At 44.8% G+C, this 144179-nt stretch overlaps 2 protein-coding genes and 2 long non-coding RNA genes across 15 annotated transcripts in view; 1 reads left to right on the forward strand and 3 right to left on the reverse strand.

Annotated features, from left to right (window-relative positions):
* Window positions 1-8962: 8962 nt before the first annotated feature.
* Window positions 8963-78325, reverse strand: LOC110360564 (uncharacterized). 5 transcript variants are annotated; one of them, XR_010469183.1, is made up of 5 exons: window positions 76428-78325; window positions 46425-46641; window positions 33046-33093; window positions 18954-19115; window positions 8963-18709 (listed from the first exon to the last, which is right to left on the reverse strand). It is a non-coding gene; the product is annotated as an uncharacterized LOC110360564 (long non-coding RNA). The 5 variants fall into 5 exon arrangements; XR_010469184.1 differs by lacking the exon at window positions 46425-46641 and having other exon boundaries at window positions 8963-19115; XR_010469185.1 differs by lacking the exon at window positions 33046-33093 and having other exon boundaries at window positions 8963-19115.
* An 82-nt stretch (window positions 78326-78407) lies between these two features.
* Window positions 78408-90496, forward strand: NR2F1 (nuclear receptor subfamily 2 group F member 1). Of its 4 annotated transcripts, none has more exons than XM_065046973.1 (4): window positions 80913-81069; window positions 82998-83112; window positions 84043-84570; window positions 89329-90496. In XM_065046973.1, exons 2-4 carry the CDS (start codon window positions 83100-83102, stop codon window positions 89607-89609), a joined length of 822 nt encoding a protein of 273 aa, XP_064903045.1. In that variant the 5' UTR covers window positions 80913-81069; window positions 82998-83099; the 3' UTR covers window positions 89610-90496. The 4 variants fall into 4 exon arrangements, with proteins under 4 accessions (XP_064903044.1, XP_064903045.1, XP_064903046.1 ...); XM_065046974.1 differs by having other exon boundaries at window positions 80941-81069; window positions 83047-83112; XM_065046972.1 differs by lacking the exon at window positions 82998-83112 and having other exon boundaries at window positions 78408-81069.
* Window positions 90497-91016: 520 nt separating this feature from the next.
* Window positions 91017-96466, reverse strand: LOC135577402 (uncharacterized). The gene is made up of 2 exons (XR_010469194.1): window positions 92784-96466; window positions 91017-92692 (listed from the first exon to the last, which is right to left on the reverse strand). It is a non-coding gene; the product is annotated as an uncharacterized LOC135577402 (long non-coding RNA).
* Window positions 96467-112868: 16402 nt separating this feature from the next.
* The window catches only part of ARB2A (ARB2 cotranscriptional regulator A), a 264973-nt gene continuing 233662 nt past the window's right edge, over window positions 112869-144179 (reverse strand). For 4 of the 5 annotated variants that reach the window (XM_065046978.1, XM_065046977.1, XM_065046979.1 and 1 more), the window contains one exon: window positions 112869-114979. In XM_065046978.1, coding sequence (XP_064903050.1) covers window positions 114837-114979 — 143 coding nt within the window. In that variant the 3' untranslated portion in view covers window positions 112869-114836. Of the gene's footprint in view, window positions 114980-128905; window positions 131936-144179 lie in introns of those variants that run through there. The other variant, XM_065046980.1, reaches the window with a different exon arrangement.

The raw sequence follows: 144179 nt of genomic DNA on the forward strand, positions 1-144179 counted from the left end.
GAATGGCCAGAGTTTGTAAAATAAATTGAAATAGTTGTTGTATCACACAGCTAGCAATGCACAAGCTGTAGGCCACAAGGGGCTCAAACCTGACAGAAAATTACTTCAAGATGAATGAAAAGTGCTTGTTTCTCTTTATTAGTTTTTAGAGAACAATGAAAATGTTGAATTGTTTACAGAAGGGTTGATTAAATGTGGTCAGCAGGGCCATGTCCCTACTGCTAACTGTTAGCCTTCCCAGCCCCCAGCCCCTTCCCTCCACCCCATGCATCTTCTTATAGACTATTACGGTCACACATCTGTGTGTGAAATGTGCTCATTTTGACATTCCTCTGCTGCTCTGAGCTGTTGAGGCCTTTGTTAGGTAAAACACTGTTGTCAAGCCTAACAAGCAGGTCATGCAATTTGCTGGACACTGCGGCAGAGAATAACCCTGCTATGAATTGCTTCGGTGTCTAACAATGCTTGGTTCAATATCAAAATACATATGGGTTTTTTTTTTTTTTTTGCTTTGTTCAGTCCTGATACTTTCCATATTTTGAAGAAATACATATTTTGCATTAAAAAAAAAAATAGGTTTGACATGACAGCACACTTTGTTTTATTCTTTTGCTGTTAGATATATTACATTGGGAGGGGGGAAAAGAAACTCTATCTGTCCTTTTGTGGCCTAAATTCACATTCTGTGTGGTACTATATGCACAAAGAAAAGATGCATCGTCCCATACTATATTCCACCAGATTATTTGGTCTGCTTTTAGAGTAATTCAAATTAAGGCCACTTTAAGAGAAGTGGTATTTGCACAAGATGGCAACAAGAGAAAATGTCCCTTTGAGGCAGTGACTTTAAAAACAGCTTCTTAAAGATCAGGTTCGTTTAGCAGCAATCAGGAGAATAAAAAACACTGGACAACCTACTATGGTTGTTGAACAAAATTGTCTTCTTTTTTTCCATCCACCCTATTCCACAGCCTTCATCCCTTCCCCCTCTCCCCCAGAAGAAAAATCAACCACTAATGTGCAAAGGTTTGAATGCTATTTGTGGTAATCTGTCACTTTACACAGTGTTCCGCCCTGATGTGAAAGCAGGATTTTCTTCTTTTTTCCAATCTGCAGAACATGCTTTTTCAGGCCTATTATGTATATAAACAATAGCATATGTAATTACCTTTCTGGGGTGGCAATCATTTCTCTGCATCAACAATTGAAGTTCAGGCAGCCAGTCCTGCTGCCCCCCACCTCCAAATAAAGGATATCCTAAATATATGGAAAAAAAAACCACATTTGGGGATCAAATCAAGGCTGCTTATGTCAGCCTGGGAAGGGACAGATACTATCACTGCAGCCTTTAAATGTCAGCATGATCTTTTTTTTCCTAGCAGTAATTGCTTTACATTTTTGTTCAGATTGAGTCATTTCAACCTTTGCCTACAAGCCAGTTTTTGCACCCCACCTCCTTACACTGAAAACTTTTGCACTTTTGCTAGGGTGGATTTCCTTGGCAATACTGTGGGTAAGAAAATACCATACCTGTCATGTCAAAGCTGTTGGAGGGTGCGAAACGCTTAGTTTCTTGTCTTGCTTCAAGCTACAAGAGGTTATGGTGGTGGGTTGAGAGAGTGAAGGATGAGGAGAGTTTTTCTTTTCTTCCCCCCATTATGTGTCCATCTTGCTGTGCACGATTACAGTCCTCAGTATTACTGAGGAATATCCAAGGACATCCACAGACCTATCTGTCACCATTTCACTGCGTCTGACAATTTAACCCACTTCAAGAATTCTACTATTGCTTTAAATCAAGGATCTGACCCTGCAAATCATTATAGGATCACAGAATTGTAGAATGTCCTGGGTTGGGAGGGACACACAAGGATCATGGAGTCCAACTCCTGTCCCTGCAATGACAACCCCACAGGTCACACCATGTGTCTGAGGACGTTGTCCAGTCTCTTCTTGAACACTGTCAGGTTGGGCCATGACCCTCCCTGGGGAGCCTGTTCAGTGTCCAGCACCTCTGGGTGAAGAACCTTTTCCTCATGTCCAACTGACCCTCCCTGGCACATCTTCTGCCACTCCCTCGGTGAGATCTGTGCTGAGATTTCAGACCAGGCTACCCCAGACCCCTTAACCACATTCTGTGAGGATGGTCCCATTCCTGGTCCTCTGTTCAGAGACCCTGGGATGTTCTTGCTGCCTCCAGTGAGAGCCGTGCGTGGGTAGAGTTGCAATGAGAGCAGTGCCCCAGTGGTCCCAGTAGCCAGGAACTGAAGCTCATGCAATTCAGGCTCATTAGAGCAGCTTCATCACTAAGGAAATTGTCAGTGCAGATACTGCCCAAACACATGTTTACAAAGACAGTCTGAACTACCATTTATACCTGGGATAGTAGAGGGTGTGATATCGGTGCTAAAATGAAAGTCACACGTCAATGTGCACTTCTTTTTCGCTGTTGATGTAAATTAAATTTACAAAATAAAAGTCTGTTCATCCAGACAACAAGTGCTTATATTTGAATGGGTGTCTTTCATCCTTTCTCAAATAGGTTTCAGTGAGGACTTTCCTGAGCAAAGATAGTCTTAAATCTATGCTTAATTCTCAGGAATCAGGGTCAAACTGAAGTCAGTTCTTGTAAGTTCCTTTTGCTCCTGACAATGTTGGTGTCAGCGTGTCTAATGAGGTACTGCTAATGCAGATGTGGTTAAGCGAAAGGTGGTTTAATGATGACTCCTTCACGCTCTCCCACACCCTGTGCACTGTGAGGCTAGCTGCATGAATGGCCTCCATGTGTTATACGCTTTTACGAATCAAAGAACAAAGGGAGGAACAGGACCAAGAAGAAGGATAAACAAAGCATAAACTCAAATGTTTAGAGCAGCATCCACTTCTTGTCTCATATATACAGTCATTTTATTGCTCACGAAGATGTTAACTGGCATACATCCTAGTTTTCTATTTATCTGGCCAAAAAAAAGACACTGCACAGATAGAGGAAAGAAGCTGAACAGGTTAAAAATTTCCTTCCCTTCTCCTCTCCAGTTCCTCTGCTAGAGGGACAGTGAGCAGCAAATATATGTAGTTACACACATTCTCCAGCTCAGGGACAACACCAGCATATTAATTGAACTGAATGCTGTGAGTAGCTTTCCCAAATTTATATCTGGTGGTGACGTCAACAGAGGGGAATAAGAACTAGTCTTTGGGTTTTGTCTGCCTGCTAATGGATAAAAGAGAAATGAAAAGCTCCTGCAAAATGGAGATCACAAACAGGTCTGCTGGGGAATATAAACACAGCTTTGAAACCTTTCTTTTGCTTTCAATAGCCGTGAACATATATCACACAAGCCAAGCCAGGGGAAATATTAATCCTACCACCAGGATCTGTCTCTAACTCTCTTCCTCGCCAGTTTGAGTAGGTGGTTTTGGAGTTACCCCAAGTGCTGATTCCATCATTGCTTAGACTGTTAATGAGCTTTCTCCACAAGAAAACATTTTCCTTTGTCTCAGAGATGGTTCTGAGGGCAGTGCTCACCTCTCCATCTGTGGAAATAATACCTTTATGAGCTTTGAGCTAAGGTCTGTTAATGGAAAGGGGGAGAAGGGTATACTGTAAGGTGATGGTATCACCCTAAGGTGGTGGTACCATAAGCTGGTGTTACTTGCCAGCTCATCTCCAATTATAGATTCCCTTTTCTATACCTTCTTTCCTACAAGGATTTCAAAATACTTTGCTTGCATAAATCAAGACCCTAGCCTCAATATGCAATAGAAAAGTATTCATACACCCGTTTTCAGATTAATATACTGAAAAGCAGAAAAAACAAATGTCATTATCAAGAACACCGGAAAAGTTATTGTTAAAGCTGGAAATGGAAGGGACACTGGAAGAGCTCTCATTCTGCCCAAAGTGTTGCTTATTCTGAAACCTAACTGAGAACTTCAGGTTACATCCCAGCTGACAAGAGTCACTACTGAACTTTTTAACAGAAACATCAGTCTGGTCGGGAGCTTTGTGTGCGATACACAGCATTGTTCGTAGTGCAGGGTGAGGATGTGATGACTTCATCTTCCCTAATCTACCCCCTAAAATTGGGAGTGCCTGCAGGGTTTTTTAAGTAGTGATGTAGTTTTTCCATTTAAAGTAGCATTATGGGGTTTTGCCTGGTGAATAGAGCAAGTGTTGTTTCTCACTCGTTTTTACAGTCCCAGCTTCCAGAAAACACTGTAGAGGCTGCCTTTCGGTAAAACACCAAGACTTCTCCTATCAGTAATCGCCTAACACACACAGACACCTCACTACTCCTATTTCAGCTCAGGGTATGTCCGATTCACCAGTCACTGATTTCATTCTTGTCAGCTCAAGCAACGGGTTTTGACTAACTGCATAAACCCGTCATTAAGGGGAGGACAGGTTGTAGTCACTCCTCAGGATGTTGCAGCTTTCTTCATTGTTTATTGCAGATGGCGTAATGTAGCACAAGCAGAGACAGAGATGATGAAAGTAAGGTTAGTTAAACACTGAGCTACTTTGTGATTAAAAAGAGTGATAGTATCAGGCCAACAGTTCAAAGGTTCAGTGTAAATATTGTTCATCTGCTTGGCTTTTCAGTTGTGACACTGGTTAGTGGAAAGATACCAAACTTCCATGTAAGACAAACTCAAATTTTGCAGAGGAAAGCCACACACAAAAAGTGGCCTCCATTCCCCGATGCAATAACAATTACAAATTTAAACCTTTGACCTCTGTAAACATTTTTACTTCTGGTTTCCTTTGCCTATGACCTGCAGGTGCTTTATGTCTTTCCACGGCCTTTTTACTCCAGTTTTCTTATCAGCAATTACTTACACAGTAATTCAAATCCAATTTCAATATTGACTACTAGTTTGTAAGCTCTGTGTCAAATGCTGGCTCACTAGCATGTTCTGTTTCCATTAGGAACTTAGGAAATAGTAAGGCTTAGGAAAGGGAAAGGAAAAAATATCTAGCAAGTGATGGCAATGAGTCAATTATGCTTGTGCAGCACAGTGCTCTGAGCTCACATTAAACTCGCATTGCTCCTAGTACTTTAAAAGGAACATTTCTATTAAAAATTAAAACAGGTAAGGAGTGTCTACAGTGCATAACACAATTTTTTTAAATTTTTTTTTTCAATCTGGCAGCAGATCACAGCTTTGTCCATCTGCACAGAGCACGTGTCCCTCCTTGAATGATTTCACCAGCATGCTCTAGGCCAACACTAATTAGCCTTCTTTGGAACCGGTCTTTACTGGTCTTCGCAGGAAAGCCCTGAACGAGTCACAGAGGTCACTTGGCCCCGGTATTCAGCCAGCTGCGAGCATGGTGCCCGGAGGAGCTGCTTTGGTGATGCTACACAACAGTGCTTTACTGAAAGTGCAGGACCAGCCCTGGCCAGGTCAGACTCAGAACCGAATACGTTATGATACGAGTGCACGGATGTCACTAGAGTGACGTGGGGATGAATTTTTACCTCTCGGGTTCAGCATCACAGCCAGCAAGGCCTCAACAGGATGGTGAAGTATCTCCTGTTAACTCCACGGTGTTGTAAGCTCTTGGGCATGAAGAGCAGATGTTTTGGTCCCACGTTTGTACAGTACCTAGCACAAAGGGGTGCTGGCCCCTGGCTGCTGTGCAGTGTGCCATTTCAAATACTTTTAGCAGTAGATGAACCCACGTTGCTGAGTTTGCCAGTGTTGCAGGAAACAACTGTGGACAATGGTCTATAATTGTCTATAATCAAAAATTTGTTCCACTGATGGTCTTAACTTCTGCTATGGGAGCAGCCAGGGAGAAGATCCAACGTACCACCAGACTACCTCCCTGCTCTCTTACATAGCTTTCTTTTGTAGTGTGGATTCTCCTGATTATTAAACAGAGTTTGTTCTGTGGCTTGGTGGGTGTATTTCTGTCATTCGCTCTTGCAACCACTTTCTGCCTCTCCAGAAGTGTCCTCAAAGAGAACATCCTTCTGCTTCTACATTATACCCCTCCTGGTGAACACTCTCTAGTGTGATCTAAGGGATTTCTCAGATATTTTCTTCTGATCACTCCCATTTTGGTTAAATGTAGGGATTAGAAATTTAAACTTTCCAGGCTGACGATGACCAACATCTGGAAAACATCTCATATTCTTCTGTTTAACAGCACCACTGAAGGTGAGAACAGTATGTCAAGGTCTTGTGTGCAGCTGCTTGACAGGTGGCTAGCAAAATAACCTAGTGTTCTGATATCACTTTTAAGGATAAATAAATAATTTTGTCAGGTTTGCAAAAAAGTGCTCTGCTTTCCTTTCTACCTGGATATTTATTAGTGACTGTCCATGTTATCTGTGCATCTCTGATCTCACCTGAAAACATTGGATTCATTGTTCCACATCTGGAATTAAAATGCATTTATGCTGATAATAATATGAAAAAAATCAAAGTCATTGATCTGAATTGTGTATGTATGTACATCAGATGGTCTGGCTGATGTTCTTAGGACAGCTCTGCTTCCCCAAATCCTTAGACTAAATTTCTGCTTACTGTATGTCAAATGCTGCTCTCACTTTTGGAAGTCCTTGTGTGAAAGGCAGCAGAACTCTGACACTTTTCAAAGATTCAGTATCAAAACTTTTTGTGTTTCCAGAAAGTAGTTCCTTCCTTCTCATATGAACGTTCAGGTCCTAATCACATCTCATCACACCAGGCACTGAGAAAAATATACCAATGCTGGGAGACCCCTGCAAGCACTTGAGTCCTGCATCTTTCCTACCATCTACCCCACTAATGTTTTAGAGACAGTATAGCCTATTCATGTGAAGTGAATCTAGATCTAGCACTAGCCAAATGAATATCCAGGAGAATTTCTTGAACTATTTGAGCAAACAGCCTAAGAATCTGCACTGCGTGCTGAAGTTTGTCATGTAAACAACCCTGCAAATTTTTTGCATTAAAATTACGAGAAGCAATGGTAATAATTACTAACTCACTTGTCTGTCAGGAAAGATCCCCAGTATGACCCACCCATTTTTTCCTTACTAAAAATGTACTCAGTGTCTTCTCTGTCCCGGGATGCCGTCTCCATTTACAGGGCTGGGGTCTTCTCCAGATGCTGAAGCTGTGCCTAATTTTGCCAGGAGAGCAGGCTGGACCCCTTGCAGAGCAGTTTGCTCTGACATATCCTGCAAGGCTTCCAGCCACACTGCCCTATTGATCCGTTCCTCGTCAGGGGCGGGATGCTCAGCATCTCGCTGACATCAGAAGCCACAAAGACAGGTCCTGATGACAGTGATGGCAAGGCAGAAATGAGTGCTTTGCAGAGAATAAAATAAAATAATAATAAAAAAAAAAGGCAGTTTTACTTAAGAAAATAACCATTCATAATTGGACCTCTGTCACTTTAAATTTTAATGGTAATAGTAGTACTGGAACTTTAAATTACAGCTTTCAGTGGCTTCACGCTGAATCTCTCAATTACTCTTCATAACTCCCTTCCTGGAGCGTGTGTGCCATGACATTGATATCGCCGTTGAAATCGAAATTCACGCCCAGGGGCTGGGCTGCGAGCTACATGCTGTGCATGGATCCTGCCCAACTCCATGGCCAGCAACATAGCAGGCACACAGGAGCTGTCTGGGCAAATCCTGGTAGCTTCATGCAAAAATAATTCTATATTTCCGACACTGGTGTCCAGCCCATCCACACTCTTACCGTGGGGTGGGATGGGTGGTGCTCCTGTAGGCAGAGCTTTTGGTGCAAGGGGAGGCAGCCCTGGGAGAGACGAGACAACCCTGCCAGCGATTATTATTATTATTATTATTATTATTATTATTATTATTATTATTGTTGTTGTTGTTGTTGTTGTTGTTGTTATTACTATTATTATTATTACTATTGCTATTATTAGTGGTTGTTGAGGTTGGCATTGCACAGAGTTGCTGGAGGCAGCAAGGTGGTTGGTGGGATGCAGGAGGAGAGTGGGGAAGGATTTTCCCTCAAATACAGCATGGCAACACACAGAGCAACCCAAGAGGATGAGGAATGAACTAAAAAGGAGGGAAGTTTCAGGTGTGCTGCATGGAGTCGCCATCCCTGGGAGGGTTTAGAAGGTTTATAGATGAGGTTCTTAGGGACATGGTTTAGTATTAGAGTTAGGTTATGGTTGGACTCGATGATCCTGAGGGTCTCTTCTGATCAAAATAATTCTGACGTAAATTAAGTTCATATTATAGATTTTCTTTTCTGTTTTTGTCACTACAGGTGGTGTTTTATTAATTAGACTGCTATTGTGGTATTTGTGCATAACCAGTGCCCAGCCCCTTCACCAGCAGCTGCAACCCTTAACCGAGACACAAGACAACACTGGTGAGGGAAACACTCGCTTCCATATAACCTGAAAACACACTTTTAAACTCTAGAATGGAAGATGGTCTCAAAAAACATTGCTGCAAAACTGGTTATGCGAGTAACCAGCTTTGAAAATGCACAGGGTTGGTGGTAAAGAAGAATTCCAGTGGACACAAAGAGGTTGTTTTGTGCTGGTTGCACCCTACATTGATGGGAGTTAAAAGTGGCTGAGCCTGCAGTTTACAATAAGTGGGTGGGAATAAGAGACCACTTTGTCCTTCCAGTAACCCTGTCCAGATAACTGGAAATCTGCATACGGCAGCTTAAAATCAGCTCAGACAGGGCTCCTATCTATTCCCACTTCAAGCCTGGATGAAAAGCACGAGGATGGAGGTCACTTAAACTCACTCTCTTCGTGCAGTTCAGAGATATTTGCATAATCCAAGCTTTCATTTTAAACAAATTAAGTGCCTGGTACTTTGTGGTTGTGAAGAAACCTCCCCAAGGTGTGAGTGAAGTATGGAGATGCTGAAAGGTAAGTCCAGTGCAGGTCGAGTGGGAAATGGCAGTGCAGAGGAACAAATGCTTCATAAAGTAAACAGAAGTGCAAGAGACGGGAAATTTTTCACATTTTATTAAATCAGACTTTTACAGTAGTTGTTGAAAGCGAAAAACACTGAATTATATTTAGATAATCGTTCCATAAATAATGTGTGTTTTCACAGCAGTCACAAAGTCTGGAATTTATGTGCTAATTACAGACCCCAAATCATCTCTGCACAGATTTGCAATTAAAACTGAAATATTTTCATATACAATGTGAGCCCTGTATTCATAGCAACAGCTAAGAGACATGCTGGTTACAGTTTGCTCAGTAAATCTGAATATTTTATGTTTGAACACAATTGTTTCACTATTGTAGTCCTTACATTCGGTATTTTAAAAGCTGAAAGACTTTAAAGCCTAGTGCCACATTGTGGACTGCTATTCCTTTTAGAAAAAATATACTCAATATAGTAATGTATATACTGCAACAATCTAAGGGAACAAACAATTATTGAAAGACATAGAGAAAGCAAAATTCCTGCGTATGGTTATCTTCTTAATAAATATTGTAAAAACACATACTTTTAAAACCCTGCAGTGACAGCAAAGTGCAGGAAGAATGCAAAATTAGGGAGAACGTTGAATAATTCAGTAGCTTGTTATGTGATTAGATCTGATTGGCCCACACTAAGATGCTGCCCATAAAAATGATTTCCCATGGTAGCATTGGTCTAGGGGTGGAGGGTTTATGATGTCCATAAAATGGGAGAACAAGGCTTACTGGAACTAATAATATCATGGCTGCGCAGAATGATTGATGATCTTTAAAAAGGCCCAGATTGGTTTCATCTTTCTTCAGATTTTATCACTCACTCTTTCTTAGTCACGTGCAATCACTAAGGCCAAGAGAGGTAACAAGTGTTTGATGTATGATACTTGAGCCACTTTTGTCAGAACTGCATTTATTTTAAACTGCTCTTGTATTTGATACTCCCAACATGTAGATGTTCTTTATGTTTATTTTTTCTCCAGCTGATGAGAACAGGCACTCCTGGGGCTGGGTCAAGAGGTAAGCCAAGCTTACGTTAGAGCAATGGTGCCAAAAATCGCAGTAAAAATTAAACAGATCCTCCTTCCTTGCACTGGGACCATTTCCATTACTGATTAAATGGATAAAAAGCTGCACAGGGCTGTTATCTTCTTGGGAGAACCTCATATACTTTATTATTTGTAGTACACGCACACCTTTCAGAATGCCACTTACACTTCTTGGAATATATTATCTGTTTCAATTCACTCTATCCTTCACAATCTGCAGAGAGCCACAAAAGCTCCTTTTATGTCAGAAGAAATTTCAGATGAATAGGGAAAAAAAATACTTAATTTAACCAATTGGGAAAAAAAAGGTCATTTCTACTTGTTTCTGAAAGCTTACACATCTCCTCAAATATGACAAATCAAGCCAGATATCTTAATCATTTGTTGGAAACATCCTTATCAGTAACTTATTCATAAAGATTGCAGATGTGTGAGCTGAAAAATGTTTGGCAGGGTCCCAAAGGGGAAAGGAAGAGTATTAAAGGGTTGATCAAATAGCAATGTGTTAGAGTCCTGCTCATTTGGAGAGCTTTCCATTATCCTCGTTTGTTCTGATTGGAAAAATAACACATAAATCAGTAGGGTGCCGGGTTTCTGAGGCCCGTCACCAATACGCACACAAGTGTTTGTACACACAGGTGTGGTTACAAGACCATACACACACACCTGTGCCACACCTGGGAGCTCGTGCACGGCCACACGTATGGACACGCGGGTCCTCTCACTCGCGATGATCCTGTCTCCTGGAGAGGCTAATGGTTTTCTGTTTTGACAATTTAAACACAGTCTCAACCCTGTTGCACAAAATCAAGAGCAGTTCGTGGCAATTAATTTCTGCCGTCAATAGCGTTCTCAAACTGGGCAACTCCCCTCGGAACGGGGAGCCGTAGCAGCAAAGGCTGCGCAAGTGAAAGAGCAAGACAATTCATTAGACGACTCTGCAGCAGCTAAAAGTGGCGGGGGATGTCAGCCCGTGCTCCTGTGCTTCAATACTAATGAGAGTCATTGCATATTCATAACCCTAAATACAGTCAGCTTCTGATAAAAACTTTTGTCATCGAAGCTTCACACAGCGAGAGCAAAGCATTGCAGTCCTCGTGTCGTGGCACTTCCACCAAGCCAGTGCAAGAGCAAGATTGATTGTTTTGCAATGCAGCCTGACAGGGAACTAAGAGATACTGCCCCAAGGGTCCCAAAACTAAGCTTAGTTTGATTACAGGGCTCCAAGTAATCAAAGAAACAAAAGAGAGGGGGGAAGAGGGGGGAAGAAGGTTGTTTTGTCTTGTTGGTGTGTTTGGGGGCTTGTTTTTTGGCATTTTTTTTATTGTTTTTTAAAGATAAAGGAGGCTCTAAAGATGTAGTTCTCCTTATTGAGTGTTGAGAGTAATTATCTGTTAGGCGTTTAAAACAGTTCATACCAATTTTTATCACGGAGGAAGAAGAATGGCAGGCGCCAGCAAACTTGTTCCCATGTTGTAGGAACACTGCTGCATGTCTTAATAGATACAAATCTCTAAAACTGTATGAAGTTTCACGTCAGTATGAATAGCAAAGATTAGTGAACTCAACCTGTCAGATATTAAAATCAGCTCTGCCAAGTGTTGTGCTACCCAGAATTCACTTCTTGCGGGTTCCTTTTCATTTTTGTTGTCAGCTCCTTCTTCTTCTCATCATTGTTGCTATTTTTATTATTAGTTTTGAGCAACTACCCATCTACTTTGCTGGCAGTCAAATCCTGGAGGTGCACAGCTCTGCTAGCCTTTGACCCTGCAATACCTGTCTGCTGGGGCAGCTGTTAGCATCCCCTGGAGTCAAAGAAGAGAAACGTATGTTTCAGCACCCACTTTGAAAAAGCCTTGAGCATTTTCTCACTCATAATGATGTCTTCAGCTGGAATGCCAGCACATTTCCACATCTTTTTGACAGCCAAGCAGACTATAAAATATACATAAAATTAAATAAAACAGGACATTAACACAAAAGGTTTCAAAATCTGATTACAGTGTAGGGTTGGATTATTTTTTTCCTATAATTATAAAATCGTGCATTTGGGGGGAAAAAAATAAAGATAAAAGAACTGCACAACTCAAGAGAAATCATAAAGGATTAAGGATAGGGAGTTTTCTCTAAACTTTAATATCTCAGTCATATGTATACAGACTCTGAAAATAGAGAAATCTTGTAGTTGTGATTGATTGAGGTAACTGATTATCCACAGATATTTTAAGTGTTGAGACATTAAATTGTCAGCCATATCAGTTTGATTGCAGTAAAACATGAAAACATTGACTTTTGTCTAGTTAGAGAAATTTATTTTTCCCAGAATGACAATCCTTTAAGTAGAAACCAGGCAGCTTGCCAGCTCTCCATGTCATACATTGAAGTTTGCAAATGCAACCCATATTTTCAAATGTTTCTCAAGGTTCAACGAATGGTGCATAGGTCTTTGGCAAATAGTTTTGTAATAAACAGATTTCCATACACTACTTCAATCTTCCTTATGCGTGGTGTAGACTAGTATTTATTCATCACGAACAAATGAATGGCAGAGACGGTGGTTTGCATTCAAGGTGTACACGTATTCAGAGCTCTTTACTTATGTAAAACATTGCTCTAAAAGAAACAGTAACCCTCCTTGGACTGAAGCTATAGGAACAAGTTTGATTAATATGTTTTACAAGCCTGAAGTAAATGCTCATCATAACTGTCAGCAAGCTGACAACTTTCAAAAAAGAGCCTTTGTTCCCACAATGAGTAATTTGTGTGATCTTCTTTAAGATACCACACTCAAAACCTTAGAGGGAGAAGGTGTTACATTCAAGCGAATTCTACTCAAAATGTGATTGCTGTTAAGTCTGCTTTGTATTCCGGATCCTTGATATGCACACAGTATTTGACAGGATAGCGATTTTTATTATTATTATTATTTGTTGTTCTTGCTTGTCAGAACACTTGTGCTTTCTCATTAGGCAGAGGTGTACTCGACAAGTTTTGTACCCATGTGCTCAGGAAAGCCGCCGTTATCCCATGCTCTGCATCACTTATGTGTTTGCTTGTGGTTTAATAGGGCACAGAGAATTACAGGGTACCTTCAAATTTACATTTTATTGACTGAAAGTGTAAGGAAGTAGACAGAAAGTTGGAGGACCATAGAGGAGTGATTGAGCCATAGTTTGAGAAGCAAAAGGAGCAACTATTCCCTGTTTTCTGCTGTGTTAAATGTTTCCTCCTAACTGGAGTAGTAACAACCCTGCCACAAAGAATTGAGCAGTGGCATGTTGTGTCTCCAGCATTAACAAGCAAAAATCTCAGGAACATGTCAACTGCTGAGAAATAAAACTGAGATTACCCATTAGCATGGGAAAATATTTCCTTCCTGACCTCTTCAGGCAAAAAGGTTACTGTACAGCATGAAGTATTGGGTTTGATTGCTTTTAGATAGCCAAACTTCGCTCTCAGTTGTATAATTTTGAAGCTGGAAAAAAGCATTCAGCTTCAATAGTCACATAGTTATCTGTTTATATGAGTAACTACAGTGAATAATAACAATGGGGCTGCATCTAGACTACTGTGTCCAGTTCTGGGCTCTCCAGTTCAAGAAGGACAAGGAATTACTGGAGAGTCCAGCAGTGGGCCACAACGATGATGAGGAATCTGGAGCATCTTTTCTGGGTGGGCGTCAAGAGGATGGACCAGACTCTGTTCAGTGGTGCCCAACGACAGAGTGAGGGGCAATGGGTACAGACCGAAACACAAGAGGTTCCATCTGAACGTGAGCAGAAACTTCTTTGCCAGAGCCTGGCCCAGGCTGCCCAGAGCGGATGTGGAGTCTCCTTCTCTGGAGACATTCAAACCTGCCTGGACCCACCTGAGTGATCTGTTCTGGTGAACCTGCTTTAGCAGTAGGGTTGGACAGGGTGATCTCCAGAGGTCCCTTCAACCCCAACTATTCCCTGACTCCATGACTCTGCGAAAGGACTAATCCAATCCTTTTAAAAAATCCAGTCAAAATATTTGACTGAATGGTACTGGATTCCAGTTTTATTTCAAGCCAGATAAAGGAATTAATCTTTATTTCTCTCCATCTTTGTGCCCTTCTATTTTTGATCTGTGGGTCTGCATAGAACAGAGGAGATGTTCTTTGTTGTTCACTTTTTTCCATGCAACTAGTCTTCTCTTTTACAGTCTTTGGGTGAATTCAAGGTGAGGTAGTCCCAGACTGAGGTCTAACCACTTGCTTTGAAATCCAACTCGCTGAATAAAACCTGTATCCAAGGTGTGTCAATGAGTGACAAGGGTGTCCTTTCCAAAGTGAGCTGAACAAACCTGGATGTGCTCCTTCACCCAACCATGTAGATAGTATGACAATATAACACTGATGCCTATATTTTTTTACAGGTTTAGAGCACAAAAAACAACACCACTTTCTTTAATTGCTGGTTGAGGTATTACTATTATTTTAAATATGGCAGAGACAGTCATAAGTCAACAGCCATCTTGGTTGCCCCAACAGCCTTTCACTGGCCAAATTAGTTTTACAGATCCCCCAGAGCAACGTGTTGACGGTAAGCCTTCTCCTTCCCAGCCAGCTGTATAGACACATACAGAATAACACAGCAACACAATTTTAATTCATATTCATGCTGTGGGGAGAGGACCAATGAACTACAAGTAATAAATATGGCCCAGTTTAATCCAAGGTAGGAATCCATTCCTCCCTACACTGCAATTTATTTCCTTCAACACTCTATTTAGATTACCCTTATTGTAAGATTTTTGAAAGTCCAGGGATTTTTTACTCCTTGCTCACTTCTACCTGTTTTGCCCTAGTTCAGGACCTGTTTGCAGAAGCATTATTGTTTTGGACCTTTCAGGTTATTCTCCTGCCAAGTCCTGCATTATCGTCTTCTTCAGAAGAACTCAAAAGTTTTCCCAGCACTGAAACAAGTCTCAAATCCTGCACCATTTTTTACAAAAATACTCAAAACCCTGAAATTAACAGTATTAGTGCCTTTCAAGCACTAAGAAGGAGAATGGGGGTGCTATATATTATTATTACTATCTTAAAAAGACAATATATATTCTCATCTATACACACTGTACTTAATAATTTCCTCACTTCAGAATTCTGGAGGGAGGTCATTCAGTCCTGGTAATTTGCTATTACTGAATGCTTCAAATTGCTCCATCGTTTTCAAGCCATACATCAGCCTGTTAAGGCCACATTTTTATTTTCTGTTAAAAGTGACCTTGGAATAGAGTTTAGAAACAAAAATGCATTAAAAGTGGGGGGGGAACTGATTCACTAGAAAAAGGTTAAGTTCTGAGTATTGGTAAGTGTTGACAATGAGGATGTGTAACAAAAATCTATTAATACTTGAGTGCTTTTAACAATAATCATGGAGAAAAATAAATGACTGACTGTCATTAAAATATTTATCCTGATGTATCTATCTTATTGGAGCAAATGGGCTCAGTATTTCAGACACTGTGGTATAGTAACTGGTGTTACTTTAAATGTTTAATCACAACCACTGTAAGATAGTCAACTGAGATAATGTGGTGAAAACAGGAAAAATAAAATAGAAGGTAATGTCTGTAGACTTTATTTGAAAGCATAATCCACTGGTTTATGCTGTAGCATCCCAAATTAATTTGCAGAATCATCCTTAAACAGATAAAACTCTAGTGAAATGCATGGTCAGAAACAGCCCTCCTATATCATTAATGAAGGGGAGAAAGGAAGAAATGAAGGAACAGAGAAATCCAACATCTGAACTGGCTGTCCCCTTGCTTCAGCACGTGGTACTGTCTACACATGTACCACTTGCACTGGTAATTAATTTAATAATATTTTATCTGTTCTAGAGATCTCCGGTTATTTTTATTTTTCATAGCTTCTTTGATCTTTTATTCTTAACTGCTCCTGGCCTGTCAGTGTATGCGCTAATCTATTTATGTTAACCTGGCAGAGTTTCAACTCTGAAATTTCTTTGAGTTCTTGAGGTCCTGCTTTAACTTTCTACTTTACTAAAATCCAATTAAAACAAATAAAGCTGAAGCCAGATTGTTTCCAACTGCTTTGGGGGAAAACATGAAGGCATAGGAGTTTTGCCCCTCATTTGATTTAAAAACTGAAAGTTCTGGGGAAAGGTGGACCCAAATGAGGTGAGATAATCACAATTAAAACTGTGGTAGAGCCATGCAATCATTTCAAGTGTTTTGACCACAGATTTATTTATTATTTCATTATTTGCACCCATATACCTTACATTTTGATGACACCAAGTTGACTGATCCAGTTGACACATCTGTGGGACAGGATGTCATCAAGAGGGACCTGGACAGGCTGGAGAAGTCGGCCCATGTGAACCTCATGTGGTTTAACAAGGCCAAGTGCAATGTCCTGTATCTGGATCAGGGTAACCCCCACTATCAGTCCAGGCTGGGATGCAGGGGTGGAGAGCAGCTCCCAGGAGAAGGACTTGGGCACAGGACACACATGGAGCTGCTGGAGAGGGGCCAGAGGAGCCACAGGAATGACCCGAGGCTGGAACAGCTCTGCTGGGGGACAGGTGAGAGAGTTGGGGTGTTCAGCTGGAGAAGAGAAGCTCCAGGGACACCTTATTGTGGCCTTTCTAGACTTAAAAGGGGCCCATGAGAAAGATGGGAACAGACTAGAGCAGGGCCTGTCATGACAGGACAAGGGGTGATGGTTTTAAACTAAAGGAGGAAGATTCAGGCTGGACATGAGGAAGAAATTGGTGTCCCTGAGGGTGGTGAGAACCTGTCCCAGTTTGGCCAGAGAGGTGGTGGATGAACCATCCCTGGAGACATCCCAGGCCAGGCTGGACGGGGCTCTGAGCAACCTGAGCTGGTGAAGATGTCCCTGCTCATGGCTGGGTCCTTCTAACACAAAACATTCTGTGATTCTATGATTCTATTACTCCATATTTTAGTATTTAATTAAGAGAATACCTTGTGCTACCACAATTTCCTCTACTTGTCACAACATAAAGTTAACTACTCGATGCTGCAAGAGGTTTAATGACTACCAAATTACTTGCTTTTGAATTAAATAGGCATTATCAAAAGGTAACCCTTTTGATTCACAGTCATAAAATAGACCAATTTCAGCTGGTCCACAGCAACCCAGGACATCCCTTGCAGTGAGATCCCTCCTCAGGTTTCCACAGCCCAGGGGTGGCAACTGGTTAATTGTGGGTGACACCAAACCTGCAGCAGTGTCTGTATAGCTGTTACGTGTGTCACAAGGAAATTTGATCTCTTTTCATTAAAATGGATGGATGGGTTTGCTCATTGCTTCAGAAGGATGTATTTGAGTTTGCAACATCCTTTTATCTCCATAAGGTTTCTTTATCTCCATAAGGTTTCCTTATCTCATGCCTGGGAAGGAGGAGGTTGCCTGCTCTCTGCCCATTTTGTTCTTGAACTTTCTAGAGTTGCAATCCTAGTCACCTAAAGTTATACAAGAAGTAGAGAGTTTCTGTATTCCTCATACATATATATATATATGTATGTGTTCAATCTAGCTGTTGTCCAGCCCTGTGTTACCTCATGGTAACAGGACACACCAGCAGTCTCTCATGGAAGAGGATGCACTGTCAACAAAGTTGAAAAAAAGGTACCATAGAGATTTCCAGCAGTGGGAATTGTTCTCTGCTTTCCACTGCTTAACAATCTCCCTTTTTTCCTTCAAAAATGCAAATCACCATCATTATATTCGACAGGTACACATTTAATAACTTATTTTTTAAAAAAATATTAAATCATTTATTAATTTAATCTTTTTCCCTGAATCTTCGGCAAGAAATTATACTAACATTGAAGCACGCACCAAATTTCAATACTTCCATACATATACATCCAGTTATTTTTCTACCCTAAGTATTATCAGTGTTTTTTATTTTGTGTTTTAAAACATAGAGCATCTAGTGCTCCAGACAGGATATCTTTTGCAGGTTTTAAAACACAAAGAGGAATTTGGAAAAAAAATCAGAAAATCAATGTTTTTAATTCCTGTGGGATACCTCATTTTTAGGTACAAAGCTAAAGGAATAGCTACTATTCTCTCCCATAAATATCTTCTGATTTAGCATCTTGGAATTCTGGCACATTCTTTTAGGTTTTTTGCTATTATTATCACACTAGTCATGTGCGCAAATAAAACTTATCAAATAAACCCACTGAGAACAATTTTCAGAAATAAAACCAACTTCTTTTTCATTATTTCTTTTTTCTCACCTTTTCTAGATATCATAGCCTACTCCAGAAAATTATAACAAGCCTTTTCTGGAGCCAGAACTCAGCCTTCCCTTTCCTTTGTCTCTGATGTAACCTTTGCTGAAACAGCCCCACTATCAATTGATTAATATTTTCTTTGCTACCATTTTGTGCCTGCAATGAGCAGACTGGCACAGCAAAAGGAGCAGGTAGGCATGTAATCCGGTTATCTATTGACACAGGGAATTAACCATTTGCTAATAGATGGGTTGTTCATGTGGCACTTTATATTTGGGTTGTATTTCTGTAAAGTAAATATTTATATACGTTGCTCATGTAATTTAATTCATGTGTCCGTGTGTGTGAAATATACGAAGGTTATTTATGGTCTGTGTCAAAAGGTTATGAACAAATTGAATTTATGGAGAGGGATCACTGTTCCCTTGTGACCATGGCAGTAGTTGTTTTTCAAATGTTTCTGGAAAAAAAAAAACAGACCAGTCTTAGCCTGTTTGGTGCTCATCAAAACCAATGGCTCTTCAGCTCCTGACAGTGGTTCTTTAAACTAAGCAAGGCTATTTGTCGCTAACACAGACTAAGAAATGATACAACATCAATTCTTAAGGGGAAGAAGCTTCCACTTGTAGACCACAAGTCACAGCACCAGCAGTGTTTCCACTTTCAGGAGACAATCACCTGGAAATCTGTAGGTCTTTCCTTACCCTCTTGTTCTGCTGCAAGAAGTTCTCCATGTGGATGCGGTGTCCTACGATAAATGTTCTGATGCTCATGTTTTGAGGGAAAGAGAGAAATTTTTGGTTCAGCAAGCATCTTTCTCCTTCCGGGACAATGTCTGGAGCACATCCCTGAGCCAGGTGGAAGACCTGTTGAGTAACACACAAATTCTCCTTACGGCAGAACACAACATTGGTTCCTATAATTAATATAATCATCAATCTAGGGTAGAAAGCTAGTAATTTTCTTCCCAAAAAATTTTCCTTCAATTCTTTTGGTTTGCTAAAAAAAAAAAAAAAAGAACATAGCAAATTATCAAACACCATTTTAATAGCTCTGATGTTCATCAATGAAAGCAAATGTGAAGGTTACCAACAATTGTACTTGTTGTACTAGATGTCTGGAAAGATAATATTTATCAAGGTATGCACAAAGCCTTTTCTGTTGAATTTCCAGTCCATCACAACAAGTTTTTTTCTATGTATTTGCATCAAATCATATTCTGCTGCCCTTCATGACAGGTCAAATGTGTTAAATCTGCATTCACAGATTTTAAAAGTTGCTTGCAAAGAAGTACCAGCATGTTTTTTCTGTATTTTTTTTCACTAAACATTAGCAACACTTCTGTAAGACACACTAACAACCTCTCGGTTTGTTATGGCAATTCTTGTTTATTAAGAGTATTAAATGTATTAAAATGTAGATGAAAATTACCTATTTCAAAATTACTTGTTAATCATTATATATTTAGGATTTTAATGGGATTTTAACATTTGGCTATTGAAATTCAAATGTTTTATTATATTTTGACACTTTTTTTTTACAGAAATTTTAAAATTAAGTTAGAATGATTCCTTTTCTTTTTTAATCAAGACACATGCTTTTAACTAGCCTGTAACTTCATCTATTGCACAGTAATTACAGACAATGCAACAGCTTAGAGTATTTACATAAGATGGTCAGGCACAGTAAACAATCAGCAAAAAATTTAATAACATCAGATTAAATCTTGAAGTTATTAATTCATTTTTAGTCAGTAGTTAAATATATAAACATTTGGAGAAGTGATTGCAAAGAGTAGGTGATGACCTCAAGATTTCACCCAGTGCTAACAGATTTAGTCTGAGGTTTCTTTGCTGTTAGACATTAAACGATCTCATCGTCAATTAATCTGAATGTTTGCTTTAATATAGTTCTTGTATGACTGAAGTTTGAACATATTTCCTCAAACTAGAGATATCTTAGTGGTTTAATCTCATAATAAGTATTAAGCCTAACTTGACAATATAGATTATCAGACTGAATGGTTTTAATAAACTTAGAGTTAATTTGCTGAAAAATTATAATTACTTCTTTAATCAGAGCTTGAGTTCATGAAGGGGGGAAATTAACTTTTTACATATAGCCAAATCTCTATTTCTTCAATTCAGAGAAAATTCCTATTCAATGTAGACTTGCCTGAGTGAGAGATGAATAGGGGTTTGACTGTGCTAAATACAGCACCCAGGAAAATCATGTCTTTTCCTGATGTTACTATCAAGACAGTTGTGTTTCATAATTAATTAGCTTTGCCAAACCACGCTAATGTTTATAAGCTATCAGTACTAGGTTTTCCTGTTCATAAATAAGAGGGCAAAAACAATTATTAGTTACTATAAGTCAGTTTCTTTCTTTTTCTTTTTTTTTTAATTTTCCAAAGGTTTGTGACACCAGTCTGTCTGTATATCAGCTACCAGTTGCATAAATGATCAATTTAGAAGAAGCAGGAATTTTTGCACTCTGAACTTTATGTGATAAATTATTATTCAACAAGTGCACAAGAGCAGAGATCTTCCATTGACAAGTCTGTGAGATGAGAGATGTAGTTTGATACCAGGACAAAAGACTTGCTTATTGTAAAGCTCCAATTTTCTGACAGAAACCCTAAATTTATTTTAGGAACGCTGTCTATCACTACCCGTTACAGTTATCCCACAGCTTTACAGGGAGGGATTTTATCAGAGAAAGTAATTAAAAATTTATATTATTAATATGTGTTTGGTTATGATTTAAGAGTTGTTCTCTTGTCTTTTTTGTTTGGTTGGCTAGTTATTTTTAGCATATGAGAAGTAGGTAAAGTCCATACTTGGTTGTTTAACTCTGGTTAATCTAACCAGTAAGTCTTCAGATTGGAGGTAGACTGCAAAGAGATTTTGGCAGTGTCTTCAGGATTTTGGGAAAATCCATTTTTCCTGCTAATATTTTCCATTCTAAGTCAGTCTCATACCAGTGTTTGTGGTGACTGTCACAAAAATGCAGGGGATAGGCTGATGAGAGATCCTTTAGAAATCAAATCACATGAAGAATTTTATTAAAATGCATTGTATACTGAGTCCAGTTCTCTATTGTTCCTCCCCTCATACAGCTGCTGCAAAGCGGGTTTGAAATTACTGAAGCTGAACTTTGGTAATTTCAATGTCAACATGGTTATGAGTAATGGCTATGTCAACGCGGCTAAGTTATCCCACACTCCAACCCCAAACTGCTTGCAGCCCCACCCAGATGTCTCTCGGACCCTTAAAATATGAAACTGATGTTTGAGCTTTGGTCCTCTGGGAGCCTTGGCTGGTCCTAAAGACTTGAGCCCTTGTACTGTGCATGGTATCCCCGGGCTGTCAAAAATTGCAAGCACTCGTGTCCAACTAAAGCAAGTAAACTAAAGGAAAGAAAATTCAAGTTGGACATGAGGAAGGAATTGTTGGCCCTGAGGGTGGTGAGAGCCTGGCCCAGGTTGGCCAGAGCGGTGGTAGATGAACCATCCCTGGAGACATCCCAGGCCAGGCTGGACGGGGCTCTGAGCAACCTGAGATGGTGAAGATGTCCCTGCTCATGGCAGGGATGGCACTGGGGGAGCTTTGAAGGTCCCTTCAACCCAAACTGGACAAAAGTTGAACTGTTTGCAAACAGCCCATCGCTGGTACCCAAGGTCCTGGCACAGGCAGGGCATCAAACTGCTCACAAGTGGTGTTTCTCCTGCCCCTTCTTCCCGTGGCTCACAGCTGGCACAGGCAGCAAAGTAAACTGCTTTTAGATAACACAGTTTTCAAATAATTTAAGTTCATGTTCTATAAGAGTACTTTAGATTACCTTTTTTTTCCCTAAAATCCTGTCGTTTTGTAGTACCTCATATATATGTATATATGTAGAAGAGATCATATACATACATAATCTCCATGACTTGGAAAGTAAGAAATCATGTATATGCATATATTCTTGTGCATGTCTGTGTATGATCTCTCCTAATTTAAAGGACCATGCAAAAGGCTCGTCAGCATTTTGCTACAGAAATAGAAGTGGGAGAGAACATGGCTTATTAACACCTGGAATATCACCCGCCATCTGGTGAGGCTGAAGAGACACTGGAGATGTAAGATTTGGACACAAATTACTGGTGTGTGAACCCAGACCCCAAGCTCAATCAGTTAGATGCGTGTTGCATAGTTTTAGCCAGTGTTTTACACCCATTTGGCATCAGCATAGACGCCTACGCAAGGTGCAAAGCAATAGAGAATTAGTCCCACCGAGCCTAATAAAAACCCGGGGAGGGGAAAAGAATCATAATTCATTTGTGGAGCCCTGACATAATTATGTTTTTTATAACTTAAAAATGTTCTGGGACGTGCTAGTATAAAACAGAAGACCTCCTGTACAGCCAAGAGGAAAGTGTACAACACAAATGAAAACATATGGAGACTTTTAGAAACAAGCTAGAATTTGTCTTCTACAAACCCCCAAACACACGGTCCCCTGTTCTTCCTGCAGCTCATGAGGAAAGGGTGGTTCTGGGTTTCCTCTCCAGATGGAGAGCTCAGCAGCATATTCCCATTCCAGCATTTCTTCCAAAACTGCCACATTATCCCGCTTCCTCTAACACCTGCTACAAAATATTTCACGCTTACTCTGTCTTGCTTGAGGTACAGGAGGAAAAGAACACTGGCACCATCAAAGGTTGTGCCCAACAGCACAGCTGACACTTCCAAAGCAAGAGATCTCCACCACCCTTGCGTTACTTGCAGAAGAATGTTTGTTTCATGGACACCATCCAAGGAACAGCAACAACAGTACAGCTGATGACACCTCAAATTTGGTGTAAATGGATGGACTCGTGGGATTCCTCTGGCCAGCTTTTCTTTTCTGATTTTATCTTCTATGATATGTGATGTTTTGAAGATGGAGTGCTACTGCTGCTGCTACACACAAGTAGCCTGTGGCTATGGGTGAAGAGGAGGCTTTTCCAAGCCTCACACAAGGAAATGCATTAAAAATGTAAACCATGCTAGCTGTCATATATTTGCATGTTCAGGTGGCTTATTGGGATGTAGCCTATTGTGACACCACAAAATCTATTACATACATACATCTGCAGTTGCTTAATGTCATACAGTTCTCATTAAACCCATGTTGGCCAAGGTTCTCCTGTCCTTCCAGATTCAGCTTGGTTCATGTAGATGCAAATCTCAGCCCAAATCCTCCCATGTCCTACTACTAGTCAAGAGTGGAAGAGACTGAAAGCTGTTTTATCCCACCTCAAGCAACAGGGTCTCCAAAGGCCCATGGGCAAGCTTGGAATTGCCACATCTTTATGTATGATGATGTGGGGGCCAAAGCAATTGCTCCAAAAAGGTTCACATTCAAAACATTGTGTGGCAGAAAAGGAAGAGATGCTGCAGATGCTGAATATGCTGTCTAAGACCATCTTTCATGGACCAGCCTCCACTGTGAGCACCAGATGGGAACACTGCAAAAGCAATGCAAAAGGTCTGGGGTGGCCCTTAGATGCAACCCCCTCATCTTGAGCCATTAATGCAAGTTACAGGAATGGAATGGAATGGAATGGAATGGAATGGAATGGAATGGAATGGAATGGAATAGAATAGAATAGAATAGAATAGAATAGAATAGAATAGAATAGAATAGAATAGAATAGAATAGAATAGAATAGAATAGAATAGAATAGAATAGAATAGAATAGAATAGAATAGAATAGAAATTTCAGTTGAAAGGGACCTGCAATGACTAGCTTGACCAATCACCTGACCACTTCAGGGCTGACCAAAAGTCAAAGCATATTATTAAGGGCATTGTCCAACAGCTTCTTAAACACTGGCAGACTTGGGGCATCAACCACCTCTCTAGTTCCAGTGTTTCACAACCCTCTCAGTAAATAAATGCTTCCTAATGTCCAGTTGGTGCTGCCCCCGGTGCAGCTTTGAACCATTCCCACACATCCTGTCACTGGATCTCAGGGAGAAGAGCTCAGCACCTTCTTCTCCCTGTCCTCTCTTCGGGAAACTACAGAGAGCAATAAAGTCACATTTTGTCCATACTAGAAAACCCAGAGTCCGCAGCTTCTCCTCACAGGACCTGCCTTCCAGCCCTTTCACCAGCTTTGTTGCCCAGCTTGGGGTATTCTGCCTGGAAAGCAGGGTCCAAGCTGCAATGCATGGAGTCTGTCTCAAAATGGTAGACCTATCACAACTGTAGACCAAGAAGGACCACATGGGAGCTTGCCATCTCTTGTTGGCAGCCCTGTATGCATCTATCCAAGGGTGGTTCCTTGGAAGTGGATGTTGAGTCACAGAACCACAATAGAATTGCTCTAAAGGTTAAGAATAAAGTGCAGGGTGCAATATGGGAATGGTTAATAATAGATGAAATAAAATAAAGCAAGTTGCCTTATTTTGGTCTCCAAAACTGAGACAATTTTTGGCAATAGATTCACCATACTAAGATGCAAACTTCCCAAAGGGGCACAAGGGTTGTACTTCTGCTCCCTATTAGTGCTGACCTGTACAATGGCCTGCTACATAAAACGAAGCAGCCACGCAGCTGCTTGGTGCTCCCCGTGCAGATGAGCACCATGTCCACCCTAATACTGCTCATTTACATGTGTCAGCAATGAGAAGTGGGCCCAACACAACAACTGACAAACCCTCCGCTTCCCAAAGTGAGGGTCACATTCTCCGCTCAAGGGTTACATACAGTGGGGCAGACACAGAAAGTATTTTAGGACAGACAACATAAGTGTTTTAATAGAATATAATAATTTGGGGAAACTAAACTCTGGTATTATTCTGATTTTCCTGGAAGTTGGTAGTTTCCACATTAACTGTTTTTAGACATTGAACAAAACTTCATCCCACCAATAAGAAATTTAAGTAGTATCATGTTTTTTAGCCACTGTCACATGGAGCAATACAAAAACATATACTGGCATACTTTTGTTACATTAGATATTAGATTTTTCAGTACTTGCACCACCACAGAGAAATTATTTTCACACAGTACAAAAAATTTCAAACAATGGTAACGGAGGGGGGGGGGGGGCGAATTTCTTTTTCTCTTTTCTTTTGTAACTTGGTGTTAACTTAATGATATGTGACATTGCTATCAGTGCAGAGCAATAAAAATGAAATGGTACCCAATGTGCACAGACACTATGGAAATTTCAAATGACAACATCAACAACAAAAATTATACTTTCCCTTTCCTTTCCTATGCCCTTTGCATTAACATAAGGATATGTGACTTTGCTATCCGTGCACTGCAATAAAAATGAAATTGGTGGCCAATGTGCCCAGACAGAACCTTCAAATAAAACAAAAATAAAATTATACTCCTTTGCATCGTGTAAAGGATACATGATGTGAGGCACAAATTTCACTTCGCTGCCGTATCACAAATTATATGCCAGCTGAGAACCTATATTTCTTTCTCATCATGAGGGAGAAAAAAAGTGTACTTTGGAACAATTTTTTTATAATTTCTCTTCATTTTATAAACACCAAAAAATGTGTTTTAAAACAGTTTCTTATATTAGACTCATTGTGTTTATACATTTCCTAAATGAATGCTTTTTTGGTAACATGTTTGTGTCTAACATTACTCATATAAATAAAAATATAGTCATTTTATGGGATAATAGGCAAACAGACATCTGCATGCAACATTTCCCTCATTAGATGTTATCATGTTAGCATATTTTTATGACTTTGCTGCAAAATACAATGTGCTGATTTGAAACCTTCTTAAATATAACTTATTATGCATGTTAACAACCCAAATGCTTTAGTTGCGCTTGGAGAATTGTTTAATAACAGAGTATTTAAGGGTGCTGCAGCACAAGGCGATGTGACCTGGAGGAATGTGCCCTCACAGAGCATGGGAGCAAGAACAGCAGCTCCTCATCCATGATCAGAGAACTGCTGATGGTCCACAGGTCCCTTCTTCAAGAGGACAGGGCAGTCCGCTGACCATCCTTGTTCACAGCTACTAAACCACGTTGCAATTAATTAAGCATATATTAAGTGCCTTGGCATTATTTTTCCACTAACTAGTTTTCATCATTAACACAAAGATGTTTTGCTGAAAACAGCTGGCGGAATGGACAGTTGTCCAGAAGATGGTGGTTTTTGAGAATCTGGGCCGTGCTTCAAAACAACAACAGTACATAGAAGGCATCAGTCTGCAGGACTGGGAGTAAGGAACTCCCCCGGTTTAATGGGAGGGAGCTCCCTTTAGGTGCCGCAAACCAGTTGCTGTAATGGTTTAACAGGAGCACAACTGTCACGGTTAAAAACCCTCCTTGGAAAAGGAGGAAAGAATGGAGGGTTCAGCTGCTGGCACCACCAGGCCAAGGAGCCAACAGCACATGAGCAGATGAAGGTACCTGCTGGTTTCAATTACACTGGGATGTATACCGCCACCAAAGGAAAAATCAAGGAATCAGAGGGGCTGATAATCTGGCTGAAAAAATGCACAAATTCACTGCTTGGTCGCTGTTGCATCGCTGCACAAAAGTCCCAGGCAATCTGAGCTGCGGAGAGAAGAAGCTACCGAGGATGTGATTTACACTCTGGTCAGTTTGAACAAACTGTTCTGTTCCGAATGCATTTAAAGTCTTTCATTGCCATGATTGTAAGAACGGAATGAATCCTCCAAACCATTAGTGCTTTCAGCTGGGTTTGATCAAATTGTTACACCCTCCATGCCCGCGCTCTGAAAGATGAATACATAATTGAGAAATTCTCTCTTCTAAAATATTTCTTAAATCCAACAACAAAAGAGTTTAATCAGAAAGTTACTCCCTTTTCAGAGATAGTTCTGCCATAGCTGTTTGGTTAAAATGACTGGAAATCAGAGCTACAGTCATTTAAATAATCTGTTAAAAAGCTATTACGTTTCCTTAATGCTAGTCATTTTTTAAATGGCTCTTGGTTTGATTCATGAACAATACATGAACAGTACATGATTCACATGGGCAATTTTTATTAAGCACTTATTCCAAAAAGAATGTCAGAGGGGGTGAAATCCATTGCACAGTGCAACATTTTCTTATACATCTTTTCAAATAGCATATGTTAAGGTTCAGCTTCTCATGGACTAAAGTTAACAGAGAAGTTGGGCCTGCCACAGAAGATCAAGGAGCCAACAGAGGCTGAAAGATATTATATAGATAATTATAAAGATCTTTCTGCTGTTCAAGTGCTTTTGAAGTTCTGTAATGACTTTTTGCTATCAGAAACTGTCAGGTTTAATTGAAGTCAAAGCTTGCTACTTAATCATGAGATCCATAAGTGTGTAAATATTAGTGCTGCTGCTAAGCAATGAATTGCCTTATTATTAGTTAGGGGAAAAAATGCTTTGCACTGCTTTAAGGGCACAGCACACATTGGGCTGCACTGGCAGGTGCATTAGTGTGTTTGCAGGGAGGATCATACAGCTTCAGGGAATCGGGAGCTTCTGCTTTAAATTTCATTTCCAACTGACTCTCTTTTGGGCTTAGATAAGTTACTTTCCCTTCAGACAGCTGCTTCTCATTTGTCCCAGTCATAAGATATGGATTAAATAAAATATTACCCACCTAACTGGGATACTGCAAGGATTAAAAATTTCACTGTAATCTGAGAATATTCTACAGCTTAAAGTGTACAGATATTCCTAAAGTTTAAAGTTCTGCACAATATATGAGCATAAAGGCAGTCACCTCATGTTTCATAACCCTGGTGATGAACCTACCCGCGCTTCCTATGCACAGCCAATGTGCAGATGATCTCAAAAGAGTTATTGCTAATTGTCATTTCAGGACAAAAAATACATTGTGGGTTGAGCAATGTGATCAAAATCCAAAGCATTGTTTCTGCTGTGTTGTAAAAGACGTTGGATTATGCAATTCAGTGCCAAAGTGACTTAGATCTGCTTAAAGAGTTCTAAATTATGGTAATCATTTAAACTGATAAGCAGAGATTTAATGTGAGCCACAATAGGATTAATGAATAAATATCAGGGTCTTATGTTACTTATTTACAATCACATTTAAAAGTAGTACTGTTAGTTATTCTCAGGCTACACTGGACAGTGGGCAGTGATGTGTCTCCCAGGATGTAATTTTTCAGTTTTGCAGATCACCTAGCTAAAGTTCATCAAGTTTTCCAAGTTTTGTGGAAATCTTCACACTCTTTTTAGGGCTAGGCACTCTTAAAACGCTACTACCCACCACACACTGAAGACTAACACTGGGGGAAAAAACGGTGTGGTTAGGATCCTAAGCAAAGTGTTCTTCTAGGACACGTTCAATTTTAATGCATCCCAGTGGTACTGTATTTTGGGAAATTATGCTTTGTTCATTGTTGAGTTACTCAGACCCATAATCAGGTCCTTAATATGTTCAACAAAGCATCAGGATACATGAAATATCTTACCAGATAATCCTCTTTGGAATCCACAGTTCAGTTATTAAGTATTCCTTTTACTAATCTCTGTAATCCTCTGTTGATATAGGTCAGTTAAACAGTGGCTAAACCCCATATGATAAAACTAAGTCAAGATTTCACAATCATTCCTTTTATATGTTTTGTTAGATTTTTCTCAGGTCTTCCTGCTACTGATGGGATGTGACCGGCATTGCAGGTGTTGCACGTGGCAAATCCAGAATCCATGGGGAAGGTCTTGATGTCGACCACAAACTCACACATATTCAGAAAATGTATGTGAAAGTCAAGACTGGGATTATATGCTGTTTGATAACTGAGATGACATTAGCTCACTAGTATTCACAGCCACTGGATTAGCAATCAGTGTTAAATCTTCACATGCAATGAAAGTTAACAATGCTGGTTTTATATTGTCCAAAAAAAATCATCGAGTCTGTTTTCTCCTTTTGATTACAGTTCATTTAAGGGAAGAACGTTGCTGCATGCTTTGAAAATGTTTTATGTGTCTTTGGCTGATAGAACACACAAAACGTTTGAATAGGCCCATTTATTTGAGCAGACGTATTAAATAATACTTTAAATGTGAACACGCGTGTCATAAATTTTGTAGTCTCTTTAAAGTAGGATAAATCTGTGTATTTAAAATAGTCTTTCTTCATCTTTTTCTTTTTTTTTTTCAAACAATCATAAAGGAAACTGTGATTTGTGCTGCATGAACAATGCCAACATCATCATTTTAATGTTATCCATATGGGCTTCTAATAATAGATAAGAGACTACATTTGTATTGTATGTCTTAGAGACATTTAAAATCTTGATAAGGAAAGGCTGATTTCATTGGCCCCACAGTTAAAGGAAAGCAGACCCTAATTAAAAGAATTCTGTTCTGAATTAACTAGTTTGACATGTGCTAATTGACAGTTCCTGTGAAATGGTTCTAATTAAAGTCAATATGTCTTTTTCAATTAAAAGGAAATTAAGAATATACTAATATACATTAACAACTTAATCTGCCTTCAATATCCCATACATCAGCTGCTTTTTTTCTAATGTTATTGGAGAACCATCTGACATGCATCTTCTACTCTTTGGTTATGGTATCTCATTATTACTCAACAAGAACGCAGGCGCTGGTGGATGTCCCCTAGAGCAAGACAAGGACCTGCCAATACTCCATGCGTGCAACTCCTTATCTCTCTCACGATTAAAGGTAAACTCAACTTTCCATGCAAAAGAAAAAAAAATACATTTCTCATGACCAAAGATCTCCTTATTAACTGCACACTGGGGCAAGCATTGACAATTAGTCAGCGAATTCAAGCTTTTAATAGAAGCCTCAGAAGTAACAGGGCACTGCTGGGCTGTTCTTTCATTATTTGGCCCAAGGAAAAGCAGGATTTTGACTTTCGAAAGACATCTCTCATGCTCTGTTTCAGAAGTGAATGCAGGGCACGGTTCTCTGGTGGGAGTGCTTTCAATTGTATATACAAGAAGAAAATAGAAAACATGCCTGCTTGGTAGAGCAGTGCTGAAAGCCACCCCATTGTTGCTGCTGGAAATGTGATGTGGCTGTTTATAGCCACAGAATTAAGTATTCAAATGTGCAGTTGACTTTCTGCTACCAGCTCCAAGGCTCTACTGCTACTGACTTTACTAACTAAAAAAAGCTCCATTAAAAATATCAGGCCTCATGTAAATAAGGTCACTATCTTGAATGTATGGTGAACTACACAGAAGATTAACCTCTGTTCATGTGAACTTTGCTATTGATTTTTCATATTTTGTTTTCTTGTTTGGGAAACAACAATGAAAAACTGAGATACATTTTGGGGAGATTAGAATCAGCGGGGAAACAAGCAAAGTAATTGACTTAAAAGGTAATTAGATAACTGCTTAAAAAAAAACCAACACGCCTAATATAGGCCATTAAGAACACAATCTCACTTCTATTATAAATTTTGGATTTCAAGGAACACTACTTCAGCTACGAATATTCACTCTGCTGAATTTATCCTAAAGAGAATCTATTATCTAGCCAGATTTTACCAAAGCTTGGCATGGCTCCAGCAGTCCTATAACAGTTTATAACTCTTTTAAATCGTAACAAAAACATGTATCCTTTTTCAAGAAGATGAAAATTCAGCAGGTAATCATTTACCTGTGGCATTATTAGACAAATTAAGTGACAGAGGATAGATTCTGGTAGCTCCATAAACCAAACCAGGGTTTCGTGGAGAGTGCAGCGAAGCTTCAGAAACTGTATAAAATGTTCTGGGAAGATTTGGGGATTGTGGTGAGGTGTGATTTTCTGCTCTTATTTGAGTTTGTTTGCTTTCCTGATATTTGTTGAAAATTATATTCATGTCAAGAAACAACAAATATGCAAAATATCTCATACTATTGAAATAAATATGACCATGTTGTGTATTACTGTCTGGTTCTGTTTTAAAGAAAGAAAACAGCCAGATTTTTCAAGACTGTATGACCAGGTTTCATATAGGCAGCTACTTAATTTTTGCAAAAGCAAATGTTCACGAAAGGTTTAAATCTTAGTCCCAAACCACATACTATGCAGCTTAAAATGCCCTATCTTAAAACTGAAAATAACATTCTTGATCAAACCTCTTAAAATCATAAGGACCACTTACACAAGGTTTTGGTCCTAGCAAGATACTTAGGCCAAGCAGCTTAATTCTCAGTCTAAACAAAATGTTTCAGCTAGTCCTGAGACCAAGGGCTTCAGAAAGCTTCTTACCCCTCTCTTGTGCTGCTGGTGGGTCCCTGAGATTTTAAAGGAAGATTTTAAAAGGTAAAATAATTCAGAAAACCTGAACTAAAAAAAAGGACCAGCTGAGATATGGACCTTAAAAAGTGTCGGTTTGAGTCTGCCAAGTGGAGTTAAGTGCCTTTGAGGACTTGGGATGAAGTACCTGCTGTGTAATTTCAACATAAAAACTTTATTTGACCAAACTAGATGCTAAGCTTATCAGGTCCTAGAGACATCCTTGTCTGAAGGAAAAAAAGAGCCGTACATTTACAGCAGACACTCAAATCGTATCTTTTTATTTTATTTTATTTTATTTTATTTTATTTTATTTTATTTTATTTTATTTTATTTTATTTTATTTTATTTTATTTTATTTTATTTTATTTTATTTTTTAATGCTGAACATTCCCAAAGCAAACTGGATTGGAGTCTTTTATGCTATGTCTTCGTATCCATTGAAATATTTTAATATCTCATCATCTGAGCACGGGACAAGATTTTCGAGGATTATTTATATGTGTGCCTAGGACCATATATGACTCACAAACACCACTCTTCTCTGCATCAGATCTTTAACCGTTGCCTCAGTATGGTGCTGGTACAGATGCACCACTGAAGTAAGATGTTAAACATGTCTCTAAATTAGTAAATAAACAAACCTCTGGGAGACAGCAAAAATTCTGACTACTTGTATTCATTAAAATTCCATGGTACTTTGCACAAGAGGAATGCTAATCCCAGAGCCTAAACTGAGACCCAACCTCACAAGCCTCTAAAATGTGCTTAAAATAAAGAAAAACTACTTGTAAGGTTTAGTTTATGGACTGCAGATCAACAGAATTCTGCCTGTCCAAAATGCTGCTTGTTTTTCCACTGGCTGCATTATTGTCTTCTCTCACCTCCTTTCACTGTGGCTTTGCTGTAAACTGCTATAAACTTTTTTCATATATTCCGTATTTCAGCCGTATTTCATGCAAAAGCAAGAGGATGAGGGAGGGTAATGTCATGTAAAGCACTCAGAAAATTACTTCCCTCTTACTCGCCTTGCTAAGCCTGGGTCAGTATTTCAAATCCTTGGTCTAAAAGTGGGGAGAAAGGAGGAAAGAAGATGGGGCATAATTTAAAAAACGGTTGGCTTGAATCTGAAAACACTTATTAATGAGTTTCGCTTGGACTCATAAAAGTAGTCATATTCACTTGGAAAAGTCACTGTTTGCTGGTGCATGTCAGTGAAGTGCGTTTCCAGGACGCGTAAGAATCTTCTTCTCATAATAAAAAGTTTTACAGTAAGGTCAGTGCTGGTAGCTCTGGAGTACCACAGGTAGTCTCAAAATCCAGTGGGGCAGGTAGGAAGGGAAAATCCTTGATCACGTAAGGATCCTGTTTTATACAAATACTTCACCATTTAATAAACGGTATCAATACTCTCAAGAAAAAATAAATAATAAAATAAAATAAAATAAAATAAAATAAAATAAAATAAAATAAAATAAAATAAAATAAAATAAAATAAAATAAAATAGTCACTGTATGAATCAGAGCAGTAACTTTGTGAATTACCTTCCTGTGGATGAAGTTCTAGATGCTTTTCAGTGGAGTCTGACAGCTCTGAAAGTCAAAAACACAATAAGACAAGACAAAACAAAACAAACAAACGAAAAAGAATCCGGTTCCTACGAACCTTCCAGAATGCAGCTATCTTTGTCTTTGTATAAATAATTAGTGAAGCAGTCTTTCTGTTTATATCCAGCCTAGCTAGATAGAGCTGTTTGTGTGGGGAAGGAACTGCTGTGTTCTTGATGCAAGCCAAGCACATCCTATAAATTCTAGAGTCCAAGAAAAAATTTATCTTGGCAACGGGTCTGCCCAAGAAATCAGCATGTGGGACACGGGATGTTGTGGTCCATGTAAAAACCTCTGGTTAGTAAGCTTTTTCTCCTCAAGCATCTGTCCTTTTTGCGACTCTTCCTTGTTTCCCCCTCCCCTTTCACAGCTCTTAGCCATGGATGCTGTGCAAGCTATAGATCCTCTTAATACATACATTGTGGAACGTGTTTGTTTCCTCTGCTAAAACAGATAAACGTATTTTCAACACAGATTTGCTCATGAACTGAAAAACAAAGTCGTGTGGGGTGTTTTTAATATCTTGTTGGCTTTGCCATTGAGAACATTTGGCCCCGGGCAGCATTCATTTTACATACCATGCCCCACATCTTTTCTATTATTGTTAATTGAATATTTGCATTTCAGTGTTTCTGATCCTGACCCCTATTTGTTCCACACGTTCATTTCTACTCAGTGACATTATTTTTTCTGGCATTATTATTATTATTTTCATGTAAATAACTATTTTGTTAAAGTTATCCCCTTCACTGACAGCAAAATCAGTTTAAAATTTGTGACGTGTCCGTCTCCTCGTTTCATACAGACAGGTAGATTACCATAGAAAATAACCATGGCTAATGAGGTATACCAGTTTCCAGTTTAAGTTCCTACATTTAAGTATTCAGAATTTCCTAAGCTTTACTTTCAAGCCTTTACATTTCAGGCTGAGCTTTGTGGTCTTCACCTTTGCTCTGAGGTGTCATTTTTAAGTGAAAGCAAGAAGTTAACCAGAAATATATACTTTTATTATCCATAACAAAAGCTTAATCCAAAACAACTGACAGTTGAAATATAACATGGAGCAACTTTCCAAGAATCTTTCATTCCACCGTGACAGAGAGATCTAATTTGAACTGTGCCTTGATCCAGATTTTGATGGCTGTATTCAGGTCATATTGAGTGCACAGCCAGGGAAGACTGTGCTGAACATGTACACGGGTGACACTGCTGCCGAATGGAAAATAGAGCAGTAACACTTAAGAAAGCCTGTACCTGTCTTGATTACCCTCTGCAGTGTGCTCAAAGGTTGAGAAGAGAGAGCTCCTTGTAAATCCAGCGAGGGGCAACCCCACTGGGATGCTCTTCAAAATGTTCTGCAGCTCCAGGTAGATATCAAATTGACCATCCAAAATCAGGTAATGGTTTGGATTCATGCTACCTGAAAACATGATTCGTTCAAGCTCTGCGCCTTTGTGGGCAGCAATGTGGCTTTGCATGAGCCGAGGAGATGCAAAAAACATTGAATTCTGCGTGGATGTACCCCAAGACTTTCCAGTCCTGCTCTAACCTGGACAACTTATTGTAGACACATAACACACCAGCTTACCACACACCAGAGACACCAGCTTACCAACACACCAGAGACAAGAGACTCTGAAGCCTTAAAGCAAAGTTTTTCTTCTTAATCCTCCACCATTTTTGCTTACACTCAGGGAAGGTATATTTAAATACTGAAACTGTCAGTACATATGGATTTCATGACAGTGTGCTTAACAGCTAGTAACCAACCAAGCTTACACTGGTGTTCATGCTTTGGAAAATAATGGTCAGATAAGCTCACTAAATATCATCTTGTGTACAATATGACAGGACACTTTTATTTAAGTCAAACCCCAGTCTCCCTACTTGCAATGCATGCCTGGCTGCTGTACCAATGCACACTGACACAACGGGGTTCATGCAGGTGCATCCATATGTCTGTAGGCCATATATTAGAGTGAGATGTCTGATACATCTATAAAAAGAGAACATGCTGAAGTGCTGCAGTGATCAGTGAATGTGCCAGGGAGAGTCCAGTGAAAAGTGTATGGAAAGTAAGTACCCTGTAGAGAGTACTCGTACTTCTGAGCACAGGTGATGTTAAAATGGATAGCAGTGAAAGCAGACTGGCACTGTGAAGCTCTCTAAAATGTTTAGGTACCTTTGCTCCACTGTCACAGAAATTGTGTCTCTGTTCAACGGTCTGACAAATTTTTGGGGTGGCTAATTTAGCTTCCAAACCTGTGACACCCAGAAGGGAGACCATGCTGGCAAATGAGGTGGAAAAAATAGGCTGTAGATTTCAGGCACAACTCAGTCTGTTTTGGAAGTTGGTGGGTGCGTTTCCATGGACTTCAAAGGGTGTTTGGCTCAGCACCCACCAAATTGCGAGAGCAGATCCCTGTGCAACACGAGAGCGATCAGAGTTGGCCTCTAAGTACCAATAGCTCCAAATCTAAAGCTAGAAATTGCATCTCCAACACCAAAGTAAAGCTGGTTTTTGAGGTCACATCCATCTTTGTGTGAACTCAGCAACATTCATAGAAACTCATTATTTCTGAAAACAGACACATAACTGCTATGATAGCACATACAGAAGCAAGTTTGAAAACCCCAGTATAAGGCAGCGAAGACAGAGAAGAACAAGCATGCAGGGATTCAAGGGGAGTAATGGATGTCCTGAAAGAACCATCTTTTCTGTAGACACTGCCATTCGATGCTGTATATACTAAATATTCTTCATTGTCTAACCTTTGTGTGATGTTTGTCTGTCTTCTTAAAGCCATGGGAACACTGAAAGAACATTATATTTTTTTGGTGGAGAACCACCACACATCTACAAAGCTAAAAGTTAATGTAGTCTCAAAGACATCAGATTAAATGTTGCAGCGGAGCTTCGTCATGTTCTTGTTTGGGTAGTTAACGATTATGGCCTTGATCCATGAAATGCCTTCCCAAGCCAAAAAGGCAGCCCACTGACATCAGTTAAGTACACGTCTGTCTATGCACAGATCAGATTGCAGCACTGGAGCCCTGAGGTGGTCTTAAAACAAGGCCAGATGATGCTCTTACGTGAGACCTCTTACTCAGCCCAGTAGAAATCAATGGGGTTGTTCAGCAAAAAAAAAATTATTTACAAATGAGAATGAGGAATTTCCAGTCTGACCTTTCACGTTCCACATGGTTTGTGTATACGGTTATTGAAAATGCAATGTAATTTTATATTTTATAGTTTGAATCATATAGAATCAGCATAATTTATGCAGGATCCCACATGCCTGTTAAGTAGTCAGAATGCTTTTCATGAAGAGAAAGCGTATATGAAGACAGATCTGAGATATCTATATGTGTATGCGTGCAACGAGCAGACCGAATTTACTGAGAATAACTTACTGGAATGAAACTCTCTAGCTGTGACATTTTACACCAGTTCTCAGAACACAAGAGGACAATTTTTATACGTATCAATAATTAAGAGAGTTTTTGAAATTCACTCCGTTCCTTTTCCTGTTTTTCAGTGAACGCGAGATTGCAGTTTGCTGCGATGATGGGGAAGCAGTATCCTGCGGTTTCTAAAAGGCCAGGCTCAGCGGTGTAAAGCAAGACAGGAGCACGTCGATGAGTTGTGTTTGAGGGCGTGCTAGCAAGCCGAGCGTGTGCGGGGAATGCCAAAGCAGAAGCCGGCTTAGGTTGCGGCAGAGGCGTTGTTTTGTGTTTCTATAGGTCGGTGTGTGAAAGGTGAGCCCTCCCAGCCCTTTTTCATCACCACGGTTGTGATTAAAATGTCTCCTGCCTGGGACCAAGACAAGGTGTCCCTGCTCTTGTAGGCAGCTGCCCATCTTTCAGTTCGCTGGTTTGGCGGTTGAGGGGACACGTCCCTGTTTTCAGTGCATGGGTGAAAGATCATGCTCTGGCAAATTAAACTGGAATAAAAACCGAGTCTTTTCTCTGTGCTTATGTTATAGCTGCCTCCTTATCTCTGCATACACAGCACAAGTGGCAGGTCCTAGATCTGGGATAGCCCTCATGTCGAGGTCTTGTTTCTCACTGCCATGCAGAGTACACGTTTGTGTGGTTTGTTCTCGTTTCTTGAGAAAGGTTCTATTTGTTGCCCATGTATTTGAAGTGTGCATGCATATATTCAAACAAGAGCCAATGTACATTCACCGATGAAAAGTAAATCCCACTCTACATAGTCTATGGAAAACATCTGCAGATTTTAATTAAACTCATGCATTGCAGCCAGGGCTAGAGCCAAAATCTTTTAAAAAGCAGTGAAAAAGCAACAGACAGAGGTGCATGGTAAAGCTATAGCCTCACAAATGAAAGTGTCCTAAGCACCTATATACAAAGTATATACACGAGAAATTGCATCAGTGTGGTCCAAATTGAACATGACAAATAAAGTATTCAGAGGTTTTTTAAGAATAACATTTTCAACCCTTTACCAATGTGTTGTCTACAAATATCTCTATTTATTTTATGCACCTGCTATTTGGCATGGGGAGTTCTGCACAAATTATCTTGGCAAGAAACATACAAGAAACAATAAAGGAAACAAGCCCAAGAAATACTGTTCTCCAATTAATTTTTGGGATTTGCACCAAACAAAATGACAAAGTAAGGAAGAAGAGCACAATGTTTCAGCTTCAAAGCTAGAATTTGGATGCATGTGAAGTGTACATTATTATTATAGAGAGTCTTGTGATCCTTCTCTGTGTTTTGCTTTGCAGCCATAAGATGAGGGGGTGATCACCAGTGGGAAATGAACAGTCACTGCGGTATCAGATTGGGCTGGAATCTGTCATACTTGGAAACCAGTGTGAATTACGTGGTCTTACACCCAGAATAAGAAAGGAATGTTGAAGTTCTGATTGGGAAAAATTATTCCCCGATAAGAACAAAGCAAGACCACTCAGTTCTTGGCATGTATTTAAACATATTTTGACACTTCACATAACCTAGCCTTATACGTCTCCTTAAAATTTGTCTGTTGTGGTTTTGTTTCTTTGTTTGTTCTTAAAAAGCTCAATTAAAAAAAAAAAAAATAGCTGGATATTTGTGAATTGATCAGGACCTTTTCTAAATATGCAGTGACTTACTATTGGTAACTTACAGTAAATCCAGACTTACAAAGCCATGGTCTTCAGGAACTCAGTGTTTTGTAATGTATGGCTTTTGTTGTAAGTTATTCTGATGAAGAAGGCACAGCCTTTTCCTGAATGTACCACACACAAACAATCCCTAGCGCAGATTTGAGCTAAAATAATATTTGTTGGTATAGGAAGAGGTTGTAATGGTTTAATCTAGAAAAATAACTACGATTCTTTCAAAAGAGGTTAATGATATATTCCCTTTTTTTCCCCCTCCAAAATGACAAATTATAAAGTCAACTAATCAAACAGAAATTAGAGTCACCTTGGCACATAATCTGTCAGACAGATTATGTCAACAGATGTGTAGAGTGACTGCAAACCACCAGGTGATCCACAGGGCAGGTCAGGGATGAGCATTTTACTCTAAACTCCCTGTACGTTGGTTGCCTGTTGGAGTGACAGACTGGTCTTTGTAGTCTAGGGCTAACCTTGATTGTAAGGAAACCATAATTTTAACAACAATGATTGAGCACTTAAAGTCCTTATATGCCTTTTGTGACCACACTGATTTGAGGCATTTGTGACCGTAGCTTCTTGAGGTAAAGTACATGATGTCCAAATGAAGCAATTTGCAAACTTTACTTGGAAAGCTTCCCAACCTGCATCAAAGCAAAGTTTGCATTTGGCACCAACATGGTCATGATTTTGCCTGGATTTGTCATTATTGACCATTCCAGTGTTGTATAACCTTGATGTGTAGAAACAGTTAAAGTCAGGTTTCCTCTTCAAAACGCATATGCATACGGCACAACACAGTTTGAACATCACTTACATACATTTATTAACCTTTGACCACAAGCCAGGAACCTAAAAGAAGCTAGAAAGTATTCCGGTATCTCTCCTTAGCCTTATCTTAGTATAGCGAACCCAGCCTACTATCTCTTCTTAGCATTCTTAGTACACCTAGTCCAGTCCTTTGGCAGAATTTCTGAGGATTTTCAGGAATACAGGATCAAGCTGTTCCCTGCAGCCTAGGGCCTTGTGCTGTCTCTCCCAGCAGCTGTCATACATGAAATGATATCACCACCTTTTGAAACTTTGTCATGTCTTTTGGGAGATGCGTAGTTACTACCATAAAATGTTATAAAACTTAACTTTTTTTTTTTGACAGAGACTGGGTTTTTTACTGTTCATAGAAAAATCTAGCTGTAAAAAATGTGTGGGACTCAACTCACCCACCCTTAACTGCCTAAAATTTAGTTCCTCTATTCTAGATCTATTTATTTCCCTCCACAGACATAAAAGGGCAGAAAACAAAGAGAAATACAATAAAGCTGACATTTTTATTTCAGGTTGGGTACCCAAATAAACTCCTCTTTGTCTGAAAGAGACTTCTATAGCTGGGCAGGATTATCACAATGTATTGTAGGTGACTTGCCTTCTCTCATTGCCATATTTAATTGCTAATTTTTTTCAAAGGTTTCAGGTCTACAAGGCTTAGAAATATAAAGCAGTTGAGGAATATAAGATAAGGGGTGATCTAACTTCTACACTGTATTTTGTTTCGTGAAGGGGATGTAGGGAACAAAGTTCATCACAGAGCACAGATCCTCTTTGGGCTTCCACCCTTGTGCAAGAAAGGTAGATCATGTCTGGCATGTAAGTTCACTCCCTAATCATAATATTCGATCAGTATGGGAGAGTGGACTAAGGAAAACCTTTGCTTTATTCTCTCAGCGTCTTCAGTATCACTTTGGAAATCTAAACGACCAAGTTTCATCTAGTCTGTTGTTTGACAGTTTTTTGTCCCAAAATATTTGTGTCTGTTTGCACAAAGGAACAAAGTTGTTGCCACCACAGAGAGGCCACACGTAAATTGTATTCTTCACTGCCAGCATCAAGGTAGAAAAAATAATTTCAGTATTTCTGGACAGAACAAAGAAAAAAATCAATCATTTATTAAAAATGCTATCTGCTATAAATTTTTCAGCTACAGGTACCCTCCACAACATCTTTCTTTACTTGCAAATATTTTAGAAGCAGAACCAGATTTTCAAAAAGGTCTAAGGGGATAAAAAGTATAGAGAGTAACCTAATTTTGCAGCATCTGGGGAAATCCTTAGCCCTGAGTTGATGCCTGTCTCTGCTCTGCCGCAACTCAGATCTGCACACGTCTTCCTGAAGCTGACATCCAACCCTGTGTCTCCAAAAACACGCAACGCTGTCTTCCATGGTGATGCTGTTTTATAACTGACTCGGGGATTAGGACTGATCCTTTGATGTTTTGGGTGAACGACTGAAGTACCGGTTTATGCAAAGCCTGGCTGTATTCCCAAGTCATCCCGCCCTGCCGTGTTCCTTCTCACTTTCCGTCCCAGTTCATAAAAACATGCTCTCGGAGAAATTAAATTAATCTGGGACAAAGATGAAAAAGCCACCCAGAAAGGTGACCGCAGCCTCGGCTCCCAGGACTGCTCACAGACCAGCTCGCACGTCCTACCAAATTGCTGTGGTGGGTGAGAATTCACTCAATCTACAGCAGTTTTTTTTTAAATTCTAGTGCTGGAGAGACAGGGTGTAAATCAATGGCAGGGTTTGAGTGATTTTCTCACAGGACTACTGGCCACCCCTGCCACTGGGATTCAAGTTTTGGGGTGAAAGGAGGGAAGCAGAGGGGAAAGGTCCTTTTCCCCACAGTTTTGCTTTGCTGGACAACTGTGGAAAACTGTCAAAAGTGTCCTGTCAAAATATGAGTCCTACATCCACAGCCACCAGGCATATATAACTGTGTGTATGAGAAGCTTTCCCCTACTCAGTTCAAGAAAAAAAATGGGCATTTTTCTTTTTCCTAGGAAAATGCAGGAAAGGTTATGTTGAAGGTAACTAAAAATTTATACAATTCTGAAGCACCAGGAAGTTATGGACTGAAATTTTCTGACTTCCTCACCATGGTTAAAGGCATCTGTATATTTTTAACCTTTTCCTCAGATTATTCAGTGTAGCACTTCCATTGATAAAATTAATAGATGCCATGCAGGCCAGCAGACAACTGGAGGGCAAAGAGCAAAACCCATCTTTTGCCATAACCTTACACGGGACCATTTGAGAGGTTACTGCTTTCTTGATGGGATGAAGTTTGGCTTTGTTGGTCTCAAGTGCATGACACTACAAGTGTTATTGACAACCCTCAGTCACACAGGCACCTCTGAAGCAAAGGCAGTTCATGGTTCCATAATTGCTTATTTTATGGGAAGATTGTTAATGGTTTTATTCATCGTGTACTTCAGGCCAAAGGATAAATGTACTTGTTTAGATGAAAAGTCGATCTCTGTTTACAACAGCTTGTATTTTACACACACAGAGGCACAATTGTACAAACCAGAAAACAACACAAATAGAGGCTTAATTTAAAATAATAATAGTAATAATAATAATAATAATAATAACAACAATAATCCAATATTTTCAAGCTTAGTTTCTTAACTCTTTTCATCCTACCCAAATGACACCGGCCCAGCACACCAAAATTCCCATTACTCATCAGAGTGAAGACCCAAGTACTTTTTAAGGCTTTATTGATGAGAAAGGGATTATTCTTCTCATCTGCACTTCTCACCTACGGGTCTCATCTCTTTGGTTAACGGTAGGTGAGCTCAGCTCCTTAGGTGAGATGCTCAGACTTCCAGAATGTTTATTTGCTTTCTCTGATTTTTATTTCCCCAACTTCAAACTTGCTCAGTGAAAATAACGGACAGAGATCTAAAATGGAATAAGTAATTGCTTGATAGCTCCTCGCTAAGTCTTTAAAGTGCTGTGCAGCTGCTGATGTGTGTTTGTGCTGGCATCGCGGAGTGGAGCCATGGGAATAAGGAATCTGATTTCAGAGAAACAAGAGCCAGCTTCAAAGAAGTGAGCAACTCTCCCCAGCTGATAGAACTTTTACTGAAGGAAAACAACAATGAAGTAAGAAACACACCAGCAATATCTCCTGTTACTCCTCTACAATCCTTTTCAAAACTTTCTTCTCATTTATCTGATTATGCACTTCCGTTTCTAAATTCTCCCTTGTGGTGGCTTTACCTTTTCTGTTAGTTTAGGTGTTTGATTGTAGATTTCAGTGTCAGTCCACATTACTTCAAAGCACATTATATTAGTTATTAAAGGGGGGGAGAACCTCCTGTGATTGCAAGATATCCTTGGAGGTCTCTTCAGAATGGGAAACCAATTCGAGGTTTATTAGACATCCCTTTAAAAAAAAATAAAATAAGATAAAATAAAATAAAAAGGTATTATCCTCTAATAATGAGCTAGCCCAGAGTTTTTTGTCCACTGATGCTACAGTATTTCGATGTTACATCTAACCTAGCTTGATCGTATTTATTCAGGAATGATCAAGTTGAAATAAACACTTTGGCCACTGAAGTATGTGTTCAGCATTTCAAGAAAAGGCTGAAAAACGCAGGGTGCAAGAGGCTATGTTGAAAACTTGTGTGTTTTAAAGTTTGCCTTTTCAAACAAAGAAGAGGAAAAGAACCATTCCTCCTCCCATTCCACCTAAAACAAATTTGGCAGCTTACTTTAAGAACAGTAAGTCCAGATTCTTGCAGTTGTGGATCTAGTCACTCATATGGTGAAAATTCCTGGACAGAACAAAATCAATATACCTGCGCCGGTTATGTCATCCCAATTTACACCAGCTGAAGAGCTGTGTACAAGCAGTCCTCCCAGTGCACATTATTGATGTGCGATAACATCTCTGCCTTTCACTCGCGGAAGGTTTTTCTTTTTTCTCTTAACTTTCCAAGCACAATTTCCTGACACTAATAGGTTGGGATATTTCTGTGGGAAGGCTCTGTGAAAGTTGTTCTTTGAGCAGGGAGGGAGCAGCACTGGTTTGTTTAGTTATTCTGAGTGTATGATGGATGAAATGTCAGAAATAATTCCACAGCCTGTTGATGCCTAATCCCAGAGGACAAATGCCTGCATTTGAAATCCCACTGCAGGTTTAATTTGCCCAAATGAATCGCCATTGCAACACCTTTTGTTACTTCTGCAAACAGTAATAAAGTAGTGCTGACAAACTGTAAACCAAGAGGAAAGGGATTCTGGAATTATTAAATATCACTCGCAACCAAATTTAGCTGGTAAATTTGTATCCATAAAAAGAGCTTTAACTAGGAAATACTTTCTCAAGTCCCAGTCAGTTAAGCTATTGAACATAAAACATCTCTGGACTGCAAAATCTTTAGTGGGTCCTGAGGTTGCAAGGACACTCGGGAGCTCAGAAGATGCTTAACTATCATGGTTTATATAAAGATGTTGGGATTGTTTCTCTGAATTTGAGAATGCAAGATGGTGGCTCTGGCAGCAAGGCGAGACCTTTCTATGATTTCATAGCAGTAAAACAACATATTCTGCATGACCTGGAAAAACAGGTGGGCTTCTCACTCCTAGGGTCACACTGAGGGGCAAGGACAGGCTGGGAAGGAATAGGTGACCAGAGGGACCAGAAAAAAGAAGTCAGAGGAGAAAAGACTATGTAAATTAAATTGCAATACTGAATTTAAATTTGAGGCTTGCTGCCACAGACAGTAAATAACTATTGACTTGATATAAGCCAAGTGTTAGTGTTTCCTTAACTTCTACGGTCTCTCAGAGTCCAAAAGCAGCTATACAAACTTGACAGTTATTTTAAGTCAGCCCATCCTTGTTTATTTCTTAATAGCTGATCATGAGGAAAGGAAGAAGAACCCAGCCCTGATTTTCAGAAAGGTTGTCTAATTTTCCAAACATCAGTGTGCACCTATAACTCACTGAGTGGAAAAATAAAGTTTAAACCTCAGCATGCACAGAACGCACACACAGGGAATTTGGTAGCCATCCATTTCTCCCACTACATTTTTTGTATGCAACTACTCTGTAAAGACTGTTTCTGTCAGCTCACTCTTATTGTAAGTAAGAGTACACTCAGAGTGAGAAATCAGACCCTCACTGTTGTTGATTGCCTCCTGTGCAAACGGCTCCAACATTTCATTCCTAGCTGGGTGGTCAGATTGTGCTTTTCCCTCTCTTTATTTACCAGGGCCGAATTTCACTTACTGCGTAAAAATGCCAATTTAAGACCTATACAAATATCATATAAGTCTGTAAAATCACTATTCCGTGTAAGCAATATAACAGCTGCTTCCCTGGAACAGCAGTAATGCAGAAGAGTGTATTATATTTTACTTGTCTTCTTTTTTTTTAATTTCCTTTTTTCTATAGAGATGATGTATAAACATTCTGGAGAAAAAGAGAGATGCTTCACAAGGTCCTTGACTAGTCAGAAGTTGGTACATGGGATTCACTTGGTATTAAGAGGCAAATTTCTCTGTAAAAGGGTTTGAGATCATATTCTACCCACTGTAACTTATGGATATTTTCATTATGCATATAGATGTTTAATCCTTTTTGAATCCTACTAATCTCTTGGCCTAGGTTATAACTGATAGCAATGAGTTCAGCACATTAATTACAGCTTTTGTTTAAGAAAAAAGGAGAAAGGAAAAAAAAATCTTCTTTTGTCTGCGTTTTTCCCCTTTTCTGCTTCATTAAACTCTGTTTCTTGAGTGGGTAAACAGAAGAACCTGTTTTACCTTCTCGGTATGATGCATTATGTCAAATAGTGATACTGTATTCCTTCTTGCTCAGTTTTGAATAGTTGCAATCTCTTCAGTTTCATTTCACAGGAAAATGTGTGCTTTTTACACTTTTTTTGCAAGGCACTGTCCATGTTCTTCGGGTCAGCAGAAGTCACTGAAACCACACCACCGTGTCATCCCAGTCCCAGGACCGCATGGTCCTACACAAAACAGTCTTTAAATAAAAGATGGAAACAATCCTGGGAGCAGAGAGTGGAACCAAAAGGATGCCCTGAGCCCTGGAGCTGTGCTCCTTTTCATCTTCGAATCCTGAATCCTCCCCTTGACCACAGCCGCTTCCCTAAAGGGTGGGAAACATGGGTTTGAGCTGCCCGAGGCAGAAGGGGAAATGGGACCCACGTGTCCCCCTTCCTCTGTAACTGCTCTGACAATAAGGCTATTGCATTATTAGAAAGGGGCAGGCACTATCGCTTTCTATCTCCTCTTCCCGAAGTATTTTAACAGAAAACAGTGACTCCCGTCTCAGCTCGCTGAGAAACAAAGGGGGGAAAAAAAATAAGACCTACACTCATGAGGTTGTTTGGCTACCAACTGAATAGATGTTTTTGTCAGCTGTTTTGAATTCGTTTTGAGGTGCTGGGTAGGAAACACGGGCTGCTTGTTTGGCATTTTGGATTGCACGCCAGGAGACATCTGCAGCAACACCAGCCTTGGAGGCACTTCAGTCCGGGATGACCTTGTTGTCTTCACAAGTCAGCAACCCAGAACCTACACACCTGGTGGGCTGAACTAACTCCTGGACATCCTTGCCTTCTTCACCAGTGGTAGAAGCAGTCCACACTGCCAAATATTTAAAAGGATGAAATTAGGCCAAATCCCACAGTTCTGCAGGTTTCAAGACTAGAAACAACCAAAGCCTCAAAAACAGATTTTAGAACCTAGAAGGAAATACAGAACTGACGTCTCATTTTTATATTATTGTTTTCATGCAGCTTGGGTACCACTAACGTGTTTTAATCCGACCGTTCTCTGCTTGCACTGGAGCCTCTGTAGTTAGCTTTGCCTGATCATATTGCATCTTAGCAGGAAATAAGACATACTTGTTTCATTTATTTGACGTTTAGAGTTCAGTTACAACTATTTATAATGCTTCACTCCTGATTGCTAAACATTATGGCACATGTTCTGTTGGAGCAATGGCTGCTCAGTGATACAAGTCCTGCTACCTCATTCTTTGCGACTGATGTCATCTATCATGATAGCAATTCCATTGAGAACATCCAACAAAAGTTAGCAGGACCTTCTCAAACCATATCAAAACACCACCACATCAAGAAAGGTGACAGGTTTCTAGGAACAGCTATCAACCAGGGCTTTGTATGAGCCAAAGTCATTTCCAAAACCTGCACTCTACAAGCAACAAGAGAATTTGCTTTATCTGAGCATTTATTCAGCTTTGTTGAGTTTTGCTGAATTCCAATTCCCTTTTCTGGTTTTATTTACATTTTCAGTTGGACTTAGGCTGCGTTTAAAATAGTTGACTGGTCTGTGTCCTTACCTGGCTGGGGAGACCAATACCAAAACATGGTTGGATGTTTAGTTGGAGGACGTGGGCTATGACACGTGGGGAGAAGGTTCAGCTTTGTGCCTGTCACTGATTCTGCAGGCTGGTGGTGGACAACGATGGAGGTTGCAGACTGCTCCTCTTTGTCAGCCCTAACACATGTTGGTTTTGGGATCTGCGTAAAAATCTGTGACTCATGCTCTCTGTTGCTCTGCTTGAAAAGCAAAATAGAGGTTTGTTGTTCAGTGAAGTTGTTGATCATAAGTTCAATGTTTATACATTAAACATCTTAATTGCTCTTTTTTTTTTCCCCCCAGTGGCTTTTTTCCACAAGGTGGAAATCCTTTCATAGTGATGACTGTTGATAAGGCACGTTACAAGAAATGATGTGAGGAAGTAAGCGTTAGACAGTTTGTTCTCAGCTTGCAGTGGTGTGTAAACTCCCACAGCTCCTATGTCTTCAAAGTCCTTTGCAAATGCTAAATAACTATCACCCTTATCCCCACCTTCAAAAAGGAACACCACTTAAGGTTTTAGCTACATTAGGCATGGTTTAAAATGTGTGATGGAGTGGCCTGGAAACCCAGCTAGGCTAAGGCTTGCAGAGCACAAGCTCTGGAGAAGCTGCCCCAGGGTTAGTGGCACCAACTGATTCTCAAGCATCTCCCTCATGGGGAATGAAGCGTCATGGACCATCTCAAGAGCAAAGCCCTCACGTGTGCTGGAGGGAGGAGTGCAAATTGAATCCCATCCTTGCATTCAGATCACAACGTTTTCATGAAAGTTACATTAAAAATGTTGCTAGCGTTTTAATTTAACAAACTCCATCAGTTTCTAATGGCACCATGTCTATGCATCACAGAATTAGTACCGCAACAATTACTTGCAAGGTTTACAAGCACATTATATTTATTTTTCTCATAATTATCCACAAATCTGAACTATCCTGGAGATCACACTCTTCTGCAGAGTACTTCCTAACGGGACATGTGTGCCAGAGAGGAAAACGCTTCTATAGCAGCAGAGAGCTGTGCTTTTCTGTGAGGACCATGATTGCAAATTAATACTTTGAGTACCCCTGACATAACGTACAGACCCAGAAGAACAAATAAATCTCATGTAGCTGACAAACACTCATGGGAGACCTGAACCCTGGCAACTGTTAGGGCTCTTTCCTGATGATGACCATAAAGGACCAAATCAGGCAACTTGTGGGCAACTTGAAGGAGGAACAGCCACCTGCCCCTGGGTTCACCTGGAGCAGCTGGGCTGCTCTAGTTGTCCCTGGTTAGTGCTATATATCTCCAAGGAATTGTTAATGGGGCATTTTGGATCCTGAAAGGTCACATAAAGTCCAAATATGCCATTCAGTTACCTGACTAAAGGAACAAACTATCTTGACCCAAAAACTGGAGTCAAATTCTTTCGTGTTTCAACTCCGATATATTTCATTTCTTTGCATTAAAAAAATGAACTAGAAAAGGATGCAAATTTTTATAACACTAAGAATTTCCTTCACTTTCTTTCATAATATGCACCATGTCCTACTACTTGATACAAGTGCGACATATGCTGTTAGGTGGGCCCATTAATTATGGTATCTCACTAGACCTTTAAAATGAAAGCTACTGCCTCTGGTGGTTTAAGTGGAACAAAGATATATAACCTCCTAAAATATCTGCAGTAGCCCCAAGTTAACAGCCAGTATTTTTTAATCCTTTTAGTTATATTAATACCCTCTTCTTTTTTCTGGAATGGAGTTTGCCAATATAATTTGCAATTATTACTTTGGATAATAAATTCATCATTTTGAGCTCCTGACTCTGAAAAGCAAATCACCCTGAATATATTATCCATGGGAAATGAATTTGTTTGTATGTTTCACCCAGATATATACAAAATATTCCTCCTCTTGAGGTGGAAGGGAAGGGTGGGATAGATTTTAATGAGACAGAAGAAGAATCGAGACGGTTTTCGTAATAAAATCCTGCCTAAGCCAAGCTCTCACAGTAACAAATGCCCTGGCAGGAGGCCTGTCAGTGGACTGTGTCCAAGACCTCAGCCTGAACAGCAGCCAGGGGCTCTGCAGAACAAGCCCAACATGGTTTATCACCTTTCCCCTCCAACTCCTCACCACATTCGCCCAGCTTGGGACCTTGCTCCAGAGTGTTCCCCCTGCTTACAAATAGCCTCTTTATTCCTCGGGAGCAGCTTTGAAGGACACATCCAGGTCACCTAACCTTGTCTTGTCACTTTTCCTGTGCACAAGCCAAAAAGCAGGAATGTTAGACTGGCTGGCAGTGGCACTGGGTCTCTAAACTGTTCAGCCCCTACTTAATTCACCACCCACCATAAACCCTGTCTCAAGTTTTAGCCTGTAAAAACAGACTTAAGCCGTAGCTGCTGAGAATCTTGCACTCATCAGCTTTGCGCAATATAACGATGGATGTGGATTTTTCCTGTTTACCTCAGCCTCCCAAGTTAATTTCAGTAGCTGTGCTTTCCTTTATTCTTCCTGAGGTTTAAAACCACGCCGGCAGCTTCGTGCACATTCTTTCCCTTATTAGTTCAGTTCCCAGGCTGACATTTTTGTCTCTGCTATAATTTTCATTTAAGCTAACAACTTACTCGCTGGGCTGCTCATTTGAGTCAATAGTCATGAGGGTTTGCCGAGAACCCTAGCCAGGAGGCAATTGCTTGATGTTGTTTTGTCGCTGCTGTTGTTTCAGAAAGAGAATAATAATTAGAAACAGTGAGTTGGTGCGGTTGCTCTCACGGTCAGATATCATTTCTTTCACATTAACAAAAAAACACACAATGACTTGTACAGTGTATCGACATATTGTGCAGGTTGTATCCTGCACCAATTGGCAAGTCATGTTATTTCAGTTACTTAACTGCTGTTGTGCAGAGTAAAAATTGGTGAAGAATTTGAGATTTCTAGCTCTATAAGCATTTCATAAGGAAACTTAGAAATCCTTCCTACTTCTGTTCTAATTCCATCACTTATTAAATGTTTGTATTCGAGCTTGTAATCCAACCTGATAAAATTATTCATGTGTCTTTTCTTCCCATCAATACCTTGGCACAGTGATGGGCAGATCAGAGCACAACAGTAATATTTTGAGTTTCACACAATGTTCATTTCCCTCTGTGCAGACCGGTGAATGCCTGTGTATGCAGTAAGTGCATGAGAAAACATTTTTACTGGGCTTTTTTTTGCAAGTCACAATGGACTGCAGTCGGGCTTTCTTTTCTTCTTTTTTTTTCCTGAAGAAATAATACTGCCACTTCCATATGTGATATTAAAAAGCTCCTACCCCGTATCTTTTACTTCTATAGTCAATGCTGAGATCTCAGCCAACGGTACAGCCTAGGCATTTGCATGTCAAGATGAAAATAATCCATTTTGATCCTCTGTAGAAAATGTGGTAATAGTGGAAGAAGCTCAGAAAACATTACCCATCTCTCTGTGCCATGGGAGTCTTGAGGGAATAGCATTCCAGAGAGGGGTGTGATGCTGCAGTGCAGCACTGCCTGAAATGCTGGGAAGAGCACAAAGAGGAATTCAGACACAACAGAAGTTATCCTAACACAAATAGCATCTATGGTACTGGAGAAAAAAAAAAAAAAAAAAAAAAAAAAAAAAAAAAAAAAAAAAAAAAGAAGACAGAAAAATAACTGCTGAAATAAAGACTGGTTTCATCCCATCTAGTGGTAGCACTTAGATGTCTGAACACAGGGTGTTTGGGATGTCTAAACTAAGGGTGTTTTAACCACAGATACTCAGTACAAAGAGAGAGGATCCTGAGGTATTTATTAACAGTACGTAGGTTGAATTAAAACCAAGATGAATCAGGCCGGGACTGAGAAGATCAGCTTATATGTGGATTTGCAGCTGGGTGTACACTGTTCTTTCTGGCTATCAGACCTGTGCTTTTAAAATGTGTTACATAGCTGGGGCTGACCTAATTGAGGAGTGTGCTGCTCAAACCAAGCAGTGTGTGCCCCTGCGCCATAATATTCTTTTTTGCTCTGAAGACAGATGCATTTCTCAATTCACAAAGCCTTCAGACAGTGGGGAGGACCGTGGCCCCCACTGGAGTCCTGCAGAGCTCCTGCTTTCCAGACCATCATGCATTTACAACAGGCAGAGCCTCTCCCAGGACCTGCTTTGGGTGGTGGGTTGTGGAAAGCACTATGTGCCTTGTCCTCACCTACAGCCTCTCCTGTGGATGTGCTTTTTCCTCTTTGGAGCCGGAAGAGTAATTTTGCCTTCAGCTAACTGCAGGAGATGTTTTACTGCAGGTTTTGGCTGAGTCAGGCTGAAAGTACAATCAGATTTTGAACCTGCACCACTCTCCTAAGCCAGTTCCCTCTGGGGCTTTCATCAAGACCCACGGCAACTCTAGACTCTAGTCTTCAGAGCCACAGCTATTAACTGTTGTTGACTTAAAACTTCTTATGAATAACAACTACAGGCTGTAAAGTCCAACTGTATACAAAGACCAAGTTACAGGAGCCGAAGAAAGTAAAGCAGTCAGAACAGTAGCAGTGATCACATAGGTCTAATCCTGATTTTGTAATGCCTTGTGCCCCCTCAGACTGCCACCCTTTCCAGCTGATGCCCCTCTATGTTTGCATATCTGCAAACGTCAACAATCCTGATATTAAACTTGGCCTTTAGAGTATCTGTAAAGTGCTGTAGGAAAAGCTCCCACACAGCCCCTTCCCACACAAACATTCAGCGTGCAATGCAGTGTGCTCCTTCCTCTCGTGCAGGTCCCAAGGACACAAAAAGTCCTGCTGGACCAAAAAGAAAGCAAAAGGAAGAAGAGTCCTGGAATGGGAAAAAACAAGTAATGTTAAACAAAAATTGTAGGAGATAATGTGCAAGAAACCCACATGCTTAGGAAGAAAACCGTTACAGGCTCATTTTTAAATAAAAAAGTATGTATGTGTATTAATGTGGTAACAATGCCGATAGACAGATACTTGGATTTATGTTCATCATTGCCCTTTGGTTGTAAATGTACTCTTTATTTATTGCTAGGACCTTCAGAGCGAGCACACCCAGTCTGTAGGACTGAACTATGGGAACTAAGAAAATTACTGTCTGTGTCTCTCTTTTCCTCTGCTAATCCTCAAGGATTCCTCCTACCAAGCTCTCATTTATTTTCGTACTCTTCACCGGAGCGGAACTGCTCCCATGTTCTTCTTCCTCCGCTCACCTGAGAATTATCCAGAGTCCTAAGTGTTAAGACGGAGATCTCTTCTGCAGTAAAATCCTGTTTAAATCTCCTGGATATTTGGGAGGAAGTAAAGACTCAAAATCTGAAAAAATAATATGTGCTAAAATTTGCAGAAGGAATAAAATTAATGCATATGCCATGGCACTACCCTGTACTACTTCCCATCTGGGAGGAAAGAAATAGGCATTTCAGCTTAATAATATGCATGGTTCTCCCATTAGATTCCAGAATCTCTTAATGTAGATACACATCATTTTCTGGATATCAACAAACCACTTGAAGTATTATTTATACTCAAGGCTAGAATGATTGCCATGAGAATAATTGTGTAAAGGCTGGAATAGGAAAACAAAATTAACATTGCTGAATGGTATTCAGGCCTCAGTGATTTGGCAAACTTAGCAAAGATCACATGTCAGTTAAATGACAGATATGAGCCGCTGCAAAAAATATAGTGGTATTTCTTGAAAATATCTGATAGAGTAAAGGTTAATGTTATTAACATTCTGCTTGGTACGTAGTTGGTGTGAATGCAATATGTTCTTTACGATTTCTGTTTTCAAATATAAATGATACTTTATTTTTTTATTAATAGTGCGTAAGGTTGCATTGATTATTTTCTTTGGAAAAATAATTAAAGTTGTTAAGCTTGGAAGAAAAACATCTAAACAGATCAAATTCCAGCCTACCTAACTGATCCTACAAAACTAATTCTTTTATCAGTCATTACAGTATTTTATTCATCTTGATTAAATTCAAGTTAATTTTATGCTTTTCTCTCTGGGATTTAAGAGATGGTTTTTTTCCCAGTAGGGCTCTCTCCAGCTTAACTGGGATGTACGATGTTTTATATCTCAGTTTGTGCCCTGAACCAGTACAAATCCTGTGAAACCAGCAAATGCTACAAGGAAAGAGGTAACATGTACTGTCTTCCCAGTGTCCACAGTTCACGCACTGATTTTTCCTGGTTTTCCTAATATTGCTTTAAGTCACGAAACAACACTATTGTGAGCATAAGGAATTCATGTGCAAGTGATATGGACGTGATGGCCTTTCTGCTGTTGGTCATGTTATTAACCTGTCTTTACCAGGTTGACTTCGTCCATCTTTCAAACAGAGGCACCCAACCTCCATCATTTCTCACTGCTAGAATAAGTTCTGCACCTTACTTTTCATTTCCTTCCCTGCCTTACTTCTCCCCAGTCTCAGTTTCACGGGCACTGGTTTCCTCTCACATTCCCAGTAGGGAACTTCAGAGCATGCTGTAATTTCCATAAGCACCAACAACTCCAGAAATTCTTCCAGTATGTGAGTGTCTCCAGTTACTCATGCAGAGTTTTAGGAACACAAGTGAAAATATCTTGCCTGGTTTACAGACGTGTTAGAGCTCTGGAGGTGGTAAGCTGGGAACATCACACGTAAAGCTCTCTGCGTTCTGAGGAAGAGGGAGATGGCCACCAAGGAGAAAGTGGTCACCAGGAAAGCGGCAATAATCAACTCCCAACCAATATTTCAGAGCAACAGGAAAAACAACCTAGCAAAAGGTTGGAGGATGGAGGGTGTGGGTCTCTTCTCCCAAGTAACAAGCGACAGGATGAGAGGAAACGGCCTCACATTGCACCAGGGGAGGTTGAGGTTGGATCTGGGAACAATTTCTTCCCAGAAAGGGCTGTCAGGCATTGGAACAGGCTACCCAGGGCAGTGGTGGAGTCACCATCCCTGGAGGGCTGGACAGATACAGAGATGAGGTTCTCAGGGACATGGGGTAGTGCTAGGGTTGGGTTGACAGCTGGACTCAATGATCTTGAGGGTCTCTTCCAACCAAAATGGTTCTATGGTTTCATGATTCTATGAAAATTCATGCTATGTTGATGACTAGTGAGTTAAAAACACATGTAAGGACAGGTGAACAATGCTATAAAGGCCCACGCTCAACATCCTAAACCAAATGCATCAAAACCATTGCTGTCTCAGTGTCTCTCAATGTGCTGGTTTGGACAATGATCCCAAATGGTGTGACACAGGCATGCTAGAGGCTGTTCTCATCTTCTTGGGCACATCAGGGGACACAACGCTGTCAGATGCTCTAACACTTGAGCAGGCGTTCCCACGTCCTTTCACGTTGCGTACATTTGCCTGACAATGAGCAATGTGCAGTCTGTTGATCCGTAATGAGCACTTTTTACCTTTTGTGTTTAACCACATTATATCAGGTGCCATTGCACATCATTTCCATGAAAGACAGGCACGTGGCCTAAAGGTAAGTGAATTTTCTATTCAAACCATTATTTCAGTTTTTGACACTCCACCTCCTCCATTTTGACCAATCCGATTAAAATCCACCTGATTTTAAAACTGCATGGGTTTTAATTTTACCCTTTGCTCAACCTTTAAATCTCATCACCTAACTCAATTAACACAGCTTAGTTAAAATTGTTACAAACATCTTTTGGGGGGGGATTATCCTCTTAATCATAATTTTAAAATAAATGGAATATTCAATAATCTGTGCTCATGATGTAATCAGAAATTTTTTAAAAATCCTATGAAAGCTATTTAATAATATTTTAAACTGCTCAGCATTTAATTAAGGCTATTAGAAGATTAGAAATGAGATAGAAAAATGAATAAGGAATAAATCTAAAGTCTGTAACCATTGTTTCTAAAATGAATGACCACATTAAGGTCTTCCAAAAACTAAAGTGGTAATATATCTTCTCTCCCACAAGATCCTGCTTTAGAAACATGCTTTTGTGTTTGGGAGGGGATTAAAGTCTTTGAAAATGTTCTATAAATAATGTGAATCCACTGAGTATCAGCCTGTCCCTTCACCAGAGCCAAAATAAGCACCCAAACACGAGGATTGCCTCCTTAACCAGAAGAAAAATCCTCTCGTCCTTAGAAAATTGGGAGCTGTGTTGAAGCTGCTGCACAGAACTCCACAGGAGAAGACGCACCTCTTGTACCAGAAGACATCATGTACCCTGTCCCTCAGACCCGGTGGTACATCCTGTATCCGCAGCCCCCCCAGTCTGTGTCACCCCAAATGGGAACTCGCTCTGCTGCTTGGGAGAGAAGCCAGAGGAGCCACAGGAATGATCTGAGGCTGGAACAGCTCTGCTGGGGACAGGCTGAGAGAGTTGGGGTGTTCAGCTGCAGAAGAGAAGCTCCAGCGACACCTTAGTGCAACCTTTCGGTGCTTAAAAGGGGCCTATGAGAAAGATGGGACAGACTTTACAGCAGGGTCTGTTGTAATAGGACAAGGAATAATAGTTTTAGACTAAAGGAGGAAGATTCAGGCTGGACATGAGGAAGGAATTGTTGCCCCTAAGGGTGGTGAGAGCCTGTGCCAGGTACCCAGAGAGGTGGTGGATGAACCATCCCTGAGACATCCCAGGCCAGGCTGGACGGGGCTCTGAGCACCCTGAGCTGCTGAAGATGTCCCTGCTCATGGCAGGGAGAGGTCTGAAGGTCCCTTCCAACCCTTCTATGATTCTGTGATTAGGAGGCCACCATGCTCAAGAAAGACAAACCACCAGTCATGGCTACATCTGATGTGCAAATGCAACCATAAAGGCTGTTTATAGTGGTTTTCACCTTAGATACTTGCACGGATTTTAAGCAGCCTCACTCTGGCCTTCTCTTTTCCCTTTTTACAAATTTTGTTTCCCTGTAGCCATTTGAAGGTAAAATGCACCTTGCACTAAACCTATTCGAGGGGGATTTGGTATCTGATTGTGCATTTGCTCTGCAAACACCTCCCACCCCACTTGCCGGTCATTGCCCCTGCATAATTTCCACAAAAGCCTGAGGGAGTATTTCATGCCAGAGGACTTGAGGGTCAAGCACACTTTAGAAGAGATTCATTTTACTTCTTTTTCTTGTTTTTCTCAAAGTAAACTTAAACAGCTTTAAAACTGTTCAGCCTTCCCAAGCTGAGATCAGAGCCAGGCACAAAAGGGCGAATTGTAGCCCAGAATTTAGGTGTCTGAGGCTCGTTTCCAGTGAGGGTGAGAGTGACTCGCTGCTCTTACCCCAGTGCCAAATTTCCACCGAGGTCAGCGTGCATGGACTTAAAATAATTCCAGCAAAGTCAAATACTCAAAAGCTCTGTCATCACAGCAGATTGCTCTCTGAGAATAGCAGGAAGGAATTACATTGCACACTGTTAAAATGTTAGCAACCACATTTCATTTTTGAAAAGGCAATTTATTTGTCCTGAAATAAAGAGTTGATTATATCTCTTATTACTGTTACAAGAACTTGATATATCACAAAGTGGAAGAGTTACAACATGTACCAACTCTCAACCAGGAAAAATGAACCTGATTCATAATTCACTTTGAGAATGTCTAGTTAGTCAATCAAGTGATTTGTAATCATAAAGGCTGCCAGGAACTGAATGAATAATGGACCATACTAAAATCCTTGGATTTTCTAGTATTCTTATTTCATTATGTGACTTTTATTGCTATTTCTGATAGTTGTCTCTCTTTCAGCAGAACAAATTAAACTATTCATATTTACTGGAAGGAATATATTTGGCTGTTTAATGCGCATAATGAATATACAAATTGAGTGACCACCCTACGTGACAACCTAAAGTGAGGTTTTTCTCTGCAGGAGCTAAGCCTTTAGGATGTGAAGCTTCGATAGAAACAGTCGTTCCCTCTCTCCGCCTCTGTTTTTCCTCTTGAAAGGATTTTTGGGGTAATCAATCCTAGCATACATCATATTGTTACAGTATATTTTCTCGAGTTGTTTTATAACTATGGAAATGACATAATTCATATAGCATGGCATCTGTTAAAGAGCAACTGCTTTACCCTATTTCTGCAGCTGAGAAGCATCTTTACACTCTGTGATTATCTAATAAGATGTGACCTCCATCTCTGTATTTTTACCAGTTATCTGGCAGATTCAGATAGATATTTCTAGACAGAGCTGGAAACAAGAAACAACCACCTTAAATACAAAACTGTGCAGAAGCCGTAGCTTAGTATGTGTTAATTATATTCAAAACTGCAGATTTTTAATGTTTAGTTCCTTCTTCTGACTTTAGCTGCAAAACAAAACTTTTAAACCACGCTTTTAGCTTGACATGGAAAGCCCCTTAATTGCAGATTTCTATCGCATTTAAATTTTAACTCACTGTTTGCTGCATTATTTATTGTTAGCGTATGCATTTCTAAATGTATGTTTTCAATATCCTGACAACTGAATCAGACAATATGTTGTGATTTTTAAACAATCAGTGCACCCATGTTGTAAGTTACTTTATTCTTGGCATTTCCGCCTACCTACAGAGCAGGTCCATTGACAGATTTCTGCTTCTTGTTCTCATTTACGTTTGCACTGATGTAATTTTATTTTGCTTGGTGGGGGTTATGTATGACAAAGAAACAGGCGTTAAGCAATAAAATTAAATTTATTATAGATTTTGCTGGTATTTCAGCCAGAATGATTTTAAGGATTTTACAGACCCTTTATTTGCCATCCAGATGTGAGGTTTAGACCTTGCCATTAAAACCAAAGGTTATTTCTTCACTAAGAAACTACATTGGATATAGACACATCTTCACCTAACAATGAAGCTCAACCAGTCTGGGACCAGAATGTGGCAATGGGAAAACAGTTATTTCAGGAAGCTTTGGATCAAAACTCACAAATAAACTTGAATTAGAAAAACAGGATGTATTTAAGCAAACTGGAATACAGCCAGGACACTGCTCCTACAGTTACAGGCATTCTCATGCTACTTTATAATGATCTCAAGGTATCACTGTCTGCATTTTACACCTTCTCTAAAGTTGTTGTCATTTCAAAGGGACAATATCAAATCAAATGTAAATTACAACTGAAGTGTAACTGGTTGCAAAAGTTGTGCCTTGGGACATATTTTATTTCTGGTAAAAACACAGCATTCTGAACTTATGGAATCTATGGAAATGCTCATAGCCCAGACAGGGTGCCACTGTGTCAGCAAATGAGAAAAGAAATTTGAAAACTGAAATGACAAAACTGATGAGATAGTTTTGGCTCTGTTAATTAAGTTGAGAAAATGACAAAAAGCATAATAAAATGCTTAAATACTTCTGGGCTTACTATTCAAGTGCTAGGAAAAATCCCAAAAAGCATCATGCAGAAGATAAAACACAGTTTTGATAGAGATGTATCACAGTTAATTTTAACGCCATTTCTGTCTGTTAGTGTAATAAAGTTCACCTTGAGCTCTCTAGAAAGGGATGTCCAACAGGGCTCGTTTTCCAGTCACTAACTCATGCACATATGTTATGGTCGTTGTGTCAAAAATCAGTGGATTTGGGGATGAAATCATTACGATTCCTTTCCATGGCCGTGACCTACACCAGCACATATGTGTGGTTTACTAGTGATGGTCTTCTTGGTACCCTGGAAAACAGTAAAGCTGAAAAGCTGCTTAGAGCCAGAGCTGTATTTCTTTAATGCTGTTTAACATAGTGTAAATTGAAAGAAATGACTGGTGCAGCTAAATTTAATAGCTATGTAAAGCACTGGAACTATGCAGGATCCCACCAGTTTTAATACATTGCCTGTGATCGTAGTAATGAGGCACTAGTGTGGTAAGCCATGTGCTTTTAACTTTTTACTCACTTGGAAAAAATGAAGTATCAACACAGTGATGGCTGTAAAATCTGATGGAAGGAATCCCTGCTCATTCATTTGGTGTTTTTATTCATGCCATTTGTGGACAAGCAGAAATTTGTTATTCATTAAACACTGAATTCTAACTAAACAAATAGATTTAATTATGCTATACTTTCCATGGTTTTGCAAACTACAGGACTTTGATCTTCGATACAGCAACACATACAGCAGGGAGGTGAATTTTACTGCTGCTGGTATAAAAGACCCATAATAACAGAGGTTAATGGGTGGGCAAGAGACCATACTTCCTTTCCAAATACTGTTCAGAAGTGTGTAAGTGTTAACCACTTGAATGCCATTTCATACACTAAGCAACCTCAAATTTCTAGGTGCATTAAAAACAAACGAATTCCTGGGAAAGCTGCAACTAACCCTCAGCAGACTTTTGAGAGACCCACAACACACTAGATGTTGCTCATTCTTGTCTGCCTTGAATAAAAATCAAATTATTCACCAGGAGAACATTGTTCTGGAAAAGTGGTGGTGCCCAGTTTTGAGGTACCTTGAGGTACTTTGAGGTACCTTGGTGTACCAGTTTTTTTCTAACCCTTCATCTGGCCATTTGAGCTTAATTTCATAGAGGTGTGATGATGTCCTCCAGCTCCTTGCACTGAAGGTCTCCACGGCTTTCACGTATCCAGCAGCTCCCTACCTACCCACACATACATTTACAAATGCATGGCCTTCGGTAACAAAAAAAGAACAAAAACAAAAAGCTGTTCCCCGCTGCTGAGCACACCAAAAATAAACTGTGTCAGAGGTCTGACTGAATGTTTACCCTTTCAGTCAGGATCTTCCCTTTAATACTATCCAGAAGTTGGGCCCAGGGCCTAGCAATTGTCTTACACAAAATATATAAAGAGATGGATTCAGGGTTAGCAAGACACAGATCTCCATTGTGCCCATCAGAGGAGATTGTTTCTCTTTCCCACACATTTGTTTTTCCCTATACCTGTCGGTTCAGGTGGACCAAAGCCAATATTTGAATCTTACAGAACTGCAGCATTTCAGTGCTGCAGCAGCTGAGGGCAAAGTCCAAGACCCCCACAATTTGTCAGGAAGACTGTTAAATGCAATCAAAAACACCTCGTTTTAACATGACTGTAAATTCTGATTTTAAAACAGCTGCTTTTGCCTTATTCTTGCTTCTTTTATTAACACGAAAATTGCGGATAATATTTTGAGACTGCTCTAGCAAAGCGTTTTGATGGTCCCATGCTCAAAGAGCTGATGAAACTGATATATTCCTCTGAAAACTCTTCTGCCAAATCAGTGTTTTCTTTGGAAATTGTCTGGTAGAACAATTTTTGGCCAGTTCACAGCTTGCTCACTGTCTCTGCATTACTGCGTATACCACAGCTCCTTCTGTTGTATCCTCCGATGCTGGATAATAGAAGATTTTGTGAATCAGGCCACTGCAGCATAAGCTGCTGGGTCAGGTAACTATTGCCAGAAATGTGCTTTGGGTAAAGACCTTGATTCTGCAAAGGATAGGGCTCACCACTGCACTGAGCAGCTTTTGTGCCCATGGCCCCTGCACAAGCACCACTAGCCTGCCTGGCCCCTAGCCCTTTGATACATGTGCCGGCCATGGCAACTTTCAGCTCAGCTTTCAGTGTTTCAAGCTTATCCTGGTCTTTGACATCCACCTCTTTTAAGCTAAGCCTGGATTTATAGGCCTAGGATGTCACCAACTGCCTCTTCTGCCAGGTACCACATAGGAGACGTTTTGGGTCCATTTAAGGAGTATTTGGTTTGGCTGTTGCAAGCTACCACTTGGAAACTCCCTCTGCCCAAGGGCTCTGAGGTCCACTTTGCCTACTCTCTATGCCCAGAAGGACATCTCAGCTCTGGTACTCTGTCCCTGTTCCCAGCAGCTGGTCTGCACTCAGTCTGTGCTGCTCCAGCAGAAGAACATGAATGCATAATTTACTGCAGACCACCAAGCCCAACAGGCACCCAATAAGTTGTCCACGCGACCTTTCTTTCCAGCCACACATGTGGTCCGAGGGTCAATTAACAACCAAAGTGTAATATTTTCAGCAGTGCACAGCTCTGTTCTGTGTAATAACGAGTACAACCATCTGTACTTCTGCTTGAGAAGTGGGTCTATGCGAACCTCATGAGGTTCAACAAGGCCAAGTGCCAGGTCCTGCCCTGGTGGGACAACCCCCGGTATCAGTCCCGGCTGGGGTGCAGGATGGAGAGCAGCCCCAGGAGAAGGACTTGGGGGCACTGGGCTGAGAGATTGGCCATGAGCCGCCATGTGTTCTCGCAGCCCAGAAGCCAATGGTGCCCTGGGCTGCATCCCCAGCCCCGTGGGCAGCAGGTTTGGGGGATCCTGCCCCTCTGCTCCGCTCTGGTGAGACCCCCCTGCAGTGCTGGTCCAGCTCTGGGTCCTCAGCACAGGACACACATGGAGCTGCTGGAGAGGGGCCAGAGGAGCCCCAGGAATGATCTGAGGCTGGAAGAGCTCTGCTGGGAGGACAGGCTGAGACAGTTGGGCTGTTCAGCTGCAGAAGAGAAGCTCCGGCGACACCTTAGTGTGGCCTTTCTGTGCTTAAAAGGGGCCTATCAGAAAGATGGGACAGACTTTAGAGCAAGGCCTGTTGTGATAGGACAAGGGGTGATGGTTTAAACTAAAGGAGATTCAGGCCAGACATGAGGAAGAAATTGTTGCCCTGAGGGTGCTGAGAGCCTGTCCCAGGTACCCAGAGTAGGTGGTGGATGAACCATCCCTGAGACATCCCAGGCCAGGCTGGACAGGGCTCTGAGCACCCTGAGCTGGTGAAGATGTCCCTGTCATGGCAGCGGGGGCACTGGGGGAGCTCTGCAGGTCCCTTCAACACAAACTGTTCTGTGATCTGGAGGGGACACATCTGTCTGCGAGCTTATCATGGACAGCTCATCTTTAAAGTACGTGCCCCAAACACAGCAGGCTTGTGTAACAAAGCACCAGTTTCATTTCATCCAACTGCCTTCACCAGACACCTAGGGCTGGCTGAAAGCTCTTTATGGGCCACCATGGGCCACACATCAGTGTCCCCTTCAGGGCAAGCTTGCTCTGGCAGATGCTCCTCTTTCCTTTCTTCCTACGGGGTTCTTGGGAGCCCACAGCACAATAATTTCTCCTACCATCAAGGGCTGGAAAGTTCAATATTTGACATCCAAATATTTGTGTGGATCAGACTCCAATAAACCATTAATGTTTCATGTACTGGCTTAAACAATAAGCATTTATTTTCATTTATACAACTAAAATAAGTTTGTTTTCAGAAATGTGCTGAACTGACTGTTACATCTGTAGAATTCCTGTGTTATGAGAAGAGTTAGACTAACACAAAAATAGGGTGTGACCAGAGTCAAGCCCAGTGTTTGTACCTAATCCAGCAAACCCTACGAAACAATCAACCTGTGTTTTCATAGCATAAAGTTTTCATATTTTAGTGGGAAGAAAATTTGACAAACATATTATTCATCCCTGTTTTTTCAGATAAGTGGGTAAGGAAGGAAAATCTTGGAGAGGAGTCGCTTCCAAATTATCTAAATGGGAATAGATATGCTAATGTACAGCCAGTGAGAATCCCATGGGGACTCAAAACCTCGGGCGGGCAGAGTCTAAGCAATGCTCTGCTATGTGCAAATCCAGCACTGGCATGGGTCTGTGTTTTGCCCAAAGATGAGCCGATCCCAGGGTCACAGCTGGAAATTGTGTGTGGTCTGTGTGCGGCAGAACCCCAGGCTGAAGCACGCAGATTTCAGCTCATCTGCACTGTGGATGCCAGAAAGGGAAACCAAGCTTTTAAGAGTGTGTCTTAGCAGAGCACAGATAGCTTTTTTCCAGCTCCAGTCTTTTGCTGCCTGGTGGGGAGTACTTCTTCACACAAACTTCTCCCGATCGATAGGGTGACAGCCCTAATGTATAGTTAGCGTATGTGCAAGGGTCATACAGCTGTCCCTTCAGTAGACATTAATCCTACAACCAGAACTATGCGAGAGGTTAATGTTTGCTAATCTAACAGACTCTCTTTCTCTCCGGTCCTGCAGGGATGAAAGGATGTGAGCTTCACTTAAGCTTTTTAAGTTGGGTCTGTGATAGATTCTGCCTGTTTTATTGCAAACCAGAGGGATGGGGGTGGAAATCTGTCTCTGCTCCTAACTCAGGCTTTCCAAGCCAAGAATATTGTTATCATTATTTACCAAGAGCAAAACTTTCCTTAGTGCCTAGCAAAGGAGAAAAGGATTCCCCTGTGTGAGCTGAAAAGGAGGAAGGGGCACAGGGGATGGGAGCATTTGCTCCCAAGCAAGACAAGCCCTGTGTTCAGAGCCAAATCTCCCTGGGGCTTGGCTATCCAAGCAGAGGAAAAAAAAAAGAAGTGAACTGTTGCATTTTGTGCTTTTCCTTTCAAAGTCGCGTAACAGTGAAAAACCATTAGGAGTGGGAATGCCAGGCAGAGTGAGTCTGTGTTGTACCAGAAAAAGAAAGGGGGGTCACTTGTACCAGAAAAGCCTTTGAAGGGAGACTTGAGGCATTCCCCAGGACACCAGCATTTTCCTGGAGACAGACACCCTTGTCTTACTGCGGGCTAACCCACGCTGCAGGGTTTCCCCAGACAATGTAGGGATTTCTAGGGATTCCCGGGAGCAAACAGACAACCCTCTTTATAAATACCATTCTATTTCCTTCAGAACCTGTGTTGAGCGGAGAAGGAAAACACAAGACTCTACACACCGCAGAGGGGTCTCATACGAGTAAATACAAGAACATTGCTCAGGCAGGGCAAGGGATATTTTCTGGCATGATATCAAGGAAATCATGCTGTGACCCAAGTACTGGTATTTGGATTCAACCTGAAATTATAGTAAATTAAAATGGGAAGTAGCAGGCTAACATCCTCCCGGAAAGCAGGTGGGGGGGAAATAAGAAGACTGTATCTTCAGAATTTCCTGTGTTTGCAATGCAGTGGATGTGTGCTATCCAGTACAACAAATTTACCATCACTTTGAAAATACCTCTTGAGCTACTCTCATCACAAGGCAGGTGCAGAGGTGAAATAAATGCTTCTCTACCCTCAGTGCTATCTAAAAGTATCTGGTTTGGCACAGCACAGCTTTACACAAGCCTGAGCCAGAAAGACATTATCACACAACAATGTTACTTTTTACTACAGGACTAATTACATCCAAAGTTTTACTTGAGAACACTAAATCAATACAATTTTTAGTGCCACATGGTGGGAACAACTAGATTAGCACAGCTGACCCATGTCTGGTCTCGGTAAAGCAGGTCTGAAAAGAGTAGTGCTGTGGGCAGAAGAGCAGCAGTGGGCTACATATAATGTGGGATCCCTTCTCCTCCCACAGCCTGAACTGAAAGGGGTGTCTGAGTCTCTTTTTCCACCACATCCCAGCCCTTGGAGGCTGGATTTTCCCATCAGGTTATTCTGCTTTCAGCAGGCAGACAAATCGATCCAGGAGAGTCCAGTCCCACCTGTCCCCACATCAGACCAGTGACTTCAGGAGCTGACACAAACCACATTTCATCTGGATACCCCAGACAGGCAGATGGATTGATAACAGATTAGCTATAGGTGGCCCATTGATTTTAAGAAAGAATGAACTGCAAGGTTTACGCAGTCCTTCTGTGATTTCTACCCCTGTTGTTAAGCATGAACAAAACATTTCTCCATGACTGTCAAATGCCCACTCTTCACACGCAGCTACTTGTTGAAATTGTTATTGAGACTAAACCAGCCCCTGAAAGGACCCAGCAACCTTTTTGTGTTAAAGGGATGGGGAGATGAGGCAAGGTGGACTCACTTTAAGAATAGGTGGTTTTACAGCACAACAAGGAAAAAACTTCTTTATGGCTTTCCAGGGACTTCAGGATTCTGTGTTTCTGTTTTTACAAGAATGGGCTGATTTGTCTTAGGCTATTACTGTCTATTACTGCTGGAAGTCCCGGGGAAAGGTGGGAAGCAGAGAATTCTGGCAATCTGCCTAAAGAGAAATCAATGAAACAAATTAATCCTTCGCAGGCTGCAATGACACAGTAATCCATCATTCAGAGCTGCTTTTATACACCAAATCAGAGAGCAGAGGAAAGAGCCCTGGGGGACATCACAGACAACAACTTACAGCAACACTGGGAAAATACTAAGGAATCAGTTTATTTAAAGAGGATAGATTTCAGTTGATTGCCTATTTCGTTTTATAGAGATTTTTCTTCTGTAGCGCTGCGAAGCCCTGGGTGGATGGCTCTATCTGCTGAATGCTGGCTGCCCGGATCTCCTCCCTGGGCTTCCAGAAGGGTTGTAAAAAAAGAAAAGGTATTTTTGTATTGTTACCCGTGACGGGTGAGTGGATGATACTGACTTTTGGAGGCATGGAGGGAGAGAGAAGGGTCCCCGAAGCCCCCCCGCGGGCTTTGCAGGATCGGGCCCCTGGGGCATCGGCGGCGTTAATCCTGATCCATCATTTCAGCTCCGTGGGATGGATGTGGGGCTAGAGGCAGGGGGGGTTGGAAAGGCCGGGCAGGATCAGACCAGTTCCCCCCGCCTAAACTCACCTATCCTCGCGCCCCCCTGCAGTCACCTCTTCGGGAAACCCACGCCGCGGGAGGAGGCGGCACGGATTTGAAACCCTCGACCCGTGCTTACAAGTCAGCTAGTGGTACCCAAATGGCTGGAGGGGGTTGGAGAGGGAAGGGGCTGCCGGCCACCGTCCCTCACCCAAAAAACAACAACAACACCGGTGTAGAGGCCGCGGTGACCTCGCTGACGGTTCGTCCGTCACCGCGTGGATGTGACCCACCTCTCGGGAGCAGGGCAGCCCGGCAGCATTTCCCATCCCCCGAGACGACCACCCCCACACACACCCCTCCCCGGGACACCCCTGCGACGGCGGGAGTTTGGCAACACGCTGGAAACTGGCTCAAAACGCGTGAAACAGCAGAACGGCCGAAACACGGACACCGGGGTTGCTATCGGGAGGGTTTTGGTTTGCTTTATTTTTTTACTCATTCCCTCCTCCCCCATCTAGAGGCAAAAGGGTAATTTTGGTAGCCCGCTTGCATGTCGGCTTCACCACCCTGGATACTTGGAAGGCGTGTTTTATTCTGGCTCTCCCCTACTTTGAAGAGATGGATAACGTAAGGACCTGGTGGTGCTGCTGGGGTCAGGAGAGCTATGCTAATTGGGAAGCCTAATTGCTTCAAGCAGTCTTGCCTCTAAACATGGAGAAAGCCGTTGAGGGAGTCAGTCTGTTCTTAATAAAATGAAGAAGCACTGAATTTAATTCCCAAGAAAGGGACTATAAAAGTTTCCACAGTGTAACTAAATGACTTCACCTATACTATTACCCCTCAGATGACATCTTGAAAGAAGGCAGACTCAATACAGCCTCCATATTCATAAATTGGCTGTGCTTAGGCCAGTAAATCTGGACTGATTTAAAAAGGCTTTTTCATCCTCCCAATCAAATGAAGTCATTGTTAATTAGATGTTTTCTGTTAACAATGTCGCTATTCCCTGCGTTACCTGCTCACACATTTGGTGAACTTCTCACAGCATCTGGATCAGCAGATTTTTTTTCCTTCTATTTTTTTTGCGGTGTCACGCTAAAAGGTGGTTTCCCCTTGTGACTCTCCTTTTCGGGGCGAATATCATTCACTCTGCTCCAGGATGGATAAATGCCGCCTCTGGATATTTGTAGAGGTCATTAACGTACCTGACGGGGCTTTGAGAAGAGTGAGCGCTGCGAACCCCCTCTCCAGGGGAAAAGCTTGTCCGGGATCCCCACTGGGATGGCAAGAACTCCCAGCCAGCCCAGGCGGGTTTCGGGATGCCCCCTTGCCCCGCTTGAGACAGCCGCCGAGAGTGACACAGGCTTGGGGACAAGTGTGCGGCGGGGTGAAAAACAAACAAACAAACAAACAAAAAACACAGAAAAAAAAACTAACTTCCCCCTGGTAGCTCGGGGTGTTTGCAAACAAAAGAAAAACCGCAGCGCCAGCTCCTCGGGCTCTCATCTCACTAGAGGCATGTTGGGGCGTGTTTCCCTCAGTTTAAGTGGTTTATAAGAGGCATGCTTTCTCCCTGCGCCGAGAACCCGGGGGGATGCGAGTTTTCCCTGCTTCCCCGCTGGTCTCGGCGCTTCGCAGCCTGCAGCGAAGCTCACGGGTGATGAGGAGGACACGAGCGGCATCCCACAAGTTGGGATGGGATGGGAAGTTATCCCACCGTGGGGTCTGGGAGGTGAGCGGTTCTGCAGCGGCGATGCTCTGGGTTACACTTGGTTGAACCGTCCCTTTCCTAGGCTGGCAGGAGAAAGCAGGGGAGTCCTGCTTAATTAGGTGTAGCAGGTGTTTTTTTGCCAAGTGCTTTGCACCTAAACCAGTGACCTCTTCAGATTTCCCCCACAATCCTTTTTGCCATTTAAGCCCGTCTTCATCCTACTTAGACAGATTCAGTCGTGTGTCTCTCTCCCGGAATCGGCTCCAAATAAACGGATCACGAATGTAAAACTATCCCCTCAAGACATATGACTAAGAATTGTCAAGGAGACTTTGGTCCACTATCCATGTCTATTATGCCAGTCACTCATCATGATCCCTTGTGGTGTGTCATACGTCATCATGACACTGATCCATGACACAGTTTAATACTATGTGGGGATGCTCCGGCACAGCACAGCTTCTTGCCTACACGCTGCACCTTTGTAACTCTCTGCAACCGCGTCCTCTGGATCCTCTCCAAAGGACCACTGCGCAACCTAAATTAAAAGCCGCCATCCCGGTCGCTTTCTGGCCAAAAACGCCGTGATCGGGGTTTCCAGCTATTTCCCTGGTTCGAGGTTGTTTTGCCTGTGTTTCCCGACTCTTTTTTTCCTCAGATCCCTCAGCCCAGCGGCTGTTCTCACCCTCCCCTCCCAAACTCGGGCTGAAGGGCTCATATCGGGGGATTTCCGCGCCTTGCCGTGCGCTTTACCCCGCGTTAGGCGTTGAGCGCTCCTGATGTTAAACTGAGAAAGGTGCCCGCCCCCACTTGAGATGTCTATTCCACTCGTGGGCGAAGGGCAACACCTCCGCGGCGGGTACACGCAGGGAGAGGTCGGCGGCCGGCCGGAAAGAGGCGAGGGGTGCTAAGGACGCCAGTCTGCACTCCCCTGCACCTCCGTGGGTCGTTAGCGTGGAGGAAACCCGCGGGGTTTGCGTGGCACCATCTCGGAGCCACCATCCGACCCGGAGTCGGAGCATCCTCTGGGCTGCGGGAAGGAGACAGATAATAGCGGCGGCTGCAACGCCTGCGATTTATCACGGCAATGAACAATGTGCAGTAATGCGGAGTAATTGCTCTTTCCGCTTCCAGAGGGAGCTCAAAGCTGGAAAATCAAGGTTAGAGTCTTCCAAACTGTAAACAATTTCCACAGGGCACATACAAAGCTCACGCAGATAGACAGGGAGACAGACAGAGAGAGAGAGTTCCCCGTTTGTCTCGGAAGGGACTTTAAGATTCATTTAGCAACGTGCGGGGAGGGATAAAGTCTCTGTCAACGTGTATTAATCTGTTTAGCTACAACTCAGGGCTGAGAAACTTTTACCTGTGCGCAGCGGGAAGGAACCCGAGGTGGGGTACAAGGTGAGCGAGAACCGGGGCTGATGAACGACAGGATCAGCGCCGCAATAATTAATTCACTGCAGACCACAGGGTTGTTTAGCAAGCACGTAAACTCCGGCTGGAAATAGCGACCTGCTTGTGCGCGTTCACGCAGGGATCTCACGCGCGTCGTGCGCGTACGGCTGCGAGTTAGCGCTGGTGTCCCGCCTGCGCGCAGAGTTTCGGGTTTTTGGCTCCTGTAATACACCCGAGTGTCAGGTTGTAGCGTGGGATGTGGATATTTACATCCATCTCCGCATACGCACCTCTCCCTGTAAGTTTTCCCTCCGTGTAACTCCGCGCTCGTCCCGTATCACATGTTTTATTAAATGCAGATAAGCCCGCTCGCCGGTTCACAGTTCAGCAACGGCTGACGCTAAAAATTTAATGCTGACTCGGAAGTGGCGCAGGCTAATAAGGGGGTGCGTTGAGCACGGAGCTCTGGAAGGGCGGCTTGGATTTGAATCTGGGAGAGAGCTATTTGCCCTCTGCGCTGAGCTCGGCCAGTGCCGAAGAGGTTAAAAACCATCCCCATCCTCATCCTCAACATCCTGCTCCAGCCCGGGTCGTGCCCTGCTCAACCTGCCCAGCCTGAGCAGCAGTGCACACCCAAGCACATCCAGGCACTCACACTCACCCACGGGGTCCCTGACTGCTCTAGCTTCCTCCCTTCCCATCTCTTCTCCCCCCTCGCTCCAGTCCCTGCCCTTCTGCCCCCCCCGCGGCCGTCAGGACTCCGAGCGGTCTCACATCCTGCGTATAAATCACGGGGAACAAGCCACAGGTTCGTTTCCTTCGGGGAAAAATAAACAAGTAAAAATAAATAAATGAAGCCGGCTTTATTGCTCTTTTAGCAGAGAGATTGCATGTCTCCGCTTATAAAAGGGGGCGGGGGGAAGAAGAGAGTACATTAAAGAGTCACCACCGTCTCCCTGACAAGTCATTACGCCTTTATCCCCCACCAATTAACCACACCTCAAGGGGCTGCCGCTAACAGCTAAATTGGGCTGAAAACTAAAGGACCCTCTGGTCTGCCCGGGATGGGGAGGTCCCCTCTGGCAGCCCCCCTGGAGCGGGGCATGGTCAGTCACGGACGGGGGGAGCCGTGCCGACGAATTGCGCGCAGGCGGGCGGAGCGACGAGGGGCGCGGAGCGGGTGCGCACCCGCGGTGGGAGGCGGCAGCAGCGGAGGGGCCGGGGGCGGGGGTCGCAGCTTGGGCCCAAGGATTATGTACCTAGGGGACTCCTCCATGAGCTGCCAAAACTTTTCTTTTTTTTTTTTTTGCTTTTTTTCTTCTATTTCCCCCCCAAAACTCCTCACGCTGCGCTGGAGCCCTGATCCGTACCACAGTCCAGCAAACAATTCTATTTATCTCCTTTATAATAGCCATTTTATGCGGCACAATGCGACATATACAGCAATGAATATGCATAGAGAGCTGCGAGGGGACATGAATGTGTTCGGTAAAATGCCACCTTCCCTACCTGTCCCTTTTCTTAGCTAGTTCCAACAAAAGGCATCCAGGATGCTTTTTGTGGCACTGAATTAATTCCAAATATTTGGTACACAAACTTAGGAGCCTAAAGGAGATTAATTTTCCAGAGTAATCCAATTAAAAGATTTCTAAACTAATCTTTTGGAAAAAAAAAAATAGTGCAAGGCTGAAGAGGAAAATCTGTTTTAAGACAGTGATTTATTGCACCAGTCTGGTCTATAGAAAGAGGCTTTCCTTGCTTGGAGATGACCACTATTCCTCCCCTCCTCTCGCAAATACACCCTAGCATATATGTAGCTGAAACTGTTTATTTTATTTTCTGGAGAGACTATCATCTAGGAGCGAATCTCGCCCTTAACACGCCAAAGAAGGGATTTTGGTCGCTTACAAGTACCCTAGACTTTTTAAAGTGCTAATAGATTTATGGTCTCTTTTCCGACGCCCATCCAGAGTAATTAGCACATATGTTCTAAATAGATGATAGTTTTGTGAGCAATAAAGCAATTACCCATCGCTGGAGCTGACGGTTCCTCCAACTAAACTCCAACCAGCAGCTAATTGGAAAAGTCATTTCAGCTCCATTGTCTGCAATTAGTCCTGCTAAACTATTACACCCAAACTACCTGGTTTGAGGTTTATTTATTCATTTCCATTTGCATTTACAAACGTTTACCAAGTCACGCTTAACTTTTCCAGGCGATGAGCCTCTCTGGGGCTGTTTTGGGGTTTGGTTTGTTGTTTGGTTGGTGGGTTGGCTGTTTTATTTCTCTCTCTTTTGCATCCAGGAGAGCCACGCTCCCATCTTGACCGTGCTGGAGGGCTCAGCGGTTCACAAACATGTGTCCACTCTGCTGAGCCGGGGTGATAAAACCCATTTTTTCCGGCCAGTGCAGCCAAGCGGGAGGGAAAGGGCGGTAGAGAGTAAGAAGGTTGATCCTGACAAAAAAAAAAAGGGGAGGGAAAAAAGAAAAAAAAAAAGACCTTAATTCCCCTTCGACCCGCGCTCTGCATTTAGGGACAGCCTGGATGACCCCGCAGCACCACAAATAGCAGGTGTTCCTTGGCTGGAGGAGCCCGTGTGTCCCACTGGGGACATGATACCCCCTGCCCCTTCCCATGGCACCGGAGGATGGGGAAAGGTCTGTGGGTCGGGTGACCCCTTTTTTGTCGTCCATCCTCCCCTATCCCCCCCTTGAAACTCCCTCCTCCTGGAGGGTGGAAAAATTAAACAAGATAGCGGGGGCTGAGGACTTGTGCACAGTGAGTGGAAGAAATGTGTTAAACATCGGTTTGACGCCCCACCGGAGCTTCAAAATATACACCGGCTGGATTTCTTCTACTTAATTTAATCTTTATTGGACTGGGTTTCTTCTCGCCATCTATTCACCAGAAGTCCCAGCAAAACGTACCACAGGAGAGAAGAGAGGAGGGGGACGGGGAAGTACTGTTTAGTCCTTCGTTTGAACTGCAGACTTTAGCAGGTATTTAGCAGGGAGGCACTCCAAGGAGTTTGAAATAGGTCTCTTAAGTCAAGACTTGTGCCCAGGGCTTGAGCTGGTCCTGGAGTAGAAAAGATTTGTGTGTTGGGATGGGAACTTGTAGCCTTAGCAACAAAGTAGTCACTTGAAGGAATTTAGAGCGAAAGCATCCCAGACTGAGAAAGAAACGCCAATTTCTGAGCGGCTAGGAGGGAAGAGATAGTGCCCTGGCTTGAGCCTCTAGAACAAAGCTTTTTCTATTTGCCAGTGACCCCCAGTTTTGTCAGCTTCTCTTTTACCTTTTTTTTTGGTTAAGCCTAGGGAAAAAAAAAAAAAAACCTTGGCAAGATGACCTCCAGAAAATCGCAGGCACCCCCTTCGCCGCCTGCACACGGGCCGGGCTCGGGCAACCAGCAAAGCAGAGCCAGTTGCCCACCGATGAGTATCAGCCTCCTCCAAAACTAACCCTGTGTCGATGGCCGGGGCTGCCTCTCCCAGTCCTGTCACCCTCAATATGTGAAAATTACCAAAATCCCTGCGTCTGAGGGAAAATAATGTCGGGCCGCCTCTCCGCGCTGCGCCTCCTACCATCGCCCCCCGGGAAGGGTCCTCACCGGCCGGGCGCTGAGATGGGGGCTCGGGGGGAACTCTGTGGCCCTGGCTGCCCCCCGCTCCCCCAGGCCACCCCGCCGGATTTAGGCAAGGGGTACAAGGGGTACCCTTCCCCTCGGGGTGCGCGCCTGTGTCTGCGCTGGCGCGCAGGGTGCGCGCATGGCAGAGGCTGCCCACGCGTGTCCCTGTGTGCGCGCACCCACGGGCACCCACCCCTCCGGCCGCGCAGCCCCAGCGCAAAAACATTTTCGTTGCTCCCAGAGCACACACACACATCCTTTTCTTTTTTCTTCTTTTTCCATTACGAGCGATTAGATGGTGTCTATTCAAAGTTGCTGATCCAGAGAGAAAATAGGAGTAGATAAAAGGAGATTTCAAGTGACCTCCTCGTCCCTTTCACACCAACCTGAGCCCCAGAATAGCCAAGGATCAACTCGGACAAAAGCCCTTTCCTTTTCCCTTTCAGCTTCAGAAGATTCAGTGCAAGGGGTTAACAATAAAACATATAACTCTAGCCCCTTTTGGTAGGATCAGGCAATTTTGTATACCTTATTAACGACACCGTTGGATATGCCAGGGCTTCACCCCTAGAAACGTGTGAATTAAAAAAAAAATGATAATAATAATAATAATAAAGCCTTGGCGTGGTAAAATACATAGCAGTCATTTACAGCTCCTGTGTTGGGCTGAAGCGGTTTGCTGTGTTTATTCTGTTTCGTTTAAACTTTATTTAAAGCGCATCCCCGTCCTCCCCACGCAGACAGAATACGCTGTAATAAACATATCTTACTTTTGACAGTTTAAGTGAAAACTCTAAGGTTTATTACTCAGATCAACTTCTGATGAGGTAAATATGATTACAGCGCTACTGTTGTTACCAGCCGCACTGCTGCATTTTCCCCAGCAAAATACTTTTGCACCTTTTTATCTCGGGTGCTGGGAAAGAAAGTGACATTAAATACTTAAACGTCTTGGAGCCGATGTCTGGTCTGCAGAAAGTCCAGCTCGAATCTCCTCCTGACGGACTAATCCCCGCAGTAAAAGAAATGGGATCTCTGACAGGTAACTATTAAGGAAATGATTATATACTGCCGTCGATTGCGTTGTCAGGACAATCTCAACTTTCAAACTCGTTTCCAAACGTCAGCTCTTCATCAAAAGCCCCAGTCCAATTCGGAATGATAAATAACACCAAATTCATCCCTAACAGAAGGCGGGGGTTTAAAATACAGTCAGGGGTGTCTCAACGCAAAGCCTCGTGTTAATGGTTTTTGTACACTTTTGTTTCTCTTGGCTTCGGCGCTCAGATCACCGCAACTTTATTTGTGCCGAAAGTAAATATTTGGTCCTGGATCCACCAGTGTGTTGAAAATTATTCCCAGATTTGCCTTATATAGGAAGGTTTGATTTGCATCAAGAGATCATAAATTTCTTTTTCCCTGGAGCTCTACCTGGGAATTGCCATGCCTTGTGCTGTTAGACAAGTGGCCTTGGGTTTGGTTGCTTTCTCCCCCCTTCCCACGCAGACGTGGTTTAGGGTTTGTTTGGTTGTTTGGTTTTTGTGGTTTTTTTAAAGTTTTATTTTGTATTTTTTACTTCCAGGCACAGATTTATTTTTTTCTTTTTTTTTTCTTTTTTTTTTCTTTTTTTTTTTTATTAAAAAAAAAGCAGCTTTTCGGATGCTCAGGCTTATCAGTTCGAACGCATGGCGAGTGAAAACTTGTGATTCAGCGTCCTGCTTTCGGGTTGGCACCGCAGCCCGGTACTTTCGAGCGCTAACAAATGACAAACCCGCCGCTCGGCGCGGCCTCGCTGCCGGGGAGGCTGCGGGGACAGCAGATTGCCTTCCCGAGGGGGTGCGGGGGGGGGCGGACCAAGGGGGGGCCGTTGTCACGCCGCTTTTTTGCCAATCCCGTCTAGAATAATTCCAGGGAAGCAGGCGGCGTGCGCGATCGCCTCTCTGGGTTAAGCACACAGGGAGGGCGAAGAACGTAGTGTGCTGGGGGGGGGACTAGGAGTGGACCCTTCCCGGGGGTCGTGGAACCCGCTGGGATATGCGAACGCTCCGGACAACGTGGGGATGTAGCCGGCGGCCCCAGGAGCGTGTTTCGGTGTGAGGGGTGAGGAGGAGGAAGAAGTCCGGAGCCACGAGTGATTTTTTGGAAAAAAATAAATAAATGGGGCAGGATACGCGTGGTGGAGTGACCAGGGGTACGGGGACAGGAGGGCGCTGAGGCGGGGGAAGGCGGAGGCCCCTCTTTCCCAATGCCATTCGACTTCAGTGAGATGCCGTGAAACGGCCTGGGCGATGGGCTTGGGCAATAGTGTCAGGGATACCTGGAGTGGGAAGGTGCCCTCCCCGGAGGCCGGGGAAGGAGGAGGGGGGTGTATCCATCCACCCGGCATCGGGCCTCCTTTAGAAAACGGCGGGGGTCGGCACGAAGCATCCCCGGGGCTGCACGTCCCGCAAGACGGCTGCGGGCAGGTGCTGCGTGCGGCAGCGAGCGAGCAGCCCAAAACAGCACCCGGAGGAGCCAGACCGGCCCCCCCCGGCTGCCCAGGGTGCTGCAACCCACCGGAGGCTCCCTTTCCAGGGCGGGGGGCGACACGATACACCGCTTCCCTTCGTAAAGCACCTCCTCCTGCCTGCACACATTGCATTGCGCTCCTCAAAGAACTTGGTTGTCCTCCAGGTCTGGCTGAGGAGCGGGGAGGGAAAAAGGGAAAAAGGGAAAAGGGGAAAAAGAAAGGGGAAAAAAAATAAAGGGGGGGGGGGCAAAAGGAGAAAAAGGCCTCGGCACCTCTGATAGGAAATGAGGCCTGGCTGCACATCACCGGTTGTCGAGGCCTGGCCCGGTACCACCGTCCTCAGCCCGGCTGCGGGGGACCCGAGGGGGGAAGCGGGGTCGGGACACACAGTGGCGGCTGTGGGGGAACCCGCTGCGACCGGTCACCCCCCGGTTTACAACAGGGCCGGCCTGGGGAAGGTGCTCTCCCGACGGCTCCGACCGAGAGGAGCAGCAGTGGGAGGTTTGGGGGGCAGAGAAAGGGGCCCCAAAGTGACCCTCTGGTTTTACAGTATCCCAGCTTCAAGGTGTCCGCTGGTCAGAGCAGGGGAGGGCTCAAAATGCTAAAAATTTGGAGCGAGAGGGACATTTTTGCACACCAGAGCTGCTGTCGCTCCCTGTGACAGCAGCCTGCACATTTATTGTCCTCTGTCTACCCCGGTACCTCCGTGCATGTATGCCTATGTATATATATATATATGTATATGTATATACATGTATATATGTACATCCGTGCGTGCCTGAGTGTATTTATGTATACATGTGTTGTTTCGTGGAGCTTGGCAGATGAAGCAGGCACATAACTTTCGTTTTGGAAAATGCAGGCTACCGATCTCAGCTCCCAGCTCACATGCAGCCGTGCCACTTACAAAATAACAATAATAATAATAATACCTTCAGCTGGGTTTTATATTATACTCTACTCGCCCTCGCCTTCCTCCCCTACAGAAATAACGTGTAGATGTTGTAGCCACTAATCTCCAGAGGAACTTTTCCTTTACAGAAGGGGAAAAGAAGGCTGCAGAGGAGAGAGCAGCCAGAGTCGTCCCGGATTGAGTTACACCGGGGAGAAAGAGAGACAGAGAAAGCAAAAGAGAAGGCGGGGGCGGGGGGGAAAGCAAAAGCAAAAAAAGCCACTAAATTCTCTCAAAACCCTGTCACCTTCAGATCCCAGCCTGAGCCGGGCCTGGGGAAAGCGGCGTCTGGGGCGACAAAGGGAAAATTAAGTCTGAGCATGTCCCCAGCGCCGTCTCCTCTACCCATTTCAGATCCGCAGAGGTTAAAAAGCAATCAAAGCTCATTTCCCAATTAAATGTGAGTTGTGACCATTTTTAAGTGTCCCTGTAATTTGTCGGGGAGAGGAAATGTCTCCCGTCGATTGAACTGTGCTTTAACCTGGTCAGCTGAGGCATGAGGCTACTTTTATTGATGGATGCCCTCGGTCCCGGCTCCCTCCCCAGGCTCCTGGACAACCACAGGACGCCGCAGACGGGATTTTCCCCGGGATTCCCGCAAACTTCACCAGCCCTTCATGTATCAGCTTTTTTTTTTAACCCCCATTTTATAATCTCTTTCCCTCAGCATGCAGCAAATGAATACCACCAAGGGCTTACGGACAGGCGAGGGGAGAAAATACCTCCCCGCCGCACACACCCCCGTCCCCAGCCCAGGGCAATCTGAGCGGGTTTAGGCTTCCTCCTGATTGCGGTTGCGCCCAGCCTGGCTGGGAAGCATCTGACCGCTGCCCCTTTAATCTGTTGACATTATCACCCAGATAAACAGGCTGCCATCGATCTTTTCATTAGGTGATCAAATAACAAACAGAGCAGGTGAAAGAGAAGAGCGTCAGGATGCTCGCACTTCGCTACCCCGGCGCCCTGCTGCTGTTTGGGGACAGAAGTTGCGCTCGGCATCGCCGTGGGGTCGGTGCCCGCGGAAACCCGCGTGGGTCAGCCCTGAGACACGCGTTGTGTGATCGGCGGGTGAAGTGGGGTGCAATGCCCACACATAGGGGGAGAGGAGAGGGCGGGGGGGGGGGCGTGGGGGGATGTGAAGAAAGTCTCGGGACAAAATAAGGTCTAGGCACCTTTCCCCCGCCCAAATAACGGGATGCCCAAATAACGGGACGCCGGGGGTGGGGGCAGCCCGAGGTGGGGGGTGGGAGGCTGGGGAAGGTCTCCCCGCCAAGTGCCGCGGCCCCGCTCCCCTCCCGCCTCCCCGAAAGCCCGAGGAGAGCAGCGGTGACTTGCCTGGGGTGTCCCGGGGTGTCCGGGAGCCGGGGCCAGGAGGAGCTGCGGGCTGCTGGGTCCGTCCACCTTCTCTCAGGCTTTTCTGCCTCTGTCTGTGTCTGTGTCTCTGTCTCTCTCTCTCTCTCTCCCCCTCTCTCTCCGTGCCTTGCTCTGCCTCTTTTACTCCCTGTCTCTTCACAGTCTGGGGAGTAAAATCTAGATGATATACATACCGAGCTTGCTTTTTTTGTCCGGTTTAATCTTATTCGTTTCACCTTTTCACTGACCAAGAGACAGGACCGAGAGTTTATTTGGAAAGAGGGGAGAGAGGAAAGGAGCCTACTGTTGCATAGTCAATAACATCCTTTTTATCAATGCAATATACAATAGAGACGGCTTGGCCAAGGGACTCATTGAAAATCTCTTCATTATTTCGAGACAAAATCAAGCGTTTATTCTAATCTCAGAAATGATGAAGGATTCTCCTCTCCAGCCGGCTCCCAGCCTCAGATTTCAGAGCTGACAGAGAAAGGGAGTTGGGGGGGGGGGAAGAAGGAAAAAAAAAAAAAAAAAAAAGAAAAAAGGGAAAAAAGTGATCACGATACATCAAAGTTGAGGCCTTTTTTTCCTCTTTCTTTCTTTCTTTCTTTAAGTGAAAGCAACCTCCCTTTACAAAAAACATTCTGACATACATTTCATCCCCTTTCCCCCTGCAGGATTTTTCCCCGACTTCCAATCTGATTATAAACTTTTGTGGGAGATAAGAGGAGAGTAGGGTTTGGTTTGGGGAATTTGGGTTGTTTGGTTTTGTTGGTTTTTTGTTTTTTTTTCCTAAGTTTGTTTCTTCTTTGTCACACACAGTCTTTCGACCCAAAGCAAATTTCAGACCTCTGGGCAGAAGAGGGAAGTCTGTGGGAATGCAGGCTTGTGAGAAAGAAGAGACACAAATTAAAAGGGGATTCTTCTCTCTAGTGCAGTTTTCTACTAAAAATAAAGAAAGGAAAAAACAAAACAAAACAAAACAGAGAAGGGGGTGTGCAAGGCCGCAGACAGGCCTGGTGGCCCCCCCCGGGCTCCCCGGGGCCGGCCGATAGGTGCCACTAGATGGCAGCCGGCGCCAGCGATTCCCGCTCCGCGCCGCCGGGGCCGCGGAGTGGAGCGGAGCGGGGCGGAGCGGGGCGGAGAGGAGAGGAGCGGAACGAGGTGACCGCCCCCCCTGCGCATCCCTCCCTTCCCACCTCCCGCGCTGATCAACTCACTTTTGGAAAGGGGATCTGCGGGTGATGGGGGGGGACGGGGTGGGGTGCGGCATTGCGCGCAGGACGGTTGGGGCTGTTCTGGACGTTCCCACACCCCCCAGCCCCCCAAAAAAAAGAATTAAAGGGGAGGGGGGGTGGTGATTTCCCACGCGGGAAGCGCTGAGTCCAGCGGGGCGGTGGGAAGAGGTGGGGGGTGGCATACTAGGTGAGGGGTGGGCGACAAAAAATGGCCCAAAGTGGAATGGGAATGTGTGGGGATGTCGGTGTGTGCGCGGACGTGTGTGCGTGTGCAAGAGTCCGAGTACCGAGCGCGTTTTCTTCTCCATCATTAAAACCCCTGGCGTGGCTTTTGCAATTGGGAAAGGAGAGAGAAATCCTGATTTCAGACGTAGAGGGGGGGGTGGAAATAAAGAGAAAAAAAAACCCACCAACTTTTCACGGGGAGCCCACATCGTTCCCTTTTAATTCCCCCTTTCCGCCTATCGCAATGCATCCTCCTCTGTCGATGTGTGTGCTGGGGTGTGTGAGAGAGGGGGAGAGAGAGAGACCGTAGACGACCCATACTAATCAGGTCTCAAAGTAAATAGCAGCGCAGGGCGATCTCAATGTAAATTGTGCTTGTCAGAAGAATCCCCTCTCCCTCCCTCCTTCTACCCTCCCTCTCTCGCTCGCTCCCCCCACACCCCTCTTCCTCCCCTCCCTTCCCCATCCCAGTCGGTAGGTAGCGGAGAATTAAAAAAAAAAAATAAAAAAAAAAATTAAAAAGAAGGTGGGGGTGTGAAGCGCTGGGGGGGCAACCAATAGAGTGAAGGAGGCTTGGCTAACCTTAGCCTCCCATTTTCTCTCCCCCCAATTCAGGGCTCTGACCAGTCAGTCGCCTTTGATTATCAGTTGCCAGCAGCCCTTCTCTTGGCTCCTTGACACGAGCTCCATATAAGGCAGCGATCTCCATAGAAACGTGTCAGTTTCAATAGTAGTGTCAAAGTTCACTATATACAGACATTCGCGCAGATCCCCCTTTCGGAAACATTGCTCTGCTAGGCTTCCCGTTTAAACGCATTCATTTTTTGGGTCTCTCGATCTCTCTCTCTCTCTCTCTCTCTCTCCCCCCCCCCCTCCCCTTTCTTGCATATTCTATTAGTTGTGTGCTTCCCCCCCCCTTCATCTCCCTCTTCTCCTTCCTTTTCTTCTTTTTTCCACCCTTCCTCCTTGTGTCTTTCGCTTCATTCCTGCAGGAGAAGAGGAGAGAGGTGAAACTAAAAAAAAAAAAAAAAAAAGAAAAAAAATCTCGGAAAGAAAGGAAAAAGGGGAAAAAGCAGAGAGAGAGACGGGGAAAAAAAAAAACCCGGAGAGAGAGAGCGAACGCATTCACATCTTAATACCGTTATTATTTTGACCATTCCTGCCTATTTTTTTATTTTGGGGGAGGGCTTCGCTTCTGGCTGATGAGTTTTTACCCGAAATACTTTTTTTAGGCAAACAAACAAAAAAAAAAAAAAAAAGAACGTTTTGGGGGGCGATTTCCACCGATTTTTTTTATTATTATTTTTTTTCCTCGCAACCGGCATCGTGCACTCTCACGAGAGAAGAAGAAGGAAGGGGCAAGAAAGAGGAAAAGAAGAGGATTTATTTACCCGACCTACTTTGGATCTCTCTTTTTCCTGCGCGTGTCATTATTATTCCCGTTCTCTATTTTTACACTTCGCCGTGAATTCGTCTCCTCTGCGAATTTAGTCACATCCGATTTTTTTTTTTCGAATTTTTTTCTCTTTTTTTTTAAAAAAAAAAAAAAAGGAGAGAGAGAGCGCGAGCAAGCGAGAGAGACAGAGAGCGAGAGAGAGCAGCTCGGGAGAGAAAGAGCAGCGACCGGCAACCTCCTCCTCCTCCTCCTCCTCCGCCGCCGCGACAGGAGATCAAACTGCCTCAGCTCCCCGCCCGCCTCCGCCGCGCTCCCCGGCTCCACCGCCCTGAATGGCTGACGGCGCCCTGCCCTGGACCTGGCCCCCGGACACCTCCATGCCCTGATCGCCGGCGGACGGCTCCTCTCTGCACCTCCCGCCTTCCCGAGAGCCCCGCACCGGCACCGGCGGCTGCAGCGGCAGCGGGAGCAGCCTCCGCGGGAGCGGCGGCGGCCGGGCCCCGGCGGCGGCGAGCGGCGAGCGGCGACCTCCTCCTCCTCTTCCTTCCCCTCCTCCTCCTCCTCCTCCTCCTCCTCCTCCTCCCTCTCCTCCTCCTCCTCCTCCTCGGCGGCGCGGCGGTTTCCTCTATGCCTGCACATCCTCCGCGCTCGTAGCGCCCGGACCGCGTGTGCCTGTGCCCGTGCGTGTGTGTGCGTGTGTGCGCGAGTGGGGAGCCGTGTGCCTGCGTGTGCGTGTCCGGCGTGTGACTCTCCTGAATGCCTCTCCCGACAGCCTTGTTTGCCGTTTCTGATTTTGCAACTTGAAGTGGCGGCGGGGGGGGGGGGGGAGGGCGAGGAGAGGCGGCGAGGAGAGCGGGAGTAGAGGGGGGAAGCGGCCAGGCGGGGGTCTTTTAAAGAAGGGGGGGTAGTGCAGGAAAGGGAAGGGAAGGAAAGGGAAAGGGAGGAAGAGGAAAGGGAAAGGGAAAAAAAAAAAGAGAGAGAGAGAGAGAGAGGGAGAAAATCCTCCGTTGCCCCCTCCCCCTCCCTAAAAAAAAAAAAAAATAGCGAGAGCGCGAGCGAGAGGAGGGGGGCTCGCGGCGAAAAATAAATAAAATAAAGAAAACGGCAGGAGCGGCTCCAGCCGGCAGCAGCGGCGGCAGCAGGGCAGCGGCGGCGGCGGCGGCAGCCGAGGCGGAGGCAGGCGGCAGGCAGGGTCCCCTCGCTCCCCGCTCGCCCCCGGCGCCCGGCCGGCCGCCTCCCCCCCGCCCCCCGCCTCTCTCCCCGGCAGCCCGCAGCGAGACGCGCCGCTCCCCAGCACTTTTTTGGGCCCGAGATATGGCAATGGTAGTTAGCAGCTGGCGAGATCCGCAGGAAGACGTGGCCGGGGGCACCCCGAGCGGCCCCAACCCCGCCGCGGCGCAGCCGGCCCGGGAGCAGCCGCCCCAGCAGCAGGGAGGCTCGGCCGCTCCGCACACCCCGCAGACCCCCAGCCAGCCGGGACCCCCTTCCACGCCGGGCACGGCCGGGGACAAGGGAACGGGCCAGCAAGGCTCGGGTCAGAGCCAGCAGCACATCGAGTGCGTGGTGTGCGGGGACAAGTCCAGCGGCAAGCACTACGGCCAGTTCACCTGCGAGGGCTGCAAAAGTTTCTTCAAGAGGAGCGTCCGCAGGAACTTAACTTACACATGCCGCGCCAACAGGAACTGTCCCATCGACCAGCACCACCGCAACCAGTGCCAGTACTGCCGCCTCAAGAAGTGCCTCAAAGTGGGCATGAGGCGGGAAGGTGAATATTTCTTCCCTACTATGCTATCGCTCCCTCTTCCCCGCGGCTGTGCAGGCGTGCGTGTGCCAGGGCTCTCCCTCTATGTGTGTGTCTGCCTGTGCATACGCGCACACACGCGCACCTATATGCATATACATATATGTACACGCGCGCACACGCGTGCATATATATATATATATACATATATACAAAATTTACGGCTCTCCGTGGCGATCTAGGTCTCTCTGTATTTCCATGCACATGTCAATCTCACCCTCTGCCTGCACTCCATCTGGCAGCTTTGCGCCAGGTTTTCTTGTTATTGTTGATGGTGGTTGGTGGTGTTTTCTTTTTTGCTTTTCGGTTTGTGCCTCCTGCCCTCCTCCCGCTCCTCCCCACCCCCTTCCCCGGCACTGCCGCGCTCGCCCCTTCCCCGCTCATTGTGCCGAGAATTTATTAGTATTATTAGTATTATTATTATTACGATCGCTCGCTAAATATTTATCGTTTAGCCGCTGTCTCCGCTCCCGCGCGTGTGTGTGTGCGTGTGCGTGTGTGTGTTTGGATGTGGTTTTGTCTATTGTTGGCATGAGACCGGGGGGTGGGGGGAGATACATCTCTCTCCCGTACGAGATGTGCTTCCATTCAGCTTCCTTCCCCCCCACCCCTCCTTCCGCCCCATCATTTCTTTTTAAACCCGCTACACTTCTCGGTAGATCCATTTCCCAGCCTCATTTTTCACGAAAGAGAGATGAAAGACGTGTAAGTAGGGAAGAAAAGAGGAAAGGGGGTTAAAAAGAGGAAAGGGGAAAAGAAATTAAAAAAGAGGGGGAAATGTGCTACTGTATCTCCGCTTCCCTGTGCTTCACTGTGCCCCGGAGTGTGTTTCTGTGCGAGATTTGGCCTTGTTTTCACTCCATGCGTTCAAAGGAAAGTTTGTGACTGAACCGGGTTTCTGCTTCACTTCTGTCATTTCTTTTTTTTTTTTTTTTTTTTTAGCACGCTGCTCATTTTATTTCTTCATCAAACTCCACCCTCTCCTTAAAGCCTGCATACAAATCGCGATTTATAACCTATTTACCGGTCCTTCTCATTTTAGCAGAATCCGCAGCCTGCATCTGGCAGCGGGCTCTTCACCATTTCCAACTGCTCTGCTATTTATTTTCCTTTTTTCCCTCCTCCTTTCCAAGAGTCACTGTGGTTTTCCTTGCGTTCAGGCTCATTCTCGCGTAGGAAGATTTCCTGCCCTCCTTTCTCCTCGAAATGTGTTATCTCGGTTTGCAGTTAAAGTTTACCCTGTGACTGTCGTTAAAGATGTCTTAGAGTCACATCAGCGAAACAGTCGGTTTTGCGGAGTGGGGATTACCACTGCCTTAATTGGTTTTTAAATTATATTTTATATGCCACGAGAAAAAGGAATTGAAGCTGCTCCAGATCTGAAAGAGCTCGCAAATATGACGACTTCATTGATAGCTTCAGGGGCTGTTAGGAGGCGTCGGGGGGGGCGGTGGGGAGGCGAGGGGGGGGGAGGAAAAAAGAAGTTAGAATTGTGCTCTCGGTTAATTGAAAAATAACTGCCAAGTTTACAAGCAGATTGAGAGGGAGAGGTGGGCTGGAGGGCAGCAGGAGAGAGGTCCGGCCCGGGAGGGCTCTTTGGGGAAGAAAAGAGAAAGTTGGGAAAATGTGGCACGCCGGAAAGATGAGTGACCTGTGTGTGTGCGTGTGTGTGTGTGTGCGTGTCTGTGTGTGCAGGGAACGAGCCTGAGTAGTCGTATCTCCCCCCTGAAGTTACCTTTGTTTACATGGCATGCGGCTGCAAACGCTGGCACTGATGGAGTAAAACACGCACACACACACTAAAAAAAAAAACCAACTTTGGTCAGCTTTCGGGACTCGAGGCATGCTTACGCTCTGTGTGGAGATGGTTAATGAATCCAGTGTTTTTGCAGTTGCAAGCTTGTGCATTCACTGTGCAACGCTGACTGCAGGCTTTTGCAGTGGCAACAGCGCACCAAAGATATTAATTACACCGTCCCCTTTTTTTTCCACGAATGTTTGGCTATTGTAAGTTCGGACCTTTTTTTGTTTTATTTCTCCCCTTCCCTTGATAATATTTAATCTTTCTCTTCCTTTTAGCAGGGAGAACTTTGCTGGGCGGGGGAGGTGGGGGGGTCCTCTATGGAAAGCTGGTTCTGTGTAATAAAGTTAGCAGTGGGGAGCTGGGGGGCTGCGACCTGTTCCAGCTCGAAGGGTAACGACGCGGTATTTTTGAAGAATACGGACGCATTTATTACCTTTATGAATTTTATTTTAAAAAAAAATTCATTTTATTTCAAAAAGAGACACAGCAGTTCGCTTGTAAATCTCAGTGCTACCAGGGCAATCGGCTGGGATCCACAACAGAGCTTGGCTATATTTTTAACAGCTGGCTGTGATTTTTAACCCCACTTTCTCACCACCCGGAGGATTTCTTTGATTTTTTTTTCTTTTTTTTTCTTTTTTTTTTTTTTTTTATTTTTTAACGTGCGGGGCTGTCTTTTGTTGCGAGAGGGGAGGGGGCCGGGAGGGAAGAGAAGGGGGGGGGGTACGGATTTGTCTTGTTTGCCTTGGCTTTTTTTTTTTTGCTTTTTTTTTTCTTTCTTTTTAATCTGTGTTTATTTTGTGAAGCTTGTCTGCATTGGGGGCGGGAGGGGGGCGGGGGGGTGGTGCTGAGCGCTTGGCTGCCGCTGGGTTGGGGCTGCCCGAGCAAGGGGTCGGGGCCGGGGCCGTGTCCGGGCGGGGGGGGCGATGCAGGTCGGTTGCAGCTGCCCGGCTCCGCATGCCTCTGTCTGTCCGTGCCTGTGCGTGTGCCGGGGGCGAGGCGTGGAGGGGGGAGGTTGGTGTGTGTAAAAGAAGCCCGGCATTGTCTCCGGCTGGCTGGCAGCGCCGCCGGGGCGATGCCTGCTATCCTCCTGGATGCACATTTCCTCTCCCTTCTCTCCTTCTTGTTGTCAGCGGTTCAGCGAGGAAGGATGCCGCCCACCCAACCCAACCCCGGCCAGTACGCCCTGACCAACGGAGACCCCCTGAACGGGCATTGCTATCTCTCGGGATACATCTCCCTGCTGCTGCGGGCCGAGCCCTACCCCACCTCCCGCTACGGCAGCCAGTGCATGCAACCCAACAACATCATGGGCATCGAGAACATCTGCGAGCTGGCCGCCCGCCTGCTCTTCAGCGCCGTCGAGTGGGCCCGCAACATCCCCTTCTTCCCCGACCTGCAGATCACCGACCAGGTGGCCTTGCTGCGGCTCACCTGGAGCGAGCTTTTCGTCCTCAACGCCGCCCAGTGCTCCATGCCCCTCCATGTGGCCCCGCTCCTGGCCGCCGCCGGCCTCCACGCCTCCCCCATGTCGGCCGATCGCGTCGTCGCCTTCATGGACCACATCCGCATCTTCCAGGAGCAGGTGGAGAAGCTGAAGGCGCTGCACGTCGATTCGGCCGAGTACAGCTGCCTGAAAGCCATCGTGCTCTTCACCTCAGGTGAGGAGGGAGGGCGGGGGGGGGGGACCGTCGTGGTGGGGGGAAAAAAAAGGCGGAAAAATTATATATATATGTATTTTTTTTAAGAAAAAAGACGTAAGGCCGAGGTAGCAAAGCGCCCGAGGGGATAAACCCCGGCCCAGGGATCAACCTCCTCCTCAGCCCCACCATGTTGGCATTGCACCCCCCTCCCCCCCCAAAAATGCTAAAAAAAAAAAAAAAAAGAAAGATAAAAAAATGAAGTGTAGGCGGTGGAAACATGCATGTTAACAATTTTTCCCTGTGATAGATGGTTCGAATTAACTAGCGGGAAAGTGCATTAGCGTCGCCTTTGAAGTGCTCTGGTCGTAGCCTATAAGAATATAATACATCTTCTATTATTGTAACCTGCGAGGGAGAAATTTATAAACATCAAAGGCGAACGATGTGGAGGAAATATAGGAAATGGAAACAAGGCGAGATAAGAGGCCTGGCAGTGTCATTTTTTAATTATTATTCTAATTATCGCCACGATGGGGCTAATTGCCACTTTTTCTGCTTGTTTGTTTTTCCTTCTTCCTTCTTTTATTTTTTCCCGCCCCCCTCTCCCCTGTCCCCTTTGCTCCTCTCTTGTCCCGGTTTCTCCCCGCCTTTTCCAAACCAGTCGTCCCGGTTAGCAATGCCTAAACAGCTCCGATAAATCTGGCTTAAAACTAGGCCGAGGCAAAATTAAAAGCATTCCTGAACAAAGATGGCAAATCGTTCAAAGGCCTTGTTTAACAGTAAGCAGTTTATAATCCATCAATATTTGTTGCCTTTCATGCATGAAAAATAGTATTTACATTGTATTAAAATGACTCCTAAATTTGCACAATATTGTAATGTAGCAAATGTAGTATAAATATCGATTTGAACATCAGATAATTTATTTAGACAGGAGTATCTAATTTGTATGCAGGGTGGTCGGAGACATGTACTGTGACTGCCCCCTTTTACTTCCAGTGCAAATGCAGTCTCGCAGTGTTGGAGGGAATATTTCTTTGTACAGGATAAAGAGCAGATCTTAAAGCAAATGGAAGATTTACTGAATAGCCAGCTCGACATTTTAATGTGTTTTATCTTAATAAGTCTTCTTGATGGAAACATGTTTTTCAAAAGTGACAAAGAGACCTGCCGGCATTTATCAGGCTGATTTAACTCCGCAGCTTGCCTGCAGACTCACAGACTTTCCTTTCCCATTCATTTCAGGGTGCTCATCGATACAACAGGGACAGGAGTGGGGAAGAACCCTTCTCTTTTTTTTATATTATTGTGATTATCATTAATTTTTTTTGCCAGACCCAACTTTGAGAGATTCTTCCCAAGAAGAGGGGGGCTGGCCTGTGCCTTGGCCCTTCCACACATCAAAGGCCCCAGGAAGGCGATTGGGGACTTATTTGGGGGGTATTCTAATTCTTTCTCACTTTCGTTTCTTACCCATCCCATCTCCCCCCTTCACCTTCACCAAACAATTGACCTTGGCTAGAAATGCAGTTAGTGGCTTTAAGGGAGACTTTCATTTACATACATTAGGAAAAAAGGTAATAACTAATTGTTTGCGAGGGGAGAAACTCCATCCCACAATGGTGCGGAGCCTGAATGGGGCTGAGGAAGGGAACAATAATATTATTTCGGAGCAGGATCGCACGGAGCATCTCAGAAAATGGAAATACAGCTGTCAGGAGTAATCTACCCCTTACCCCCATCCGCACATTTCCACTTTTCACTAAACTTGTTTTGATTGCTTAGCCAGAGGGGAATTCATGGGAAGCCTTTCTCAAAGTCATCCAACTTTTAAACAAACTTTGACTGATGGAAAAGACATTTTTAGGCATATTGTCCTAAGTCCTTTGCTAAGGCCTAAGTGCTTAAAGCTGGCATGGGTTTCTCCTGTTGTGGTTTTTACATTCGGGCTCCGGATAGCATGTATTTAATCCGTAAAATTCTGGACACCATCCAACGACTGGGTCATGACCCAAAATCTGCTCCTTTCTTGCCTCCTTTTTTTTTTCTGTTTTTCTTTTATTCTTTTTTTTTTCTTTTTTTTTTTCCCCTTTTTTTTTGTTTGGTCCACAAACTTTAGAGTTATTAATTCCCACACCTACCTCTTCCTCATCATAAATAAATGTTTCCAGGTAGGGACCGAGCCAGACAACATAAATCCAATAAATCTATTTGCAGCGCAATAAGAACTTTGATTTCTAGTTAGATGCCAGCTGATTACATCTATATTTTCTGAACACTAAACTCTTCTGAACGTGTAATATGAAATACATTCCCGCCACTACAAAGAGGAAGGCTGGAGTGTGCTGAACAGTAATGGTTATTTATTTACATAATTTCTTTTCCATAGACTGCAGGAAGAAATATAGAGCTTTCCCTTATTGACACACTGCCATATAAAAAAGTGAGACACACACAGGATTTTCACATTAGCCCACTTTCTGAGATGGAATAATAATTCACATCCAGTAAACATGGATTGCTTTATTTCTCCAATGGATTGCACCTCTCTGGGCTCCATAATCTAATCGAGCTGTGCATCCCTTAATTATTATTATTTTTAATCCTGTTCTGAGGGAAGAGTTAAGCCATCCCACTGCCACCTTTAAGGAAGCAGAATAAAACCCGAGTAAAGGCATATGCCAGGCCATTTAAAATAATTAAAACTCAATAGATTTTATCGGCATGAGAAAATCCTGAGTATTTGAACGTCTAAGGCAAAACCCAAGGCGTATTTTTCCAACCGCCCCCCTCCCCAGGCTGTTGCCCTTCTAGCGAACAACTTCGCTGTCCACATTGTCCAGTGACCTGCAGTTATAGGTGCACTTATCATAAATATCTGATAAATATTTTACTAACCTTAAGGGTATGACATATGGGGCATAAAGAAAAAAGCCCTGCTAGGGTGTCAGTAAGACCCTTTCATATTGCATTGTTTGGAAGTTGAATAGGATCCTAATGCATAATGGGCAGATAATGCATGTAAAATAGCAAGATATATGTAAATATGGAGTGTGATTTGTGGCAATCAACATATGAACAGGCCTGGTTTTTTGATATATATTGCAAACAAGAACAGGCCCGAGCTTTTGATAGATATATATGTTGCAACCTGGTGCTTTAGATGTTGCAAAATATCATTGCATTAAAGGTACAGTATGGATTAGCAGAGCAGCCTGGCTCAGATAATTGTATATCTGAGGGATGCCAAGTCCGAAGCTCAGGTCAAAGGTTCTCCTTCTCAGAAGTTCCTGAATTATGGCTTGTTTTATTTGTATTTTTGCTCGAGGCCATAGTATTGTAGATGAAGGTGTTCAGAAATCTTTGTAAAGCCAGTTCTTCATGTGTGAAGACTAAAACTTCAAAAATGTGGTTGCGACAGATTTGATTTTTTTTTTCTTTTTTTTTTTTTTTTGCTTTGGCTTTGAATAATTTGTGGTGTCTTTCCAGGGTCATAATTCTACATTCACAATTTTGTAATGTCCTTTTGGGGGCCATTAACATGCATTAATTTATATTCGGATCTATATATTAGCAAAGTCTGGCTTTGATCTGTGTTAAACCGCACTGCCAGCTGACTGCCTCCCTCTGATCCTGATGTTTTATTTTAAATATTTATTATTAATCTCCGAAACAATGTGGATGATTTCAACCACCCGGGCACAACCACCACTTTTCCACCACCGCAGTTTCCTGCACAAGTCCCTCAACAAGCAGCCGGTGCAGAATTATGCCCTGTTTGGAGTTATGTGTTAACAGAGATAGGATGTGAGCATGTGTGTGAGCGCACAGATGCATCTATACCTCTCTGCCCGTATCTACACACTCACGCACACGCAGAATAACGTACATAGGTACAAGTGCACGGATGCGAAGGGTTTCTGCTCTCGGATTAGTAGGCATTTGCCCAGGTCGCATCACTCTGCAAGGTGCCCAGGGGAATGTTTCCAGTCGTATACGTGCCATAGGGACCTATAGGGAGGCCACATTTAGGCAAAGCTCACCCGCCGCAGCTTTGTGTCTGAGAGCTGCAGGCGCCGGCTCAGCGCAAACCCGGACTAACCCAGACGCTTTCCGCCGGATTTATCGCACAGCCCCGCAAAGACGCGGCCGATCTGCCATCGCTGGCGGTGGGGCAGGAACAGAGGGCACCCCCTTTTCCCCCTGTAACCCCCGGCCGTCGCCCTGCCAGCCACTGCAGTCCCAGTCGCTGTCTCCCTCTGATGTGCAGCCATCAACAAACTCCCCCTGCCTCCCTCTGCGTGTGCGCGCCTCTGATTTTTTATCTTTTATTATTATTTTCCTCAATACTCCCCTTTTCACCCTCCTTCGGTGTTATTTGACGGGGGCTGGCCCCGACTGCTCCCTGGAGCCGGGACCGCCCTTGCAGGGTCGGAGTGTCCGGGGACGAGGCGCGGGGGTGGGAATAGGGGCGCTGGGCTGGGTGTGGGCACCCCACCGCATCCCCCGTGGAAATACCCACGGGGTCGGCGAGTAGCGGGAAGGTCGCGTTATTTATTCGGCGGCGATGCGGGATGGAATGATGGGGGCAGGAGAAGGGGTGGGGGGTGCGCCTTTGGAGGTGCCCCCCCATCCCAGCGGCGCTTCCCCGTGCACTTGTCCGCCACTAACCATCTCCCCCCCTCCCTTCCTCCTCCTCCTCCTCCTCTCTTTCCTTCCCCCCCCCGCCGCCGCCGTTCCGCGGCTGCCTCCGCGGGCGCGGTGCGCGGCGGGCAGATGCCTGCGGCCTGTCGGATGCTGCGCACATCGAGAGTCTGCAGGAGAAGTCTCAGTGCGCGCTGGAGGAGTATGTGCGGAGCCAGTATCCCAACCAGCCCAGCCGCTTCGGGAAGCTGCTGCTGCGGCTGCCCTCATTGCGCACCGTCTCCTCCTCCGTCATCGAGCAGCTCTTCTTCGTCCGCTTGGTAGGTAAAACCCCCATCGAAACCCTCATCAGGGACATGCTACTGTCGGGGAGCAGCTTCAACTGGCCTTACATGTCCATCCAGTGCTCCTAGAGCCCGTCCCGCACCCCCGGCGGAGAGGCGGCGGAGCAGCGGAGGCGGGAGCGCTCGCACCGAGGGGCAGTAGGGGTGCGGGGGGGGCCCGGGAGGCGGACACTGAACAAAAGAAAGGGCCGAGTAGGAGCAGAGGTGTGGCCGTGGTGGGGAGAAGGACGGACCTCGCGTCCGTGGAGGTTGTGGTGTTTCGCTTATTTTTTTTGTTTTCTTTTTTTTTTTTTTTTTCGGAGAGGAGGAAAAATAATAATAATAATAAAAGAGACAAAAAAAAAGGCAAAAAAAATATTAAAAATAAAAAAACATACAAAAAAATGAGTATTGAGGGGATATTAATCACACCTGAAGGGGATACTGGATCTTCCAGGATTTATTGTGGACTGTTGTTGATATATGCTGTACAGTAACAAACAAAACAAAACGCGTTGAAACTGAACTGAACCTTGTGTAGAATGAAAAAGAAAAAAAAAACAACAACAAGCAAGCAAGCAAACAAAAAGATTCCACGCGCAAACACTTACCACGAGCATTGTTACTCATTTTGTAAAATATTAGTCTTTATTTTCATTTTTTGTAAAACTTACAACATCGTATGCGCATAAAGGAAAAAAAAAAAAGAAACGAGAATTAGGGGAAAATAACATTTTCCAAATAATTATAAAAAAATTGTCCTGTGTCTATGTATCTATATCTGTTTTGTATTTTTTTCTGGTTCCAAACCAGGTTTCCTGTGATTCTATACTAATAATTTTTGATATAACCCTTTGCTTCTTATAATGAGTGCGATATATGTTGTCGAAGCTGTTCTTCAAGAATTAAAATTGAAGTGAGAATTTAAACAAAAATAAAAGGATTTAGCAAAAAAAACCCAACTTATCACCCCACAACCCATGAGTCTTGTTGCTTGAAACATGCCAACAATTCACCAAAAAGAAATAAAATAAAATAAAAAATATCTCCCTGGATTTTTAACTCCTGTATTGGTGTTAAAAGGGAGAACTTAGGAAATACTTGTGAAGGGTAACCAAGTTGCGCAAACCACATGGTGTTCCAACACTGACTTGACTGTGTAAGCTTAGGACTGAGCTTATCAAGGCCTACAAGATGGAGAGGGACATGGTGTGGTGCTGTAGGTAACCTCACCTGGCTGGGACTTCAGAACTGGCCTCTCCAACAAGGCTGACAGGCCCACCATGCTGGCCCACCCCTTTTTTTGAAACACCTTTTCCCCATCAACTGGAGTTTCTGCCAAGTTCACACCTTGCTGCTTGTTCTTAGACGCCACGCACACGGATGGAAGTCACCATATGCCACCACTGCTGCGTGTGCAGCGAGCAGCGCACCGTCACCATGACTCCTGCTCGGTGCAGACATGGTGACTTTCTGTTTTCGGGGCTCTTGGGGTGGTTTTCTTTTTCTTTTTTTTTTTTTTTTTTTTTTGCTTCTTTTCTCTTCTTTTCCACCCCAAGGACTCACAGACCCCGGCGTGTGCTCCGATGTGCATGCCTTGTGCTTGCTGTCAGCCGAAACATCCCTCTCGCTGTTTCTCCTGACTCCAGTCGCTGCGTGTGGAGGGTATTCCCAGCCCATTAATATAGAAATCCAACTGGAAGCTTGCTCGTTGGGTGGCAAGCCAGCGCGTTTCGTGTGTGCTCATGTGCCATGGCCACGTATGCCATGGTTGCCCACCTCAGGGGCCCAAGCCCTGTGCCAAAAGCCCTGCTTGGTTTCAGCTCATGCCTTTTTTTTTTTTTGGCAAAGAAAATTTAAAATTGTTTCTGTAATGGAGCTCCTTTGAAGGTAAAGGCTTCACAATGCGTCTAGCTGGTGGTGCAGATCTCTGTAACAGCTTTCAGTGCATTAATGTTTTATAGGATCTGAGACGGAGCTGTAAGAACACATACTACCAAGGGAGCTCTTTCTTAACGTATTAATAAAGCTGGATCTTTAAAAATAACATTCCCCCCCTCTCACAGACACCTCCTGTGCCCTCCAAACAAGCTCGGATGAGGCAGGCTTTTCAGTTTGTGGAGTCACAGGCAATGTTTTCCTTTTAATTTGCTGTCCTCCATACTCTCCTTCTCTCTCTCCCCCTCTCTCTCCTTTTTTTTTTTTGCATTAACAAGATCCTTCAATCCAACCCGCTTGGGGTTTTTAATATTCTAGGCGCAGCAGATCCGAGGCGAGAGCAGCTCTATACAGTAGGCACTTATAGCTGGATAATCAACATTGCGGGCAGATCCTCTATGGGGGTAGAGCCCATTTCAGGGTGGAGAAGCGGCCTGTACTCATAGGTGCTGGGGGGGGGGGCGGGATGGATGATTCCAGACCTTGGGGCACAAGGATAGGAAATAGACAGACAGACAGATGTCCTCCCTTTTCTCACATGGACGCTGTGCAGGCGACAGCTTTGTTCCTCACCCTGGTCACCTTCCTTGGGCAGAGGGGGGTCCAGCAGCCCCTCCAGGCTGCCAAGGGAGATGCTCAGTACTCTGAGCACCTCTTCAGCATCACTTTTGGGTGGGATAGGTGACTAGGGACTCAACTGGGTTAGTCATTAGAAACAAACAAACAGAAGCCAAAACCAACAATGTAAAACTCAGCAAAACAACAACAACAAAAACCCACCCACACACAAAACCAACAGAACAGGAAAAAAATTAAACCAAACAAATGGGGATACGGAAGAGAAAGACAGGTCTCGGTTTCTTCCAATGAGATGTAAATATATTCATTACAGTGATATCCCACTGATGAAAACAGATAAACTTTTTCGTAGGTCAGAAACGTATTTTTCAATTAATTTTCATATTTATGAATAATAATAACAACATACTGGTTGCCAAGAAACTTGCAGGTGTAGAGGGGGTGTACAAGATGCACTTATTTCCATGTATGTGCCTAGAAAGAAGTGTTTCAATCCCTTATTAAACTTTGCTTATAAGACAGTATCGTGTTCTGAAGTGTTAACTACCCCAGTCTGCGTTGTGTCGATGGATGTTTTCCTTTGCCAGCCTCCAGCCTCTCGGGCACTCATACCATGGCTAAAAATATTGTATCATCACGTCACCGAGCGCTATTTGCTAAGAAAAAAAAAAAGACAATATATTAATATGGAGAGGGGCCATGGTCCCTCTGCAAGTTTCTGCTGACTTGTTCAAACCTACAACATACTGATTTGAAAGCAACTCCAGATCCATTTTTCCTGCCTTTTAGTTGCTGGGCACTGGGGCACTGTCCTCAGGGCTCGGATCCCGCAAGGCCTGCTGGGCGGGTTGGGCAGGGTCCCCTGCTCCATCCTTCCATTCTTCCATCCCTCCATTCTTGTATCCTTCCATCCCTCCATCCGTCCATTCTTTTATTCTTCCATCCCTCCACCCCTCCATCCCTCCACACTCAATCCCTCTATCCCTCTATCCCTCTGTCCCTCTATCCCTCTATCCCTCCATCCCTCCACCCTCCATTCCTCCATCCCTCCACCCTCCACCCCTCCATCCCTCCCTCCATCCCTCCAACCTCCATCCCTACACCCTCCATCTTCCATCCCTCCATCCCCATTCTCCATCCTTCCATCCCTCCACCCTCTACCCCTCCATCCCTTCATCCCTCCATCCCTCTATCCCTCTATCCCTCGATCCCTCGATCCCTCGATCCCTCGATCCCTCGACCCCTCCACCCTCCATTCTCGATCCCTCCATCCCTCCATTCCTCCACCCTCCATCTCTCCACACCCCGCCCTTGCTGTGCAGGGCTCCGCGGCCCTTCTACGCTCACCCCGACAGCGCTTCAAGGCGGGGGGGAAAGCAGGGAGTAGGTGGGATTTGACGGGGGAGGGAGCAACAACCCTCCCACCCCAGTCAAGGCAGGGGACTCGCTCAGGGCACGACAGATACAAAAGGCCCCCCCACCTCTTAGCTCCTCGCTAACTAGTTCGCCTCCTCCCACTGCCCAATTAGGCCTTTTCTATATGTGCAATCGAATAAATATTTGGAAATGGTGCTAAATGGTAGGTTGAACCCGAGGTGAGGCGGGGGAGCTCCTCAGGGCAGAGGGCGATGAGCTCATTCCCGCGGGGAGGGGTATCGACAAACTTCCCTCGGACCCCTCGAAATGAAGTGGAATTGGCGGGCGTGGGGATGTGACCCCACGGAGAGTGGCCTCTCTCGCAGTCACCACGAAAAGCGGCTGGGCCAGATTTAAAAAGGGTCTTTCCCTGCGAGGTACGTGGAGGGTCTCGCGTGGAAAAACTCCGGCTCGGGGTCATTGCGAGTGGCAGCAGAACTAATGCAAGGAAAAGTGAATTCTGCGTTGCTTTACCCCTAGGAAAGTGTTTGGTTCCTCACGCAAAGAGAGAAATGTATGTTATCCGACGGAAAGGACTTAATAGACCCTTTGTTTTCTATTTTTTCTTTCTTTCTTTTTTTTTTTTTTTTTTTAACACATATATGTTTGTTAAATTACCTGTGGGGTACAGCAGCCACGCAACTTCCCAACGCACAGCAGATGTGACCCCACGGCCGAGGGATGCGCAAGCAAGGCTGGCGGGGATGAACCCTCCGGCGGACGGACAGAGGGACGGCGGGAGGCGGGGGGGCGTCAATTCTTGCTGCAGCCGCCCCCACAGCGGAGTCCGAGCGCGCAGCCATTCATAGGCAATGTCCGCGAACGCGTGTGCACGGCTATTACGGACACTGTCGACATGCTTCCTCCGGTTTCATGGGCCATTTTCACTATTCAAAGGGTTAGTTTTTAAGTCTTGAAGTAGTGAGTTTGGAGGTTTGTTTTTTTGAGGGTTTTCTTGGTGGTCTTTTTCTTAGCCCGCCCCGTGTGTTTATCCTGTTTGGTCTCTGCTTTTCTGAGAGAGGTAGGAATCGGTCCCCTCGCCTTTGCCCACTTTTATTCCCGTTTCTTTCCATCTTAGTGCTAATTTCAGAAGCGGCGTGACCTCCACGAAAACGTGCCTATATATTTGTTTTTAAAGTCTCCATTTCTAATTGGCTTCACAGTCACTGACTTTGACGTGAGATTTTTTTTGTTTAGACACCCCCCCCCTCCCATTTAATCCCCAGTGGGTCAGAGCGGCTGAGAATGAGTGTTCTGCAGTGATTCCGTAGTGCAGTAAGAAAGGGAAATAAATGCATTTCAAAAGCCACAACTCATGGCTGCCACCAGCAAACCCCTCGCACGACTTGCCCGGGTACCTTGCAAACCTGCCAGGTTTCCTGGTGGTGTGGGGTATCCCTCCTACGAAAAGGCGTTTTCGAGGGGAAAATAATGTAAAAGGAGAAAAAAATAGAGAAAAACAACAACAAAAAGAAAAAAGGAGAGAGAGAGAAAGAGAAAGAGAAGGAAGGTGGAAGAAAAGCAAAAAGAGGGTAAAGGGGGAAAAAAATCCAGATGCGTAATGGAGGAGGTAAGCTAGGGTGGAGATTCGAGAGCACAAGTGGAAACTAATAAAACTCTTGTTAAAGTGCTTGCTCAGGATCCATGGCGTCACCAGGTCTTTTACTTAGGAAGCCAAAGAGTTTTATTCCTAAATGAGTTAAAGAGCCATTTACCTCTGTCGTGTTCTATTCATCAAGCCACAAGTCGAGAGTCCCTAACATGAAACTATTTGTTTGCTTACACAACCAGCTGGGTGCAATTTCACGTCTGAGATATCTATCTGAAAGCGCCGCTCATTTATTATCCTTACTTGTCAGCGAATCCATTTTCCAACTTTTTTTTTCTCCCCCACTCCCCCACCACCCCCTTCTTCATTCATTGAAGACTCTGGGTTTAAATGCTTCCTTAAATACTTCAGCACCTACCCCTTCTCCCTTCTGATCACCTTCAGCGCAAAATAGCTGGAGAATTAAGGCTGGAACTGCAGAGGTGGGGAAGGCGACCAATGCCCAAGGTGACTCTCTTATCACAGCTCCTGTCCCTCTCTCTCTCCTTCCCCCTTTCTCTCAAGGCTTGTCTGACAAAGGTTTGGGGGTGTTTTTCCCCTCTCGTCTCTTTTTTCAATGAGGGCATCCCCGCTGGACATTTTTCCCTGGATTCCTCGGTGCAAGGTGCAGCCACCTGAAAAAATGAAATGATATTACCCATCTGTGGGGAGGCGTCGGAGGCTCCTCGACCTGACACTTTTGGGACCGCAGTGGGGGTGGGGGGCAGGTTGCCCCATGTTTGTGGTCACTGGTGTGCAAGGGCTTGTGTGCGGAGGGTATTCGGATGGATGCCTGAGGAGGGATGTCAGGATCTCTTCTCCCACCCCCACGTGGCTTCCACTAGAAATACAAAGACACTACGTGAAAACGGGCCCGATTGGGTTGTGAATGTAATTCCGAGGAAAGAAAACAATTAACAAAAGGGGCAGTGGGAAATTGTATCTCCCCTCCCTTCCCTTACCCCCAATTTTGAAAAATCAGGATAATGTGAGTAGTGTTTCAAAGCAGGACCGTCAGGCTGACAAGAGACTCACTGTTAGTAATCTCAATGATGGCTGTATAATAGTGTATATACATCTCCTTGTCTGCAGAACCCTCCATCAAGCTTAAAGCAATGGATCAAATCCAAAACTACAGGGTATAAAATATCCCCAGTTGTTAAAAAAAAAAAAAAAAAAAAAAAAAAGAAGAAGAAGAAAGGATGTGGAAGGGCGGGGGGGGAGGTTCCTTGAAGGAGAAGCGAGCTGGTGGCTGCGAGCTATCCTATTGTGTTGATTTAGGAAGACATTTGCTATATATAACGTTTAAGGCCGGTCATACCGCGGGTCGGCCAAATAAATAAAAGCACCGGCCAAAACGTGTGGTCGCGATTGATCCCTGTGAGGAGTGAGGGGTGTGTGTGTGTCAGAGACCCCTCGGCTGTGTCTGTGTGTCTGTCTGCGTGTGTGTGTCTGTGCCAGGATCTGCATCCCCCTCGCCGAGGGGCTGATTTACATTCCCCGGCAGCCCGTGGACCTGCGCTGACAACTAACAGAGATATCCAGCTCAGCGCTAGGCCTTCTCCTTTTGTCTGCAGACCCCCGCCGGCAGCGCGGACCCCCCCGCCCCTCTGCCCGCACCGCTGCCCGCACCGCTGCCCGCACCGCTGCCAGCCCACCAGCCGCCCCCCCACCTGCGCTGCCTGCGGTCCCCCGACAACGCACCTCCCCGGGCTCTTACTTCTATTTTCTTTTCTTTTTCTTTTTTTTTTTTTTTCTAACATCTGTATTTATTATCCACCCCGTCCCCTTCTCTCGTGGAAAGTGGGAGCGCTGCCCAGGCCCCCCCCGGCGTCCCCACGTCCCGCAGGATTCACAACAAGCCCCTTTTTCACCGCGTTTCTTCGCTTTTCCAGAGACGCTGTTTGCACTGAGGGGTCGGGTGTGCCGGTAGTTTCCTTCAACAGACACAGGAATCCCCGTTTACTTTCCTTTGTCTTTCCCCACACCTCCAACCCCGCTCCCAGGGTCATTTTATTTTGGGGAGGGGGTGAGATATCCTTTGAAGTGCTCCACGCAAAAAGCCGATAAAGAAGGAGCTGGGACTTAAATCCACAGGCCAGAAAAGCGTTTAAACTCCCCGTTTTGAGCCCAACTGCAATTCTGAGCGACTGAAGAGCCGCACAAACTTCCAGCAAGTAGAAAGTCGCTGCAGCTCCCTGAAGTGATAAATAAAACTAGACAGGTACTTTTTTTTTCTTCCCCCTAGAGACCCATACAAATTGGTCCATGTTGACAGATGTTTGTCACTTAGTAACTTCTTTCCAAGTTTTTTCTTCTTCTTTTTTCCCCTCCCTCTCCCTTCCTCTAAGCCTTCTTCCGAGCTTGCTTTGTTGTTTTAAAATATGCATGTCTCTCAGGAATGCAAGTCACGAGTCCAAACTTCGTGTCCAACCTCCCACAAGAAATGATCCTTTTATAGGGAACCCGATATGTCTCAATCTGCACTTCACTCAAAGCCTCTGGATATAGGGCACTGGTCCCTGCTCAAAAATAACTCCGCCGAAACGCCTTTCCACCTAAAAAATCCCCACGAATGACTCCCAGGGAAGAAATATAGCTCCCATAATTAAAGAAGGCAGCGGTCAGAGGGGAATGCAGCCTGGAGGAGAGGAAAGAAAAAAAAAAAAAAGAAAGGAGCAGAGAGCGAGAGAGCTTTTATTTTTGTGCTGGTTACACTGGGCCGTCATTAGCAGCAGGTTTATCAAGACGAGCCTCTCTGGCAGCTCCGGGTGCGTGGGGAGAAGGCGTCAGCTCATGAGGAGCAGAGAAGAGAAGAGATTAAGGAGCAGAGCCCAACTTCGAGAAAAGAGTAAGTGACCCTCAGTACAATGCAGGAGCCAGGGGACCGCCGGGCTTTGAATCAGCAGCCCAAGTCGGCTTGCGAGTGCGAACAATGGCATGGGAATGGGGAGAGGCGTGGGACGGGACGGGGAACGGGGAGGGGGGGACACCGGGACACCCTGCGTGGGAGTGCGCCCCGACCTCCTGTCGCTTCCCCGTGGGGAGCCCGGGGGGCGAGGATGGGGATGGGGACGGGGCCTGTCCCGGGTTATTTATGTGGGGGAAAAAGGGGAAAAAGATAGAATTAAAAAAAAGGAAGAAAAAAAAAGAGAAAGGAAGAGGGAAGGAGGGAGGGAGAGGAGAGGGAGAAACTTCCCAAGTGATGAGAAACAGATGAGCTCCTGCCTGGGTCACGTTTGCTCCCCGGCCCTGATGTGAAGTGACGTCAGCAGTTGCGTACCCTATCGTCGTCAGAGCGAGCGGGACGGGGAGAGAGGGGCCTCCCCTCTGCCCCCCCCTTCTTCCCCCGCTCTGTCGGGACAAGCTCCCATCAGGATTATGCAAAACTGCGCCCGAGGAGCTCCTGGCCGAGGCGACACCTTTCCCTCCGTGTGCCGCATCTACATACCCCAACATATGGAAAGCTCGCAGGCCTCTGCGCCTATAGGAGCTGATAAGGCATTAGTTTTCTGCAATATTTACAGCAACCGCTTTTAATACGCACCAGATGGTTCGCGACGAGGCTGCCCTAGCCAGCGAGCTCCTCGGTTTTTACTCAGCAGCGTTTTGTTACAATTATACTCCATGCTGAGACCAATTTTATTGGTGACCTATTTTTTTTTTCATATTTGCAGCATTTTTTTTTTTAAGACCACAAAACAAATAAACAAACAAAATAACCCAAATCAAAACTGTCCTCCGCGGCCCCTTGGCACAGGGGCAGGGCTGACAGAGGCAGGAGAGGCGCCTGCTGCCTCCGGATTTGCAGACATCTCATCCTCAGTAATGAGACGCTCCTGCCTGTGTGTATACATGTGTGCACAGATAAATAATACATATGCATATTTATTCATTATATTTGATCAATAACGCTCCTATTTGTTAAACCTCAATTGAGTGCGCTCGCCTGACTGATAACAAACATCACAGGGGCGATAAATATTGCATACGGTTAATTATTATGCCGTCGCGTTGCGCCTCGCTCCTCTTATGTACTCAAGCCCCTCGTAAAACTCCTCGAAAACGCGAACATCTCTCGCAGATATTTTGCAGCGGAGAGGAAAAAACCCATTCCCTTGAAGTCTCAGGGAATTCTTAAACATTGACAGGAGGAAACTGTGCCTAATACATTCCTGCGAGCTAAACGCTGTGCTGTTAAGGAGAGAGAGGGCAATCCTTGCCTAGAAAACATCCCGGGGCTCTTAATCCACTGCCCGGAATATGTTAGCAAGTCGTGCAGAAAAACTACAGCCAGGATCGCGTTTTGCCCGTGGAGTTTCTCAACCCCTTTTTTACTGTACAGCGGATTTCGGCGTGTCTGTGTAAATACCCAATTTACTCCTTTGCAGGTGTGCTCTTCCTCCACAAACGCTTTCCCCACTTTTATAGGAACTCTTAAATTTTTTTTTTCCCTCTCCTGCTAAAATCACAGATGTTTATTTTATTGATATAACCTATGCCTTGGTTATGCCGAGAATAATATGCCTCGACTAACAGTCATTTAGCAAATAATAGAGGCGCTCTGGGTGCTTTCCAATGTTACACATGTACTTGGTCATAAAATGATATGTGAAAAAAATTAACATCTGCTTTCCTAAAATAAAGTGTTGCAAGTAGGTTTTTATGAATGCTTCCCTCATTTTAAAAAGAAATATGTAGAGATAAACTGGCATCCATATGTATAGCATATTTATAATGGTTTTAGGATTTGAAGGTAGCTATTCATTGCATAAGCCATTTAGAACTGACGTTTTAAAAGCTACTTAACCTCAGACATCCTTGAATCTTAAAGAAGGATTCCCAACGATATTATTTAAAGAGGAATTTGCTGTAATTTAATTGCATATCAAGGCGGAACTGTGCACAGGCATGGCCCCGGATGCTGCGTTTCATACCGCTCCAACTCAGACGTTATTTACCTGCGTCCTCAACACGTCCTCCCCTCTTCCCTTCAGACCAGATGCCCGGGAGGTGCGATCCATCTCCCTTCTCCTTCTCCTTCCTCCTCTCCCACCTTTGTCCCGGGGACCCAGGCGATGCTTCCCGGCGCTGCTCACACCCGGGCTATTTCATCAAGCTTTGTCCTTTGTTTGGGGAGGGGGGGGGCAGAGGGGGGGCGGGGGGGGGGTCGGGATCTACAACCACCCGTGTCTTTTTACCACTTGTGCAATAAAAAGCCAGACCCTTTCCCGGAGGAGCCACCGGAACGTTTTGCAGATGTTCTCTGCACCCAAAATGACCCTCTGATGCTTCCTCCCCCACCTTCCAAACCCCCCAGAAAGGGGCTCTGAGATGGTCCCCTAGCCTTGCCCCTCCAGGACTGAGATGTCAAAACCTACCTAGTCTGAAGGGAAGTGGGGGACCACTAGACGACCCCCAACCGGGGCTGACCTACACTTGGGGGGGTGGGAGGCGCGGAGGAGACGGACCCCGGGGGCTGCAGCTGTACCCGGGGGGCCTGAGCTCGGCTGGGGCGGTCTCGGCGTGGGGTCAGGGCGTGATGTGGGGTGGAACAAATCCCAGCCCCACTTTTTATGCCCTCCCCCGCAAGGTGTTTGGTCTCGGGGGGACCTTCCTCATTTCGCCACCCCCCCCCGCAAGCCTGGGGCCTACCCTGCCCTGCCTCACAGACTAGGGATGGCAGGGGACGGGGGGGCTGCTGCCCCCTCCCCGGGGGGGTCTCTGTGCCCCTCCGTGTCCGTGTGGGTTAGGGGCAGAACCGTTCGGCCTGCCGCTCGGGTGTGGAGCAGAGAGGTTAATAGAACGGCCCCTTTCTGAGTGACAGGGTGCATCTTTATTATTTTTTTGCCTTTTTTGCTTTCCCTCCCCTACCCCCCAAAAAAAAGGCTGACCAGAAAACCTGTGCTAATACGGGCAGGGGAATTTCCAGCACTCCACAGACCCCCCTGCTATTTGCTTTGGTGGAGTAGTTTGTTCTCTGACACCGAGGCTGGTCCAGGGAAATGCGAACTTGGAGGTCAGCAGGGAAAAGTCATATACAATTTATGGAGAGGGAAAAAACCAAAACAAAGCAAAACAAAACACACAAAAATAAATCAAACTCAACACCCCAAACCCCCCCATAACCCTGCTTGAGTTGGTAAAAATAATTAAAATACGTTAAGTGACATGAAGTTTGGATTTTTGTGGACACACTGGACAGAAAGTGGACAGAGCCAGCAGGGAGAGTCACGCTTTAAGACAGGGGGTCTTTATTTAAAAACGGTGTATTTATAGGGAAAGAAAAGGAATATCTCACAAAGCTCTCACTATACCCCCGATAACAAAACCTGTCACATCTTTACTTCTTGCTAGAAAAGAGCGAATGTCCTCATTTGAACATCTCTAAAGTGATTATTAGATGCCTCTCTGAGAAATCAGTTTGTGAGACCGAGCCTGGAACACACACACCAAAAAAAGAAAGGAGGGGGGAGAGAGAGGGAGGGAGAGATTTGTTCACACTGTGTCCATCTCTTATTTTACCTTCTCAATACCGCTGAAGTATCCCTCCGCCCGCACTCTTATTGAAGGACCTTTCGTTAGGGCAAACAACCCCTGCTTTAAAATAAAAGGTTTGCACCAGGGGTGGGAAAAAATGGGGAAGAATAGGAAATCCAACTCACAGTTTTTAAAATATAATATTATTATTATTTTTGTTACCCTCCAGATGCGTGAACTTCCCCCCCCTCTCCCCCAACCCCGAGAGTGTGAAATGAAGGACACAAAGACAGTGTATCGGTGAAAAGAAGAAAGTGGCCTTTACATGAGAACTAAAGAAAACTAAAACGTAGATGAAGTGTACCGTAAAAGCTGCTTCAAAGTACAGTCTAATTCCCCCGAGCTCAGCCATCAGATAGATTTGGTAATTGGGAGTTTACTGCGAAGAGGTAAGGCAGTGCGGTGTGGATAACCCTGTATTTCTTCCCTTCAATAATAATAGATACGTTTCACTCACTGTCTTTGCGCAGAGTCATGAGATACTGGAGACCTCTTACTCCTGCAAATGAAGGAAAAGCTACTCATCACCATTAAAAATAAAATAAAATAAATTAAAAAAACAAAAACAAAACCAAAACCAACTCACAAACAAAAAAATCCCACCCCCAAAAAACAACAAAAAACCCCACCACACCACTCACAAAACACACCAACCACACAACCTCTACCTGCATGTTCCAAGTTAAGATTATTTCCCCCTTTCCTAATTGTGATCCTGGCTGCAGATGGACTCTGGCAGGGGCGGTAACAGCATCAGCTCGCTGCTACCTTTATTGGTGTTTGCCTCCACGCCTGGCTCTCATTCTATGTGTATTTTCTGACCTTAGCTTTTGCTGTATCACAAAAAGTCCCCACAAGTAGCGGAGCGATAAATCCAACAAAAAATAAGACAGGTTTCCTCATCGATGTGTAATAAAGTTAAAGGACATTGTTTTGTCAGACAAGCGCTAAGTAGAAAATAAATCTTTAGGTCTGGGGAAACAAAACGGAGTGCTGTTGGCATGTGTGTAAATTTACTTTTAAAAGCAATAAATCAATGTTAAATTAAACAGCTGGGCTCCCTATCTCGGAGAAGGTTTCAGGTTTAAGCAAACCCTGGCGAAGAGGTGCAGCCGGACACCCCGCTCGCTGCGAGCCCCCCACATCCCCCCCACCGGCTGCCCCACAACCCGGGGAGGGGGACGGAGGGACAGCCGAAAGAAGGGGCGGTCGGGGAGGGGGTAGGGCGCCCGGTGACACCCCCCACATCCAACCCCCCAGCCCGGACCTGCGGGTGGGCTGAATATCGCGAAATAGCCCGATATTGTGTTTATCCCTGTGCTAATTTCATAATTTCTGCACGGCGAAGCGGATGCACGGAGTGAGGCACAGAGGGGCAGGAGTCTCTGCTGTTCGGTTTTGGGTTTGTTTTCCGTTTTTTAGTGATAACTCCCCATTCCAAGAGTGCTCAGGAGTGAGTGTGGAGAAGTTGGGTGCACCTGCTCGCCACGGGACCTCGGGCGTTGGTCGCCTGATCGCATTTGTGGTTTGTTCTCACAAATGCTGGGAGAGGTGGAGACAGAGAAGGAGAGAGAGAAGGGAGAAAAGAGGGGAGACAGGAGGAGAGAAGGACAGAGAGAAAGAGGGAAAGGGGAAGGAAATAAGGAAAGAAAGAGGGAAAGAGAGAGAAAGAGTGAAAGAGAGAAAGAAGAAAAGGGAGAGGAGAGGAAAAGATTAAAAAGAGAGAAAGAGAAAAAAGAGGGAAAGGAAAAAGAAGGAAAGAGAGAAATAAAAGAAAGAGAAAGAGAGAGATAGAAAGAAAAAGAGAAAAAAAGAAAAGAAGAAAGAAAAGAAGAAAGAAAAAGAAGAAAGGAAGAAAGAAGGAAAGAGAGAAAGAAAGAAAGAAAGAAAGGAAAGAAAGAAAGAAAGAAAGAAAGAAAGAAAGAAAGAAAGAAAGAAAGAAAGAAAGAAAGAAAGAAAGAAAGAAAGAAAGAAAGAAAGAAAGAAAGAAAGAAAGAAAGAAAGAAAGAAAGAAAGAAAGAAAGAAAGAAAGAAAGAAAGAAAGAAAGAAAGAAAGAAAGAAAGAAAGAAAGAAAGAAAGAAAGAAAGAAAGAAGAAGCTAGAGACCTGCAGTAACATTTTAGCACGCTCATGTAGACACAACATGAATCAATAAGTTATTAAAACCCCCAAACAACAAAAGCAATATTGCAGAAGAGAAAACGGAATGGTTTCTTGTTAGGAAGTATCTGTACATGGTTGAAAATTTTGAAATCATCGAGTAAAATATTTAAAGGGCTTGACAATAAAGATATTTTAATACATAGGCGTGCATTGGTGTTAGTAATTTTCTTCCCAATACTTGGGCGAGGGTTTGGGCAAAGGGTTTGTGATGAGCCTGAGCGCTCGGATGCTCTTAGACCACTCCGGTGTCCGCCTGGTTTATTTTTGCAGAAATAATAACACGATGTGGAAGCTATTTTTTTTGGGTCCCTGAGATTCCTACGAGTCTCAGAAATAAAAGGTGACCCTTGACTGGACGGAAGCCACAGTGGTCATTTAATACACCCCTTTGTTTTGCTCTCTTTGAGAGGAGGATCTAAATAACCCGGCAAAGTTTGTTCGTCTGTTTGCTTGTTTGTAGATAAGGATATTTTCAGTCTCTAAGTTTCACCCAAGGCACCGCTGCTGCTATTAAATAACATTTCAAGCATCCTATTTGGTTCCCTTTGGTGCCTCGACAAATCACCCTGGCTCCTTGGGCACCAGCACCCCGACTGAGCCATTGCTCCTCAGGATAACACCAAGAAGAGGTTTTATTGCTATAAATACATATATTTTTGTGCTTTGTTGTTTTCTCTGGAGCTGGGATGGCGAGTCCTGGGGGGGTGAACAGTTCGGTGCGCGCCGCTCGTCCCCCCTGCCCGCCAGCGCCCAAATCCGCGCGTCACCGACCGTATTCACACATATATGTATATACATTCTAACTAAAAACAAACAAATAAATAAACTAACAAAACTTGGAGTAATAGATCATCCTAATAAACACAGGAGAACAAATGAAGGACAAAGAGCAGAGCGGTCCCTTCGGAAGCCCAGCGGCGCTTCCCCCCGCATCTCCCCCGGCCCCCGGGGCCGCCGTCGGGCAACTCCGGCCGTTCCGCGCCCTCGGAGCTCTCCGCACCCGCTCCGCGCCCGCTCCGCGCCGCCGCCGCAGCGCCGCTTCCCGCGGCGGGGACTAGATGGCGCTCGGTCACGCGGGACTCGCCGCGCCACCTGCCCACGCCGCGGCAGACAGCACCGCGCCCGCGCTGGCATCCGCTGAAAGTCCCGCGGGGCGCAAGACGGGGGACCGGCTGGGGCTTGTGGGGGGCGCGCTGCAGGGTGGGTGGTTGGCCACCCTGTGCCGCGGAAGGGAAGGGGGTGAGGAGGATCCTTGACGCCCACGCGTGTCCTAAAGGAGCCGGTGAATCCCCTCGGGGCTGAGCGGCCCCGGGTGAAGGGCGCAGGTCCGCGAGTTGACGGTGTTTTGCCGGGGGTGCGGTGAAAAAGGCTCCTCGGGTCTCGTTTTGGCAGGAATATAATCACGTCACCCGGAGTTAGCCTCCGTGTCACTCTGTCATTAACCCATCAAAACAATTATGATGCATTCAAAGTGCAAGGGCCAAAAAATCAAGTACGGGCCTTTGATCTTTTCAGGGCTGTGAGGCATTCTGTGTTGGTTTTTTTTTTTCTTTTTTTTTTCTTTTTAAAATTTTTTTCTCCTCTCTTTTATTTCCTTTTTTTTTTCCCCCTTTTTCCTTTTTTTCCTTTTTTTTCTCTCTCTCTCTCTTTTTTTTTTCTTTTTTTTTTTTTTTTAAGTCATTGTCAGTACCCGAGGTAAAGATGGATAACGCTAAATAGCGGAGGAGGTGGGGGATGTTTTCCAAATTCACTCCTCGCCCTGTTAGGTCTCCATCACAACCCCCGTATTTAAAAACTAATCGTTAGTTTTGTGCAGAATAAATTTTCTTCTTCCAGGACAGACACCTCTGAAGTTATTGAAGGAGATAAAAATTAACAAAGAGAGAATTAGGCTTTGGACTATCGGTCTGCTGTGCGGTCACCACCAAAGGTGCCACTGTTGTTATCGCTGTTATTAATTGAATCGGAGGCTTCTGTCATCTGCATCATATTCTGCGATACCTTGAGGAAAGTGGCCTATGAGACAGGGAAAACTAATAGTAAACAGTGAATCACCAGACGCTGCCTCGCAGACAAGGCGGGATGGGAATGATGCTGAGTTGCTCATTTGAACTCATTTTCTCAGAGACGTGGCAGCTCCTTTCTCAGTGGGATGAATCCGAAGGAGTTTGAGTGGCCTGATTGGTAAACTTTATTAGGGATTTTGGATCGGATTATTCGGATTTGGTGCCGTGGGATCTTTGTGGAGTCTCTCTCTCTCTCAATAGGTGTTAGGCTGTAACTAGGAGGCGCTGAAAACCTAAGGCGGAAAATTTACAACTTGATCAGCTCCAAACCACACACACCAAAAAAAAAAAAATCTGCTACTGTTGCAAACATATGTTACGGATTAAGTTAAGCAAATGGCTCTAGTTTTGCGAGGTTGAAAGCTGATGATGGAAATTTCTATGCTAAAGAGTTTGGCTTTTGTTCTAACTCCAGTTACTTAAACGCTAACAAATCTCCTCTACCTTTGCGGGAATTAAAATAAAATTAAACCAAACAAATAAACAAACAAAACCAAAAAACAAACAGACAAAAAACCCCACGAAACTTCGTCTAGGTGGGAAGAGACCCGTGACAACCGCCCTTCTGCAGGAGTTGTGGGTGCCTTGAGCTTTGAATTTCTCGCCAGCTAAGTCCGGCCAGGTATTCGTTTCAGGGAAGAAATACAAGGGAGGTCGGTGCTTTCCTGGGGCTGAGCGCTGCTCGGTGGCCAAACCAGAACGGGTCCCCCCGCTCATCGGGGGGTGTCACCACAGAGAGACGAGCATCCCGTTTCCCCCAGGACTGTGAACACCTCAGGAGTCTGGATTTGTGTTTTCTTTCCCCTCTTTCTCTTCCCACCGCAGTGCAAAAATCCGCACGGCAGCCTTGGTTAGTGCTCCCTTCGCTGAGGAAGATTGCGGCTTTCGGGAGGAAGGCTACCTCCCAAGCTTGGCCCCCTCTTCCCACCCCCCTCCCCCGCTTCCCGGCCGAGGTCCCCGCTGCTCTCCCTGTGCGGGGGGTGCGTGTTCGGGGCATCCCCGCTCGTCCCGAAGATGCCGCATGTCGCGACAGAAAAACAAAAAAGCAAAGAAAAAAAGACAATGTCCCCCGAAGTTAGGGGTGGTTGCCACGGATCTGCACGGAGGGGACCGGGGGGAAAGGATGGAGGGTGGGTCAGTGGGATCGCGAACGCGCGGGGCCATTCCCACCCGCCGAGCGGGCAGCGTGAATGTGACATTGACAAATGGCCGAAAGACGGGAAAAGTAATTTCCAACGACTGTGAAGGGTTGCAGGGAAAGAGAGAAAAAGCAGAGGAGGTCTCGGGACTCCTCCTCGGGCTGAGGAACATTTGTTTATTTCTTTCCAAAGAGGGAATGGGTGGGGAAGTTTCAAAAAGCTAAAATAAAATCCATTTTGCTCTGTTCGCATGAGAAACTTTCTGTGCTCCCCAGGCGGAGGGGAGCTCAGACGGGATGAAACGCGTTTGAACGACTCTTTTCTTCCCGCAGAGTGTGGCCAAGGGCGCGGGGCTCCACGTGGGAGCGGGGCCGTGGTCACGGCCACGCACTGAGGGTGGGCAGCGCCGGGGGTGCGGGGGGGACGATGGTGCCGCTGGCTGCACCAGCTTAGGGTGAGAGTCAGGGATGGATCCGGTCCTGGAAAGGGGGACAGTAACAGCGATCTTAAAAAATAAATAAATAAAATGAAACCCTCGTACCCTTCAAACCACCAGAAGGTGCAACTAAATCTGGGCAGTGGGGATCAAAATCCAATAAGTTTCCTAAGGAAACTCTGGCGTTTGCTTTTGCTTGCAAAGCGCTTGGAGAGCCCGGGGCTCGCTGGAGATCCGTGGGTCCTTTTTTCCTGTCCATAGTAAAAGTGAAGAGTGGAAGCCAGGTCTGTTTCCATCTTCCATTTAAGAAAAAGAAAATAATAATAAGAGGAGAAGGAGAGCAAGAAAGAAAGAAAAAAAAAGAAAATGAATGAAAATATATTGAAAGGAAAAATAAACCATTCTAGATGAATATTCGGCGCTGCAAAATACTAAAGCCTTCGGTTTCGTGTGCTTGTGGTGAAGCCTTTGATGCAGGCGTCTCCCTCCGTGCTGAAGTCGTTGGGCGAAGCCCCCTGTGGTGTGGGGAGCCGTGGTGGGGGGGCTGTGCAGACAAAAATGCCCCGGAGCTTCCCGCAGTTGGGGTCGCACCACCTATGCCCCGGGGGCAGCCCGCACCCCTCCGCGGAGGTATGTGACGGTGGTGGCTTGAGATAGGCCGGGGGTCACCTCCAAACCACACCTGAGAAGCCCCCAAACCACAATGGGGGTGGGGAAACGAACAACCGAGCAGCCCCCGAACAGCCGCGGCGGTGGGACTGTGGGGCAGGGGCACTGAGCAAACGGATTCCCGGCCCCCGACCCCTCCAGTAGACCCTGGCTCGGGGGGTGGCCCGGAAGGGGTGCCCTTATCCGCCAGGGCCCCACGCTGAGCCCCTCCAGGGACAGTCCCCGCACCCCGGAGCGCTGCACTGGGGCCGGGGGAACAGCGCTTGGTGTCTCCCCGGAACGGGTTGTGGGGTCTTATGCTCCAGGGTTGAGCCCCATGGGGGTCGGGGGACGCTCACACAGACCCAGGACAGCTGTGACACCCCCCGCTCCTCCCCGCCACCCGGGAGGCGAGAAGCGCAACCAACTTTTTCCTCTTTCTTGTTGCTCCCCTTCCTCTCTTTTCCCCTGCCCGGCAGCCGCAGGCAGACGAAGAGCTTCTCCCTGCTCTACTTATGTCGCGACAGCCAAGTGACCAAGCGACACCGCGCAGACCCCTCCCTTCCCAAGACCATTTCCCCAGGGGCACCTTGGGACGAGTGGAGGGTTGGGGGTTGGGTCTCGGGAGAGGTCCCCACACTCCTGGGAGATGCTCAGTGGGGCTGGGCTGTGTCTGAGGGAGAACGTGTCACCCCTGGGGGTGACGGGGGTGGCGGGGGGACCCCCCGAGTCCCGTCGGCGGCGGCGGCGGCGGCTCCAGCGCTGTCCATGGTGCTGGGCCCGCCCCGAGCGCCTACGGTCCCGCCGCCCCCGGGGAAAGAAGGGGCGGGAAGGGGGACAGGAGGGGGTTGATGCTCCGAAAACCCCTGGGAAGTACAACATTCTGGCTGGGGGTCCCTGTCCAGACCGCGCCGTCGCTTTTCCGGAACGGTCGTGGCTTTTTGGACTGAAGTCAGTGGCGTGGGGACCCCACGGTGAACACCGCAACCCCCACCCGAGGTGGTAATTGCTGGTAGTTCTTGTGCTGCCCCCAACCCTCCCCACGGCGAGAGGATGCACGCAAAATTGGCAGTAAGCACAGAGGAAACTATCTATAATCCGAATAAACTTCGTAGTAACGAAAAACACCCGAGGTGCACGCAGAGATGTGTGTGAGGAGGGGGTTTCACCGAGATCAAATCAAAGGCTGAATCTTAATTGAATTAGCGAAGAAATTCGGTGGGAGCGAAGGTGAGGGAAGGGGATGGAGGGACAAGGAAAGCTGGAGAAAGCGATCGGCAAACTGGCAGCGCTTGACTTGCTGCGAGCCACCAGATCAATGTTTACACGTTTCGTGTAATGTTAGCGGTTTTCTCCACAAAATGAAGGCAAACAGGACCGTGGAAAATATTGCGCAGGAAGTTATCTTTGTACCTGCGTGTTGCGGGGCTACACGGAGGACCCTTCGCATCGAGGGCTTTGCTATAGAAAACAAAACAATATCTCGTCGGTTTGGCGAATCAGGCTTAGAAGGAGAAGGCGTAAAACGGTCCCGGGAGGAGGGGAGATGCGCAGGAAGGTTATTTGTCTAATTGTGTCAGAGATAGCATCTTTAAATAAGGAGTTTGAAGGCAGAAGTCTGGAGACAGTCCTTTGCCAGGCATGAGGGGATTAGGTGGGGCGTGAGTAAAGAGGGATGGAAAAGACAAAAGGAGACGACCCAGGCCTTTCCTCAGAGGGGTCAGCTCTCTCCTGCGCCGCATTTAGTGGGAAATAAGTGATGCTATTGTCTCCGCCGGGATAAACCAGGCTGCAGAACCATTCCCCGGAAATATTCATACTTACTTGAGCCCGGTTGAGGGGTGCGGGGGGCGTGCGGGGGTGTTTAAGTGTCTCATTTCATTCTGCTGCCGGGCAGGGGGTGGCTGGGCGCGGGGTCTCCTCTGCGGGTCTCCCAGGGTCCCGCATCTCCCTGGGACCCAGCGAGAGATGGTGAAGAGACTCTTGTCTCCCAGAACCGTTTTTCATTTCCCACTCGTGTTTCTCCTTGTTCCTGCGAGGCGAGGAGGCAGTGGAAGGCTGGTGTCTGCCTGGAGCAGGGTTTGGAAACCGCTCCGGAGTCAAAACTTCCCCACGTAACTCCCGCAAACTTCCCGGGTGCCAGTCTAGTGCTGGAAACCCAAGTCCCTCGGGAAAAGCTTCTCGGGGTGATGTTAAAGGAAGAAAAAGTACGGACAGGGTAGCAGAAACGCTTTCCCTCTCCGGACTTACAGCCCACGCAGTGTCGTGCGGCTGCGGGGTTCTTCCAGGGCGCTGCTGTCCCCACCGCGGGGTCAGAAGATCATTGCAGTCTATGTTATCGAAAATAAGCCCCTTCTAAAAAAGTTTCTTGTTCCCAAGAGCTTAGAGGTACCCAACTGCAACGCTGCGAACCGTGGGGACTTCTCCCTTCTTGGAGACCAGATAAATTACTATTATTATTATTTTTCTTTAAAGTTGAACCTGAGTGGCATGTCCCCCAGGATTTTAGTTTATCTATACGCCTGGGAGGTCCCCCCCGGCGCCTGCGTGAATACTTTTATTTTATTTTATTTTAAATCGACTGAAAGCAAGAGTTAACATTTCCAGCACTCCGTGTGTGGATGGAGGAGGAAGAGGAGGGGGATCTTCGTCGGCGGCCAGTCCCTATCACCAGGTTTCTTCCTCCTCATAACAAGGCGTTTTGATCGAGAGGGAAACTTGGAGTGTGTGTGTCATAACTGGAGCGTGCGGTTATTGTGCAGCTGACGGACCAGAACAAATTCTGCAGCTCGGGAAGTGCTTTTTCTTCGTGTTTATGCTCAGTATCTATATCTTTATATCTGGGGCGGAGATGGAGGGAGCGTCCAACAGAAAGACTAAAACTGTTCTGAACGGGTAAAATGAAACCCACTGTCCACTACCATGAGAGAGGGGGGATTGTCTGCATTTTTTCACATTTGGTCACATTTCTTTCTTTCTTAACAATTATTTAAATGACAGTCCTTAGGACGGCGAAATTTAGAGATGCAGTAAAGCTGCTTGTCTGAATCCACTTTGAAGTAATAATGCTAGTGGGTCTGAAATCCAGATCTACGAGCTAATCTCTAGTTTTGCCTTCAAACGGAATTCAGTTACAAAGAGCTTGGAAAGATTTTGCGTCTATTCAAGAGGCACAAAATCTTTAATTTTCTGAGGGGCAAAAACTCCCCAAGAAACTTCATATAGCTCCTTAGGTTTTGCTTAGCATACGTGATAAAACATTGATTGTCGCAGTTTGGTGACCCATGAAATTTGGGGGTTAGTTTTCTCTTCAGACCAGAGCATATAATTATGCAAATAAAGAGCTGTCACTGATCTAGTGAAATACTCACAAACACATGCAATCCGAAATGGAACAGAAAAGTGAAAATTTGTGGTATTATGACGGTACAATGATAAATGACATCTCCTTCCAAGTTTCTCGAGAAGTACATTTTTCACACTTTGTCGAGTACGTCAACATAATGCGGGGACACACACACACTCACACACACACATATACACATATATACGTCCCTGCGAGATCCAGATATCCACGGATGCGTGCACAGACACACACGCATCCCTCAACTCTGTAAGATGTCGCTCTACCCGGGTGTGCGATGGATGTACATACACATTCTTGGCAGGTTATTTTTGGTTTGGCTGACTCGAGAACGGTGCAATATGTGGCTCCACGCAGTTTTAGATGTGACACTTTTCATTTGTACTTTTGAATGAAATTCCTAGGCAAGGGGGGGGGGAAGGGGAAACAACAACAACAACAACAACAATCCAACGATTAGTGATGTTTCTCGGGGACAGAGGAAAAATGCGCATTCGCATGATAAGCAGCAGCATCTTTGGGCTGAGTCTGGGGAGAATCACACCCCTGCAAACAGCATATAGTGCAGATGAGGGGTTTCTTTTCTTGTTCCCCCCCCCCCTATTTTATTTCTCCCCACTGTGCTTGGGGGTCCGCTGGGTGTTTTCTTGGCGGAACATTTTTTTCTGCCCCCGCTTCTTGGCGAGCGAACACCGCTCTCGTTGGCCCATGGCTACAATGTGGATTTTCGGCTCACACAAGGGTGTGCGAAAGTTTTCGAGTGGGCCATGAGCCTTTGGGTAGTGAGGAACTGCAGGATTCTCATGTAGACCCTATTCTAGGGTACTTTTTTTTGGTGTGTGCGTCACTTTGGGGCTCCCACTCTGGATGTTAGGGATGTCAGGGTGTCGGGGAGTTTCCCCGTGGTGAAATCGGGAGCGGGTTGATGTGCTAAAGACATCACGGCGTGAGGGGTGGGCGGCGTCCAGCTTTAAATATATGCCCCCGCATCGATTAAATTAACACCCACCCCCCCTTCTAAGTGCGCCTTAGGGCTGCCGTTGTCACCTTTCCAGGGGACACGAACGGGAAGCTCTCACGCCCTCCTCTGTTCCCGCTCCCCCGGGGTGACCTTTGCTACGGTCCCCGCTTCCCGCGCATCCTCCGCTGGCAGGGGCGGAGATACCCCCCCCCCCCCCAATATCCTTCTCCGCGAAGAACCAGTCAACCCCCCCTCGCAGGGGTAGCTAAAGGGGAAAGGGGCGGCGGGGTGCGCTGTCCTACGCGGCTCCCCGCAGAATTGGGGCGCCGGGAAGCCGGCGCTTGTCCTGGAAGCGGGGCGGGGGGCAAGGCTTAGGCTCACACCTTATCCCCCCTAACCCGGCCGAGGTCTTGTTTGCAAACACTTCGCCCCCTCCCTCCGCCCCCGCGTATCCCCACGCTGCCCACGAGGGACCGCGGAGCTCGGCGCAGGGACACGAAGAGCACAGAAGAATAGTAAAGAGCATCTTTATTTTCTGTTCAGTGCAAGCGGAGAAATATCAGTGGCAAGGACCCCCCCGCTCTGCTTTTACAGATCCCCTACAGGAGCGAGCCGGGCCAGCTGAGGAAAAAAAGCATTAGAAAAAAGGGCAGTCGTTACAGTAGAAATTTTTGTACACTTGGTTTCTTATCGGCACTTGAAACAAAATAGATCCGTTTAGTAAAATAGACACTCAAAAATAGATCCGTTCCCGCAACATCTGGCACCCCGGAGAACCCCATTTCACCTCCCTGGAGATGGAAACGCGGAGGGGGGCACACACAAAAACCTCCTCCGGCTGTGGGAAGAAGCACAGAAACCCAAAATACGCGGTGTAAACCCCCTCCTGCCCCCCTAAACACACGGCTGGGGTGGACACAGGCCCGGAGAGGGGGGGAACCGGTTGCAGACCAACTCCTCTCCCCCCAGCCCCCAGCAACAGGTTCACCCGCGGGGGGGATGCTTGAAAATGGGAGAGGTTAAATGCAGCGGAGAGGTAGGGGGAAGGGAAACCCTATTGCCGGTAAACCCAGGCAGGGACGTGAGCGCTCCGCGGGTGCGGAGAGCCCTCCAAATGGAGGGTTTCCGCCCCAAAGGATTGGATAGTGATGGGGTGGAGGGGGGGATTCCCACGCTCCGACATCACCTTGTTTTAACGCTCCCCCCGCCTATTCCCGGCCTCAAGGGATAGGAAACATTACACAGAGGTGTGGGGGGTGGGATCGGGGGGTCCCAAATCCACGTATTTTGAGTTTTGCCTCCTCGGCACTAACAGCATCAGAGGCGAGGCAGGCACGGCCACTGAAGAAAAGATCACTTTAATTTAGCATCATCAACACTAAAAAGAGCTTAATTAGCGCGCTCGCTCGCCGGGCACGCTATCAGGCACATCTTGTCGCTTATCAGATGTTTTAGCGGAGAAAAGCTGCCTGTGGATACAGCGGCATCCCCGGCCTCCCCGCCCCCCACGTGGCGTGGGGTCCCCACGCAGGGTGACCCCCCCTCCTCACCCCCCAGCGCAGGGGATGAACCCGTTTGCTCAGGGAAAAAGGGAATAACCACGGGATGGCAAAGTCATTACAAACCTGGCGTACGAAAACGGAAGCATCTTTGCTTTTACAAATAAACAGGAAAATGTGCAATGTGTGCCTCTACTTTTTTTTTTTTTTTTCTTTTTTCTGTCATATTTCACAGTGTGACCCAGCCAGTTAGTGAATAGGCATTTTTTTTCTTTAAAAGTGGAGCTTTCAAAAGGAAGAGAAAATCTACAGATAATGCCATTGATCTCGCAGGAGGAGAAAATCTCTACAACAAAGGGGTTTGCCTATAAATCTGGACCAAACTTCTTGGTCCCTCCTACCAGCAGAAAATGAAAGAGCCAAGAGTTGATCCCACTTGGTCCCAGAGAAAAAGAAGGGTGTAAACCCACAGGCTGGTTTAGTACTTCTGAGTTTAGAAGCGTCTTTTGAAAAACCAAGGAAAACAAAACAAAAAAGAAAGTAATTCCTGTTTTGTTCTGTCTTAAAATAGAAGGAAGCAGCAAAAAATCCTGCAGGCAATAGGACCACGACGGAGCTGTTAAATTCTGGCATCAGCTTGGTGCAGGGCTATGTCAGGGCAATTAGAGCTGCACCATGCTGCACTGTGCAGTACCACTGTCAGCCTTAATCTGCGCGCTGATGGGCAGCACGAAATCCAAGTTACAGCCCACAGGAAGCACAACCAGTGAACCCATATTGCTTTGACAGTTGCACTCATCTAGAAATAATGCAAAACGCTATTTAGATGTATACATCACGACCCTGTGCTCTAGGAAGAAAACAATCTAATGAGGGGCTGGGAGACAGCTTGCAGAAAACAAGCAGTGAAGAGGTTGGTGTTGGTGCTGTTTTTTTTTTTTTTCTTTTTTTGCGTTTTTATAATTCTTCCTCCCCTCCTTTTACAATTCTTCGTATTTTATCCTGTTGGAACGGCGTGTTGGTGTTTGTTTCACTGAGCTGTTCTTGGCCTCCATGGCTTCGCTGAAGAACTTGAAAATAGATGGAAAACTCTTCCAGGAAGTTAGTTCATGCCGTTCTGTACCTGCAAAAACACAAAGGAGACAGTTTGACCGGGGGTCGTTCTGCTGCTGCCGGACACGTTTTGTTGATGCAAAACCTGGGGAATACGCAGAACTGATGGTGGTTGGCCTGGGGGGAGCACAGGGGGACTTGGGGCACACACACACGTATGCACACACATGTATGCACACACACACGTATGTACACACACACGTATGCACACACATGTATGTACACACACACACACACAGCTACACAGATCCCAGATCCCAAACGCATCTCAGGCCTGGCAAAATGAGACCTCAAAGCACCCTGTTAGGTAAAGCTTTGCTGAAGCACCTGACCTTGTCCTACCTAACTTGGAAAGTGTCTACTTTCCAAGGCTGCTGTACTTTGCACTGTTTCGTTTTACATCGCTTTTAGCCTCACGCATGCATTTTTAACCAGCAGAGAACACCTGACCTCAACAACAACCGATGCATCACAAGGCATCCTTCGTTCACCCTTTCCCAGCAAGCCCATACATTATATTTATGCAGTAAAGTGAGCCTTTCCTGCTTATCCCTTCCCTCTGTGTACATATTTCTTTTTGTTGTTGGGTGCTTCTATTGTTTTACAAGTGTTTCCTTCCACACATGATGCATTCGCTTTATTTAAACAAAAAAAACCCCACAACAACCCCCAAAACAAAACCAAGACGATGGAGATAGGGAACCAAGAGCTATGAAAGACTTGGGACGTCTTTCTGGGTAACCCAATTACGCGGAGATGCTGCCTGGAAGTCTCAGGATCCTGGGCGTCTGTTTGATACTTTAACATTGTTAATGATAATTCTTTAGTCTGTAATAGTAGGTCATTGCTATGGTTACTCTACAATGGTGCAACACTTCGCTTTCCCCTTCAGCTATTCGCTGAGACCCGGTAACCACATTTGTTGCCTAGCAACAGTTTTGTGACAGTATCACAATCTGGGGGTGACAACAATGAAGGACACGGTGGCCGTGGCCTGCCCGGTAGAGAGAGATGCCACGTGGGGCAGCCGGTGGTCCCCGCAGGACGTGGGGTGGCTGGTGGTCCCCAGAGATGTGGGTTGGCTGCCCTGGTGGGATGCTCTGGCACGGCAACACCCGCACATCCACCTTCGCATCCCTGCTGGGACTCTCATCCCCTGTGTACCCATCCTTGGTGGCTCCATGCATGCTGTCCCCTCCAAAAGTGTTAGATGGAGGTGCCACCCATCACATCTTCCTCCCTGGTTCACTCGCAGGCAATCATCAGACAAGCTCCTCCGAAAAAGAGAAAGAGCTCTCGACAGAAAGACACCACTTCCCACACAAAGAGACGTTTTTGTACAAAGAGGATCCACGTCATGTGCACACAGATTCTCCCCCACCCTCTGCAGTCGTTGCATGGAGACAATTCATCACATCTTACACAAATCTCCCAGAGGCGCCTCCTATACAAACACTTCCCACCTGCAAATTCACCCATCCTTCCGCAGAGCCTCTTCGCTGTGAGTCTGTCACGTCTTGCAGGTGGTTTTCAGTGCAGACCACCTGCCCCGTCCCCTGAGAGCCACCCCACAACCACACTTGCCAAGGCTTGTTCTCACAGAATCCCAGAACGTGAGGGGCTGGAAGGGACCTAGAAAGCTGATCCAGTGCAATCCCCCCATGGAGCAGGAACACCCAGATGAGGTTACACAGGAAGGTGTCCAGGCGGGTTGGAATGTCTGCACAGAAGGAGACTCCACAACCCCCTGGGCAGCCTGGGCCAGGCTCTGCCACCCTCATCATGAACAAGTTTCTTCTCATCTTTAAGCAAAACCTCCTGTGTTCCAGCTTGTACCCATTGCCCCCTGTCCTGTCACTGGTGTCACCGAGAAGAGCCTGGCTCCATCCTCCTGACACTCCCCCTTTCCATATTGATCCCCAGGAATGAGTCCCCCCTCAGTCTCCTCTTGTCCAGCTCCAGAGCCCCAGCTCCCTCAGCCTTTCCTCACACGGGAGATGCTCCACTCCCTTCAGCATCTTGGTGGCTGCGCTGGACTCTCTCCAGCAGTTCCCTGTCCTGCTGGAACTGAGGGGCCACAACTGGACACAATATTCCAGGTGTGGTCTCACCAGGGCAGAGCAGAGGGGCAGGAGAACCTCTCTGACCTACTGACCACCCCCTTCTAACCCACCCCAGGTACCATTGGCTTCCTGGCCACAAGGGCCCAGTGCTGGCTCATGGTCATCCTGCTGTCCCCAGGACCCCCAGGTCCCTTTCCCCTACACTGTTTTCCACCTCGGGGTCATCCCCCATGCAGAGATGTCCCATCACATCAGGAGGACGAAGCTCCCAGCACAACCCCTGGCCCAACAAACCTGTCCCTCAGGTCATGGCACAGTTGGGCATACTACAGTTGCATTCGCACCAGCAAAGACATCATCTACCAAAGCTGGTTTTATGGAGGAATGGGCTGCCCTAGCACACCCCAAGGACACTCCTGCACAGGTCGGTCTCTTCACACAGGTGTCACAGCACGCAGTGGCATCATGTTGAGCCCCCAAGAGGCAAAACATCTCCCCATGAGGGTTTCTGGCCCCTGCAAGTGCTCTTCCCACACAAACAGCGTCCCTGCCACTGCCGCCTGCCTGCATCCGTCTCCTCCTGTCTCCATCGTATTCATCCTCATTAATATCCACTGGATTAAATTAGATGAAAATAGAGGCAGTGAACATGATGCTTTTTCCCCCCCCACCCCTTTTTTTTTCTTTTACCAACAACCTTTCTCCTGTGTGAAAGGGCCATGCAGAAACAAAAAAAAAGACAAAACAATAAGTTTTCTGAAGCCTCCCCGTCCCTTTCTCCGTCCTGCCATCTCCCATGCACCCTCCTCGTGTCCTCAGGAGAGATCAGGCTTACATTCACTGGTGTAACTGAAACTGATTAACCTACAGCTTTCCTGTAGCAACCCCTCTCAACCCACCCCTCTCTAAAAACAATTCATGCTTTGAGTCCAGAGGGACTCTATGATTCAGCGGACTAAAGCAATTCTAACACTCCCTATTTTCCCTTTCCTAGGAACAATCTTACTGACAGATGAACAATTTCCCTGGTGATAAAATCACTACAATGGCTATTTAGTTTCCAGGATTATGACGATTCTTTGCTTGATTAATATTGCAATAAGAAAAGCTTGCCAAGTATCTGCCTTGGCCCTTTATAGTCATTTAAAGGTCAAATTTTGTCCTTACGAATTCACATTCAACTACTACTAAAGGGAGAGTCCTAAAAATTTAACAGTGCACAGACTGTGCATTTATGATTTATATACCAGAGGTCTGGAGAATTAGACAGAAGAAAGAGGACTTAAGTCCTAAGGGCGATGATAGATTTGGCCATAAGGTTTTCGCCAGAGGAAAAATATCATTGACGGCTACAATTTCAATTGTGTATTTAGTAGCAGACAAATCTAAATTAAATTCATGAGCAGCCATTTATTTTTTGATAGAAGAAATCACTTGTGAGAGTCAGATAATAAGCTGTTGCACTAAAGCCAAGGTCCTCTAAGGTTTTTACACCCCTAGCATTCCCTAATTTCAAGGGCCGTGACAATAAACTGCAGGATCTAATATGCCATATTAAGCGATGGGTTGTCACACAACGTGTAGTTATTTCAGACATTAATTCTTTGACAAATCTTAGGAGCATGTTGCAACAGAAAGACATATAAAAACTGTTGAGTGTGGGAGACAGCTAGAACATCCTAAAATATGCTAAGGCTACAGTTGCAAGAGAGAAAACAATATCAATCCCCCTGCTCCCAGGACCACAAAATGAGAGAAATGCCATTTAAGCAGAGCAACCACCCAGTTGCTAATGTAGAATGAGTTAGGGAGGACTGGATGTCTATTTTAACATGTACAGAACATCATTGGAAAGGAGCTCCAAAGAGAAGATGTATCCAACAATGTGCGAGGTGAAATTAATAACGGCTGCAAAACAGTGACCAAGTTTCAGAATCAATTTACCCACCACCACACAGAGATATTGACAGGCAGAAATAAGGAAGACTTGCCAATATAGTTGTTGATACAAAAAGATCAGGTAAGGGAATAGTTGCAAAAATTTGATATACAAATCATCGGGTCTGGATGACACGCATCTGAGGGTCCTCAGGGAATCAGTTAATGAACTTGCTGAACTACTGGCAATTATTTCTGAGAATTCATGCACAGGCACCAGAGGAGGGAGGTGGAGGTTGGAAGAAAAACAATGCTAAGTTGAGAAAAGGAGGATTATTTGAAACTACCACAAGTAAAATATACCTTTGAACAATAGTAAAGTAAGACATCAACATTTAGAAAAATCGCAAGTGCCTTTAGGGCAACAGGAGCTTTAGAACAGAACAGGCTCAGATTTGACAAGAACAGCTGAAAACCAAACTTGACCACTTTACTGAACCACAAAAATCACCAGGCGAGAGATTTATCAATTTATGTGTCGTTCTGCATAAGCCAGTCTGACAACTTGGGGGTGGTGGGAACCTGAGGAATCACTTATAATGGGTTATGACCCTCACTGCTCTACTGGGCTGCAGTCACCCCCAACTCCTGTTTGCAAATGATTTGCTTTACTCCATCTGAGGACACCTCACAATACTTGAGATTTATGGTAAAGCATCTCCCAACTGTGCGGTCCCATGCCCATGCTGGCTCTCAATGCAAGCATTACCTCTACCAGTGTCCACCATGAACATGGCACCTCTGCAGGCTGGGTCCAGACTCAGCATCTCAACTCAGCTCAACTCAACTCAACTCAACTCAACTCAACTCAACTCAACTCAACTCAACTCAACTCAACTCAACTCAATTCTCAGCTCTCAACTCAACCCAACTCAACTCTCAACTCAACTCAACTCAACTCTCAGCTCTCAACTCAACCCAACTCTACTCTCAACTCAAAACAACTCAACTCTCAACTCTCAACTCAATCTCATCTCATCTCATCTCATCTCATCTCATCTCATCTCATCTCATCTCATCTCATCTCATCTCATCTCATCTCATCTCATCATCTCATCATCTCATCACCATTCCTCACTGTGTTGCAGTTTGGGACTCTGCTTTCTGTAATTACTACCATGAGTCTGGAACAGCATCACGGTTCATCAGGCTCACTGAGTTTCAGCTTAAGAAAGGCAAAACTCTGCATCTGTGAAACAATGTATGGTCTCTCAGACTGTCCTGGAAATGGGCACTGGTGAACTTCCTGGGAAGTGGCTAGAGCATTTGAGAAGACAAAGAAGTAGTAATGATATGGGGTTGAAAATATACCTATAAAGTCCCAGAGGGATCTGTATTAGGGCTCAAGTCTTTTAAATGTGGTTATTAGTGATCCGAAAGAATAATGAGAGCATTTACTAGTTAATTAGATTAATTAGCAGATGATATATTGAATAGGACATAATGCAAACATAAGAAGGGACAGAGAAATAATATTAAGGGCAGCCTAAATGGGCAGGAAAAATAAGGAAGAGGAAAATCAAAAAAATGAATCTGGGGTTGGGGTGGCCGTGCAATGCAACCAGGTGAACGATCCCAGTGGCCACTTGCACATGCGTGTGCAAACGTGTTTTCACTGCCTCCCCTTTCCACTTGCACTCAGGACAAGCAGCTCAGCAAGACTGACTGAATTCCTCCGTGTGCACCCGTGGAGGGAAGGAGCTCTGCAATCCTCGTAAATTCACTCTTGCCGAGTGATTACCAGCTGTGCAGGACAAAGGTGCCCTCCTATGGTTTCTGCCCACCGCCACGGACAAAAGCCTCCTCCTGCCGTGCTCAGACGATGCTCGGCACAATGGTGACCCCCCGCTGTGTTTACAAGATGTGTGGGACAAAGGCTTCCCATGCTGCACAGTTGCCCAGGAAGATCTTCCATACATGCCTCCTCACCGGAATATCTCTGCGGGGAAAAGTTCCTAGTTTGAAATTATCTCCGAAGATATTAGACCTCAGGCTTGCTTCTCTAAGTGGTGGTTTGTCTCTAAATAGGCTGGGCTTATACAAGAATTAAGGTTGCTCCATGCAACCCATTGGGATGGAGAGCGTTGCTGCTCTTCACCAACCGTCTTGCTCAGCGGAGGGTTTGCAATTGAATTCTGCCCTCGTGGTTGCGGTCCACACCGAGATGCTGCCATGCTGCAAAACATTAATGCTGGTTTGGGGCAGGACACTAGCTTTTCAGTCTTGCCCCCAAACATGGGCAGAGGTTGATTTAACACTTAGGATTTAAGGTACAGCAATACAGAAGGCCTTAAGTTTCCTTAAAACTTGATTTTAATGCTTCAAAGGATGAAATGCAGACTTTTGGGGGGTATTTGCACAAATAGAAGCACTTTAAAATGTATGAAATGTGTTTTACCCTTATTTCCATAACTCCGAGAAGCAACACAATTCATTCTTCCATTACAAATGAATGAACAAACAAGCCAGTCCGTTCTGACCTGGGAACGTGGGTGTGATACGCCTTTCAGAAAGGATTTTTCCTCCTAAAAGTTGTGAGTCAATGGAAATTTCTTTCTTTCTTTCTCATGTTACACAAGCACATTAAAATCTTCATATAAGGATTAAACCCTTAGGCATGCAATTCTTTAATTCTGCAACTCTCTAGTGACGTAACTATACTGTTCAAATCCCCACATCAGTGTGAGAAAAATATACTTTTTCCTCTGTTGCCTCCATCTTTCTGGATGCTATTAAATGACTTCTGTATCACACAGTTATTTCTAAAGAGAAATTTAACTTTTTAAAATTATTATTATTTTCTAAACTTTGAGTGCATCAGATGTTATTAAGAATGACAGAACTATTTTTTAATTCATAAGGTATCTCCATTTACGATTCCTGGATCCTATGGATCTGCACAGGAGGAAATTACCGTGTCTGTTGTGAGTGTTTTGCTCTTGCTGATATAAACCTCCAGGTCTCAAACTACCAAACAGAACAAGCTCTCAAAGCATCATCAGTAAAGCAAAGGAAAAATGAGATTAAAAAAATATACCTTGCTTAAAATCACTAAATACTTCTGACAGGGAGGATGAGAGCATCAGGAAAAATTGGGAAGGAGTCCATTAGTTCCAGAGCTTTGAGAACTAATGACCTTAGGAGCTTCTGCATATGCACTTCTAGACATCTTAATGGTAAAGAAAGGTTAAAAGCTTAGGCAAAATTAAGAGACAAGCCATACGCCAACTAATGAAATGGATGCAGTGATTTCTGAGAGGACATTAAAAAACTCAAACAAAGCCCAAACCTTGGTGTATTTAGTTTGGCTAAGAAGTAATAGTTTTTGGAGTCATGGGCATGATAATAATCTAAAAGCAGCTGCACAGGGAAATGAATTATTTGGAGGAGCCAAGAGGGAAGAAGCAGAGAAACCTGAAGAAATTAAATACAGCTTATAAAGGGGGCTTAGACAGGCAGTAAGCTGGTTTAGATGCAATATTCACCCAAGGAAAATTGTGGGAACCCTTGTGGTAATGCTAGAGAATAGCGTACACATACTAAAGACATTTTATACTTGGTTATTATCTCCTGTGATACAGACCAGTGTTTATTTTTGTTGGACATCTATTATCTCTAATATCTCCAGTGGGATAATGGAAACAGAGCAACAAGCATCCCACCAACCTTTAACAGAGATTATCCCTGAACTCGCCTACTTGCAATCAGCTTTTTCCCACCCTTCGTTTAAAACACACAAACTACTCACAAGAAGCTATTTAAAAAGGTAAAAAAAAAAATTTAATAAATTCGTCTTGCCCCGTGAGCAACAGATGCGAAGATTCACACAAAAGCTCAGTGCAAGCAAGGTTTGCAAAGGGGGAAAGAGATGGGAGGCTAACACAGCTGTCACTTTTCGCTACTCTTCATTAAATATTAAGGGCAGTCCCATGAGCACGGGTCATTTGTTTGCTCCTCTGTGTGCTAACTGGTCGAATAAGTGAGAGCTGTAAGGTTGTTCCCTCCTGAGTGCAGGTTATCCAAAAGTCAGGTCATTTTTTGGGTCACCAGAAGTCAAGTAATTTACTTTTGAGTATATATTGAAAAAAGGAAAATGTCAAACAGCTATAGGGACTTTCCAGTAAGAAGCAAGCAGTGCCCTGCATCCAGGACAGAACCGCTCTTAATCCCAATGCAAATAGATGTAGTAATACAAATTGCACACAATTGCATTAAAAAAAAATAAAAATAAAAAGAAAAAATGAAGGAGCCACAAACAGTTAAAAACACAGGCTGATTAAATAACATCTCAAGAGACACAACAGTTACAGGATCTCAGGCTGCTGGCTGCTCCAAATTGCTGCTCTGGGGTAAATAGTCCTGAAAAGCAAATGTGTGTCCTTGGTCCCAAAATTTCACAAAAGGTCTTTCGCACGAATGGGCAGGATTGCGGTCAAACAGGCGATCCCCTGTAGATTTGCTCTCACCTGTGCAGCGAACACCGTGAGACTGGCTGGATGTGGGCACAGGCAGAAAATACCAGATGCTGGGGCTGGATCCAGACCCCTCGGATAGTGGGAGGGCTGGGGGAGGTTTTGGGGGGCACCATTCGCATGAACACCTCTCCGAGGTGTCACCTCTTCCAGCCTTGCTTTTGGAAGGAGAAAGGGAGAGACTTGGCCACCTGGCAAAGGGCAAGCATGGTGGCATGCCGGACAGACGGAGGCTGAAACAGCCCAAATTTCTATGATTCTCTCTATGATGCTATGATAAATTTGCACTGGGACCCCAGCTGTCCCCAGGCAACTACAAGGTTGAAGATGCACAAATGCAGCCTTTTGAGGAGTGTCAAGTAAGAGGATGTCACAACAAAATATAAGGCCCCTTCACATTCAGGCCAAGGTAGTGGTGGGGTTGCCTCCATGAGAACCTCATGTGCAGGTATCTCTCCTGACAAACATCCGTGGTACCATCCTGCACTATGAGAGGCAGCATGGAAAACAGCCAGCTGGTGGGACACTAGATAAACTCATGTCAGGATTCCTGGGGATCCAGTTTGAAAAGAGAGGACACTGACTTTGGGGCCATGCTAAAGGCAAAGCTGCTGAACGTGTGCTCCTGGTGAAACACCATGCGATGCTCGGGGGATGTCACAGCATCCAACCCATCACTGGCTGAACCAGACCTGCAGTGTGTTACTGAATGACAACCTCACCAGCAGCAATTTAAAGCGCAGAGAATGTTTGAAGGAGAGCAAGTGATTTCCTTGAAGAACCACAGAATCCTTTAGGTTGGGAAAGACCCCAAAGATCATCAAGTCCAACCATTAACCCAACACTGCCTAGTCCACCACTATCCATGTCCCTGAGAACCTCATGTCCGTCTGTCCAACCCTCCAGGGCTGGCGACTCCAGCACTTCCCTGGGCAGCCTGTTCCAATGTCCCACAACCCTTTGGGGAAGAAATTGTTCCCCAGATCCAACTTCAACCTCCCCTGGCGCAACTTGAGGCTGTTTCCTCTGCTCCTGGCGCTTGTTCCTGGGGAGCAGAGCCCGACCCCCCCTGGCTCCAAGCTCCTTTCAGGCAGTTCAGAGATCAGAAGGTCTCCCCTCAGCTCCTGTTCTCCAGCTGAACCCTCCAGGGGTCCAGTATACATGTGCTCAATACCACACAACTACAAATTTTAAAACTCAAGTTAAAATGATGTAGCATGCAGAGAGAAGTAGCCAGGGGTTGATTTTATACTTTTATCTATATATCTCTGTATCTCTACATATCTATATCCATATCTATATATTCTGTATCTACACATCTATCTATCTATCTATCTACATCTGTCTATCTACATCTATCTATCAACATCTATCTATCCATCTATCTATCTATCTACATCTCTATCTATCTATCTATCTATCTGTCTATCTATCTATCTCCATCTATCTGTTTATCTGTCTACATCTATCTACCTGTCTATCTCTAGCTATCAATCATCTATCTATCTATCTATCTATCTATCTATCTATCTATCTATCTATCTATCTATCTATCTATCTATCTATCTATCTATCTCTGTAACTACACCTTTACCATTATTTAAAGATAAATACAATAATTCTTTACCTGTCAAATGTGAGATAGGATATTCAGGTTACATTGCACTAAGATGTTTTTGGGGTAAGAACATACCTATGGAAGGTACGAGATCTCAACACTGGAAGTTAAGAAACAGGTTGAAAAACCATTTCTTGGGAATATTATAGGTGTAGCTGACCTTGACCTGGAGCATGTGGACAAATCAGATAACTCCTGGAGTTTCCTCCTATCCAGCCCAATCTTTAATAGTCTGTGACTTTATCGGCTTTCTTTAGGCAACATTGTAAACACGTAAAGTTGATTGTATTTGCAGGGTACATCACAGTAGTCCTGAAGCATTTGAGTAACATACATTAGTGAGCTAACGAATTAGAAAAAATAAACCTTTATAAAATTGCACCCAAGAGGACATATAAAGTATTTGGCATTTGAAAACCATCATTTTCTCAAACAACAGAAAGGAAGATTATTTTTTACATAAAGAAGTTTTGACCTGCTCAAAACCCCACACTTCCCGAGAAAACATACATCCACGTGGCTCCTTGGCAAGACCACTAAAAAAAACTATTTAGGCTTGGAAGCTTCTACAGGTTATAAACCTGAAAAATACTAATTTACACAACATATCTTAACATGCTACAGCATCATACAAGCAGTCAGTTACATCAGTTTTCCCCCACTGCTTTCAAGTGCATGAATAATGGAGTTTTCTAAGGGCGAAATCATCATTACCAGGATTTTGCAGACTGGGAGGCTCAGCTGAGACTGGTGTTATCACCAGGAATGGACCCAAGTTCAATGTGAACACGCATATTTAAACACATGTAAAACGTACCACAGCAATACCCGGGAGTTAATTTAATGTGAAATACTGAAGGGTGGACTTTAAAATCTGAGTTTATTCCAAAATATGTACTCCTTGTTGGCAAGCTCTGCTAATTTGGGAGAGCCCCAAGTAGTTTCATGGATGACGGCAGGACTGGAGGTGTGGAAGGACTGGGCGCTCAGAAAATAGCTATTCTTAGTGATGGTGTTTTATGATTATTTGTTCCTAAATAATAACTGTGCCACCCAACATCCGGACGGAGAATTAATTATTGGAAATAATTCAGAGAACGCCGATGTCAGCTACTTCAGTGGAGAATATAATGTATCTGTAAAAGCCACCAAGCAAATGAAATTATGTAAATCGCTTGGGGAACAGCTGTACCAGAAGCGTGAGCATGAACCGACCCAGCTTTGGCACTTCCCACAAACACAGTGGCCAAGGCAATGCCATGGAGATGGCATCGCCTGCACTCAGGGCAGCTAGGAAGGGCAGCGACACTTTAGAATCCCATGTTATGTGATAGCAGAGACATCCCATCTAATAAAAATGTGAAAAAGCCCTTAATCAACAGCAGGATAAACACAGACTTGCAATTGCAATACAGCAAATTTAAAGCAAAGCAGCTGAACACAATTTTCTCCCCTTTCAGGCAAGGAGTGGAACTTGGAGACCGGCATGGATGCCGACACAGGCAGCTGTGGAAGTAACGAGGATCTTTCCAGGGGCGGGACTGAGCTCGCGACTAAGGAACAAACTGCAACAGGGATGAACATGCAGGGGGTATGAAGCACCACAGCAAATGCCCAGCGTTTTTGCATTTCAGCAAGAATCTGAATTCAATACATACTAAGTCTTTAGTGAATAAATTAATTCTCCCTTCCAGTGGAAAATGTTTATAATCTTCTGCATAAGGAACAGTCCAAATATTTCAAAAGGATTTCCCCCCGCCTGGAAATTTCTGCTTGTGTTATAGTGCCCTATTGTATCTGTGCAGGCAAAGGAGTCATGAGTCAACATGTACTGTTTACATGAGCTCAGATTATTTCCATAGGTACAGACGGAGTATTCAGTAACCTGTTTCATTTTATGACCATTGCCTTTGGCTGGCCCCAAACTAAGCCACTCCACCCCACCCCAACCCAACCCACCCCAATCCAACCCAATGCAACCCAACTCAACCCCGCCCAACCCAACCAAACCCAGACCAACCCACCCCAACCCAACCCAACCTGACCCAACCCACTCCAACCCAACCCAGCCCAATCCACCTCAACCCAACCCAACCCAACCCAACCCAACCCTACCCAACCCAACCCAACCCAACCCAACCCAACCCAACCCAACCCAGCCCAGCCCAACCCAGCCCAAGCCAACCCAACACAACTCAACTCAACCCAGCCCAACCAAACCGATCCAATGTGCTTTGGGCACCATCCATCTTCTGCCTGTTCCTCTCTTGCACAGCATTCATGGAGAAGCCACAGGAAGGGCAGTTTCTCCTGATTTTCCCTCAGAGGCTAACTTTTTGGTGGCTAAGAGGAAAAAAACCCAAGAAGCCAGGTGCTGTCTCTGCAATGCCAGCTTTGCTCCTGGATGAAACCCGAGCAAAACTCATCTGCATCTGGTCCTCCTCTCTTGGTGGCTGCTGCTACTGCAGGATGGTGGAAATGAGGTGAGAAAAGGGGAACGCTGAGATGCATCCACCCACCACTTTCCCACTCCCACTGGACACCTGCTCCAGGTGCCACCAGCTTCTGAAAAGGACTCAGCCCATTACATCACGATGGGTGAAACTTAATGGCCTAAGTCCATGTGATGCTGAAAATCCTGATTCAGCTGCTCACTACTGCTGAGGTGTCTAAGCTCCACAGACACCTCACCTCCTGACCTTAAAGCTTAGGTCTTTTACAGCGCCGCTTCTGTACACACTCAGAAACACCCTGGGCTTGACAGGTCAAATACTTTCATGGGTCTCAGACAGATAGAGAGACCCCTCACTGTGCCCTCTTCATTCCTTTTCAAGGTTTCATTTATCCAAATCTCTTCCTGCTCCATGCGCATTTTCCTTCCACCCAGGACATCTGTTTCTCCAGGACATCTGCCTCTATAGGGCATCCACTTTTGAATTCCTCCCCAAGAACCTGCCCACCTTGTGGCTCTTCTTGAACCCTTGTCCGTCACCTGGCCCTGATCCCCAGCTCTCCTCTCTTCATGGCTCACTAATTTCTGACTTTTCCTGACTTTTCTTTGACCCTGTCCTCCATCTCACTGCTACTGTGTCCATCCAGTTTCTCCTCACCAACATCTTAATAGAATCACAGAATAGTTTGAGTTGGAAGGGACCATCAAAGCTCACCCAGTCCAACCCCCTGCCATGAGCTAGGACATCTTCAACCAGTCCAGTTGCTGGAAGTAGCCCACCAAACATATCTTCCCTCTCCATGTCTTCTTCTTTATTAACAGGAAAAGAAGTCCCCAGATCTGGCTTTAGTAGGTATTTAAAGAACCTGACCATGAGCTGCACCTACCACCCAGGTGTGGTGGTGCGGACAGAAAAAGAGGACACATCTGTGGAAATGCAGCACGCCTTACCCTGAATGAGGAGAAATGAGGAGTTGATCTTCTCAATGAGAATGATGGTTTCCTCGGAAATTTAGTGCGGTTTTGAGTGACTTAATAGAAAGTAAACGTGTCTGTGTTTGTAAAATGCCATGGAAGATGGAGCTGGGCCACCACAATACAACCACCAAGTAACAAATGGAGCTAAAAAATTCAGGTTTTGGGAGTCACTGACAGACTATGTTCATTTTGATAAAACGTTAATTCTGTGAATTAAGCATAAAAATTTTGCTGGAAAAATGAAAAAGAATTTGTGAATTTGATGTGTGAATAACACTTTGTGCACTTGCAATAAGTAATTTGCGGCTAACGCCTACCAGATACATTTTTCTCATTTAGGTTTCATCAGCTGCGGTGTATGTATGTACATAAATACAGATTTACACACAAATACACACTCTGTACACCTATACAATCCACTTACAGGAGTCTGCATAGCTGTATTAGTGAAAAAGACAGCAAGAAGACAGTGCTGTTTCACCAGTGAATTTACACTGATATAGTGAGCGTTAACCTTCTTTTATTAGCCTGACCTTTTCTGGCCGTTGCTAATGAACATTCTTGAAGAAGGCGGGTGATTGAAGCCCAACGGTGGGATTTTATGGACAATGATCATCGCTGTGGGTCAAGCACACCCGTGCTGCAATCATAAAGTTAATAACCTCTACAACAACAGCTTTACATGCGGCTGTCTCAGAAGAATGCCATTTCTGTAACTCGCAGCCTTCGGAGACGCTATTTATAATTTATACCCAATCTGAAGCGCAAAGATTTTTTCTCTCCTGCAAGTCATGGTGATCAATACAGGTCTGCACCTATTACAGCCCAATGAGGTGAAGTGTGTGGCAAGGATGAGCAGTGCTGGGCAAACGCCATGGCTCGTACACATGGCTTTGCAAAAGAACCCGTCTCCAGCGGCCGTTCCCAGCATCTACAGGGGAAATAATTCTTTGCAAGGGTGCCATCCCAGCTGCTTGGTGTTGCAAACTAAATTAATTGCATATTTGCCTCCGCACTGCTCAGGAACTTGTGTTTTTTTGGCGCGTCACACGGGTTTCAGGCTTCTGCACCCTAATTCATAACACATCAGGACTTAATGTAGGGTACTCTGAAGCTCTCCTATCATGGAAACCAGCAATTTAAGACTAAACTCTAATTTGCAAAGTCTTCGCAGATGTGAATCACACTAAATTTAACTAAGCTGAATAATATGGTGCTTCCTGTGACTTAAACTCAGAGATGTCATTAGAGGGAGAATTCAAGATTAATGACCACAAAGCTGTGCTTCCCTCCCCACTTAACCCTCCTCCTTGCTGCAGGGAATGGCAACTCCATCTGGAAGCCCTTGACATGTTTCCCTTGTGCATGTTCCTTGCTTCTTCTGGACAATGCCACCAAAGCACCAACCATGGGGTGACTCAAGTGTAGAGTCTTGCATCTGGGTAGGAACAACACCAGGTTCCAGTATAAGCTGGGGAACGACCTGTTGGAGAGCAGTGTAGGGGAAAGGGACCTGGGGGTCCTGGGGACAGCAGGATGAGCATGAGCCAGCACTGGGCCCTTGTGGCCAGGAAGGCCAATGGCACCTGGGGTGGGTTAGAAGGGGATGGTCAGTAGGTCAGAGAGGTTCTCCTGCCCCTCTGCTCTGCCCTGGGGAGACCACACCTGGAATATTGTGTCCAGTTGTGGCCCCTCAGTTCCAGCAGGACAGGGAACTGCTGGAGAGAGTCCAGCGCAGCCACCAAGATGCTGAAGGGAGTGGAGCATCTCCCGTGTGAGGAAAGGCTGAGGGAGCTGGGGCTCTGGAGCTGGACAAGAGGAGACTGAGGGGTGACTTGTTCATGGGGATCAATATGGAAAGGGGGAGTGTCAGGATGGAGCCAGGCTCTTCTCGGTGACAACCAGAGACAGGACAAGGGGCAGTGGGTGCAAACTGGAACACAGGAGGTTCCATTTAAATTTGAGAAGAAAATTCTCTGGGGTGAGGGTGGCAGAGCCTGGCCCAGGCTGCCCAGGGAGGTTGTGGAGTCTCCTTCTCTGCAGACATTCCAACCCGCCTGGACACCTTCCTGTGTAACCTCATCTGGGTGTTCCTGCTCCATGGGGGGATTGCACTGGATGAGCCTTCCAGGTCTCTTCCAACTCCTGACATTCTGGGATTCTGTGAGGTTTAGGATGTGGAGAGGAGTTCTGAGACAGGCATGTGGTGGGGGAGGCGGTGGAGACAGGCATTGCAGGAGCAAAACAGAGCCATGGCAGCCGTACGGCAAAGTGAGACGAGAACACGCTGCGTGCTGGGATGCATTGACCTCCGCCAACACCCCCGCCTGACATCCCCATCTGCAGGAGTCAGACAGACGCACGTCGGCGTGGGAGGCGGGTCTGCCACTGGCAGCAGGGAGAACCCGAAAGTCTGGGATGAACGTGAAGGGAAATACTAAGTTCACGATATGAAAAAAGAAAGAAAACAAAACAAAAAACCCAACCAAATAAAGCCTTGAGAGCAGGGGATGCTCACGGTGGGTCTGCAAGTGGCTGGTTCCCAGATCAGCAGGACGCAGGGACCAGCGGGGTGAGGGATGGGGGGGGTTTCTCCTGAGGAACTGCAGGTCATGTTCTGCCTTGCAGCCACAGGAAAATCACAAACGGACAGAAAGCAGCGCAAGACCAGGGTCTTTTAATCAGGTTTTAATCATCCAGTTGCAGAGTGGCAAAGTTTTTAACCGCTTCACTGAGCCGTTGCGATAACTAAATAAGTTCCATTTGTGAGATGTTGTTTATTGCAAAATCGGGACTGATTCACTATTAACCTTAAAAAAACCCAAACCAAACCAAACCCAAGCCAACTTGAACCAAACCAAACCCAAGCCAACTGAAACCAAACCAAACCAAACCAAACCAAACCAAACCAAACCAAACCAAACCAAACCAAGCCAAGCCAAACCAACCCAACCCAACCCAACCCAATCCAACTCAACCCAATCCAACCCAACCCAACCCAACTCAACCTAATCCAACCCAACCCAACCCAACTCCCCCAAATCATCAAACTCCAAAGCTGTATCTTTAAGCTGGCAGACTCATCTCAATGTTGAAGAAACAATTTATGTTTTCCCTATCAGGTAAACAAACAAAAATAAACCAAAAGACCCAAACACCCAAGGACAGAAAACAATGAAGCTTAATGACCTCAGTGCATTTCCAAATGTGATTTTAATATGAAAACGCAGTCCTGATCTAGCAATTGATCTTTCCATGTGCAGTCTTCCAGTACGGCTAAATCAGACTGCGGAGCTCCCAGAAAAAGCAAGTGTCATGGTAGAGATCTTCTGCCAAGCATTTAGTGGATTCTGAAGAAAACATTAGTTTAGTCTTTCCCAGCTAGAAAAACGTTAAACCTTGGGAGCTGGAGATGGAAACACAAGAACCTGCCAGGAAAGTGTATCTGGAAGTGGAAGAGAGATGAAATATTTAAACGAGTTTCAAAACTTGGTGATTCAACTTGTTTTCTTTTCCTTACATTGAGAACCTCAAGTTGTTTGTTGTATTTTTTTTTTCTTTCATGAAATTAGAACAAAATGAAAATAAGTTGTCAGGGTAATTTCCCTCTGAAGAATCACTGAACTGGAATTATGTCATCTTGCATTAAAATTATCAGATATTGCCACAGTTGGCCCACAAATATCATATTAAAAAAGCAGGAAGAAAATAACTTAAATACATTTGGGGAATTCTTTTGTTTGTGCCCCGTGCATATCTTCTAACACTTATTCCTCCTATTTGGCTTGGTTTGTATAAACCACCATAGGTTGCTTTTTTTTTTTTTCAAAACAAGTTTAAAACAAACTGTTGATATATTAGGGGAAAAAAATGGCATGGGGAAAAACAAGATTGAGGTGGGAGCTGAAGTTAGTCTAAATGAGAGCAATATCAGCATGCACAAATGCACAGACAAGCACAGCGTGACAGTCACTGCTCATAAAAGATCCTGCAACGAGTTAATATAAAAACCCAGTCTCCTGTAGAGGGAAGTTAGAGGGGAGCTCATATATAAGCACTTGAGGAAAACTTGCACTGTGGATGGAACAGATATAGCACATTCCCTGTTAGTCTGGGGATAAATTAAATGTTATAACCGTAATATATTGCCATATTAAATTAAGGAAAAAAAAATTCCAGTCTGTTGTGAAAAGAGAAAAATCTATGACTGACTAAAAAGCAGAGAACTCGCAGTCAACAACATCTCCATCTGTTTCGACACGTTTTTCAGCTCCAGCACCAGAACGACGTGAACGCCTTGCACTGGTATCTCTGTAGCTGCGATTGTTACTTTCCCATGGAGTTTTGCAGCGCAAATATTCCGAAGTTTTCAGATGTTTTCAGGTCTGCCTTCAGGCGCACTGAAAGCCTATGGGATTGCCCCTGAGTGAGGAAGGAGAATGAACCAAGGGGACAGGACGTTGTAAATTCAGGGTTTGCTCTGGGGCAGATCATGGAGCTGTGGAAACCAGCAGCTGGGCAGATCCCGTATTGGGATCTGTGCATCTGGGCAGAGTCCAGTTGAGGCCTGTATCTAGTGCAGTGCCTCAAGGGTCAGTACTGGGACAATACAATATATTCATCAGTGACTTGGATGAGGGAATAGAGTGACTGTCAGCCAGTTTGTTGATGACACCAAGCTGGGAGGAGTGGCTGATACTGGAAGCTGTGCTGCCATCAGAGACCTGGACAGGCTGGAGAGTTGGGCAGGGAAAAATTTAATGAAATATAACAAGGGCAAGTGTAGAGTCTTTAATCTGGGCAGGAACAAGCCCAGGTTCCAGTATAAGTTGGGGAATGACCTATTGGAGAGCAGTGTAGGGGAAAGGGACCTGGGGGTCCTGGGGACAGCAGGATGAGCATGAGCCAGCACTGGGCCCTTGTGGCCAGGAAGCCAATGGTACCTGGGGTGGGTTAGAAGGGGGTGGTCAGTAGGTCAGAGAGGTTCTCCTGCCCCTCTGCTCTGCCCTGGGGAGACCACACCTGGAATATTGTGTCCAGTTGTGGCCCCTCAGTTCCAGCAGGACAGGGAACTGCTGGAGAGAGTCCAGCACAGCCACCAAGATGCTGAAGGGAGTGGAGCATCTCCCGTGTGAGGAAAGGCTGAGGGAGCTGGGGCTCTGGAGCTGGACAAGAGGAGACTGAGGGGGGACTCATTCATGGGGATCAATATGGAAGGGGGGAGTGTCAGGAGGATGGAGCCAGGCTCTTCTGGTGACAACCAGTGACAGGACAAGGGGCAATGGGTGCAAACTGGAACACAGGAGGTTCCACTTAAAGATGAGAAGAAACTTGTTCATGGTGAGGGTGGCAGAGCCTGGCCCAGGCTGCCCAGGGGGTTGTGGAGTCTCCTTCTGTGCAGACATTCCAACCCGCCTGGACACCTTCCTGTGTAACCTCATCTGGGTGTTCCTGCTCCATGGGGGGATTGCACTGGATGAGCTTTCCAGGGCCCTTCCAACCCCACACACTCTGGGATTCTGTGATCTGCAATGGGAAGGATGGGGAGGAAAGCATAAGGGTTTGCCCCATGACACTAAGCACAGGGGTGCAGGTGGGGAATGTTTTTTTGCTGCTGGTCTGAACAAAGAACCACCTCATCTGTGATTACTTTCGTATTTTCTGCTCAGGAGATACTACAAGATGAACCTTATAGGCATCATGCCACTGGACTTACACAGCGCTGGGTGGGCTGGCCTTCTAATGTGCGCTGTGCAAGTATTTAAATTAAGCTTCAGAACAAAGGATGTTCAGTAAAAAAACAAAACCCCAACAAAACTAATGAAATAAATCTGTGACAGGCATGCTTAGCAAATCAAATAGATGCAACAGCTTTGGTATGGCCTGAGAAGTGCTAAAAACCAAATGTTTCCTTAGGACAGCCATTGCTTTATGTGGATTTATAAAGTATGAAGTGCAGATACTTTTAAATTGCGTTTAGTATCCCAAATAGGTCATGGAGATATTCTTATCTGACTTTTGTGTTTAACGCAAGTAGGTCCTCTGTAGTGGGGAATCTCAACAGTTCCCTTTATAAGGGCTTGTTTTCAGTTTCTTACAAATTTTGCCAAGCTAAGTATTTGGGATGAAAATTCCCATGCTCTGTCTCTGCCTCAGGCTGATTATTATTATTTTTTTATGTTTCAACTAAAAGGATTTAGTCACTTCAGGAAATAAGACTGAAGAAAAACATATTTTGCCCCTGTTGGGGAAAAAAACAACAAACAAACAAACAAACAAAAAATAAAAAAAAAAAAAAAAAGAAAAGAAGAAAAGAAAGCCCTACAAGAATTTTGCTGAGCAGCTCCTGCGTCTCTATTCTTCACAGCAACAGTCTGAAATTTGGAAGGTAGGGTCCCTGTTGTCCTTTTGCAGTTCCCATGAAAAGCCACCCAGCTTTTTGCCTAGTCACAAGCCTTTGAAAAGTCTCATTTGCATATAGTCAGCACAGATTCCCCAGAATTTGGCAGCTGAACTGGCCAAAGACTCCTCTGAAGATGCTGTTTGCAAGGGGCAAGCTCCAGCACAGGGCTGAGCAGCTGCTGCTCCCAGATGCTGCAGGCGATTGTGGCATCAGGCACAAGAACTAAGTGCTGTCCTGGGCTCCAAATGCAGGGAAAATGGGTGAGAAAGTGGAGAAAATTTAAAAAAGGCAGCCTAATGGAAATTAGACAGGAGAACTAGTCCTGGGGGGCAGTGGGAAGTGTGGACCAAGAGGGGATTGACCATGCGAACAGACCTGAAAGATGAGGCACGGGTAGAGCAAAGAGGTGGGTTTGTAGATGAAGGTGAGATCATTAACACTGGAGAAGCAGGAAACTGGTTGCAAAGGGAGCTTGGGATGCAGAGACAGGGAATGTGACTTTCCAGACTACGTGAGAGTCGCCTTTTGGAGGACTCATCCCATCCGAGGAAAAACAAAACTGACTGGATGGGTCAGTGTTTCCTTCTCCCTCAGCTGTGGTTCATCGAGAAGGTGACAATCCGCTACTTCAACACCCTCAGCTCCTCTACCTTCCTTCACCAGCCCATGTGTCTGAGCCCAAACTCCGGATCTGAAATTTCTACCTCCGCATCCAACCTGCAGCAAGAGCATCGCACGATGAAACCTCCCCGCTTTGTCTTACCGCGGCAAAAGAAAACAAATCACACACAGAAAACTACATAAAGAGAACATTTGAAGCACACACACTGAAGTGAAGGACACCCAGTTGAGTAAATGCCAGAATGGCTCAGAGGCAAAACTGGGAGGAGACGGTGTCTCTTGGTGCTGCTCTGGTATGGCTTTTGTCTACATTGTGTAGAGTTCTGTGCTGCCTTTGAGGGCCACTTGTGCATTTTTCCAGCAGGCTCCTCTGCTGACCCACTGCTCTTAGCTGGGAGTAGAGAGAGCTGGTACGAAGAGATGGGTTTTTTGCAGCAGAACGTGAAAAAACTTCATTTATAATGCAGTACAATGATAGAGAATGATAGTACAGCTTGGATATGGGAAGCTCACATATGCAATGTATATGGCCATTACATAGGTAGTGAATGAAATTAAGTGTTGGGATAAATAAAAGCTCCAGGTATTTAAAGCAAAAGGCAATGGCTATTTTAAAGAACATCAAGAGGGAATTAATCCTACTAAGGGAAAAAAGTCTTTATGTAGTTCCCGAGCTCCAAGGAGGGTTTTTTGGACCATCCGCAGGCAGGAGCTCACTGCAAACAATGATTTTGTACCACTGAATCACCCACAGTTGAGCTGGTTCTTTGACCTTTGCCAGGGGAAAGGCAAAACTTCATGTGGTTTCTTACGTCCAAACTTTCCAAGCCACCGAACTTGCCAGTAGCCAAAGAGCAAAGCTGCCTCTAATGGCCAGTCATATTTACGAACCTACAGGTCATATTTTTACCTTAACCTACCTGTTGGCAACTGTTATTTCAACCTGAGAGTGTAGCTGTAATTATGCTGTTGTGAATGCCATGAAGAATGACAGTAATAGAGAAATAATTATTTGTTACAGAAAAATAGATGAACGAGGCATGCAACAAGGCAGCTGAAATCTATTCTTTCATTCTTTCGTGAGATGATGGTCAGCAGTAATTTGAAGAGAACACAAATCCCTTAATTATTTTGTGCGCACCAACAGGGTCATAGAATCATTTTGGTTGGAAAAGCCCCTCAAGATCATCAAGTCCAACCATTTCCCCACCACTGCCACTGCCCCATGTCCTGAGAACCTCATGTCCGTCTGTCCAGCCCTCCAGGGCTGGTGACTCCAGCACTGCCCTGGGCAGCCTGTTCCAATGCCCCACAGCCCTTTGGGGAAGAAATTGTTCCCCAGATCCAACCTCAACCTCCCCTGGCGCAACTTGAGGCCGTTTCCTCTGCTCCTGGTGCTTGTTTCTTTTTTGCAAAGCACAAAAAAATGAAACACAAAATGTTTGTACTTTGTCACTGTTTGCTCTAGCACGAGCTTCGGCTGGTCTGTCACTGTACAGAGTAGTGGGCAACGCTGATCAATTAAAAGTTTGAGCACCTCATACATTGCTGGGCTAAGAACAGCTGGTCACTAAAGGTAATATTATTCTGTAATTGCATCACATGAAGCTGTAGACCCATCTCTGAACTTTGCTGCCATGGCTTTAGTTAACAGTTACTTATTATTTGGTTAACAGAACAGTGAAAAAAGAAAATGAACAAGCAAAAAAACCAGTACGAAGAATCGCACAAGCAACATAAACACAGCAATGGCCGCTTTAATGATAATCCTACAGGAAAGAACACCACGCCTGTGTTTTTATTTTGTGTGATGCACGACGCCATGACGCGTAACGAGTTACTTATTTTGGAATGACAACCACGCGCTGTTTCTTTTCCTTGCTTCAGCTGTTAGCACACACATTTCTGTGCTAACGGGATGGTTTTCTTTGAACGAGATAAAAAGGAATGGTGACATAGCCACAGGCCACTCCGCAGCAAGCAGAATCAATTATCCCCAAACAACAATTTAATTGATCAATTTCAAATACAGAAAATCTGCTGAGTCCAGTCAAGTCTTTATGACTCGGTTTCAAAAACGGGTACCTAATACACAAAATAAGCAACAAGCCAGGCAAATTACAAAAGCATTAATCTGCCCAAAGAGGCAATCACCTGTAAGAACATTCACGTTTATTTGTGACAATTACACTGCTCATGCATCATACTACCATTTAGACATCACTACACATGTTGCACACTTTTATGCATGTCTTATGACCAATATCTTTTAAATACAACCAGTTTGCAGTACAAAACTGCTAATGCCAAAATCCCAGTTCTTAGTGGCTATGAATTGGCCTAACGTTATAGTACCCTGATTTATTCCAGCTGAGGCTCTTGGCCCATGCATCTATATGTGCCCTTTTGATTTCACAAGACACCACGGAAGGAAAATTCTGTCTCTCCTACCATGGTCATATATATATGTGCCCTAACAGACAATGCCTTGGCATATATCAGCCTCTCTCACCGACTACTCATCAGCTTTTCAGGACAAGAACTCTTCTATTCCTGTTGTCTTCAATGCAAACAGGGCACTTTCACAAACATTTCTCTCTTATTTATTATCCCATAAACTTAACTCTCTAAAGCTAGAAACTAAACAGCTAAACCCATGATAGAAAGACAAACGTGCAAAAGACATGGATTAGTTTGTTGAGCAATGGTCAATGGGCTTTACTGATGTTTTGGGGTTTGGCATGTTCTTCCCCTTCAAAACATCCTCCCCAAAATTTGAAGTAATGTCATTAAGCATAGCTTCTCAGCTAACAGTGAGTTTAATGGGTTCAAGACACATATGCTGATATAAGACTAATTTTTACTTAATGTGGATAAAGTGTGTGAATAATAGTGTGAAAAATCTCAAGCCAGAATAAAAACAAGACTAAAAGAATTTGGCTTTTGACTCTTTAAAAATTGCAAAACGGTTTCATTTAATAAAATAGCCAGCTTTGCAATCCATACAGCCCCACACTGTAGCCTCTTCAAGGAAAACGAAGAAAAATCATTACATAAGTGGCACCATAAATCTGTTCTTCTCTGGCACTTCTGCTAAGAGGGATGCTTGAGGCATGAATTTGTAACAAGTTTTAACTATGAAATGATGAAAAGCTGGCACTTTCACAAAGCTCCAGCAACAGAGAAGTACTCTACACCAGGTAGTGATGCTTAGAAACTTTGCTTTTTGCCTTCCTTTACACGTGGCACCGACCATAACTCTACAGTCATGCGGATCAAACGTCCCGTGGATTCCTTGGGATTTATCTCCTTCACCTGGAAGCCTGAAATTATGGGGCACGGTACTGGATGGGGCGGATATTCCCCTTCAGTCCTATCTGTTTTCATTTACGACATTAAAAATAAAACCAGCAAAAATTCTTGAACAGTTATTCCACGTCCCAGATCCTCTTAGGAGGAACAGGCGAAAGTCAAGCTTGCTGAGCCATACCCCAACCAGAATCCCCATGGTTTTATAGATTTAAGTAGCTTAACATTATTTCAGTGTGCCACACTGTCACAAAGGGGCATTATAAGTGTTAAGGTTGTCAGTCTGCTGAGCTATCAAAGATTAGTTCATGTAGGAATGTATCAACATCCTTCATATAAAGCTAATCAAATTTGAAATTACTGACATGTCACCTTGAGGAGGAATTTGATTTATTATTTGCAAAGTAATCCAGAAAACAGTGAGATGCAAGAATTACTGTTACACCGACTTTGTGACATTACATTAGTTTTGCTGTTGTTTTTATGCCTCCACTAAATAATAACGAACAACGAAACTTTCTTTGTGCCATTAAGTTGCACGAATGTGAAATGCGGCTGCTTAGAAGTAATAACTCAGCTCAGATCTAAAACTGCACCGGACTTGTTTGCTGTTAATTAATGATACGTAACAGAAAGCACAAAATTGCACGCAACCATTATTTCCTCTTTTGCAATGGTCCCATCCTTAATGGGGAAAGTTGCCAAAGGTCACTTTAGCTCCATGACCTCCCTGGCTTGTTTCTCCCCACTGGGCAGCAAAGCCTGCTCCAGTGGGATCAGATTTTAAATGTCATGCAAATAGCATGCAAATTTTTAAATGTCATGCAGTTTAAGTGCATACATAATTTGTAGCATATTTACTTATTTGTGCTCATAAATCACAATGCCTGCGAACACAAACCAGGCATGCAACTGCAAAGACACTTCTCATGAGCAAATGTATGCTAAAACCACCCAAAAATCTGCTTTTAAGTTTATACCAGACACAAGAGTTACTTGTCTTTGTCTTTAAGATAAAGACAATGCAGGAATCCACTCAAAATTTAGTCACACCCCTAGTTAACTGCACTGCAATATTAATTCAATCTGTACAGTAATTTAACACACAGGACTCGCGTATGTCGCGGATTTAAGTTCTCTGAAGTAAATGTTTTTAGCACTGATATTTGCTCCTTGTTGTTATGTATGGTCCTGCACATATATGAATGCATGTTTATGGAACAACATAAATAAGAATTCCACATTTGAGATCAGCTATCCTGTAAGTAAATGACTATGCACATAAACAAATCTGTTCACTACCTTCAAATATTTTTATTTGTCATATAATTATATCATATATATATCCTCACAGATGTATAAAATACATTCTTAGGAAAATTGCCACAGAATGTTGTTGCTTATATTAAGTAAATGGTATATTTGTGTACTATGCTCCATACTTACATACCCGAAACATATTTGTATACATATAGAACTGCCAAATATTTCACTTCTGTTACTATACAAACAGGTTGATATTACTGAAAAAAAACCCCATCCCTCTACTAACTTTCCTGAGTGTTTTTGAGACTGGGTTACCAACATACCTTTCGGAAAATGTGTTTTTATGCTGATAAGGCTACATCCTACTAGAACTAAGGACACTGTAGAGCTAGGTAGGCTTGCAGCTAAGAGCACAGCTTTTATCAATCCAATTAAATCAAGACTTATTCAAGCCATAACCCTCGCTACTCTCATTAGCTGCCGTCTCACGGTGCCATATGCACGAACTCAACTCCTACCTGGCATTTCCCCATAGTGGCTCATTTTAGGCATTATACCAACTAAATTTTTATATTGAGGTACGAAACCTTCCCTTTCCTGGATGCTGAATGCACAGCGCTCCTTCTTGTGCTTCATCACCAAACCCCACGATGGCGACCAGAGGTGCTGGTGTGGATCAATTAAACAAAACAAGGAAGGCAAAGAACCGGCTTTTTACTACCTTCCAAATTTTCTCCTTATCCCTGGTGTGGGCTTTGCTAATCCATATGAAGAGACAAAAAGTGCACTTACTGGTGGCTTTGAAGACACTTGCTTCAAACTGCATCGATAAGATCAAGAGGGAACTTAGATTCTGAAACCGTGAGAATTTTCAAAATGGAATTTAAATAACTGAACAAGTAAAGAGGGATGTGAGGTGAATTTCAAAATATTAGCGTTAACAACTTTCTTTTTTTATTTTTTTAGACAGGTTCTCTCTGGCAAATAAAGCTGTTAAGTGATTTCAATAGCATCAATATTATACACAAAAAATGTGGTATCATTAATAACAATGAAAAAGAAAAGAATTCTCATGGGCGATATAAAACCCATGTGCAACAAGTTATACCCTCCCTTCCCTAATCCAGACTGAGGCATTTAATTTCATGTTTTTTAAATATATTAAAAAGCTTGCTTTCCCCTCCCAAAGCCTTTTAAGAAGCATTCATGACACTGTTACAGAAGTAGAAAGAAATACGTTAGCAGAGACGACTTTGTCTACTGGTTATTGAAGGGAGGGTTAGTCCCCGATGCTGAAGCTGATGCTGACCTGGTAGATCAAACCCTGGGGGTCTTGAATTACATTTCATAAGCTTAATATCCTGCCTGATTTATGATTTGGCTTCTTAAACAAAGGAGGTTGTACTTAACAACTTTACTTTTGTGTGGGTAACTGTTGATCTGAAAATGGCACATAAAATGCATTTACATCAGCACTGCTAATAGGCCCATAATGATTCTTTATTATGTTTCAGTGAAAGGCAACTGAGTGACAGGTAACTGATTTTGTAGATCAAATAACTTTCTGCCACCCCCACACAGCTCCCAGCTGCTGCACACTTTATATGCCAATACAAATATAGTTGTAAAGTAGACAAATATATTATAACTGTGTTATTAAACGAGACACAACACGGGGTGTTGGAAGAATTTGAGAGCCGTTCAGTGCCGTGACTGGGAATTACAAGCACAAGAAATCAAACTCCGAAAGGGGTTTCAGTGCAAAACCAGTGCAACACTCCGACACTTTTATACAAGATCTTAGAAGTGATTTTGCCCATATAATACCTGTTTTTATTTTCCTGCAGAGGGCTGGAGAAGCCTGGAGCATACTTTAAGTTTAACGGGTATTTAAAGCAAAGCATTTCAGTATAGAGACAGATGTGCAGAACTCCAGGTACCGAAGGCTGACGGTAACAATGCTGTGCAGCTGTGATATGTGCTCATCCGAAACGCCGCAAAAAACCTCCCGTGTGCCGAATTTTATGTGCTACACCGCGAGTAAATAATGATAAGACATCAGAGCCTGCCTGATAATCTTTGACAACAACCCCAACTCCACCACCGCGGGCACAGGAGAAACTGGCACGTACTCAGCCCTGACCCACCAAGCCTTTTATCTGCATGTGTACTCTCCATGGACCGAGCAAATAAAGGGCAACCGGCAATTTACACATGAATCAACTTTCTCTCTGCAGAGCAGGCACCAGAGACACGTCCCTTTTCTCTGCCACGGAGAGGAAAAGCGTCCAGGTCTGAGCTAGTGTCCCCAGAAATCGTGAAAGCCAAAGAGCGACACGTCGGGTCGGTGGAGAGATGCTCTTCTGGACGCCCGATAATGTAAAAAAAGGCACCCACAAAGGAGCAGATGAATATTTAGCTTGAAACGGGGCTGACAGCAGCAGCGAGCCTTTGTCCTATTCAAAACAGGTAATGTCATACAAACCGAAGCGGAGATACAATCCTGATAGAAGATTATACAAGATACCTGAGCGGGTGTCTCTAAGGAATTCAGCCTACATTTTAATAAGGTGTGAACCTCGCAGTGCCTCGGGTCTCATTTCCACTTGCCTGCAGCTGCCTTTTGAAAAGGTACGCGGCTCGTCTCGGGCTTGCAAGAGGCCGGGCACGGGCACTGATAGAATAATCCGCAAACTTCAGTCGTGGGTGAAAATGAGCCTAAAATTTTACAACGTGAAAAGTCCGCTGTGGAGATAAGGCAGTGCTGGCTTTCAGACCGTATCTCAGCACCAAGAGAAACTTTTATCAGCCCGTAGGCACCATTCCCACTCTCTTTCCCTCCTGTTAATGGAGGTGAAGCAGGGTACAGCACCGCTCTGAGCAGCCAAGGGGTTAGGGGGATTTCTGTAGTTTAAGCCACTGCAAGCATCACACAGCTATAAAACAAAGGAAGGTGTTTTATTGCTAGGCTTAGCGTTTTTTGAGTGTTTGTTTTATGAAAACACGAGTTTCTGTGCACTGCAGTGTATGTACAACCTGCAACATACTTTGCTGCTGAGAGTTTTCTCTGCTGTCTTAACACAGGAAGGATGAAGCAGATTGGAATCAGTGAAAAATCAGCACACATGTTTCTTTCTTAGCATCAGCAGACGAGGCCCCTCCACTGGTTCTCTCCTTGAGGGAGCACCAAAAAGGCTTTCTGGAGGCAGCAAGCTCTTGCTGGCGGCTGATGAAGTATCTCAGAGAGACACGTTTTCCTTTCCTGGGCCTTGTTTTCCACCCCAACACTGATCCTGCCTCCCTAAGCCCCATCCATCACCCTCGTGTTCCCACTGCTGCCACTTGTGCTAACATTGGCTCACAAGGGCCAGGACGGATGAGGAAGGCGGGGGTGAAACTGCCACCACTGTCCATCCGCCTGGCAGCTCTTAATAACTGCAGGCACTAAATGAATGCATAATAAAGCACGGCTGTGTAAAACTATGCTGACAAAAGGAGAAAAAGAAGGGCAAAGAGAAAAAGAAAAAGAAAAAAGAAAACAGAAAGAGAAATAAAAAGGAAAAGGAAAAAGGAAAAGGAAAAAGGAAAAGGGAAAGGGAAGAGAAAGAGAAAGAGAAAGAAAGAGAAAGAGAAAGAGAAAGAGAAAGAGAAAGAGAAAGAGAAAGAGAAAGAGAAAGAGAAAGAGAAAGAAAGAGAAAAGAAAAAGGAAAAGCAAAGGGAAAAGGAAAGGGAAAGGGAAAAGGAAAATGAAATGGAAAGGGAAAAGGAAAAGAAAAAGAAAAAGAAAAAAGAAAAAAAGGGAAAAGAAAAAGGCAAAAGGAAAACAAAAACGAAAAGGAAAAGAAAAAGAAGAAAAAGGAAAAGGAAAAGAAAAAGAAAGGAAAATAAAAAGAAAAAGGAAAAGGAGAAAAAGCAAAAGCAAAAGCAAAAGCAAAAGCAAAAGCAAAAGAAAAAGAAAAAGAAAAAGAAAAAAGAAAAAGAAAAAGAAAAAAAAAGAGAAAGAAAAAGGGAAAAGAAAAGGGGAAAATGAAAAGAAGAAAAAGCAAAAGCAGAAGAAAAAGAAAAAGAAAAAGGGAAAAGAAAAAGAAGA

This window comes from Columba livia, chromosome Z, assembly GCF_036013475.1.
Source record: "Columba livia isolate bColLiv1 breed racing homer chromosome Z, bColLiv1.pat.W.v2, whole genome shotgun sequence".
NCBI classification, from domain to species: Eukaryota; Metazoa; Chordata; class Aves; order Columbiformes; family Columbidae; genus Columba; species Columba livia.

Bases quoted from the DNA above. Each gene is read 5' to 3' on its own strand.
- NR2F1 (XM_065046972.1), top strand. From the start codon at position 80,619: ATGGCAATGGTAGTTAGCAGCTGGCGAGATCCGCAGGAAGACGTGGCC. The intron at 81,070-84,042 runs GTGAATATTTCT...TCTTGTTGTCAG, and splicing joins AGTGGGCATGAGGCGGGAAG to CGGTTCAGCGAGGAAGGATG. The intron at 84,571-89,328 runs GTGAGGAGGGAG...CGCGGCGGGCAG, and splicing joins CATCGTGCTCTTCACCTCAG to ATGCCTGCGGCCTGTCGGAT.